This window comes from Simochromis diagramma, unplaced genomic scaffold (assembly GCF_900408965.1).
Source record: "Simochromis diagramma unplaced genomic scaffold, fSimDia1.1 OVJJ01000596.1, whole genome shotgun sequence".
NCBI classification, from domain to species: domain Eukaryota; kingdom Metazoa; phylum Chordata; class Actinopteri; order Cichliformes; family Cichlidae; genus Simochromis; species Simochromis diagramma.
In genome coordinates, this window is record NW_024387245.1 from 3228221 (window position 1) to 3372399 (window position 144179).

The following is a 144179-nucleotide window of genomic DNA, read 5'->3' on the forward strand; positions in this document are numbered from 1 at the left end:
GTTTAAAGTTTTTCAAAATAAAGTTTTAAAAGAAAAACAATGTTAAAGCCAGCATGATAACTGGAAGTTCTTTGAGCAACAATTTCACTTTTACAAACTGTCCTATCAAAAATAAACAACAACATGCACTATTGTAATTTATGTATAAATTAAAATAATTAATTAATCTTTTTCCATTTCTGCCCAAAATAACATATTGAAATATTTAATGTCTATCATTATCACTACAAAATTCACAGGGGGTCGTATAGCTATATTCTGAGTACACCACATCTCCAACCCCCTCAGCTAAATTGTCAAAAGTAAAGTGCTTAATTTGGAGGCAAATACTTTAAATATCATTAGCCACATATCTTATTTCGAAGTATAACTAACTATATCTAGTTCTCTATCCATATTTACAATAATAATGGGCAGCTTATTTCAAGACAACCTTACTTTTATGCAACCCTAATTTTCATAACTACTGCGAGTATTATTAGCCAAGCTGACATTAGCTGCTAACCTACTGTTAGCTTCTCTTTTAGTGGTTTAAGTTAATAAGTAGAAGAGACACAGTCCTAAATGTACCAAAAGGATTTAAAAAAAAAAAAAGGTTTTTACGTATCTTGCAGTCCTACAGTAGTAAGTAGAATGTGTTTGATTCAAGATATAGTGTGCAAGCATGGATCTGCAAGCCAAAAAGGAGGCAAATGAAGGCTAAAATTAGCAGCTGGCGCTCCACTTCTTCTTTCTTGAGGGATAAAATTGAAAGTGCAGACTCCCAGCTTTTGATTCTGAATCATCAGAATCAACAGCATAGTCATATTTTTGGTGGAATCATTGAGACTTCTACCACTCACGCACAATTTTCCTGCATGCTTGCATACCTCTCAAAAGTGACTACACTATCATCAAGAATGTGACTAAATCTCAGCAACCAAAGCTTAGATTTCTCTAAAATAAAATAAAAATAATGTCATAGAATACGAAAATAACCTAAACTTTCATAAAATCTAAAAATCAAAACTTTTATATGATTTTTTAGACCTACATGACTTTGGAGATCCACCCAGGGGTGCTGCAGAGCGTTATTCAGCCAACATGTGCAGTTTTTCACCATAATTAAACAAGCGAATCATTCCCAGTATATTTATATAGTCTTTCTTCTTCGTAAGAACACAATCCTGGGATCTGATGTCTGAAAATGTTGCTGGCGGTCCATGACCCTTCACTGTCCCTGACCCTCAGTAGGGGAAACAAGCGCTTCCAGCCAGGCTAACAGACAGATGGACAGAGACAGCGTAACAGGATTATTTTATGGTGGATGTGGTTCACTGATCTTAATTGTAGTGTACATGGTGTGGCTCACAGCTACATTGCTCCATGTCAATGAGAATTAAAGTTACAGGAGTTCAAAGTAACTTTAATGTTCATCTGCAGTGCCCTCAGCTCCACATGGTTCCACTTTTATCTGCCTGCTAACTCTTCTCAGTCTGCATGGATTCCACTGCAGGCCACAGCTTACTCATTACACTGTTTACTGAGCAGGGCAAACATATTTAGAAAACATTTTCTTATGTTTAGGGGCACTTGTGCCCATAAGCATAGCACTGACCTTCCACCTGTTTCATTGGAAAAGCTCAATTAAAGGCTTGATGCAGAAAGGACTCAAATTAAAGAAAATCAGGAGAAAACAGAAACTCTGATAATGCATATGTACGTACATAGATATGCATGTGTGTATGTATGCGCCTCTGCTGGGCCTTTCCCTTTCCCATGCCTTTCCCTGCATGTGTCCCTATATTTTTGTAGGTTCGGTTACTCCAGCTTCCTCTCATAATTCAAAGATATGCATGTCAGGTTAACTGGTAATTGTTTTCTGCAGTTGTGTGCGTGAATGGTTGTTTGTCTCTCTTTGTGTTAGCACTGAGATAGAGTGGCAACTTATGCAAGTTGTGCCCTGCCTCTCACCCTGTAGCATCTGGCACAAGCTCCAGCAACCCCACGACCCTGAATAGGACAAGCGTGGTGAATGGATGGATATGTGTGGCTAATATAAACCTAATTCAATTCGATTCAATTCAATTTATAAAGCGCCAAATCACAACAACTGTTGTCCCAAGGTGCTTTAATTAAAAATAGATATAATACAATGAGTTGTGAGTGTTGTGGAATTGCTTGAGGGTTAAAATTGGTCAAGCTGCAGAGGAGAGAAAATTGGCGTGAGGAAGGGAGTTCATGAAACGTGACATCACAAGTGGAGCATTCCCATAAAGTTTGCCCAGTGGCAACACTTAAGGGGTGTTTCTGTCAGTTTCATGCTGACATTACAAGCTATTGAGGATCATTCTGCTCTTGCAGAGAGGACAGAATTTTTCATGTGAGGCATTAGTTCATTCTTATCTAATAAGTGAAGATGCTGACAGTTTGGTTAAACCTGTTACAAAAAGATACAATATGCCGCACAGCTCCCACTGCTCCGATATTACCTGAAATCACAGAACAATTGGCAACAACAATGGGAATAATTTGTGCATAATCATGCCATGTGTGAGATTTTTAAATAGGCTCTACTTAGGAACTCCTTTGTTCTGCCAATTTGCATGAAGTTACCATGCAAGAATCACCCAGTAATTTGTTGACAACCATTTTGAATTCTCAGATTTGGTATTCTAGCCCTCTGGGTTTGGAGCCAGTACCATACGGTGAGTTTTGTGTTCATCAGAGTAATTCATGGGGAGTTTCTTTATCCACAAAGCCCTGCATTTTGACACTGGTGATTCTAGCTAACTCTCAAGTGGCCACATAAGGAATGTTTTTCACACTCCCACATTACCTTTATATTTTAGCCCTGAGGGTTGCACCTTTGTTTTGAAATAAAGAAAACTGCAGTATTAGATAAATGCTTGTGTTGAAGATAGTGCAGATGTGACCAAACAAAGAGCCACATCCAATCACGGATACATTTAGGGTACAAAAATTAATTTAGGTTTACATTTTACACTAGATCTGACTATGGATTAGAAACAACTATCCATATCTGACACTTAATCAGGAAAAAAAGGAATTGTTGTCCAGGTTTTTCCCAAGACCCAAGTTTATCATATATCTATTAATCTGTCTGCTATGGTTGAGATAGATCCTGATTTGCTGATTTGGCTATAATGTATAATGTAAAACTTAACAGAAACACAGCATCTTAGATTGACCGAGGCAGTAAAGCAATAGATTATAAAAGAAACAATTATAAAGTTTTCACTTCATACAAATACAAATTTAAATGGAAGCATCCTAAAATGGAAAAAGGTGGTAAGAATTGCTTAGCTCTCCAGCAAAACACTTGTGCATTAAAATTGGGCTTGGGATTGCACCCATGCATTTAGATGTGCTTGTGAGGGGCTGGAGAGTCAATCAAACATGGCCAATTTATATTTGCCAATCAACCTCCATTTATAACTGTTTATTTCAATGTTATTATTGAAATACAAGCTTGATAAGTCCATTATTCGAGCTGCAGGTAGAAGTGTTTGGTTTTGAATACACAGAATTACAAACTGTAATGCTATGAAGATAGAAAGCTTCTCCAAAAATTCTTAATTTACATCCTCATCTTTGAAAGCCTATTGCCACTTTCAGAGAGTTCAAAATAGATGCTGTTACTGGAGAAAAAGATCATATTTTATCTGAAAGGATTGTGCTAAGAAGAAGTATGTCTGCAGAGGACAAAGCACTCGGACTGGATGTAGAAAGCGTTTCTACTTAAGGGAAATTATGACTGCTGTAAAACATCCTCTCCTGTAGTGCAGCGGCTATTAAGTGTTGGATTCGGTCCATGTTCTATGAACAGGATGCTTGAAAAGACCGTTGGTGTATGCGGCATGACTCATTCTGGATGGATAGAGAAACATGATGTGAATTCTGTGTTTAGTATTGATCCGGTTTCACCGTGACCAGATTAAAAATATCTCTGGTTGCTGTGTGTTGATAGGGTTTGTATGCTTTTTTCCCTCACCATTGCTGCTTTTTTGCTGTCGGATTTTAAAACGGTATTATGCATGTAATCTGACGTTGGAACCATTTTTTGTGACCACGTTTGTTGTTTGTTCCTACTGACTGAAACGATATATACAGTAGAGTGTCCACATTTAAAATCTGTTCTGGCCACTCCAACAAAACCGCTGAAAAAGCCTGAGACTGAGTTGCCCAAATAAATGTTGCTTCATACAATAACTGCCATTTTTAAGCACAATGTTTCTCTACAGCCATTCTTCCCACATGAACACATTTAAACAGCACAGTGACAGTTTTATAATTACACAATTAGCTTTACTGAAAAACACCAGCAAACATTTTCATGGACTTATTGCTACTAAAGCCTCTTAATATGAAATTTGACTATACCTTGTAAAAACAGGTTTCACAAATTACCTACGGAGGCGATTCTTGTGAGGAGAAAATTTGCACAAGAGCACCCATAATCAAAGATGGTCTGGTGTATGGTAGCATTAATTAGCTAATGAAATGTGTTGCATTTAGAATATGAGATCACAAGCTTTAATGGTGGGGCTAATTAAAGATTTTACACACACTGCCGCGCTTATTTTATCCTAAACAGCCACCGACTTCACAAAATAATTATGCTTGCAACAGCAAGACATGAAAGGATATTAGCCCAAGTGACAGTATGTTTAAACATCCTTAGAATTTGAAGGGGTTAAGCTCATTCTAAAGTTAATTTCTTTCTCTTGTTGCAGTCCTCTCTGACTGTCAGCTAATTGTGAGCCAGCAATTATAACACGAGCCATTTTTATCTCATAGTAAATAATTCATCAGCTTACATTATTCAACAAGTGTAATAAGTGCAAAATACTGGTTAAATTAATAATTGAATGGCAATCATTAAAAAGAACACATCTCTCTCTCTTTCTCGTTTTTTTCCTGTCTAACTGGTCTAACTTTGCATGACTGCAGGGCATTTAGGCTGCCCGCTCGAGCCGTGCTGTTTGTGTTCTACTTGATGCTGCATTACTCACTATAATGATATCGATGTATTCTCTGCTAAAGCTCACAATTAACTCCTTTGCACAAGTGTGGAATACAGAATATGTACATTTTGGATCTTCTTTCTGTGTCATTTGAAAATAATGACAGACACATTCCCCGAGTTAAAAAATTCACAAAAATGACACCACAGGTATTTTATTTGCCTGCTAAATATGAAACTATCAACTACCAGATGCCAGAAAATTGGTACATAATGTTTTAAGATAAAAAAAAGAAAGAAAAGAAAAACAGAGAGAAAGTTTATGTTTTAATATTCTGGGCATTTTTAGATACACTTTAAAATAGCATCAGTTAGAGTGATACATAGTTCTCTATGATGCTTTCAACGTTTCACCTGATTTTTTTCCCTTGTAAGGTAACTACTGTTGTTCCATTGGCTTATCTCCAGAATCTGCTTATTTTATATGTTTATGACAACAAAGGGTGCAGAATAGCCCACAAACAATAACTTTACACAAAAATAAAAAGCCTTTGTGCCTTTTCTGATCTGCAAGTAAGCTAAACTTAGCTGACTGTGATGTAACTGTAATAAGTAAGATCTTTTCAGATGAGCCCAAACAGTGTCTGGCTGTGTCATCCCAGTGTCAGACAGAATGAGTAATTATGAATAATCCTGGCCATGGCCAGCTCATCATCACTGCAGGTGAAAATGTGACACTGTCTCCAGTTTTGGCTGCTTGGCCCTGCTCCTTTTACCACTCTGTGCGATGACACAGTGTGTCTGACATTAAGATAAGTCGGCAGAAAGAGACAAATAGTAGATGATGAACATATGCCCACAGGGAGGGTACTGTGGCAGAGTGAGGTTCAGATTAGGTTAAATGTTGAATATATTTGGATGTCAAGCATTAAGATGTCGTGCGGTAAATGAAAAGCGCTTATCTGAAGAACAGGACAACTGCAGCTAACATAAGCAAAGCCAAAGTACAATGTTAAGCTGTTCAAACTCTTCAAAATGTTTATCGGGATCTAGATGACATAAAGACTGAACCAATGCTTAAGTATACGGTGTGTAAGTAGTACAATTCTCAGCTGATGAGATGATCTTACTAAAGTTATACAGCAGTTAAATCATGCATTAGCTGCAGTATCCACAACACCAGACCAAAATAAGTAAAGCAGCAGAGGTTTTCTGCTCCACAAAGAACTGCGAGAGATCGACTGTCAGCAGTGTGATGTAGAATCTAATAAGCTCCAGCACAGATGTTGCCAAAGCACTTGTTTCTCTTCAAAAAGAAAAAAAAAAAAAAAAAGAAGAGGATGGACCCTGAAAAGTGAAGAAAACAAATTCAACAAGAGAAGGCTTGTACAGTACTAACTTTAAGTTCCCCTCTTTAGCATATTTTTTGACAGAGGTGACACTCACTTTTGTCTCCTGTCTTCACCACCTTTTTTCTAATTTTTTGACTTAGCCTATGATTCATTTGTTCAGACGGGGATGAATGTTATATAACTGTAAGAGACACTATGAGTCCTTGGGCTTTAAACAGGGGGGACTCTTAACCATAAAACAACTGAAAACTAATACATCTCATCACACAAAAGTGGAGAGCCGCTGATGTGTGTGTTTACTGCTCTGTAGTTTCTCTTTCCTAAACGTTGTCTTTTGTTTCATGCATTTTAAAAACTGAATAATTCCCATTTATCTCTCATTCTTTACTCAGTGCCTATATGATTTTCAGCTTATATATTCAACCCCTTTGTCTTCAGCACTTTATGTCTCATTAACTTTGTGTTGCTTTTCTGCTTCTCTGGCTTTTCCTCTTCTTTTTTATGTGGTCTTAAATTACTTTCATTTTTTTAATCTCTCTGTTTTTTTTTTTTCAGGTGTGCAGACCATATCTGCCTGAAAATATATGCTGGCTACCTTTCCAGCTAGCATGTGCTTGCTTTTCTCCTATGCCCTTTCCTTCTTTTCCTCCTCCTTCCTTCATTTCTGTTGCACTTAAATTGTTCAACCTCTTTATTTCTTTTCTTTTTTGACATCGTCACCCTCATTTTATGAATCACTACCTTCACCTCTGCCCCTCGCTTCCTTCGTTCTTACAAATTTCTTTTCATTTACTGTATTATCTGAAACTGCCCCCTCCTCTTTACTTCCTTTGCTTCATCCTGTCTTTTATACTGCCCTTGCCATTTTGGTCATGACCATGGACTGACATTTATAGAGCTTTTCTGCCTTTACTGCCCCATCAAAGAGTTTTTGTTTCCTTCACTCATGACTGCCACCTGCCTCCTTCTTTTTTCTTTTTTCAACATTTCCTCCCTATTTATGTCTTTATAATCCCTATGTTCTTTTATAAGTCTATTAATTTCTCCTGCATTATCTCTTCCCCGTGTTTGTGACTCCTTCCTTACAAATAAATAAACTCCTTTCCAGTTTATTTTGCTCACATTCATTTTCCTCCCACATTTTCTCTGCCTTTCAGTTCGCTTACTCTAACTTCTCACTTGGTAACTTTCTGCATTTTTCCCCATTTCCCACTCACTCTGTTTACTCCTTTCCATCTTTGCTCACTCGAACTCTCCCAAATTGAGTCTCCATTATAGTTTTTACAGTACATGTATCTTTTCCTTCTCCACTCCTTGAAGACAAATGTTGAAGTGCAGTGAATTTCATCAGATTCCTCCTCTCCTCCACCACCTCTTACTAAGCCTCTCTTTTCCTCATTTCCTCTTTCTGGGAACAGTAATGCTTTTTCCTACTCACTGACTCTTCCAGTTCCAATCACCTCCTAAATAACAGCTTTATCAGAAAACCTGTCAAGCTTGTCAGCAGCAAATAAGAATATTCACACCATTTACTTAAAGATATCCTCTCTCCAGTTGTTTTTGAGTGCTAGATATCACTTGCTTTCACTGAGGGCTTTTCAGATGAAATGTTACATCTTGCAGGAGATGTCCTCTGTGAGCTTCTGATTGCCTTCATTTCACAAAATAGCTTCTGATATTAGAACAATTTAGCTCTGGGCTTATTAGGTTGAATCAGATAGTCATAATAGATTTGAGTCTGCAATACATTTTAGGAAACTTTTGGAAATAGAAGTTAGTCACTAAACAAAAACACCATGTTATGGATTTAGGAAAAACAAAGCTACAATTGTTGCTTCTGGAGATATCCGTAAAAGGTCAAGTTGCTTACATCAGGCCCTTTTAACTGCATTTAAAAAAACACCATGGACCAAGCCAGTTGCCAGGCAGGATAAAGTAAAAACTATGAAAAACTGCAGATGTTAAAAAAAAACATTCAGTTTTCACAGTAGGAATTATGGTAAATAATTATCAATTCAAACAAAATCAAATATGCAAAGCGACCCTGAAAGTAGCTTACTGTTAAATCTGGCATTCCAAAAATCACTTAGAGCAGAGAGTACAATGCATTTATTTGCTCTTTAATTAACATAGCGTTAGGATTTGGGGCAGGTCTGGGAAATCTTCGTCTGTTTACTTTTCCCCTCCCTTGTTCTCTCTCACACACACACATACACACTCTCTCTCTTTTCTTAGAGAGAGGTGGGCAGATTACCTGAGCCTTCATCCACAGGCAGAGCTGCCTAATCCTTGGTCTGCTCTCTCACACCTGTGACTCATTGCGTTCATCAGTAAAGTGTATTTAAGTACACACAAAGACTTACCTGAAACCGAATCTCTTTCTTTCACCTCTGAGCCCCAGCCTGCTCACTAGCTATCACTCTCATGCTTCAACACACTTCACTGACAATTAAGGACTCAAAGTTTAAATTGACTCAGCAATTGCAGCCTTCCTCTTCACTGTCATTTGTTAACTACCTCTCTCCGTCTTCGCAGGCTCTCCTTGAACACTTCTTAGCAATCGTTAGGGTAACCACCTGTCCTCTATTCATCTTAATCCTGGTGTAAATAAGACTCTGTGAGCCTGCTCCTTGGGTCTAGTCTCTTTAAAACCATGACACAGCATATGACTTTCTTAGAGGCAAACAAGCTCTAGGGGGAGTATATTCATTCAGTTTCTTACAACACATTGTTGGTGATTTAAAAAAAACTACTGTTAGTATTTACAAAGAGAGCACAGTGACAAGATTGCATGTAGATTGCAAAGGTGGGACCTCAGAGATTTTTGCAACTGACCCTCTTGCATATGCATTTTTCAGAGTTCCTCTCAAAAGGTGCAAAATATATCAATTTATAAGAAATAAAAATAAAATAAAGTACAATAGTATTGCATTTGAATAAAAGTATAGAAATATAGAATACAGAAAAGAATAAGAATCAATAGATGCAATGGTACACTTGTCAGTTTATTTGGGATATTACACTAAGATGTGACGAAAACATACAAATTACCAAGGCACCTCATCTTAGATTTGCTTTACCTGGAACCTCCAACCAAATGGAGTCACATAATATGAGCAGTAACAAGGTTTCTGTAACGCTTCAATTTTTGGTGTCAGGTTCTTTTCAACAACTGTGGCTGGAATTTCACAGCCTTCGCAGTGGGGTCCACAGTGAAATGAAGTGAAATGGCTTAGGGCAGAGGGATGACAACACTGACTTTAGACCCTATCTGGAAAATAATCTGGCCTTTAATGGACATCAGGCACAGGTCTCAATATTAGCTCTTCATTCATCCTGATGTTTTAATTGGCTTGATAGCTGATAGCAAATGCAGATCTCATGAGATGTGCTTTTCTGATTACAAGCTGCTCCTGTCGTGTTAATAAATTACCCGTAGTTGAATATATCCCTTAGTTTGCAACTTTATCCTACATAGATTTCCAAAGTCTAACCCAATAAGACGAATGTGGCGGCAGAAATTATTCTCCTATTGTCTGATTTTGATGTGCCCATGTGAACTGTAGCCTTAGTTTACTGTTCTTAGCTGACCATAGCTAAGAGTGTGTGTGGTCTTCCGCTGTAGTAGTCAATCTTTAGCCTAAAGTTCAACATGTTATCCATTCAGAGATGCTATTCTGCACTTAGTTGTAATGAGTGGTTATGTAAGTTTTTGCCTCCTTCATATGAGTTTGAAGCAGTCTGGCTATTTTTCTCTCACCCCTGGCATCAATAAGACATTTTTGCTCTGAGAACTGCCACTCACTGGATATGTTCTGACCATTCTCAATAAATCCTATATGGTTGTGCAGGAAAATTCCAGTAGATCATCCGTTTCCTACAAAGCAGTGCCTAATAAAGAGGCTAGTGGATAATTATTTCCAGTTGCGGTTTAATTTTATACAAGTATAGCTTATTATGTCATGTACTGTAAGTGTGACATTTTCTGTACTAAGAATAAGAACTGAGGAGCAGTCTAACTATTCATTTACTTCTTTTCTAGCAAGGAAGGGAATGTTTCTATTACAAATGTTGTAATATTGTAACACTATTGCAGCAATAGTATAAAAAACGAACATATAGAGCAGAATACTGACAAATACACTGAATAGTCATTTAATATGTAGTTAATTAATGAAAACATCTTAATTTAATTTACAACCAAATATAAAGTTGTTGTTTTTTTCTATTCATATCAAGATAAAAGAAGAATTATTGGATATACTGAGGAGGTAAGCATGGACGACACGGAGCTCTTACTTCTCACTCCTTCTTTATTCCTCCCCACACATCAACTGAACACATTGCGCCGCAAAACACAGCAACACACTTCCTCAACACTGAGTGTGAGTGGAGCCCTCTAGTGGTCCACCACAGTTTTAAGAACCCACGGTTTAAGAACCCTGTATGGCCCATCATATGGTGGATGCAGCGGAGTCCTATGGGCATCGTGCCTGACGAAAACAAAACGAGCAGAGTCCAACGACCTCAGAACAAAAGTGTCAGGCAGGCAGTGGTGCCAGGAACAGCAAAGTCCTGAGTCCTTTGGGGGGCAAAAAGGCAGCACAGATGATATCGAAACACGGGGTGGGGGCTCTCAGGTAAGAATTCCCCGGGGAACTGGAGGGGCTGGCCGAGGACCAGTTCAGCCGGGGAATCCCCGAGGTCTTCTTTAACCGCGCTACACAATACCAGCAAAACCCACGAAAGACGGTCGACCCAGTCGTCATCCTGTTAGCTTGCTGTGGTGCGGTGGACCTTGACCCCCAGGCCGTCAGCCATGGCAGAACAAAGCTCAGAAACAAACTGGGGGCCCCTGTCCGAGGTAATGTCAGCAGGGGGACCGAAACGCGAAACCCACGTTGACAAAAATGCTCTGGCCACCGTCACCGCTGTCGTGGACGCCAGGGGTACCGCCTCCGGCCACCTGGTCGTGCGGTCCACCACAGTCAAAAGATGCGTGAAACCCTGCGACTGTCGCAAGGGACCAACCAGATCCACATGAACGTGATCGAAACGCCTACTGGGGACGCAGAAATGTTCGAGGGGTCCCTGCGTGTGCCGGTGGATTTTCGAGCATTGGCATGAGATACAAGCCGCAGCCCAGTCTTTCACTGTTTTGCGAAGGCCCGGCCAAACCAACCTGGCGCTAACCAGCTTGACCGAGGCCCGGACGCCTGGATGAGAGAGGGCATGTACCGAGTCAAAAACACGACGACGCCACTAAAGGGGAACCACCAGGCGGTGGCAGCCGGTGGAAACGTTGCAAAGCAGGCGCGGACCGCCGTCCCACACGGGGGTGTCCTCCAGCACGAGGCCCCTTTTTCGTTGACTGAAGGGCAAGGACGTCCGGGACAGCACATTGCTCAGCGGCCATGGCAGCATAGTTGACGCCGACATACACTGGAGAAACCAACACGCGTGAGAGACAGTCAGCGATGTGATTGGACTTACCAGCCACATGCTGAATGTCTGTGGTAAACTCCGAAATGGCCGGCAACTGGCGCTGCTGGCGTGCACTCCATGGGTCAGAGACCTTGGACATGGCAAACGTCAAAGGCTTGTGGTCAGCATACGCAGTAAAGTTGCCACCCTCGAGGAAAAAACAAAAATGTTGTGTCGCGAGGTGCAGGGCCAGCAACTCCCTGTCGAAAACACTGTACTTGTGTTCGGCATCCCGGAGCGTACGACTGAAAAAGGCAAGCGGTTGCTAGAGACCTGAAACCCGCTGTTCCAACATGGCACCCACTGCCACGTCGGATGCGTCGGTGGTCAACACGATCTCCGCCGACGGAAACGGGTGGGCCAGCAGGGCGGCGTCAGCCAGCGCAGATTTGGCTGCGGAAAACGCCTGGATGCGTTCCGGCAGCCAGTCAACAGGATCTTTGGCTGTTTTACCTTTTAAGGCAGCATAGAGCGGCTGTAGCAGGTGGGCAGCTCTGGGGAGAAAGCGGTTGTAGAAATTGATCATCACCAAGAACTCCTGCAACGCTTTAACTGACGTGGGACGCGGAAAAACCAAAACGGCCTGGACTCTGGCGGGCAACGGAACCACACCCTCAGCGGAAATGCGGTGCCCGAGGAAATCCAGAACGGGCAACCCAAACTGGCACATCAACTGGAAGGGTTGATGATCAGGCCGTGCGCTGCCAAACGCTGGAAAACCTGGCGCAGATGGGACTGGCGAAAAGGAGCTCTTAGTTCTCGCTCCTTCTTTATTCCTCTCCACACATCAACTGAACACATCGCGCCACAAAACACAGCAACACACTTCCTCAACACTGGGTGTGAGTGGAGCCCTCTAGTGGTCCACCACAATACCTTTGCTTTGTCCTGAATAGAAATGATTTTCAATTTGACCTCAATTTAAAATGACAACACATTTAAAAAGAACAGCAATAAGAGCTAGGAGCAAAAGCTTTCTATGAAAGGCTACCAGGGAACTGGTAGAGGCAAGGGAAACAAAATATTTTAAGAATTAAGCAAATTGCTTCTTAGTTCACATATTTAAATTGAATAATTAAAATAATTAAATGTAATTAAAATATTAAATATTCAGTCAAAGACTTTTTCTTACAACACTACTCCATGCTATTTATCTCTATTAGAGGCCTCTGGATTGCAGCCCACCTTGCATCCAAAGTTCACTTAAACCAAATGAGTGAACAAAAACATCTATAGCCAGATCTGAATATAAGGCGCTTTTCATATGTTTTGTGAGAGATTCCCTGCACTAAGAAGAAGATTAGAAGAAAGCCAGGAAGGATTTGCTGACAGTTGTTAATTGGTTTGTACTGTTAAAGCCAGGTGCGATGTCGCCTCCTGTCTGTGAGAGGAAAGGAGCAGGAGGAGCAAAAGGCAAGGAAGAGGAGGTGTCAGAGAGGGGACAGCAGGGAGCCGGAGTATCGATCCACGTCACGTTAAGATGACCTACAGACAACTCCGCTGGGAGAAGCTGTCAGCTCACTGTCTAAGTATATGCCTTCTCTTCCTGTTTGCTGCTAGTTTGGGCTTTTGCTCTCTCTGCCGGTCTCTGACTCCTTTCTTGGGGTAAATTCAAGGCTCTTTTGAATTTCCTAAAGTGTGAGTCCAAACTATAAATAAATGTATTTGTTCAGCTATTCAAGACCTTCGCCGTTTGCAATGGTTTATTAGTTCTGTACTATTGTAGAAACATGATGTTGCAACATGGCAAACTGTAGAATTTTTGCTAGTCGTAGTTAAAAACTTTTGATCTTAACACTGACATGACTAACATATGAAGGGATTGCTAACACTAGCTGCTTGTTTCAAACAGGGCGTAGCATTGTCTTGCTAAAATATGCAAGGCCTTCCCTGAAGAAGGTACTGCCTAGATGGGAGCAGATGTTACCATATATACCTTTCAGCACTGATTGTCCATTTCCACATGTGCAAGTGGCCAGTTCCACTGCACACCCTTGCAATCACAGAACCAGTGCTGAGTACTGATAACAAGTCTAATGGCCCGTCTCCTCTTTAATCCAGAGAACCATGTTTTCCAAAAATTCTGAATCATGTTCACTTTTCACGATGGAGCTTTAATTAACCTAAATTGGTTTGCATAATGTTCCTCCAGCTGTTTCTTGTCAGTACCACTGAATTTTACAGCCTTTTGTGTTGCTCTCACATGAGCTAATATTTTTGTTGAAATGGTGGATTTTCTCATTTTAAACATTTGATGTGGTTTTTATGTTCTATTGTGAATAAAATGTGGTTTGCTGAGGTTTACAAGTCTTTGCATTCTGTTTTATTTGCGTTCTAAGTGTACACAGTCTCCCAATTTGAGATTGAGGATCACTGAATATGAAAAACTCCATGCAATCACCAAGTAACCACCATTTTTCCCCATTTTTTGTGGGATTGAGACTTGACAAGACAGCACTATGTAACATCCTGAGAGCACGCGGAACATTCAGCAGACATGAACCAGCCATCATTCTCATTGACTGCCCATCCTCACCTCATCATCCTTTTGCAGACTTTTCTTTGCTATCACTCTTTTAATCCAGATGAATGGGATTCTGGAACAATAGCCTTCATGTCAAAACTTGAAGTCAAAACAAAAAGTGCTTTAAAATGTAACAGACCCTCACAAATCATTTAAAGACTTTGGAATGAAACTGTGTTTGTTTTAGCTGCAGGATTACGGAGAAACATCAACCACAGGACTCCCAGAGTAATGCTTAACTTTCAAACATTAACTTTGATATTGTTATATTTTTGCTTGCATTGTTTTATTTTTTTTGCAGTTAAGGATTTAATACTTGGCTGCACTACTGTTTCTTACACTACAGTGTAAAAGGGGTTATAAATAAAGTTTTGTTGGGAATTTACTTTTTCTGACACACACAAGCAGACTAAAATCATTATTCTCACACACAGGCATCCAAACTTCTGACTCCCTGCCTAGAGGGAGACGGGAGTCTTTGACAGGCAATGTTATATATGTCTAATCTCCAAAGCCAACCTGGGAAAGATGGATGATACTTTTTTCTTTCCTCTCTCGCTGTGTCTTTGTGCTTCTGTCTTTGACCGCCATGCTCCTCCTTCCTCAGGCTGTTTGTACTCAGTGTTTCAAGTCAATGTGTGTGAGCATGTTGTGTGTCTCACCAGTACACCTTAGAGGTCTTTAGATGAAAGTCTGTTCATTGACATTTTAAAGGCCAATTGCCTACCAGTGAAAGAGCTTTCTAAAAAAACAATTCTACTGTGCTTTGTATATATTAAAAGCATGGCAAACACGCTTTGTAGGCTAAATAGGTGTAATGTACTGGCTAAGTTACAGTAACAGATTTCTAGATATAGCCAGTGCCAGTCAGTACTCTGTGTTTAAAGATAATATTTGTTGCCACACAGCTCAACACAGATTTTAATCGTCTCAAGAGGAAAAAATGACAGGAGCATTGAAGACTCCCAGTTAAAAAAAACTAAGCCTAACTTAACAGTGCACGTTTTAAAATGTTTTAAAGAAATTTGGTAGCCAGTACAAACATGCATGCACTCTGAGATATTTTATACACACCCGCATGTGTTTTCACTTGATTGGTTTGATTAGGCTCCTTTTAGAGGCTGTGTGGGCATGTACAAATTGGTCTTTCTCCTGTTGCGCCTGTTTGCAATCTTAAGCTATAGACTGTGCTGAGTTCAAAATGACATATGCAAGGGTGGTTCATGACTATCTTGTACATTTTAAAGTCATCTTAAGAAATAGTTCTTAATGCTTTCTGGAGGCACCTAACTGAAAGCACAAGCCAGTGTTGTGTTTACGCATATAAAATATATATATTACGCATATATTACGCATATATTACGCATATATTACGCATATATTATTAAATAACCAATTTTAAATTGTATGTTTGGGCACTTTCTTTCTAACAGCCTGTTGCAAAAATATATCATTTGCTGCTATTTTTTTCCAGTTGAATATGAAAAATGTCAAAGATACATTAGCACAGGGATAAAAAGGTAGTTTTGATCCAACAAGGTAATTTGCAAAGAGCTATCAGCCAAAAACTTAGTATGTCATGTGATGGCGTGCAGTTTGTCCTGTGTATCTGCAGCAGAGAATAGCATCTGAAATTAATGTCCTTAAATAATAGAAAAATAATCCACCAAAGACCTGGCACAAGTCCTGAGAGATACATCTTGCCCTTCAGTTGATCCATCAGCTGTTCAATGAAGCCTCATTAGGAATGGTCTCAGTGGAAGTATGGCTGTCAAGAAGCTATTCTTAAGGAAGGGAAAGAACAGAAACAATTTTGGGGGCTTGTTAAAATTGTACTGCTTTTGCTTTTCATACTGTATTTCAATTCAGTTTGATTCGTCTCAGTAAATAAAGGTAAACATGATGTAATATATAACCTTCTGTTGCTGCTATGAAGAAGAAATGAATGAGAGGCTACATTCAGAGCTCTACTATATGAGCACCTTTTTCACCTAATTCCATTAAAAATGCTTCAAAACCTTGTAGAGGTCCAGATGAGCCTTATTAGTTACCAGAAGTAAAACCTAGCAGACAAAGATAGACTCTTTATGTGCCTGCATAACTGTCAGTCAAATGCAGGCGCACACTGCTTTAAGCTTTAACAGAATATAAATAGGTATAATAGGTATAAAAAACTACAAGGCTATAAACATAATAATTTTATCTTTAATTTTGAACACGTTAACATAGCAGCCTGTGAGGTTTGACTTGTTTTTGCAGCCAGTTTGAAGTGACTGTTCAGTTCAGTCTAATAGCCTGCTCCATATAGAAGACGATGCTGAACCTTCTGCTCTGACAGGAACCAAATTACATTACCAACATTTAGCAGAGCTTGTGCACGACAAACTTCTCTTACTTTGACTGAAGTTGCGCTGAACTCCAGCAGCACTGTGTTTACCTCAAATATATATATATTTTCCCACTCTTCACTCCTCCGCTCTCTTGTACAAAGCCAAGAAAAGTGACTCACTCTTTTACATAAAACCCTGGATGAAGCTGTCATTATGGGGCAATTATTATAGAAAAACTTACTGTATGAAAGGCATTGATCCTTTCAACAGCAGGGAGCTCCCATCTCCTGCTGACACACAGCTGGACGGCTGTCCTTTCTTCAGCAGCTTTTTGATTGCAGATCTACGGGGGAAAGGGCTGTAATACTGAGGAAATTATGTTGAATAAGGTGAAATTGAGATGCATACAGGATAATTATCAGTCACTCTGCTGCATGGCAATCATGGCCAAAGGCACGAGGCACTGATTGGTGGCCTGCTGCACATGCTTAACGACAGCTGTGTGTGTGTGCGCTGTAGGTGCTCGCCACATGCTTGCATCATTATACAAATGGCATGCTTGCATATTCAAATGGATCAAGCATCACTGCTCAGTTTCTGTTTTTAGATGCTCACATACTTGTTGAATGATTTGCACAAATACACTTCAAAGAAGTGGGAAAGGTTTGGGTTAACGACAACAAAATTACAGTGCATACTGACATAATATGGGTATTAAGGTAAGATTTACAACCACTCATAAGACGCCATTATATATACAGTAATAAACAGAGTCATGAAGTTTTGATATTCTTTTTCCAGTGACCAATATTTTTTTTAAACCATGTCTAGATATTTTCTGACTGTCAGAATGTTAAACTATGCATTTCTTCCCAGGAGAGTCCTTCAGATTGCCATTGCAATTCATGCTGTGTGCATCATCGACATCCACCTCCTTTTTCCTGTTCTGTAGACAGCATTTCATTCCTCCCTCTCATCACAGTTTGTTCTCATGCCTTCCTCCTGTCTTTCTACCCACAGCTACTTCAGCTCTCTCCTGCATCTTTTTCTCAGCTTCTCAACATTGTAATTACCGTGTTTTCTCTCCTCTCAATGTGATAATTAATATGAAAAGAGGAAAAACTAAGACTTTGTTGAGTTTTATGTGCAGCCAGCAGACATCCTCATTGGAAAAAATATCTTGTTTGTTTTCTCCTTCTTCTTTCAGACATAAGAGCTTACCAGAAAGCCACAAACATATCATTCATGTTCAAACTCTTCACTGAGTGTCTTTTTGAAACTGAGTGAGATTGCTTGTTAGACTTACACACACAGTTATAAAGAGAGCATAGTCTTTTTGGTAAATAAAGGAATCAAAGATATGATTACGTTATTTACAAATAGAGAGCTGTGCAAAACACGTGAGCCAACACGGTTTATATTTTGCTAAGAAAAATTGGTGCACCAATTCAATGAAAAATGCAATTATGGCAATTTGCTATACAAGGGAAAAACAGAATGTAGGGTTTGAACAAACCTCAAAGTCAATATCTGGTGTCATCATGTTTATTCTTTAACACCTTACTTCTCTTAGGGAAACTGTCTTTAAATTTCTTCAAGCAGTCTTAAGGAATACTTCTTGAAGGACATTCCAGAATTCTTCTTTAGATTTTGGATGCCATTTCTTTGGTTCTCTACTAATACAATCCCGCACTGCTTCAATGGTGAACTCCAGGCTCTGGAGAGGACAATTCATGAGTGTTAGTATTTTTATATTTGAAAAATGTTGAAAAATGAAGCTGTTGCCAATCAGATGCTTTCAAGATGGCACCCTATATTGCCAAAAGCATTTGCTCGCCTACCTTTGCTAACATATGAACTTAAGTGCGACCCCATTCTTTATCCATAGGATTTAATATGATTCCAGCCCACCACTTGCAGCTATAACAGCTTCAACTCTTCTGGGAAGGCTTTCCACAAGGTTTAGGAGTGTTTTTATGGGAATTTTTTTTTTATCATTCTTCCACAAGCACATTTGTGAGGTCAGAAAGTAATACTGGACAAGAAGCCCTGGCTTACAGTCTCTAATTTATCCCAAAGGTGTTCTATTGGGTTGAGGTCAGTATGAATGACTGGCCTGTATGCAGGCCAGTCAAGTTCTTCCACACCAAACTTGCTCGTCTATGTTTTTAAGGACCTTGCTTTGTGCACTGGTCATGCTGAAACAGGAAGAGGTTGGGGACATGAAATTGCCCAAAATGTCTTGGTATGCTGAAACATTATGAGTACCTTTTCCTGGAACTAAGGGACTGAGCTCAACTCCTGAAAAAAACAAACACACCATAATTCTCTTTTCCACCAAACTTTACACATGGCACAATAAAGACAGACAAGAACCATTTTCCAGACTTGTGTGGGAATTCAGATTGCCAGACTGTGAAGCACGATTCATCACTCCAGAAAACACGTCTCTACTGCTTTAGAGTCCAGAATACTTTACACTACTTGATCCGGCATGTTTTATTATGCTTGGTGATGTAAGGCTTGGATGCTCAGCCATGGAAACCCATACTATGAATCTCTGTATGTACTGTTCTTGAGCGAATCTGAAGGTCACATAATTTGAAGGTCTCTAGTGATTGACTCTGCAAAAAGTTGGCAACCTCTGTGCACTATGTGCCTCATGTAACTAAAAGTTGACAGTGGAATATTTGTAGCAAGAACATTTCATAACTATTCTGAGCTTCATGCAGAGGTGATATCCCACTTTAAAAAAATTATAAAAAAAGAGTCTGACTCCTTGTAAGCAAAATATAAAGAAACAAGATCAAAGATCATTACAGGAAGAAAATTATACTCAATCACTATGAAATGGAAATTCGCTGTATTTTACGATTTTTCAACAGGCATCGTAAGACACCCCCAGTTGTCCTGTAAGAGGTCCTTCAGAATTCCAAGATGGCGGCATCCATCGGGGTGTGCTGTGCCCTCCGCATCACACTTGGAGGTGAATTATTTCGCCCTTTTTTCTGTTTCACGGCTTTTTAAACATAGCCCATTTTATAAAGTGCAGTGTATTTATTGTCTTGATGTTTTTGAATTGTTACTGTTTTGCTCCGGTTTGCTTAGTTGACCCGGAAGAGCCTGTCATCATCACTCACATCGTGAAAATTGCTCACTTCAGCCAAAAACCTGAACTGCATTCACTAACAGCAGCATCCAGGGAGTTAAATTGAAGACATATTCAGCAAATTGTGTTCATTTTTGGGTGGTACTGTGTCTGTGTTGCAAGTTTCGGGTTACGCGTACTCCACCATTGCTCCCTAATCGATTTCGCTATGCCCTAAATATTGATCAAGTAACAGAATGTAATGGTTTAAATGTGAAACTGGTTGTTCTGAGAATTATTTCTGCGAAATAGACTTGAAAGAATAGCTGTGTGCTTCATAAAGTGTCGCCTTTGTTAGGTACACCTTTCAGGTGCATAATCTAGTGTTTGTAGCCTTAAAGCACTTATTTCTAAGCCTGTTTGATTCTGCACTACTTATCCTATAATTCTTCACCGTACGTTTAATTGTATGGTGTTTTCCAGCTGTTATTTTTATGCATACTTCAACTTTGGTATTTTACTGTTCTTGGGGGTCTTGAAAGGCGCCTACAAATAAAATGTTTTATTGTTATTATTTATTATAATAATTTCTGACCATTAAAAAAGAACAAAATGTGATAAATAACGTTTTATCAGTGATTGCCATTGCTGTTTTAACAAGTGTCATTGATGACAAAAAAGAAAGAAAGTGTCAATCTCTTGCCACAAAGTGGCAGCAACATTATATCCAGTGACACAGCATAGGACAAATATGAGCAGAAACGTAGCCCAGGTAGTGTTTTCTCTGGAAATCCGACGTGAAAGTAGAGTGTAACTGCTTAACAATAACCAAAGTAACTTCACCTTGTAGCTCTTCAGGAGTCTGCACAGTATTGTCACATATAAAAACTTGAAAAAAAAAAAAGTTTTCTGCATGAGATGATGTGTCCTGGTCAAGCTTTTTAACCATCTGCTTACAGTTCACCTTTTCCACCGTGCAACTGCATCGGTTACACCTTTTGCTCTTACTGTTATATGGCATTTAACTAGCAAGTGCTCCAAAGATGCTTGAGTTGAGTGTTGAGTATTTGTTGTGTGCCTTCATAACCTGATTGTGCTCAATGGTCCGCTTTTGCCACGAGTGGCAGAACATGTCTGCTGTTTTCACTTTCAGCAGGAACAGTTGTCTCGTATGTTTGTAAAGTATTGTGTTTTGCTGAAGTAGCTCCCTTTTTACTAAAAAATTGTGGAGGCTGATGATCTAAGATATGCCTGGACTTGTGACTTTGCTGTGTATGCTAGGGAAGTAAACCCTTAGCATCATCTTTTTTATATCATCTGAAAATGTACCTAGTGAAATTCTACAACAACTTGGTGGTTTATATATCCTCATTTAATGTATTCTCTTTGGTTATTAGCCCAGCTGTTGACTTGAGTGGACATACTTTCATGACTTTATCTTTGCATGTTGTAATCATGCAAGTAATGCAGTTTTAATAAGATCTGCCTTTTCTTTGGTGTCTTTGGTCTACAGGTGCAGCATCTCTCCGTGCTGTAGGAGGAGTTGTACAGGCATCTCTGTTGGCAAGTCGAGCCTCAGCTGCGTCTCTGCAAAGACACTCTGCACTTTCACCGCTCCCTCCAACAACATGGCAGCAAGCAAGACACGGCAGCTTCTTCAACAAGCGTAAGTTTATGAAATTATGATTTTGAAAACTCTTCTCTCCAGCCATCATCCTCCCACTATAATATTAAAAGTACACCATAGCATGACTTGCAAAAGCATAGCTGTTTAGAATGTTTTAAGTTGTCTCCTTATATAACACGGGTTATAACAGGGATGGCCCTGAGTTTCAAAACTTATCAACTACTCCATTTCAAAAATGAAAACAGTAGCAAAGCACAAGTATAACAAATCCCAAAACAACAAAAATGAAAAACACAACAGTTCATAAAACGTATTTTCCTTAAGTGTTGTGAATTAATTGGATCAGTGGAACATATTAACATTATTAACACTTACTAATGGTCAGTCTGAATGGGAGAAAATCTCAGCAGTGACGTTCTTCAGGCTTTGCTTAAAGCCTGTACAACAATCGAGACAGTTACAGGTGATTTCTTGAAACCAAATGTTAATGGGTGTAGGGCTGGGCCATATCATACCGTTCACGGTAATACCGGTATAATGTTGGGCAACGACAAGAAAATGAAATATCGTGATAGAATATGGGTAAAACGCGCATGCACAGTGCCTTTGTTTTCATACGCACATGGCGAAAAAGGCATGGCGGTGACGGAGAATGACAAGGGCGAAAGCGGATCGTTGAATGAAACGGATGAACCAGAATTGGTTTGTAAAAATGCTGCAGCTTCAGTGGTGTGGAACTGGTTTAGCTTTCGTCCGTCAGATACACAACAAAGCACTATTTTTGGTAGAGCATGCTAGCGGACCGTCGTTATTACTGTGTTGTTTGATTTTAAGTGTGCCGTATTTTCCAATCCTTTGATTTTTCTGAAAATCGACAGTGCCCCTTATAATCCGGTGTGCCTTATATATTAATTCTGGTTTTGTTTACTGACCTCGAAACGATTTCATGTGGTACACGGCGCTCGAAAATCTGTCAAATGTTTTAGTACGACTTTGCTAAGCTACGAACCCGCACCACTTGATGGCTTGTCGGAGCATTACGGCTATATTAGGCAGGAGCCTCGCGGAGTGATACGTACTGTGCTTCAACATAATATTACCGTATTGCGCGTGTATAACCTCTTTTTCAGTTTTGTGGATATTATACATGGTTATGCTGAGGATATGTCGGCCAATTTCCACTGGAAATGCCTTTTGGTTAAACTGTCAGCAAGGAATTTGCATTTGCACTGTTAAATTTTTATATAACTTTAATGCACATAAAAAAAACAGCTGCTTGTTTAAGTGAAAATACATTGATGTGTTTTTTTGCCCTAATAAAATTGTGGAGTTGTAAAGTATTTTGTCTAGAGATGGACCGATCCGATATTACGTATCGGTGTCGGTCCGATACTGACCTAAATTACTGGATCGGATATCGGAGAAAAATAAAAAATGTAATCCGATCCATTAAATATCACGAAAGCACCTCACAAAACTTGCAACACGCCGTAACTCGCCTCAGAACGTTAGCACGTCGGAGCAGTAGGCATCACGTGATAGAGCGGCTGTGGCATGCGGGACCTGTCGGTGGTCTGGATAGCATTTGGAGCTTCGCTAGCAACCCGGCATTTCATCTCCGACAAAGTTATCCCCGAGAGAAGTAAAGCAAGTGTGTAAGTTCATCTCTGAATGTTTGTAAAGCATTCCTGCGTTAAGCTTAACAAACGATATATGGAGCGACTGCCTCTTCTTGCTGCTACTTCAATCATGAAACTGCGTAACGATCAGCTGATCGGCTTTTCTGTCGCGAGTCCGTCTCTCTTGTTTGTTTTTGGCCCACTTTGCACCAGAAAGAGGAAACCAGTGGATAAACAACAGCAGCACGTTTAAGCTTGATAAGCTGTTGTTAGAATTTATTTAATATTACTTTCTACTCGAGGATCTTTTTCTACGTAGCTGACGGCTGGTAACTGTGCAGGGGCGGATCTAGCAAAGTTTAGCCAGGGGGGCCGATAGGGCATTAACAGGGAAAAGGGAGCACAAAGACATACTTTTCTTTCTTATTCTCATTTAAAATGTCTAGCTTTTAATAAATAATTATCTGACACCCAAAGTTTTAATTTGATGCAAAATGAATAGAAGTCCATTACTGTATATAGTGACTATTAAGTCTAATATACCCTAGTAAGCTATAGTACTTTTTCCTTTGGGAAGGTACCATCTGTGCAGTCTGCAATTTTGTTGAAGAAAGATGTTGATTCTATTTAATATTTTAATATATTGAAAAATAATTGATTTCTGTGCATTTTTTTTCACACTGCATCAAATTAAGGTTGATTACGTCGATTAAGCATCACGAGGTGGAGCGTGAGGGGTGGTTCCCTATTTTTTATTTATTTATTTTTGTTGTTGCTGGGAGTTGGAACCCTATTAGTTAGGTTGCTTAATATTTACGCTAAGTACTCTTTAAAATACCAGAATAGGGAGGATGGTGTAGGTTTAAGTTTATTAGATTGATCAGTATTGCTGAACTATGAAATATTTTTTTTTGCATACAGGTATAACAGAATAGCTTTAGTGTAGTTGTTGTTTTAAACTTGAGTATGAACTTATACAAAATGCAGCAAGATATTTAAAAAAAACAGTTTTGTTGATTAAAAAACACTATATCGGATTCATATCGGTATCGGCAGATATCCAAATTTATGATATCGGTATCGGACATAAAAAAGTGGTATCGTGCCATCTCTAATTTTGTCTAGTGTCAATTACATCGTCAGTTATATCGTTATTGCAAATTTTCAAATGTATATCGTGATAAATGTTTTTGGTCATATTGCCCTGCTCTAAATATTATAGTGTCCGGATTCATCTGGCCATGTTCAAAGGGATGTTCTCACTGGTAAATGCACGTTAGCAGAGCTTGTTTGGAATTCATGTCAGGACTGATGACAGTGTTTGAAGTGGGCATATATGAAGCTGTCAAAACATCTCTTTTTATCTCCTGCTTTCTCTGCCATGCTTCATCACCCGCTTCATAACTACTCCTTTTTTCAGTCTTAATCATTTACAGTCAATGCCTCAGCATTTCTCGTGTAATTAAGAAAATGTTGTGCCTGTCAACACGTCACACTTTCAGTTTGAATTGTGATTACATGAAAAACACACTGTCAAACAGCCTGTCGCGTTACATTGACTCTGTCCCTGGCTTGTATTTCTCCAGGAAGACTCTTTAAGTATTCGCTTATAAATATTTAATTGGGCTATTTAACTTTTTATTGTGCATGTTGCTTACTGATTTTCAGATATGTCTGAATCAGTGGATGTACTGCAGATCCTAACTTGGGCCTTGGGTGATGCATTACCACTTTACAGTGATTGCTGTATAGCCACTGCAAATTTATTGGCTTTTAGTTACGGTCCCTGGTGCTCCCTTATGTCACTTACTGGACATCCTTATTTGTGGCTTTTGAAGGGGCAAGGCTCCAAGCATTCTCACATTACATTAGTTAGATCTTACATTGTGAGATTACTGTTTAAAATTTTTAATGTGTGATGTCAGCTCTGAGAGGACGGACCCAAATTCTGATATGTTTATGATCTTTTGACTCTTAAGTGTTTTGACTTGGTGAGTTGAGCTAAAGTCAAGGTGAAGGTGTGGCAGATGAGTAGTTGGACACTTAAAATTTCTAAATCTACTCTGCTGGCAGCATTTTTCCTGCTAGCAGAAGAGACACTTGTTTTAATAAGACTGTTTCAGGTGTGTCTTATATTTTAATCTGTTTCAAATTGTTGTCACTGCAAACAGTCCTCTGGTATTAGCTCACTCAGTGAGGTGCTGAAAATAACTATCGTCTTGTTTTGTCTGTCCAACAATTACAGGAAGCCCCAAATACAAATTTACCCCAATGTGGGACCAAGAAAAGCAGTGAATTCTCACATTTGAAAACGTATTTAATATTTTCATTTTTTAATCAAAAGTCATTTAAGTGATTTATCAGCTGTCAAATACTAATCATTTAGTTTTATCTTTCGTGTATGAATTGTTTTAGGTCTCAAGTAATCAGAAAAACAAATCTGTCATTTACTGACAGTGAAATTCTAAAACCTTTAATGCATTTGGAGAAAAAGGCTAGTTTCATACAGCTAATCTGTAGAAAACAAACATTTAAAGCCTTTTTTTACATTTTCATGTAAGAAAAATAAAACTTTTAAATATGTGAACCATAAAAGATGTTGAGAAAAGACCTTGATAAGAGTGATAAGAACTAAACAAAGGTAAAATCACAGACAGTCTGAAAGATGGTTGTAACTACCGGGACTTTAACCATTGGTTTCTGAAGTCTCTAGATTTTCACCACCATGTTAGTCATAAAAAGACGGATGTGACAAGAGGTGTGGCTTGGACTGTGAAACCGCTTCTTCACTGGCTAACGGCTTGTCAGTCATAACTCAATAACCATCCACAACCATAGATAACCTTTATTCTCAAACATGGTATGACCATTTTTGTTTAATGTGTGTGTGTGTTTAACTGTGTGTGTGTGTGTGTGTGTGTGTGTGTGTGTGTGTGTGTGTGTGTGTGTGTGTGTGTGTGTGTTTACAGTAACGGCTGAAGAGCTATGGAGAGGTGTGTTGGCTGAGTCCGGTGCTGGAGCACGAAAGGGTCGAGGGAAGCGTACCAAACGCAAACTAAGGAGAGATCTGAACCGAGGACAGACCATTGGAGAGGGTGAGACTTCCACTGCGTGCCTTTCTTTAATTCACTTCTTGACAGAAGAGTAAAGCTGGTAAAACACAGAAAATCTAATTCCTATAATTTTCTCTTTAAATAATACAATTGAATTGTCTAAATGATTTCCTTTGTTCTGAAGTGCATAAATTTCTCCTGCTCAGCTGTTAACACGAGCGCTGCCAATCACACACTGACACTCACGCTGAAGCTAAGAAGCAGCTGATGAGGATGACAAACTAGAATATTCATTACTTAGTGTTAAATTATTAATGCTCTGCAAGAGAGCATCCATCATTTTGGAATCCCACAGAGCTCTCTCAGGTATGGAAGATAATGGGAACAACTATTTTCACTCGGTGTCCACAGCTGTCAACAGCTGTTTGCATCCACACACTGCAAGTATCATGGCCTTAGATTCTTATATACAAAGAAAATACAAATGTTTGCAAAATAATTAGTACTAATTTCTCTTCCTCTCATTCTTTATTCCTGTAATTGATTTCCTTTTTTCTCTTTTTAACCTCCAGGTCGTGGCGGTTTTCTGTGGCCTGGACTCAACAGTCCAGTGTTGAAGGATGGCGCTTTGCAGAGCATGAGTCGAAGAGGCGAAGCTGAGCAGCAGGAGGTTCAAGCTGAACTAGGTGAAGACACACAAATATCCCATCACATGTCACCGTTATCTGCGCAGAAGCACAAAATGATCACAAACCTGTGCAACTTTATGAATGCACTGACATTTTGCCAGCTATGTTATCCAATATCACAGCTGTCCATCAGTTGTCAGCTTATATTCCACTTCTGAGCGTTAGAAAAGCCAAAGAAAAATCATTTTTCTGGAAAAATAAATTAACTTTTCACGAGCCACCAAGAAGGAGCTGTGGGGGTAAATGAGGTCTTAATCTTGAAAAACAGAAGCGCCACTGTTGGGACATAGAAGCCGCTAATTTGTCTCCACTGTGATCTCATTTGTTAATAGTAATTACACAGTTAATTTGACATTGACAGATAGCACCTTTGATGTTTATCGTGTTGTGCTCCTTGTAGTCAGCTGTGACCTCTGCAAAAATTCGTCTGTTGTGTTTTTCTGCAGTGCGTCAGAGGGACGAGTGGGAGAGAAGGAGGAAGATGAAGGTGAAGAGGGAGAGAGGCTGGACAGGAAACTCCTGGGGGGGAATCAGCCTGGGGCCGCCTGACCCTGGACCCAATGGAGGTAAATCATACCTAAATGCTCACAAAGTCTTGCTGTTATACCGTTACACTGTTAAAATTAATCAACTATACTCAAAAAGTATTTCAACCGGAAAACCTTTTGTCATCTTAATAATGCTATATAGAGCTATTTATCACTTTGACTCTCAGGTCAATCTGTTGACAGCAAAGGAGAGGTCAGAGGTCAATGATATTTGAAATCGTCCCACGGTATTGTAGTTAATTATGTAGGTATAGTTTTAAGGCTTTTTGTCAATTTTCAACTCTAAATCATTAAGTTGTAGACCGTGGTGGATGCAAGCCAAATTTTAATGGATTTTTAACATGACCCCACTCATTGCTCTACACCCATACAAAGTTTTATCAGAACCTTTCGAACTACTGCGTTTACAAGTAAAATGAGCCGTAAATGCTTTCAAAAACATGACCTACTTGGTTTAGGTAACAGTGTCCTTCAATTTGCTCCTTGTTGTATTTACAACAGTCTTTAGTGAATCCAGAAAAGTAGCAGAACAAAATACAACCAGCTTGAGCTGACCGTCACAGTGCAGACATCTCCACCTCACTCTCATGGAGTAACAAGAGTCTAGATCATGACACAGCAGGTCTCAGAGGGGCACCTCACTTAGATATACACTGAAAGACACAGCGAGACGTAATGATGACTATAGTGATGGAGAGAGATGAGGTGGATGAAGCAATACAAGTGTAATAAGAGGCATGCTGGGTGTGTATGTGTGCGATAGAGAGAGAGCAGAAGGAGGTCAGCATGGGGGCTCACTGCTAGAGATGAAAATGAGAATTTGACAAAAGTGTCAAATGGGACACTTTCCTAATTTAGAAAGACATCCCTCTCTTTTTTGCTCTCTCTGTGGCTTTCCTGTTCACTCTTTGTCTTTTTACCCCAGATTTCTTTTCCTATTCCCATTCCTCATCTCTTCCAGTCATTTCTCAATTCATTATTTTCTCTCTTCCATTTCCTTTTCCATCACCCTCTCGGCTTCTCTTGTTCCTCCCACGCTGTTTGCCTTTTTCCCCCCGTTCTTGTACAAGAAACCCAAATGACCACACTGTTACTTTGCAATGAACCATGCAGGGCTGTTGGTCCATCACACCTTGAATGGAATGTCTTATAACCACAGCCTTAAAACTCAATTTACAGCACACCACAGCTGTAACCTGTAACCTGATGTGCCACTTCCCAGAAATGTGACTACAAATCACAGTCATGTGGACCATGACAGCAATGATAGGTCCTTATAATTGGTTAGGACAAGGATAAAGTCTCTGTGAAGCAAAATGTAACAGACTGTAACTGTATGTAGCTTGTTCAGAATGCTAACACAAGCACCAGTATTTTCATCACATTTTCTTGGTATAAAGTTTGTATATGAAACTTGTTATTTTTAATTCTTTTTACAGATCCAGATGTCAGTCTCCTGACACATTTTTTTGCCTAGGATTCTGTTGTTTTTGTTGTTGCACATTATCTCCCGAATCAGTTGCCTCTCTGGTGCTTTTTGAACTAAAGGAAAAGTGATTATTGTCACGTTTACATTATTTTTATGTAGACTTGGTACCGACTTCGAAGTTATCCTACTAGAAAGAAATCGCATAATGAGTGTCATGAATTGCCGATAGCTTTAAAACATCCTATTGTGATTGTTCTTGAAACAAATTTTCTTTTGCTGATCATTTAGTGGGTTTAAAATCCATCTCCAACCCCTTTTACAGTGGAGCCCATAAGACTTTAATTATTGACAACTAATGATCAATTAAAACTTATGAAAGGTAATTTAAAATCTTTCACACGAAGTTTGGTCAACATATTCCACAGTGACTGTTGATGTATTCTTGCTAGAAACATAAATGCACTCTTATTTAATAGAAATAAACTAATTTTGTGGAGATTTTTAAACCAAAGAACTCAGTGACAGGATAATTCAAAAAGTAAACCGCTGATGAAAGGTGGGAAAACAAATACATTTATATCTTTTGTATGAATGTCTTAAGTTTGTATCTTATCCTATGTCTGTGATCATCTGATTTTATTTGCTTCACGAGTGATTAACAAAAAATCCAAAATCATTGGAAAATGAATCTCTTTCACTGGCCATACGATGTACATGTGTCATGCATCATAGTCCAATGATCAAAAACTATTTTTAGAGTAAAAACTTAATATGATAATGTAACCAGCTGTTTGGCCAAATGCCGGTGCATATAGAGAGCTTTGCTCTGAAGCCCGTAGTGTTGGGCTCCTGCCCAGTCAACTCTTCATCTGAAACTCTGAGGAACACTGTTGGCTAATTCCGGCTGATTCACTGATGAAGCAGCTAGCCTCCTGTTCCCAGCCTCATTATATCTTTAAACATTAGTCTTTGCTGGAGTTGAGCTTGTTTACCTCGAACCACAAAGGATGAGGGAACAAGACTCTGCTTGGTTCACATCCTCCTTAGTTTTATATCTCTCTTCCCTTTGCACTTGCCTCTATGCTAACAAGCCCTCTCACACCTTGACATACACACCTTCCCCCCTGCATGCCCGAACACCTTCTTTCATGCGCTGTCCTGACGTTGTTGTTCTCGCGCTTCCAAGGATACACTCGGGGTTTGGTGAATGTGATGTGAAGGGAGCTGGAAATTGATTACTTGTCTCTGATCAGCTTTGGTCTCCTACAGATGTTGGGTCAATATACCAGCTGTGGTGGGGGTGTGTGTGCGTGTGTGTGTCCTCCCCTTGGAGCCTTTGAGTCAGCTCTCCTTTGTTTGTTGTTAATTGGTTAGAAGTGAACGGGGTGCATTTGGGAGAGTAACATCCTTCAAAGGTCACTGACAATGAAAAGTGCAGACCCGTTACGCTGCTGCAAGGGCTTCTGGGTATTTGTTACGCTCGCCTGGTTAATCGGTTTATAGTGTATGTGTGTACGGATGTGTGCGCTTAAATGCATTTGCGTGTTAAAGCTTTGTTATCTGAACTTCTTTCTTTCTTTGTCTTTCTTTCCTCTGTCCACAGAAACCTACGAGGATTTCGATTCACGTGTCATCGAGGTTAGTGTCACTTGTCCCTTTCTGTTTACTGAACGACACACTCTACAACGTTTTCGACGATGTTGATTAACAGTTGCGTTTAAATTGTTTCAAAAATGTAAAAAAGGCTGTATTGTTAATAAATGAGGATGATCCCTTGTGCAGCATTGTCATCAAATTAACACTTTTCATCAAGAGAATACGTTTTTGACGGTTTAATTGTTTCACTTCATTTTAATTGCTGGTTTATTACCCCAACCAAGTTAATAAAAACCGTTTCATCTCTCTGCATTAGCTGACTGGACAAAATACAGCTGTACTGATAGCCCCCAGACTCCTAGGAACTTCTAGCTTATTTTGTTTTATGTGTCATTTTCTAAATAAATCTGACTGTACATTAAAATATTGCAGAAAGCCTCAAAGGGAGCAAACAGTTTTCAAGTATTTCAAAGCAGTGGAAAATCCAGTGTGGTGTGTACACATGGATGGTGATAGGGGCAAATTTGCTGAGCAAGGGTTGCTCCATTTGAGAACTAAGCAGCAGCATTTGAGCAGTTGGACTGGTTTAGCACTCCCTGAAGTCTAATAGTGTAATATCTAGGTCACGTTTGCTTCATGTATGAAACCAAGCATACAATTAGCCCTAAAGCAAAGCTGTTCATTCAAGAGTTTGGTGGATATAATTGCAGTTTTTTTTTCTTTTAGAATTTCACACAGTATGCAGTTTATTAAGATCACAATTGACCCTTAAAATCCTGAAGACCATTGGAGGTTTTTAGTATTCCTGAAACTGTCTTGCAGTGTAACTTTTATGCTGTCAATATAAGGCAGGGGTGGGGCAACTCCAGGCCTCGAGGGCCGGTGTCCTGCAGGTTTTAGATGTGTCCTTGATCCAACACAGCTGATTTAAATGGCTAAGTAACCTCCTCAACATGTCTTGAAGTTCTCCAGAGGCCTGGTAATGAACTAATCATTTGATTCAGGTGTGTTGACCCTGGGTGAGATCTAAAACCTGCAGGACACTGGCACTCGAGGCCTGGAGTTCCCCACTCCTGATTTAAGGGATATTTTAATTGTAAAAGAGCTCAGTCTCTCCTAGTTAAGTTATGTAATGACTACTTTTTGAAAATAACAGTAAGCTGGATAAAGAAGAAAATTGGGTCATTTTAGTTTGACCTGACGATGTCACATGCCTCAGTGGAGACATAATAACAAAGAAGAGAGTTACCATAACACTAACGATGGCACTGCGGCTGGATGTCAGGTTCAGATTAGAGCAGCGTTGTGTTTGATATCAGAGGGTTTTGATTGCAGTGTCTTGCCAAAAGAATATGATTAGGAATTGCCCTTTAGGCAGTCATTAACTAGACTGTAGAAGCTGAACTGGACAAGAAAAAGGTAAGACTAGTACCATTTTGTGTCATTTGTCCCATGATAAGAGAACTGTGGAAGGAATGAAGTTGTAATATAATCAGTTGCCTTTTCATTACTGGTATAACATTTTCAGGCCAAATTTTCCAACCGTTGAAGTCAACGATCCAATAAACAAACATTCTCCTTTAGTCTTGAGTGTTTTACCCAAGACTGGAGAAAATGAAAGTGGCACCAAGACTTCCTGAAGCTGATGCAAGCCAGAAAAGTGTTATATTGTTTCCATCCAGGTGATAAATAGTATAGAGTTGTGCAATTAATGAGCAGCATGCTAGAGATCCAGTGAACTGCCTTTATTTCAGTCCAATAATTATAGCTTGAAATTAATAAGCTGCATTTACGTCAAGGCACCTCGAGACTTGACTTCAGGATTGCTTTGCTAGAATGTTGCATTCAAATAGAGTTTGTAAATTTACTGAATTGGTATTTATTATTAAGATGATAAATTACTGTGGGACCAGAATGGACAAAAGGAAAGACAAAAAGTGCATTTATGTTATTCCCCCAGTTTATTTACATGTGTTTAATTGCAGCGCGATGTGGCAGTCATTACTGCATAGCATGCTACTGTCATGGGCTAGTGTCTTGCTCCATGTTTTTCTGTGGGTGCACAACCTCGTACATTAAAAATGGAGCTAATGAGACACTGGTAATGTGAAGATAACAGCAACTGAGTTGAAAGAAACAGTTATGTTAACAGGGGTACAATAAAAGCTTCCCAACAAGCAGTAAAAGTGATGTAATATAGCAAGAGGCAAAGGAGTCTTTGTTTCTTTCTGTTGCAGCTTTTATTCGTTTTATTTCACAAACTAAAGAATGAAAGAAAGAGGAAAACACATAAAACATGGTGGCACACATGCTAAAACCCTACTAAATGCTGATGTAGCTGAAAGTACCTGCTTCACTGCTGACGAGTGGTGTAGTAAACATAGAGCAACATAGAGTTAAATGGATTAAATTGTCCTATAGCCTTATAGCATGTAGTATATCCGTCTCCACTGAGAAGATTAATAGATTTTTAAAACTTGATTACCGCTGATGCTTAAATCTGAATATTTCAGCATGAAAAATATGGCCTAATGCTACATGTAACTTGTAAAAGACATGAGGATTCATGTTGAAATCTGGTGAACCTGGTAGCTAAGTGACACTTTGCACTGCAGTCGTGTGTGCTTCAGGATAAAGAAAAATTGTATTTTGAAGGCAGTGTGTGTGTGTGAGAGAGAGAGAGAGAGAGAAAGAAAGAGAAACAGAATAAAGCTACACTGCATAGACAGTTCATTTAGATTCTGTCTTAGTGATCCTGGAACTTACCTTAATTCAATTAGTGCTAATGGACCCTACTGAACTAATGGGGGTAACGCTACAAGGTCACATATGCAGGAAGACCCAGATGTGCAGCAGAGACGGGGGTGCACACACGTGGAATATCTGATTTTCATTGAATACCTGTTTGTCTATACCTTAAATATAAGTTATATATTTTATATACACACATGTATGATTTTTAATTTTTTAAATGTGACTGTGTGTGTGTGTGTGTGTGTGTGTGTGTGTCTCATTGATAGTCTTCCCTACAGCTCCTGTCTGCATAAATAAAAGTGGTGTCACAGACATTAGGCTTCCCCCTGGAAACCGATGGACGCTTTTATGGTGCCATCGCCTTCTATAAATATACCCTCTGTGCGTGTGTGCGAGAGTGTGAGCGTAAGTGTGCACCACTATAAATCCAGGCCTAATGAAATGAAAAAGGCTTACTGGAATAAAAGGCTCGTCTCCCAAGGACGATCATGCTGGCATGCCATTAGTGAATACATCCAGCAGGAGGGAGGGAAGAGGAGGGAAAGAGAAAAAGTGTAAGAGAAGGAAAAGTTATGAAAGTTATCTTGAAAGTCGAAAGGTGAGAAGAAGGGAAACAAAAGGCTGGAGCTGTGTAACATTAATAAGACTCATTAAATGTAGATAAGAATAAGTACATACTTTTAAATGTAATGGTGAAAAATTTTTAAAGTTTAAAAAAAAGTATGTTTGTTATTTCACATTTTATTTTAATAATAGAATGTAGATGCATACATTCCACACACATCCTTTTATTGTTATTTTAAGGTTGTTGAAATGAACTTACTCCTTGCTGTCTGACAGTATCAGCTCATTTCAGTTGATGTTGATGTTTATGCCAAGAGAAATACTTAGAGATCTACTCATCTCTCCTTCAGTATCTGCTAAGTTATATCTTTGTAGGCGAGTCTTTACCTGTCACACTGTTCATACTGTCTCTTTTGGATTGGATTGGATTGTATTTCCAGTACGCGGTGCTTCTGGCAAATTACAGACTGTAAAAATACATAAAGATCTCCTGGCAAGCCAAAAAATAGGTGCAACAAAATTCATCCATAACTTTGATATTTCAGTTTAAGATGTCCACATTAAGGATGATAAGAACTGCTTTGTTTAGTTCAGTTATTTAGATGTATTAATCCCAAAAGTCACATAATAGGCACGGTGACAGCAAATTTACACTGTTGTACAAGCTGTACACTGACTTGTACACTGACTACTTTACATTATATCAATGTGTCATGTCTTTACTGTTCTCCCATGAAAAGATATATAACAAAATATTTAAATAAATGTGAGGGGTGTACTCACTTTAGTGAGATACTGTATGTGCTTTATTTATTATCAAAGCAGGCTATTTTTGTAGGCCTACATATTCATTGTTTTTGTCCTGTAACATAATAAATCCAACAAAAATGTGGTATTAATATAGGGAAACTAGAAAGTTAAATATTAGATAAATACCAGTTAAATATCAAATAATACTACTGTAGAATGTTTACATGTTGTAAAGGATTTTATTTGTGCTTGTTAGTAATGTGGAAAGGAGACTAGGCTTTACTGCCTTCACTTTAAGGTCCAAATATCTTTTGTGGCTCCATACAGACCTTTTAGGCAAAAACTGGTCAAAATACGTCTTTTGAAAGCAAAGGTTGCTTTGTCCTATGTTAACTAAAAGTAGTGACAAACCAGTGCTGAATTATCCCCTGACTGTACAGCTGCCCTCAGCTCATAGGCTCTTTTTAGTACACTATTTTGGTCTTCCTGCTGAAAACTGTACTACTATTGTTCAGTCTATCCACCCTGCCTTATTTTAGCCTGCAGCTCTTATGAAAAGCTCTGAAAAAGCCACTTTCATGTTAAGACTGGGCAGTTAATTTAATTTAATTTTTATTAATAAGGCTGGCTTATAAAAATTCCAAAAAATGAAGATAAAATGATCACTGCTGCCCCCCGCTTCATACTCATCCGCCTCCCCAAGCAGTCAAAAAATAATTTGTGCTCGTATGTGAGGACATGCTATACAGAGAATCATCAAATGAAAAATGTGCACCAAAATGCATCTAAATCATCTAATCCAGTACAATTACACTAAAAACTACAGCTTCAAAAATTCCCATTAAGTTAAAGCACACGGCTCTGGCACACTCAGTGTGATGAAGAATAGAGCTAGAGATGACGGAGAGCTGAGGTAACTGAAAAAAATGGAGAAGAGTCAGAGCGACGCAGACAAAAGTGATGTTCATGGCCTCTCTCCAAGTACAGCACACACTTGGACAAGACTCAGTGATTTCATTAACGGAGATGGAGTGTTGTCAGTGTCAGAAGAGGGTTTCTTTTTTGCTTTATACTCCCTGAAGTCAACAACCTTGAAAGTTTTGTTGAAAGTAAACTGAGAGCAGGCTGGATGAACTTTGTAGGAACTTTGAATTGGATTAGACTGGATTAGATTAGAATTGGACTGAACTGTCAAGACATGTATTCATACTAATATCAAAAGTGAAATTCACAATAAAGAAGTCAAAAGCTACTAATGCAGGTTTATTTGTTTCTTAACACTACAACTACCAACATTCTAAACCCCCAGAATCACTGCAACAGCACCAGTCTTCTAGCTGTAACTATGACTTTACGAAATAAGTACTTCAAACAAGAACTTTTGGGGGTTTTATTAGATTTACAAAGAGTTTGTGTGATTTCATATTATTTCATTACAGATCATAAAGTTGAAATATGTTTAAGAATCCACAAAGGAACAACAAACAACAATAACTAGAGAGTCCATAGAAAGTGAATGATATTTAGCAACTCTAAGAAATTACTGATATAATAACTACTGGTGATGCAAACAGAGAAGGATCCATGATAAAACCTTTAGGCAAATTACCAGTGAGAGTATACTGTTGAAAGTGAAGCAGGTCATTGCCTGTAACTTACTATACACCACACAGTTGGCCACAATAAAATAAGAAATGCATTTAAATAAATTAATTGCTGTAAAAGTCGATCAGTGAGTGTTTATTATGTTATCCGAGAGCCTTGTTCAATCTACAACACTACCCATCCTAGTGTGCAGCCTTCCTCAGCATTGACGTTCAACTCCAAAACCAATCCAATGTGGCTGCTCTGCATCACATTTCACTCTTTATTTGCTCAGATTAGTTCTCCACTCTCTGCGCTGTGCTCTGTTTGGCTTCTCTACATAGCCAGCAACCTGCTTGCTTCTTTATGTTTCCAGTCACACACTCCCTCACCTACCCGACCCATTCATCTTTCTACCCATTTTCTTCCACTTATCCAATTAAGAATTGTGGTTGACTGTCCCTGCTACCATAGGGTGGGTGGAGGTGGGGTACACCCTGGACAGAGTGCCAGCCTGTCACAGGGTCAACACAGATAGACAGACAACTATTCATGCTCAATTTCACACCTACAGCCAGTTTAGAATCACCAGTAACCAAGCCCCACTAGGTGTAAGTCTTTGGACTGTGGGAAGAAGCCAGAATACCCAGAGAGATTCAGTCAGTCGTGCAATAATTCTTCATTTTTTATTTTAACTACACTCCACTATATATTTTCTATTAGTCACATCCAGAGTCATAATTAGTAATAAATATAACTCTGTTGGCAGTTCCTTTTTATCCCATGTGCTCCAAAATTAACTACATTATAAATAAACTCATTTTTAGAAAAAGTGGTGAAATGTTAGATGATGGAGTTTCATATAAATTGAGTGATTTTTAAAATGTAAATTAGTCAAAATGAACCTTTTGGCAGTTCTAGTATTTATTAGATTTGTGCTGGTGAAAGTTCAGCACTGTTATTTTCATTTACAGTTTAATATTTTCACAGAAATGACAATAAAGAAGATGAGATAATTTTGCATTTCTTCGGGTATTATTACATTTGAAAGTAAAAGCTTGCAGTCATACATCACCGAGTTATTTTAAAAGTTAATTTAGAGGAGTTAGATTCTTTTAATTGGGAACACGGTGTTCACTTAAATTGACCCAGCAACACATAGTTTATTAAACCTTTTCCAAAAGTTGGATGTTGAAGAATCCTTGGGGAACACATTTTTTATCAAATCTAATTTAAAATATTGCCTTCAGTTACTGGATCAATTAATATATCTCCAAGTGCATTTTAATCTCATGATGGTGGCTTGTATCTGAATCAACCGTGATGCCAAGTTGTAGAGTAATACATAGTACAAATGAAAATGTTCTACATTAAGGAAATGAATAGGAAAGCAAATTTTTCACTCGCCCTATATGATCAATTTAATTTCCAAAAAATACTTTTACAGTTGAATGTAATTTAGTCCTATTTTCGTCCCTTCATGCACAAACATGCATGTCTGAGTCATTTGCATGACTAACACACAGTTCCCTACACTGTTATAAATGTTGTTTTCTTGCTAAGTCTTTAGACAGCAGTTTGTCATCTCATTTGAACACACATTAGTCCAGAAAGGGATTTTAACTCTTTCCTTTTCTCCTTCTCAGTCACAAATATCTGAAAGATTTTTTTTTTTAAATTAAACTTAGTGGAGAGGGGCCAAAGAAGAACTTGACACTTGTGCTATAATATTCAAATAGCCATCTACCATAGTGTATGACTGCACTCTCTTTTCACGATTAGTTATTTCATTATGTAAAAGAGCTGATTACCTTTCGCACCACTGTTAGAAAAAAACAGGCCTGTGAATCTAGCGTTTTGCTTCAGATATGGCCATCTGGCTCTCAACACATCACATGTCACAATTACACAAAGAAATCTAGCAGAGTTTAAATTATGCACCAGTATGACTAATTATGGCAATTGTAGCTATGCCTGAGCAAATAAAAGCTGTTAACTATTCACTTGTTGATATCTTTACTCAAGATACTCGAGAAAAAAAATGGTGTTTCTATGCAAGAGCAAGTCAGAGCAGGCATTTGTAGTCATGCAGTACCTTCTGGTTTCATGTGGTTAAAACTCCTCCCTTGCACTGCAGCATATAGACTGATGGAGACAGGAAAACGTGCAGCAACAGATTGAGAAAATAAGAGATTAAACAGAAGTGAGAGCGAGTTAGAAGCATCCTCCCACTGCCATGCTGTTGCTCATCCGGCAGAGAAAAACTCAGCCCATCTGCTCTGCTGTGAACACTCCTCAAAACTACTGCATCTTCACCTCAAATGACAAATGTAAAGCCCAGAACTCAACATCACTGGAGGCTTTTAGACACACTTCTAATTGAAACTGGCTGCGAACAGCCATAAGTCACGCTGAAACTTGAGAGTTAATAACTTGTTGGATTTTGATTTACAGAAACGCTTCATGTGCCGTCTGGTCCGCACCTGGCATAAAGAGCAAGTTTCGTTACACACTTAAATTTGACAGTAAGGGAGGATATGTTGCTGCCTCCCTTTAAGACCTGCTGCCACATTGTGCAGAAAAAATGTCCATGCATTTATTACGGCATGTACTTTTTGGAGCATTATGTGTGTGCACCTTTGGTTTGTAAAGGCTAGTGCAGGGCAAAAAATATGTGAGGCATGTGGAGGTGTCGTTAAGTCACTGTTTTTGTGCATCCATGTGTTTGCATGTGTCCTTGGGGCTGTCTTTTCATTGTTTTGGTGTTTGCTTCTGCTCTGACCCCAATCCTTGTTCTGTGGCCCTGCAGTCATATTATAAACCCTTTACTGAAGTGTATGTTACGTAACGAGCGACGCTCAAGGCACATCTTGACTTTGAAGTTCCCTCTGCTGGAATTCAGCACTATTTTATCACTTGCGCTCTCTGACAGGGATAAAAGCCTCAAGGTGAACTGTTTTTTGGAGGTGGTGTGGGGTTAGTCCAATGAAAGGGCGCTAGTGCAAGATCTATTCGCAGCTCATAGGAAAAACATAAGGAAATGCATACAAGCAGGCAGGAAGTACTATTCATATTTCCAGGGATCAATGTCCTTCATTTCTGTGATGTTTTACCTCCCTTTCACAGTCATAGCTGAAGGTGTTTTGAATGCATTCTGTCAGAAACAAGTTGGTGCTATGTGGTGGCTCCTATAGACTTCCATTTCAAAGCGTTAGCTTGACTCATAAATACATTTTTCCCACCAGTCATGATATGCCCTTTAGCTAAATTCACTCTTTCAGTTTTCTGGTGTAGAGAGAGATGGAGAGACTCAGAGAAAGAGAGGTGGAGCATGAGGGGAGGGAGAGAGAAGCCCCTTGATGAGGCAGGCCAGACAGGTCCTTCACTTGGGATTGAGTTGCATTCACTCGTATTGTAACAACTGTTTTTTTTGTTGCCACTTATCACTGGAGTATGGAATACATTTACATACTCAGACAATTTCACACTCGATTGGCTTGTTTTTTATTCAGTTTTTAGCTCATAATTATTATGGCTTGTTTTCATTTTGCGTTTTTTTTTTTCACTTTGTGTTTCTTTATGTTGTCTGTGGTTATCTTTATGTGAAATTCTAATACATAATATGTATTATCATGTATATATGTATATATGTAGTATCATACCTTGATCTTTACCTAGCACAATGATAATCATGTACAATCAAGTCTATAAGTATTTGTACAGGGTACATAGTCCACCTTTTTGAGAGGCATGAAAGTCAGTGAAGAGTTGACCAGTATTTTGACCACATGAGGTTGGTTCCTTCATAATCTGGCAGATGAAAGAGCTGGAGTTGATTCCATGTGTTGAACTTTAGTAGTTATTCAGTTATTCAGATCAGCAACACCAAAACACCTTACAAGTGCTATAAAACTAAAAGTGCATGATGACATGAATCATTTCCCAGAGTTGTTTAAAGTCAATAACAAGAAGATTCAATTTGCCAGAAAACAGCTGAAAGAACTTGTAGTTCTTGGTGAACAAAGTCTTATGACGTATGAAGACATATGAAAACAAGATTAATTTGCACTAGAATGATGAGCTGAGCTTATGAGCTTATGAGCTGAAGAATACCACATCATTGTCAAATGTGGTGTAGGCAGTGTTGTTGCATAGGCATGCATGGCTGCAAGTGGAACCTGGGCATTCATGTGTATTGATGATAGCATAAGCATAATAATGACCCAAAGTACACTGCAAAAGCAACCCAAAAGCTCAAGGCAAAGAAATGAGATATTCCTCAATGACTTTCAAGCATGCATTAATTGAAGGCTGTGTATGTAGTAGGAGACTTTGCAGGGAGGAAACACAGCATTTAGTGATGTCCATGGATTCTAGACTTCAGGCAATCATTGGCTCCAAAGGATTTTTTTCCAATTATATTTGCAAGTTTAATTTTGTGCCTCTGAAACTGCAGTAATAACAGTTAAACCACCTGAATTAAGCTTAAAATCTGCACTTCAGTCACGTCCAAATTCTTATGCATGTGACTGCCCTAACTCTGAGCCACAAGGTTTGAAGTTCTGGTTCTGGCTCCAACCTGAAAAGAAAACTTTACTATACTACACTCAGGCTGTGGTGGGAAATACTGTAAATGCATCTGTGCTTAATTGTTGGCTCTTTTATTGAACATTTTTCTTGTCTGTTTAAAATCAGCTGAATGAATTTTGTCCATTAACGTTCTTAGTTTTACATTTTTTGTACTATTATCGTTCCCCTCTCATTCACACTCGCACAAAATGAGCAAAGGAAGCTTTAATATTTGATTTCCTGCCTTTACTAGAGCATAAATAAATATTTGATGGGTGTTTTATTGCTGAATGTACAATCGCTTCTTCACTTATCTTTCCACCTCAGTAATATTTCTGTATTTGTGTGTATCGTTGAGGGAATACTTTTGAAGCAATATCCAACTGTGGAGTTGAAGAAATAACCACAGTGTTTCCACATCAATAAGACAGATACTAACACAAGTGCAACACGAACACCACAAACCACTGCCATACATAAGCAGCAAAGTAACACAAAGTGCCGCCAATTAAACCAGTATTGAACTGTCAAAATACATAGATACACAGATTTTTCATGTAGACCTTCTGTGTAAGCAGTTGTGTGACCTGTGTGTGTCTGTATGAGAATTGTCTTATAGTCAATATTTAAACCCCTCCAACTCAATACCTGTTATTGGAAATCACATCATAGCTATTATATGCTTAAAGCCACAGGAGTCATTGTTTTTTCATATGAACAGTGAATTATTGAGTGATTTCAATATGAAAGTGGATTTGGCAGTAGTGCCAAATTGCAGCTCTTCGGTATGTTAGCATCTTTTTTTTGCTGCAACAGACCCTTTTTCAGTCATAAAGCTTTCCATAAGCGTTTGATGGACATATTCAGAGACAAGCTGGTGAACACAGTACAGCATTTAGCTAGTAATAAGTCAGATATTTTCCTCCTTTTGAATCCAAAAACGGCTTAAATGAGAGTTCCAGGAACCAGGTCTTAAACTAGACTCTAAAGTACCTGTTGTTCTATTTTTGCAGCTTGTTGTGGAGTTCAGTGGTAAAATGAATCCAGCTTTTAATTTAGAGTAATCCTAAATGAACATTTTATTAATGAAACATACTGTGAAAGGTGCTATGACAAAAAATATTTTCTAATTAGACCAAAAATATTTTCTAATTAGCACTATAATTATCTTAATTAAATTTGCTTAATGAACTAGTCGGGATCGCTGGTTATTCTGTATCACTTTTCACTGTGCCTCTTGGTTTTGAGCTGAATTTATTCCGTGTGCATTTATTGTAGTTCTTCTTGAGGCTTCTTTGAGTGTTGGTACTTTGCACATCTCTTATTAAGACAAAGATGCAGACACATCCGTTTTCAGATGTCACACACACAAATGGATGTTTCGTTTTCACACATTCAGGCATTTCATCAGGATTTTTTGAGTCAGATTTTAGAACATTCACAACAAATAGATCTTTCACCATCTAATCATCATTTTTTCTTGTTCTTTGATTTTTAAATGGTCACTTAGTCTTGAGGAAGAATCGGTTAAACTTTGGTGGTCAAAGGTCAAGTTCAGTGTGATCTTACAGAGCATCCACAAGAGCTCTCGTCAGGCCATAATTCAGCATCATAACTGACACAGAATAGGAGGCTGTGACGTGATCGCACATTTGATGAGATATTGAATTGGTGACACTAATCCTTTGTCCCCACATATTAGATTCTTTGAATTTGAGAGTTGTCACTACATTTATATCTAGTCTAAACTGCAGCCTTACACGCTGGATCTGATTCTAGTTTCATTTGTTGTTGTTCACTTTCTGTCCCTTGCCTTCTACCCCTCATCCGTCACCTCTTTTCCTCCCGCTCTTCTTTCAAACCTCTGTAGTGGATCTATGCTGCCCCCTGGTGTTTCAAAATCATATTGCCTAGAGTTGATCAGCCTGTGTGGATAGGATATGTGTGTGCCTCTGAGATAGATAGATGACTGCCGCTTTTTTTACATAACAGATCAATGAAAGTCACTTAAATCTGGGAAGGCATGCGGGTCTGGATTGACCACAAATGCACAACTAATAGCTTTGTTGTGGTGCTATAGCTGCAGATGTTTTACTCCACGCATTTGTTTTTGTCGGTTCATTAACTTGTCTGTTATTGACTTGAGCATAAAAGCCAAAATGCATAAAATTAAATGATACTACGCCAAAGTTATACAACAAATGCTTGTTTTCATTCATCTTTTGAGCTTTGGAAGTTAATCTGTGCCATAAAAACAGATGACAGTAGTTGGCTGATTTGTTGTCCTGATATTTGATCTCAGTATATAAATTAATCTCAGTATGTAATTGCAAGAGTTTATAATGAGCAATAACAGTTGTAACATATCATTATGTCATTATTATCTGCCGCTGCTTATCCAGAATGTGGCTGCAGCTGCAGCACACTAAGCAAAATAGCCAGCTGGACTGATCCTTGGCCACTTGCACCAGGCTAGAACGGATATACAGTCCCTCCAGCATAAAAAGCCTCTCTAGGGAGGTTAGATGCGCAAATGTATTCAGCTGACTTCTTTTAATGCAAAGGAGCAGCATTACTGCTCTCACTCATCACTCCATAGCCCATGTGAGGAAAACTAATTATGACTTTCTGTGATCTCATTCCTTTTTCACTGCCCAGACCTCACAGGTAACGATGGGATGGTAGACGGGCTCATAAATTATGAGATTTGCTTTGCCTCTCAGCTCCCTCTGTCCCACCTAAGGTACTAGAACTGCTTCACTTGAGGTAGAAATTCTCTTCCAGACTGCAGGGTTGTTTGCCAGCAGAGGACTTCAGTTATAGAGTTGCTTATCCTCATTCCAGCTGTTTCATAATGGGCTACAGAAGGCTATACAGCATGCTGGAGCTCACAGCCAGCAGAACCACACTGACTGCAGCACGTGTGCAGAAAAATCTCACATTTTTATTTATGTTTATATTTGCAGTGTGTATGATATAATAGCTACACTAGAGCTCGAGATAGTGTTTGTTTATGATTGCTGTTTTGTAGGTGAAGAGTGTGTTCAACATGACAGCCAAAGAAGGCAGAAAGAGGTCCATCAGCTGCTTGGTCGCAGTGGGAAATGGCAACGGAGCCGCAGGTTTGAATCTCTAAAAAATAAATACATGAATGAATAAACTCTGGAAGCAACTTATGATGATAAATCCAGTCTATTAAACGTTTTGTCCCTGATAATCACGTTTATTGAAAATGCAAGGTATTATAGTGTGAGGAAGAGAGATAAGAAACATAATTTAATGTGTTTTGAATTCTGTAGACATGACACAGAGCCAAAATTGATTTTGACAGTTATTTTAATTGAGCTTTTCTAAAATGCCTCAGCCTCTGCCAATATGGGGAAGTGCAGGAAATGGGTTTGACACTTTTCATCATCAAGCAGCAGCAAAAAAAAGGGGAAAACTGCTGACGAAACTCTGCATTCTTTCCTGAAGCTCGCCTGCACTTAACCTCTTATTATAGAGTGTGTCACTGCTGCTTTTCAAAAACTTCATCATGTTATTGCTCATTAGCATAAAGACTCACAGTCATTAGTTTAATGACACTGGAAAAGCATCACAAGCTGTGATTTCTTCAAGAGAATCTTGTTTAATTTTTAATGAATCATACTATGATGAATTTTACATTTTCTGTTACACTGAGCTTCACAAGCATCAGTGACTACTCAACACTCTGCACTCAGAGGTGTTTTAAGACCAATGTTCTTTCCTCCTTCCAGGCTTTGCTTTGGGGAAAGCAGCAGACAGGAACACGGCTCTGAGGAAGGTAAGACCACAAACCGTATATCAGTGTAGCTTCAGATGCCGTTTATAGGTTTGGGACAGCTTAAGGTCACATATCCTGCAAGTGTTTTGTTAAATAACTGTCGACTGAGGTTTTCGACTGGTCTTGGCTAAAAAATATCTCCTAAACGAAAGATTTTGGAGATGTTATCGCGTCATCTGCTGGACGTCTATCATAGACTTTGTACCAGAAGGTTTTGAAAAGGGTAAGCGACACATGAAAAGATTCAAATTTATGATTGACTTTGCACTCTGAAGCCCATTTCGCTGAATAAGCATATACAAGTGACATCAGGGGGTGATGATTGTGTCAGTCCAGACAAGTGGCAAACACTCAGTGTGACAGAATCCACATCAGCATATGCAGAAATCTGATGTTATCATTTTAAAGTGAGCATCCAGTCTGTGTGTGTGAAGTGGACCTGTGCACGTAGCTATGTGATATCCCCGTGCTGGTGTCATTCCTGCATCATCATAATGATGTTGGTCCAGCATCAACACTGGAGCTGACCAATCACGGTGTTGTAATATTGTAGTTTTATAAAGTGGAGGAAAATGGGGAAAAAATGTCTTTATTCAATTATTCAGTTATTTTCTTCATGAATGTCTGCAAGATAACAAATATATTATCAAGTTAGGCTTGCTGGTGATAGCTTTTTGTTGTAGCATTAGCTAACTTGGCCAAACTTAACTGAAGGCTCAGGCAACATGATAGGTACACTGCAAGGTTGATACTGGAACCAACATTGTTATGATGATGTAGAAACAAGACCAACACAGGGATATCAGATCTGATTACAACCATATAGTAAACTAGTCTCAATAAAATGTTGTTATATTTAAAAAAAACAAAAATAAACAACAAAACAAAAATGTGCATTTCCTTTCTTCATTGATATGATCATAGTTCTCACGTTGTAACAGACTGCCTGACCAGACCACTATGCTTCCCAGGAATAATATCTATAATAATAATGGATTGCATTTATATAGCGCTTTTCTAGGCACCCAAGGCGCTTTACAATTCCACTATTCATTCACTCTCACACACTAGTGGAGGCAGCTACAGTTGTAGCCACAGCTGCCCTGGGCAGACTGGCAGAGGCGAGACTGTCCGAGCCGGGGCTCGAACCGGCAACCTTCCGATTACAAAACGAACTGCCAACTCTTGAGCCACGATCGCCCTATCTATCTATCTAATCATCTACCATGCAAGTTTTTAACTTTTGACTAGGGAAATAACATTATATTTCAATATTGTTATATTTCAACAGTGTTTTCTGGGTAAGTGCTGTTGAAACCTGCAACATAAACAGGTTTTCAAATCAAATCAAGCTTGTTTATATAGCACATTTAAACTCACTTTATTATGGTTATACATTAGATGATTAGGTGAGCTAAATGGCATCTAAAGAGACAAGACTCAAGACTTCCTTTCATGCGTTTCATTATGGTTATAATAAGGACTTTACTACACGGCCTTTTTCTACTAATAGTATTAATATATTTTCCTATATTAATGTAACTGCTGGATTTCGATCTCTGTGTCTTTTATCATGTAACTCTTATTTGCAGGCCAAGAACAGAGCCATCCACTACTTGTACTATATAGAACGATACAATGACCACACCAGTAAGTGACTTTGAATCTTCGTTTGTCCTTTTGTTCTTCCTCTCTTCCTCCATAAAACTGCAGTCTGTTTATTCACATTTTAAATTTCCATCTGTTATTATATGCTTATGTTAACTTAGTATTACATGCCTGCCAGCCTTTGTCTCTGTAAACAGAATCTGATGAACACGATACAGAACAATCAAAATTTCATGCTTCATTCTACTTTGAAAAGGCTATCTGATTATAGCCTTAGTTGGGGGAGATTGCTGCATAAATTAATTTGCATATTAACGAGGAAACTCATTTCCTGAAAATTGCTTTTACTTCTTAATGCCACGTATGCAGTATGCAAAGACAAGCATGATGGTGTGAAAAGGTTTAATTTAGTGTAAGTTCTTATGTAAGTATTAGAGGAGCATTGGTGAAGGGTTTAACTGAAGAAGACATGAGTACCAGGAAATTTAGAATTACATCTCCCTCTTCTCCCCCTCTTCTCCCACTCTTCTCTGCATCACTTTCATTCAACACCTTTATCTCCATGTACTCCTCTGATTCAACACTGTACCCTCCCATTACCTGCTGGTACTCATACAAAGGATATGATCTATAATATTCATTTGTAAAGAAAGGTTTGGGAGTTAAAATGCACTGTTTCTCCGTTCTAATTGTAAGACTTAATTTGGCTTCTTTGGCCGTCTTTGGAGAGCAGAGCCTGAGAGATTAATGAGCATGAGTCATCGGCCTCCACTGGCCCACCGGAGGAGAAAGTTAGCTTCCAGCTCTGGTCTAAAACCAGAAGAACTGCATGTGTGTGTCAGTGTCTTTGTGTGTGTGTGTATATCGTTGGTTCTGTATTTCAACCAGCTTGAATTGGAAACTGAGAAAATGTTTTTAGGCTCATGGAAAGATGATGCTGCCACATGCCAGCTCTCCCTATGTGTCCATCTGCAACCTGACAGTGTGACTCATTTGTTTACTTTCTTGTTTTGAATGTTATAATTGTATCAAAGCTCCAATTATGCCTGGATAAATTTAACTTTCTGTCGCCTTTGTTGCTCCATCGCTCAAGTTTTATTTGCTGCAAGGTTTTAGCCAATCTGTTTGTCTGATACTGAGTGAGCTGCACTGATTTTACAGTGGCTACTGTTTGAATTTGAATTACTTTAAAGGCAGTAGCGAGTTTGGTTGTGTTTGATTTAGGTACATTTTCACCTTTGTTGTAAGAGAACAAAACATCTTGGGATGATATTACAGTCAATTCCCACACTCATTTTAGCTGGTTTGAACTAGGGTAGACTTTTATTTCAGTGTTTCAGTTACTTAAGTTTAGAAAAGTGTTTCCGATGTGGGAGTTAGCAAGATTTCTTTCTGCTCTGACTTTGTCACTTTGACAGAAAACAGCGGGACCTCTTTCAGCTGCTACAAATTAGCTCTCTCTACATGTGATCTGATTATTCTCCTCATCTACAATGTCCTGTGAAGTGTGTAAAAGCGCTTTAGCGCAAGAACAAGATTTTAACCTGAAGCTATAATATCGGCTTCATTCAGCAGCACACAGTTCCCTCTCAAGGACTGTGTGTCGCTGAATAACTAATTAGCCACAGCTGCTGCAGTGAGCAGGCGATACTGGCATGTGGAAGGACATCTGGTGGGCAGGTAGAGAAACAGGAGACCTGAGGGAGAGCAGGGGAAAAGATGCATAACAAAACACAGGTGCTTTCATTCAGAAATGGCACAAAGCTTGTAAAAAAAAAAAAATTCAATTTTCTGGCATCATTTTTGTCTGATTATTATGTCTCAGTACAGCAGCTTGTTTTCTCTCTGCTCTGCAGGCAGTTAGTATAATTAAGCTGTTGTTCTTCTCTTCCAATAGTTTACCATGACATTGATTCCAAGTTTAAGAGGACGACGCTCTGCATGAAAAAACAAAACAAAGGTATATTTCCGTTTCCAAAATGTCCTCTTTTATTGCACGATTTTCTAAAGTCTAAAAGAAAAAACTTTACATTTTCCACCAGCCTTAGTTGCAAGTACAGTTGACCTTTCAGCAGAAAGATACCTGTTTGCACATTCAGCAGCAGTTAAGATATCCGTGGTGTCCTGAAAATGTCTGTGTCTGCAGGTTACGGTCTGCACTGCCACAGGGCGGTCATCACTCTTTGCAAGCTGATCGGTATAAAAGACATGTATTGCAAAGTAGAGGGATCAGTCAATCTCCTGAACATCACCCGGGCTCTCTTCACCGGATTAGCCAGTCAGGTAAGAAATGTTTGGGGGCGTTTTCACAAATTGGTTTTATGGTTTTGGAAAAGCATACAGGTTTTAGCAGGAACATAAACTTTCATGAAAGCATAAGAGCTCAGATTCTTATTAGCTTTCTTAATTTTATAAAGATCATTTTTGCCATTTGTTACTCCACTGTAACAATAGAGAGAAAGAGAGAGCAAACATGGGGAAAGAGAGCAGTGGATGCAGCAGGCTTGCAGTAAAGGTCTCTGATGGAACTGGACACTCACTGCTGATGTCATTTGTACCATATCAGGTGGCCTTCTGAATGCTGAAAACACAATAGTGACATATTATCACCTTGTAAGTACAGCTAACCTCCCAGCAAATGGATGCCTGTTTAGACAGGGGTTGTATTTGTGTCCACCTGAGTAATGTTACTGCAACATTACCTCCACCTGTAGCTTTTTCTCAGTTTATCCCTGAGGGGAAATATCTGGCTTCTTAATAATTCTGGCCAACTAATCTTATTTTACTTTCAGTTATAATTTGGGGCTTCAGTAGTGATGAAAACAAGACATTTGAGATGAAGCAGTTATTGCATTTATTTTTCCAATAGTTTTCTTGTTATGTTTTCTGTTATAAATCCAGCACATTTTCTAAATGGCTGTTTCACCCGAGCTCTCTCAGTGCAGCTGTAGGTATCATTATTTTGCTCTTCACAGTCTGAACCTAACTTCTCTTTCCTTTGCTATCTCCACTTCACTGGTTTCATGTGTTCTTCGGTCAAAATATATTTAGATTTCAAGCAACTTTTTAACTATAAAAATGTGATGTTTTGAAACTTTATGAAAATAATGTTTAAAAAATTGTCTAAATATTGCTGAAAATACACATTTGGATTTTATTTCCCAAGTCACTAACTTTGTAGTTCCAAAAACTAAAAGTTTATGGAAAAAGTTTATATTATAGAAGCTGCTAAGTTCATAGCCCCAGTAACAGTTTCCATATAAAAATGTCTACCTCTTCTGTTTCTCCGTAGGAAACCCACCAGACTCTGGCTGACAAGAAGCAGCTCCATGTTGTAGAGTTTCAGTCGCAGCGTGGCCTTATGCCCATGGTGGTGGCGAGTCCCAAAGACGGCGCACGACCCAACCCAGAGTCAGAGGATGAGATTCCCAACACCCGGCTGCACTGGGATGACGTACGAGCTGCACAGGGGTTGAAACGCTCGATCTGGGCAGGTGTCAAACGCACCATCTGGTAATGCGTGGGAAGGCTGATGCTTGGATAAGACCAAAGGAGACTTGAGTGGACTGAAGGAAACCAATAGTGTCAAATGGATTATCTGACTTTTTTTTTTTCTAGTAACAGTATGTGTGGAACTTGTTTGCTAGAATTTTGGTTTTTGTTAACGTCTCAACATGTGATGGACTCTGTTTGTAAGAGTTTCATTATTTTCTCAACTGAGGACTAAAGTTCAGTGCTTTTCAGTATAACACCAACTTCATTGTCCATATCAAACCTATGATACTGATGCAGTCAATGTTACAGCAGAAGAAATATTTTACATTCTGACTCTTCTTGAGAATTAATTTTGAACTGTTGCAAAACATGTTCTAATAATAAAGTGTAAATCTATTAAAGTCATTGGGGGTTTTGTCCTTTTTGCTTTGGATATATTTAGTAATGCATGAAATTCCTGATTAGCTGAGGCTGATGGATACCTCTTATGTTTTACTGCAACTATGGAGCAAAGAAATTGAAAAGTGTTGAACAAAGGTTGTATTTTTGTGTCACTTTTGATGTCCGTTGGGCATCAGTGCACAGTAATATATATTAATGATAAAAAATAATGATAACCGCATGTTCACCACGAAACCTACAATCTAAGTGCCACCTTGTAGTCATAGTAGCAACTTGTCATGTATAACAAAGCCACTCCCTAAGGCATACCTGTCTTTCTTTTTCTTTAAATGGAGTCAATGATTTGCAAAGTTAAAATGGTCATATTCTTAGAACTACAGATATAGGTAGTGATAACCAGGTGATATAAACTGAGCTGCAAAGTTTAAACTAGGGTTAGATTGAACAAAGTAATTCCAGAAATCCTGACTCATTTTGCAAACAGAGGAGTCGCCTACTGCTGGCTGCCATTGTCTCGGTAGTCTGATTTTTACACAGTTGATGCCTAAATGCAAGTTTAATTGCAAGTTTGCAAGCTTTTATGCTCCTTATATCTGGAACAAACTCCCAGAAAGCCTCAGATCAGCTGAAACACTCAGTTTATTTAAATCCAGGTTGAAGACCCACCTGTTCTCAGCTGCATTTGAATAAAGCACCAAATCCACACTTTTAAGCTTAAATTTCAAAACTTACATTTAACTACTGATTTTATCTACTGTTCTGATTTTATCTGTTTTGATTTTATATACTGTTTTGTTTGTTTGTTTGTTAATTAGTTAGTTTATTTGCTTGTTTTAATCAATTTTAAATCATGCTTTTTATTTGTTCTAATGTCTCTGTAAAGCACTTTGAATCACCTTGTTGTTGAATTGTGCTATACAAATAAACTTGCCTTGCCTTGCCTTGCCTTAATCTTTTATAAAGCTGAACATTTCACTAGCTGGGACCACAACCTCGGTAACAATGGGGAATGAGGAAGTGTGAACTGGTGCTGCGGTTTGGGGAAGGCCTCGAAGGAGACTGGCGACGGCTCCCGGGCCGGACAGATCCCCATGTACTAACGAGAAATGAATGAAGGAAAGTAAGAGAGGGAAAAATGGGGGGGGGGGGGGAGAAACAGCAGGTATTGGAAAAGGGGGCATGAAGGCAGAGTGGTCCCACTCCTGAAATTTAGATATCTCCACTAAAAAGGTCTGTGCCTCAGCAATTCAAAGACCATCAAGTCAAGATGCTCCAGGTGAGGCTTGAACTCACAACCTCGGCATTGCTCTACAAAGTACTGTCTTATAAGTACCGCGCGCTGACCGATTGCGCCACTGGAGCGTTTGTGCTTGAGGTATTAGTCAAGTCTAGATTCTGACGTCTTCTTACAACTCAGTGCTGAGTCACCCAGTGCTGGCTATTAGAAACAATTCACCGCTGGCTTCACTTTTTTGACCTCAGACGTTACTGAATGTAGGTTGATAAAGCCAATACATAAGCAGTGACCTTTTTTACATCAGTTTTAGGGGTTATTTTGTTTTGTTGGGGGGGGGGGGTATGCAACCAAGATGACGACAGTTCAAAGCGAAGCTCTCACCGAGTCTTTCTTTAACACTAGTGATGCCTGTTGTTCTTATCGATACTTGGACCTAAAAAGAGCTCAGACTTCCATCAGAGGAGCTAAAGAAGAACACATTTGCTCCAGGTGAGGCTTGAACTCACAACCTCGGCATCGCTCTACACTGCACTGTCTTATAAGTACCGCGCGCTGACCGATTGCGCCACTGGAGCTTGTGTGTTTGGTGTGCTAGTTATGTCAAGACATTCTTACCAGAGGATCCAACACTGGCTATTAGAGACAGTTGCCAACAACAACAACAATGCCCATGCATGAGCGCCCATCCTTGTAAGATCAGGTTTTTTTGTTTAGTTTTTTTTTTTTTCTTGCAACCAAGATGACAACAGCAAAAACCACAGGGTCCATCTTTTACACTGATAATGTCACTGGCTTCACTTTTTAAACCCTAAACCAAAAAATAAAAAATAAATAAACATTGGAAAAGTCAATGCAATTTGCCCTCCCTTGTCATATACGTTTTTTTACAACCAAGATTGCAAAAAATGAAAGCAGTGCCATCTCAGTATTCCTTCTTTAACAGTGGTGATGCCTAAGTGCAAGTTGAATCTTTTATATAACTCAGCCTTGACAGGTCTCTGCCCTGGTGTTTCAAGATGAACTGAGGACATCTGCTCCAGATGAGGCTTAAACTCACAACCTCAACATTGATCTGCAGTGTACTGTCTTAGAAATACAACACGTTGCCTGATTCCACCACCGGGGGTGGGGGTGCACACATCCAGAGGGTTTATACTGGTAATGTAGAAAAGGTCATTCTTATCAATACCTGGACCGAAAACAGTCTCAGAGAAAGCAACCCTCAAGAGAGCAGGTGGGGTGCTGCAGTTGAGGTTTGAATTCTCACCCTCAGCCTTGCTCTACAATCTACTGTCTTATAAGTACTGCGTGCTGACTAATTGCACCATTGGAGCTTGTGTGCAGCTCATGCTCATCAAGTCAAGACATCCTTACCTCCGGAGTCAATGACGATGCATTCATGATGCCTAAATGCAAATTTAAACTTTTATATAACTCTGTTGTTGTTTTATGTGAAGACGAGTAGTCATTTGATATTTCATTTCTTTTGACCCCCCATGACTAGAGTATTTTAAACACCGTGAAATCTCTTATTCTTCTTTTAATTTTAATGTGCATGGTTTTGCAATAAAAGGAAAACTGGTATTCAAAACATCAAATTATGTTTGATGTTGGTACCGAACATCAGCTCTGAAGAAGAATAAGGATAACAGCAGTTAAACCAAACTCCAATGAGTGCAAATGCCTCTCACAAGTAACTCAAAGATTCTTTTGATGTTTTATAGAGAAAATGGAGCACATAACGAAAGAATACAGACGAGTGTACCGTAGTTCATTTTCTTATTTTAATAATCTTCAGAATACAAAACTATAAAAATTTAATCCAGCAACATTAACTCTGTTCCTCTTATTTTGTCTTTTACTCTTTGCTTTTTAATTTTTTTAATGACATGCATGTGTTTGATTTCTTTAATAAATCCAGTTATATTATTAATATTTAAACACAGATAATACAAAGGGAGAAACATAAAATATAAGTATGCATTTAATGTATTTAATGCTACTAGCTTTGTATGTTTGTGATGAATTTTATTCTACAATAACAGCATTGACACCATATTCTCTAAACTGTTGAAAAAAATGACCCATTCTTTTTGTGAAGATGTAATCACTGGCTCGACAACATTATTCTGAGGTTTGAGGTTAAAAGAATATGACTTTTGTCTAGTTGATCATTTACTCTTTGAATTTTATAGTTTATAGAATATAAGTTTTGATTTGTTTACGTCTTTTCTCTGCTTTAAAATCTATAGTTCTCCTTTACAAAGTCGTAACCAATTTCACAATATACTCTGTTATGCCAAAAAAAGGATGGGATGCAGTTTTTCACTGTGACCTCAGGTATGTGCTGTGTGAGTTTTTGTATGTTAGAGTATTTGGTATTTTGATAATGTTGCAAAGCAAGAAAGTCATGCTCTCACATACAGTGAAGACCAATTCTGACCAATCTAATGTGACTTAAATACATTATCCAACAGACAAAGACACACATAGACAGTCAGGGACATAGATGTGCACAGCAGATGGAGTGTATTACTTTCTTGCAGCTCTGCTATTCACTCTTCAGAAATATTTCCATCGGATGGCTGAGAGAATGGCATGGATGAAGTACAGGAGTGTGGCCACGAAGGCGAACACCTGAAACACAAACAAACACAACCAAAGAACATACTTAAAGCCAAGTCCATCCTTTGCATTATTATTCCGGTTTCAGTTTTCTTTTTAATCCAATTCTGGGAAATCCATATTTGGTTTCTTGTCAAGAATTACATGGAATACTAGATATAAACGCCAGTTAGCTTAGCTTAGCATAATAAGTGAAAGGCAAAAAAAACCATAGGTGGCTCTCTCTGAAGTGAAAGGAAATTCACATGAAGTTTCCACCTCTTTAAGCTAATAATCAATGTGTGTTCAAGTACCCTTGGCTCCACCCATACCAACTAGGTCACTGATTAATGTTGTTCTGCATGTCCTGTTTGAATTGAGCAGACTCATTGGTTTTGGGTCAGGTTGAATTAAAAAAAACATGTTGAAAATCTACTTCTACCTGCTGTGGTTTGGTTCTTTAGATGATATACTGTTTATAGCAAGACCTCGAGGGCCGGTGTCCTGCAAGTTTTAGATGTGTCCTTGATCCAACACAGCTGATTCAAATGGCTAAATGACCTCCTCAACACGTCTTGAAGTTCTTCAGAGGCCTGGTAATGAACTAATGTGTGTTGACCCAGGGTGATATCTAAAACCTGCAGCACACCCGCCCTCGAGGCCTGGAGTTGCCCACCCCTGGTTTATAGTTTATTGTGCAATCTCTGATCACTTTATCTCAACATTAACATACTGTCCAAAAAAATTAAAGGAACACTTTTAAAACAAATCAGATTTCAATGGAAAAAAAAACATTCTGGATATCTGTATTGATATGACCTAGGTTATGTGTTAGAAATGAAAGGATGCCACATCATTTTCAACCTAAAGATGGCTGAATTCAAAAATAATGCAGCAGCCTGGTCCATTTTTCTGAAATTTCTTTGCAGCAACTCAAAATGGAACTCAGTATTTTGTGTGGGCCCCACGTGCAGACGCATGTGCTAAAGATCAGCCTTTTTTCATCTGTGACAAGCACAGTGCACCAGTGGACCAGACCAGTGGCGGACCTGCCAATTCTGATATTCTATGGCAATTGCCACTCGGGCTGCACAGTGCTAGGCAGTGATTGCAGAGCCAGCTAGAGGACACTCGGCCCTGAGGCAGCTGTTGTAAAGTCTGTTTCTGATTATTTGATACAAGATATGCACACCAGTGACATGCTGGAGGTTGTTTTTTAGGGCTCTGGTAGTGCTCATTCCTCCTTGCACAAAGGAGCACAAATGCCAGTCCTGCTTTGGGGGCCTTCTACAGCCCTGTCCAGCTCTTCCAGGATAATCCTGGAATTTCCTCCATGCTCTTTGACTGTCTCCCAGACTTTGCTGGAAGACAGTAAACCTCTGACTATGGCATGTATTGATGTGCCATGCTGGAGGAATTGGATAGGTATATTTCCTGAGTATTCAAAAGAAGTCAAAATAATTTTAAATAAGTTGATTAATTAAATATATTAAATAAAAATAAATTTGAACAAATATTTTGGACAGCTCTATTGGAGTTATTGTACTTACCACAGCAGAAATGTAAGTCCTGTAGATTTTAAGGTCACCGTCTTTCACCCCGATGGTGACGATAGCCAAATCCACCCCTGCACTTAGAAAAAAGAGCGCTGCCAGGCCATGGTAAGCAAAATCCTTCACAAAAAGAGATTAAAACATTTTTACAACAAGGTCATAACCCATTAATTTTTCTAAATTTTATTCCCTGTCTGACTCTTGCGTCTCTCTTACAGCAGCAGCCCAGTGAGAACTGTTTTTATGACCTCCGGCAGCGAAGATGATCATCCAGAGGAAGGTCATGACGAAGCAGAAAACAGAGACGAACATCACCCACCCCAGAGGGTTCGGTGGGTTCACGTGTGTCGATGCAACTAGAATCCAAACCAAACCACCAAATACCTGCAGAGATGAAGAAGAGAGAGCGTGAATGGAGATGGCACATTGAATTATAACATTTATGAGAACTAATTGGAATCCATCATATTCTTTTTCTGGTGAAGAGTTGGACATATTCAGTGAATAAGAATCTACAGCCAGCACATTTAACCTTAGTTTACCTAAGCTTAGCTCAGCTGGGCTTAGGTAAGCAAGAAGACTAGAAACGGTAGCAATGGTAACAAAATGTGAGCTTTCTAAAAAAAGATAAAATATGTAACAAAAAAAACAAACAAAAAAACAACACATCTAACATTAACTTGAATTGAATTAAAAACAACTAAATTCATTAGTTTGCTAATTTATTAAACATTACGTGGTAAATTATAAGGAGGCTCTGTAAAAGCCATTTCAATTTTATTTTAAACTAAAAATAACCATAAATATGACCTAAGTGCATAATGCAAAACACATGACATGCTTAAAATAAGTTAATCTTGCATAAAAAGCAACCAGTAATTAAAGACTTTAAAACAGGTGGTCGTGTGGGATTTAAAATATAACATTGTTACTCTAAAAGAGCTTTATCCTGTGCTTACTGTGCAATATGGATTGTTCCTTTAAGCCAAACTTGCCATAGAAAGAGAAATTACATCCATCATTTAAGGATTTCTGTAAATTATCTGAGTATGAAGAAGGGCCACAGTGCTCAATAGCTTCAGTGATGTCATTTATTAACTCACAATGTTGGCATTGCTCTGCAGTGTACTGACTTATAAGTACCACACGCTGACCAATTGTGACACTGGAGCTTGACTGATGTGGAATTTATAATCACGCTAACTCATAACTTGCAGTTATTTCAGATTGCAATCTGAAATCTTAAATGAACATTCCACGTGTTCATTAAAACCCACAAAAGCCACAACTGGGACATCGCAGAACAATGATGTCCGCAACTGAAATCCAGGGGAAATCTAAAATTGAAATCTAAAACAGACTTAGCCAGCAGATGGTGGAAGCTTTCTGATATTACAACATCATAAATAAAGCAATCACCAAATTAGCTTCAACTTTAGTGTACTTCAGAGCATTGCTAAGGTTAGGAGTTCACGCCTTACTGGGAAAATGTTTGTTCCTCTATTCAGACAAAACACCTCAAAAGAAATACAAGGATCAATGTTTCAATTTTGGGCTCATCTAAGACTAGTGGAAAAAAAATATCTGAAATACACACTTAAGGGTTTATTTTACCACACTTAATAAACATTGATGGTAATGTTGATTTTCAACAGCCCATTCAAACACTAATCTCCGTCTCTACTGTTTCTATACATTGCGTTCACCTTATCAGTCAAGCTTGCCATCATTAGCTAAGCATAACGTTCAAATATGATTGTTTTTATTTACCTTTAGTCTAAACTTAATTAAAGTTCCTTCATAAGTCAAGAGCTGTCTTTTAAATTCTAATATCATAACCAGGAAATAAGAACAGGCAGCAGTGCATGAATATAAATATCAAAAATATTCATCTGACTCATCGAATATAAAACACAAGGACATTTCACTGACAGCTTAAAAAGGGAGGCAAATGTTATGAGTGTAGTCTCTCTGTTCATTGTGCCAGTAGGTCACAGTAAACAGAGGTATCCATAAATGTATGGACATGGTTAGCAACAAAATTCAGGTAGGATGTGGTATTTTAACAATTCTGAATTGGTACTACATGTGCTAAGAAACTATCATCCAGACTTTTACACCAACAGGAACCTAAACTGCTAAAACAATGCAGAATGTAACCATGTTTCGGCCAGATTCAAAGCTTACAGTAAATTCAAGGCTCCTCAGGACACACAGCACTTTTGCCGTCTTCTATTGTCCAAATTTGGTGATCCTAGCCTGGGTTCCCACCAAGTATGGTACTCTGCTGCTTGTCACCCGTACTTTACTTCGAGGTTAGGCATTTAGAGATGGCTGAAAAAAAAACGGCTATTTGACTTACTGTTGCTTCAGCATGAAAGAGTTCTCTGGCATTTATGTTTTTCTGGCCATTCTCTATAAACCCTAGACATTGTTTTGTGGGAAAATAGCAGCAGATTAGCAATTTATGAAATACCCATAGGAGCCCATCTGGTACCAACAACCATACCGCACTCAAAGTCACTTAAATCACCTGTCCCCATACTGACACTCAATTTAAATTTCAGTGGGTCATCTTGACCATATCTATGTGCTTAAATCCATTACATTCCGGCCACACAATTGGCTAATTAGTTCATTAATTGTTAAATGAACTGTACACTTTGGAACAGGTAAAATAACTTGTTAATACAGCAAGTTTTTCCAGTGCAGTTTAGTCATTGGTGAACTGAAACAGTTCATAAAGGGCTTCTTACTGCATTCACATTTTGTGTTCGAAACTCATCAGTCTTCAAGATATGAAAATGTTCATGTTTTTAACTGTTCTCATACAATATAACAGCATGACTGGCTGAGCAGAGCCAAAATAAACAAACTAAAACTTTAGCGAGGGTATTGGTTGTGAGAATAAAAGATCTTTATCTGTGCAGTTTTGTTTTTTTAGTTGTTATACAAGTGTCCTTTGTAATCAGTCAGGGTGAAGAAGAGCCGGCCGCATTCTTTCTTATTATCAGAGACACAATATAAGTGAAATGTGAGATGTGAAGAGAGATGATGCTCCTCCCACATGAAGAATTATCTCCACTGACTCTCTATCTCCAAATTGTGCATTTTTATCCTAAAACAATGTGGCTACTATATGAAGCTATAGGCCCACTGAGATATAGGACCACTAAATTATTAGAAATACCAGCAGCACAAAAAAAAAAAAAAAAGAAAAGAAAAGAAATACCAGCAGCTAATTTAAGTCATAAAATCAGAATTTGTATTTTGGTGAAAAGAAGTTTGAGTTTTGGTCATCCTTAAACTCACACCCAATACATAGCACTGTTACCAATTGCCGTTTATCCTGTAAAAAATAGTTTAGGCATCAATTTTAGGCATCATATGAAGTATTTATATGAGCCGAAGGCTTATTTGTCGTATTTAAAATACTTTAAAATGAGAACTATAAAATTGTAACTGCATCCTGAAGAGAATACTTAATGACCTGAAGATCATAGTCATTGTTGTCTGTCATTGCCCACTTACCAGTTCAGGTATGTAAAATATATCCGGTGCGGTGGTGCATATTCCCAGTCCACTGGGCAGGCTCCCCATGGGCTGAGCAGTTGTTGCAGCCATCTCTGCCTCTTCCTTCTCCCAGTGCTGATTTAACAGTGAGCACCTTGCTTTTTCCTCTGGACTAACGGTGCGGCAGCAGGTGTAAATGACCCTTTTAAGAAAGTCAGGTGAGCAGTCAAACCCGTTCTGCTATTGTGGGGAGAGATCCCTTCCCACAACAGCAAACCAGACACACCCTTCACCTTACAGCACTGAACGCTGCCTGGAATTTAATGTGAACTGGTGACTTGTGACGGGGCTTTCAAAAAACTTGACGAGAGATCTTGTGGCCGCAGGCTAAGTTGAGTCTACTGATTTAATATCTTTGCTGTTGCTATTGAGTAAAGACACACTTCACTGACTTTTCAGTTCCCACTAACCTATAAACCCTTTCTTTGTGTTAGAAAAATGCCTCAAGCCTCTATTTGTATTGCACACAGAGACTTTAACAGGTTTCTTTTCAAAATATAGATTCTAATGATTGTGGGTTAAGACAGTCTACTTTGATCTCACAGACACAAGGCTTCGTTTTGAGCTGCACTAATCAATAATTAATTTCAACAATGGATCAAATGAGCATGTCCAGTGTGAGGGCTGACAGGCCTCGCATCTCCCTTTAGCATTTATAGCACCATGTTTCTAGTTGCTGTTTTGGCTTATGAGCTCAAAGTGTTAGTGTTCTACATCATTACCTCCCCTGGTATCAGTTTCCAGCAACAGTAGGCAAACAAAAACTTTGTTTGCAACTAGCTGGTGGTGGAGCATTTAACTGCTAACATTGGATATTTTTCTAGGAAATGAGTTTCTGTTACATCAGCTCAAAGCAGTCTGGTTGTTCTTCTCTGACCTCTGGAAAATCCCAACAGATCAGCAGTTTCTGAGATACTCAGACCAAGCCATCTGGCACCAACAGCTCTCAAATTCAGTTAAATAAACTTTTGTCCCCATTTCTGATGCTCAGTGTGAACTTCAGCAGGTCGTTGCCTATAGATACGATCCTCAATGCACTGAGATGCTGCCATGTGACAGATTGATTGGTTATTTATGTTCACCCACAGTTGAACATGTTTACCTAACAAAGTGGTGAATAATGTTATAACAGTCCCACGCAAGGGACCATTTTTAAGTAGAGTAAAATGTAATATTGGATTACAGTGTTAGTTAAATTACAACATCCAGTGTCTCTTTATCAGGCATCAGTTTACTGCTAACTTCAAAAGCATATTTCCTGATGCTGTGTAATACAAAAAACACTCACCTTACTCTATTTTATTATGTAGGTGAGTCATAAAGGGAGAACAATAAACCAATGGGATGGTTCACTGACTCCTTGTTCTATTTTATAAAGGGTACGACTGGTATAAATGTTCTTAGAATCTGTATTAAATCTGTATTTTACACCATTTGATTGGACAATCTTCACCAGCCTGTAGTTTTAATCAGTCAAGTCAAATTGGGATTGTATAAGTTTTTGTTGTCTTTTTTATCTCTGTGCAATTAGAAGATTTACCTGACAGCTCAGGTCTGTTGTTACATAGTATTTCATTGTTCAAAACAATGAAAACAATGAAATTGACGCTGTTTGTTTTCTCCCACAACATGTGATTTGTGACTCATTGCATGGCATGCTGTCAGTCTTTGCTAACGTTGACACCCTCAACAAACAAAACACATAATATTCCAATGTCCAATTCTTTTATTTCACAATGGAGATTCCAAGACAAAAGTGTGAAGTGAATCATCTAGACAGTTACATCATCAAATGTCAAACACCAAGCTTTTGAAAAAGGCACTAAATCTAGTGTATTTAAGTTGGTTTAAAACCATGGAGTGAAACATGGAGGAAATTGAAGGATATTCCAATCACAAATCAAGTATTTGGCATAGTCTGAGTTTCAGGTTTCAGGTACAAAGCTTGAAAAAATACATTTAAAGTAAATTTGTTAAAAGTAAAATTCCTCTTGAGACTATTTCAAATATGGAATAATGATTAATTTAAGTTAAAGATGAATTTATACTTTAATTAACTCATTGGTCATGCCATTTAGGCTGCAATTAGGAACAGTTAGCTACGTAGCTAATAAGGTAAGGATCAGAAGTGAAACATGAATGGACAACTATATTGTTCGTATTTTGCTGTAAATGTTTTAATGCCTTAATGTTTTAATGTGGAAGCGTTACCTCCTTTACAGAAATGAAGCTCTAATAGAGGTTACATTGCAAATCTACACTGCAGCTAACTGATACATCACTCACTAATAAGACCACAGCAAAGAAACAATGAAAAAAATGAATATATCTATCTAAATAAAAACTAAATAAAACTCAAGTGTTGCTGACCCCTGTATCACAAAAGACAATCTAACAACACATGCATCTGTCAACTGTTGAAATGTGGCCCTGACGATGCCTCTAATGTCAGTCGCATCATACCCTTGTAGCGGCTCTCACTTTAGCTGAATAAATGGGTGGATCACCATCAAAGTGATCATTATTTTAGCTTGGGCCATCAAGTTGCAACAGATGAAATATAGAGCCCGTTCCATTTATCGTTGGCCTTGTCTTCTGTAGGAACTAAAGTCACAATCCTCCTGCTTTTCCTGTTTCCATTTTTAGTGAGAACAAACTAAAAGTCTAACTGTGGCAAGCTGTAGAAGTAAGTCGTTGCCATAAAGGTTTGAAATATTTAAATGCTGTGGTGCTGGTTTAGCTCACACAATGAACATGTGACTGTATGCCACAAGGTTAGATGCAGTTCTGTTAAACTCTAGCCTAAGGCCCCTTTGCTGTATGTCTTTCCCTTGTTGTCCCTTCCTCTCTTCACTATCTAATTTAGGCAAAACAGATATATAGCAAATATTGCAATGTCAGCTATTACATTAGGTCATGTTACCATTACCATTAGGTCATGTCTTTAAGCCAGGATCACTGACGTGGTTTACTTACAGAAACTGCGAAAACATCGTTTGTTTTTTTTTCTTGAAATGTCACAGAAATATATTTAAATAAGATTACGACACATCTTGAGTTTTAAAAATGCATTTGTGTTTTTGTGTGTGAGTGTGAAATAAAATTTGTGAACTGAGCTTTTAAAGAATCGTAAACGATTGAAAGTTACAGTGAAAATAAATCAAACATTATGATAATATCATTCTTGCTTCTGTTTAGATTAGTAATTTCATTACTTATTTACACTCATCTATCTTCTTTAAACGATATTTAGTTCTGAAAACTAAAAAGTAATTCTCACTTCTTATGCATGTATTCTCAAAAACAACATTGAAAATTGTGAGGTAGGCTAATGTGATAATGTAATTTTTGTTTGGGTGTGCTTCTCACTTTTTTATGAATTTGATGTTTGGGCATATTCACTCATTAGAAATGCATGAAAAGTAACATGAAAGTAAAAATAATTTTCCAAAAAAAGCTCAGTGTACTTGTGAAAGCTATGTGATTAGCTGTTTTTGTTTTGTTTTGTTGTTTTCCTCTTGAGTTGGTGACTTTTTTAGGACCTCTTCCATCGAATGGCAGAGAATATGGCATGGAGGAAGTAGAGAAGAGTGGCCACATAGGACATCACCTAAAAAACACACAGAAACACAGATGGATTATGCAGATGGCCACTTTGAGGTACAAGACTTTGGACCACTTTAGAGATTTTAACTTAGCAGTATAATTTTGATTTTCCTTGTTTGAGCAATTACAATTTGAGACACATATACTTTACTTGCGTATTTTCAGTATTTTCTATAATTACATTTTCAATTCCTTGACATAAGAGAAATTTTTACACATCTACATTTGTACTGCTTAACAATTTACATTGTTAAAACATTTTAAAGCTTTGTTCTTTTACAACTACTTTTAAAACTACTAAAAGTTGGATAATTTCAACATGTTGTGCTAAAATTGTCAGGAATTACGTGATATTGTCAGAAATACAAGTACAAGATTCATATAAGCTATTTCCACTTGTTTTAGTAAATAATGATATAACGTTACCATCAAGCAATTCATTTATTATAGAAGAACTTCGCTTATTTTATATGCTGCTCAAAAAAACATACATTAATAAACAAATTAGGGAACAATTTTACAAGTTATAACTGACTACTGACGATTATACAATGTATGTCAATACAGATTTTTAATTTGGATATGTCATTCTTCAATATCCCTTAACGTTTTGAACAATAAATGTATGTGTTTTACGTACCACTGCAGAAATGTACAGTCGGTATATTTTGAGATATTCATCAGGTTGTACTCCTGGAAGTTCTAGAATTGGTAGAGCAGGTTGACCTGATATATATTTATAAGTTTCTCCAGTCCCATAGGTGATAAAGGCCAGATCCACTGATGCACTGAGGAAGAAAACCACTGCCACAAAATGATAGCCTGCATCCTGCAAAATGAAACATTGAGAAAAAAGAAGGAGGAGGAGGTCATTTTAAAATGATAATAAGAGAAAAGAGGGAGGGGGAGCAAAAGGGAAAATTTTCAAACAAAGTGGGGACAGGTTGATGGACTATGTAAAACTTGTGGGAAAGTATCCCCCAAAACCCCCAACTGCCCCTATGCTACATGCATTTGTAAGAACATTGGCAGGTAATGACCCTTCTTTAAGACAGGCCCTAAAAATGTCTTTAATTGTCAAGTTTTCTGCTTATCGTTTGATGTCTAATATATTGGTGCACATTTCTCAAGGTCTACACTACAGTCACATGAGAAATGGAATTACACCTTTTATTATTTATTTATTATTTATTATGTCTAAGTTTTTATGTAACAAGACATAAAATAAATCTGGTCCTGAGCAGGTACTAAAATGATTTAAATATAATCTTAGATGAACAACAACATATTTATTTATCAAAAACTAAGCCTGCTTTTAGCCCCAGTAACTTGAAGTCATCGTTTTCTGTATCGTCGTTTTAGGGGTTGGACAGATGGCCTCGCATTTGACTCTAGAATACTTTGGTATACAGAGAAATTCATTAGTTGACTCAATGACTGCAGGATACCCAGCTTCTGTGGCTGTGAAATAATCCCAAATCATCATCCTTTCACCACACAAAACGTTTTTGTGGTTTAATTTTCTGTTTGTTCTTTGCACAGATGCAATTGTAGGGTAAGGTGTGCTTCTGTGTTCTCTTTATAGAGAACAGATTATCCCCTGAGATTGATGTGGCTTTCTTTGGCTTTTTGCAGTCTCACATTGCATACCACTGTCTGATCTTGGAGTGAATTTGCTGGGTTTTCCTTTCCTGGGTAGATTGGTAACTGTCTTGAAGATTTTAAACTTAAAGTAAATACTCTTTCTTGCTGTAGAGTCACTGATTTCAAATTATTTGCAAGCTCTCTATTAACCCTTCGCAGATTGATGGGAAAAAATAATTGCTTCTTTAAGATCGTTGCTGATTTCTTTTATCTTTCACATTGTGCTAACACATTTGAATGCTCCAAACTGCCAAAATGTCTACTTTTCTAGATGTGGCCACACTTGCTGATGATCAATTAGTCAACCATATTTCATTAATACTTACTGTCTTAATTTCTATAAAAGCACTGTGGTGTATTTAGTTTTCATACATTGTTACTGTATTTTGTCTTAATTTTTGTTAAATACAAAATTACAGTTTAATATGTCAGGAGTTGCTCGTCATTTACCTAATTGGTTGACCTGCTGAAGACAAAATGATTTGGAATTTAAAGATGCTTTACTTCCTTTTTCACATGAGTAAACACGTTCAACAAGTACTTTCATTGATCCCCTATTAATTATCTAATTAGGGTATTAAGCAGTCAGTGGGAGTGTCTAACCAGTGCTGGCCAGATGCTGCTCTGGTTGCCTCCGCAGAGGAAAATGAAGAACCAGAGTGTTGTCATTACGAAGCAGAAGATAGACACAAACATCACCCAGCCCAGAGGGTTAGCCGGAATAACTTTAGCCGATGCCACCAGGATCCACACCAAACCACCAAACACCTGCAGGGTCACACAAAGGAGGGGAAAAGAGACAATGATTGATGATATTGCAATTCAGTGGCTTGATTTCCACAGAGAGAGAATTCTACACACCCACTTTGTAAAGTTTTTTATTAGAAATTTATAGTGTTGAGTGTAAGCTTTAAGCTATTTTCCAGCCCTCTGAAAGGTTGTTCAGAGCTTCATGTAAATTGGTACAGTGCCCTTTAAACTAAGGCTTGGTCACACAAACACACACATAATGGCCATGTTGTCACTCTTGGGTGTATTGCCTCAGCCTTTATATCTCCTCCTTTGGCAAACATTATGCTTGAAAGAGTCTTTGGTATTTAGATGGAGCATGAACCTTCCACCATTTGTTCCTTGATAAGAGGCACATTAAAATGCTTTACCATAGGTCACAGATAGTGTGCGCAGGAAAAACATTTTTATTCATTGTCATTCCTTATTTTCTTTTTTTAAAAATGCAATGTCCTGGATTAAACACTGTCACTGTAACAGGCAAACATTGCATCAGAATCAGAATACTTTATTATTCCCGAAGGAAATTATGCTCACTCTGCTCATTCATCTCAAATGGTCCTTTTAAGTATATTTAATGTGAGAAATGTCTCCTCCAAGTAAAATAAATAAAAACAACTGCATTTACTTCCATTTATGTGGTGCTTTTCTGGTCTTGGTGGCCACTTGAGGTATGTTAGAATGCTTCTTAGCTGTCATTGTCAATTGTTGTTTAAACAATCCACATCACAAAAAAGAGTAAAAAGATGAATAAAGAATACACAACATTCATGATATCATTTTTTAAATGCAAAGAAGTTTTGGTTTATTCACTACTTGTGAATCTTATTTGTACAATGTCAGAATATTTTTTTAATTGTCAAAATGTGAAGTAACAACTGCCTGTTTTTTTCTTTAACCCTTTAATAGGCGAAACTCTCTGGCGAAATTTCTGACAGTGAATCATGAAGGAAATGGAGAACAGAGTAGCAAACAATAGATGCTTCTACATACAAAAATTGTTTTAATATATGGACAAATATTACACAAGCCTTATCGCAACTTATCTCATCTAAAACCACACAGGTGAAACATATCCATTTTACATCCATTCCAGGTAAAAGGAAACGCACCATGAATATACAAATTTATACAAAAATATATGCAAAAAAACAGGTGGGGGGGCTTCTGTACTCGCAGTCAAAGCTTGACTGTTTACTCTGAGTGAAAACAACAGGAAAAATGTTTATAATGGAGCATTTAAGTCAGTGTGAAGACTTAATCTGTGACTCAATATTTTTATCAACCTTTTTCCATCTTTAATGTGATAAAATTGTTTGTTCGCACAAAGGTAGGTTTGGATAGATTTAATTCCTTAATAAATGAAATCATTATTTTAAAACTTTGACCAATATTAAAATTTGTTTGATGATCTGAAGCCTTTAAGTGTGAAAAATGCTTTTTTCACACAACAGTATGCACACCTGAATGGGTGGCTGGCTAAACCTAAATTAGGTATACTAGTATTTTTTAGCATCTATATCTGTTGTGGCAAATTTGTTGCCGTGACTGAATCACAGCTGAAATCCACTGTTGTCAGTCTAGACTGAATATAACTGCTGTTTCCATGCCAACAGGGGGTGGTGAAAGCGTTTGAGTGGAGTATACCTTTAAATCAGCTGGACGTGGATCCTACAGCCATGCGGTCTGAGTTTATGGTCTCGGTGATTATTTGAAATAACCAAGCTTCAAGCTGAAAACTAGTGTTGAATATGTTTGTGTGTGATGGTAAGTTAGCTTTGAGGCACAATTCATTTGAATTTCAGTAGTGGGACCACACCTCACACACTCCCCTTCCACTTTATATATCGTGAAATGTCCTCCTGCCCTACTTGCAGTTTGTTCTTATTTCTGTGCCCCACCCTCCCAGCTCTTATCTTATTTCTCACGTAGATACCAAGAGTGCTTTCTGCCCAGAGGGCCCTGAGGCCCTCACCAAATCGACAACTTTGCTGACTCTGTCCGCCATTTTCTGTCAATAAACACTGTCCAGTGAAGCCTGATCCCTGCTAGTGAATTGTAGGTTTAAGGACAGTTTCAATTAAAAAATGTTAAAAACATCAAGCATCTTAACTGTTGAGGAGATTTTCAATTCATTCCTTCACTTTATTGCCATTGCTTGCCTTGTGCAGGTGTTTTTGTTCTCTAGCGTTTCCTTTTTTTTCCTCACAGTCCTTCACAGTACACAGTAATTCCAGGAAAATGACTTGGTTGCCAAAAACTAAGCCAAACTCACCCGCATTTGCCTTTTTTTCAGTTAAATTTACACTGACAACAAGAGTAGGTAAACTTTATCAGTAGATTTCCATTCTTGTGCAGCAGCAAATAATTCTGGCACAACAATGCAGGAGCTCCAGCAACACTTAAAAGTAAATAGGAACAACTTTATTAACTGACCAACGCGTTTTGGCTTGTGGCCTTCATCAGGCTGGTGCAGCATAATGTTTCATGAAAAGTGAAAGCCATCCAGTGATCCATGAGGGTTTATGACTACTTTGATATATACTTTACTGCACTTAAATCTAAGGGTTACTGGGGCCTTTCCACGTGTTATGCAGATTTAATCTGTGTGTTGCATGCATCAAAAGAAAACGTAAAGATAAAGCTTGGGTTTGGTATTTACAGCTTTAGTGCCATTTTAATGAGGGGCATGCATGCCAAAAAAGGTGACAACTTGTTTGCTTTAATTCTAAAATGTCACAGAATACAAGGTTTTTTCTTTGTGGTTTGAGCAATACAGAGAATGTTTTAGATAACAAAATGTCTCTATATGACATTATAAACAAATAAGAAGTACTAATACCTATCCCCGCACTCTCACATTTAAAGTAATAGCTGTTATGCAGGTTTAAAGATATTGCACAAACTTTTTTCAGGATAAGTTTATGAGATATATATTTTTAAAAGTCAGTCCTTCTTCATTAACAGCTCAAAGTTAATACTTTTTTCATCCTATTATTTTCTGGATTGAAAAACTAAACAAAGCCTAATAATCTTCACTTTTCACTTTTCAATATAATACAGTTCAGTCCATCACCACCTGTTACATCCATGATTGTGAGCATAGAGGAAAATCATGGTGAAAGTGAAAGTGAGGATGCCAGTGACAACATAAGTATTGTGCAAATTGCACAAATATTTTTTTTATTCATTTTGAGGGTATAAAAGTAGAACTAATGGCTGATTAGTGCAGATACTGCATCACAGATGTTTTCTGACAAATAAAATGTGTGTTTTTTTTTATATTTAGGGTTTTTCTGTTGCTATGGAAACAAATTATTTTCACCAAAAAGGCTGCATTTTATTAACTCCAATTATCAAACAGTGGTTCCAGCTGACCAGCAAAACAAGACGAGATCAATCTTATCAGAATGGAGACCTGCTCCAACAGAGAAATGAGAAGAAGAAGATGCTACTTTAAATAATGTTGGCCTGGTTGAACAAGGAATGAAATAAGGAAAATGTGTTAAACAAACATATGAAAGAGAATAAAAGGCTGTGCAAAAATAAGACATGTCTGAACCACAAAAGAGGGTAAAACTCAACATGGAAAAGTAACACATCCCTTCTAACAACACAAATTACAAAACAAGAAACTCACAAACTCGGGGATGAAGAATATGTCAGGAAAGCTGGTGAAGATCCTTCCGCCTGATGGCAGAGCATCACCTGAGGTGGTGGAAGCCATAGTCCAAAACAGTGTGCAAACACGTATGGGGTGTGTTAGAGAATGAGATGTGTAACCTGTTTCAAGGTGCCTTTAAAAACTGTCTTTCTGTCTCGTTTTGCCTCCTGCACCTCCCTCTATTCGTCCTCTACTCCACCTCCCCATCCATTCCTACTGTTCAAACTACCAGTTTGACAGGTGGGTTTCTTTTTGTTTGTGCAACAGGATGATGTATCATGACCCTCTTTGCATGTGTGTGGTTCTCCGTGCAGTTTTTATGTGTGAGCCTCCATTTCTGTGGTATTTGTTGATGGTTCTCTATTAATAATATCAACCTGTTTACATGCACACAAAAAGGAATAGTGAAGCAACTCTAAGCACTGTTAATTCTGGATATAAAAGGAGTTTCAGCTGAATGTTAGAGTAATGCCGGCTTTACTCCAGCTCTCACTGAAATATGATCACTTCATTTAAAAAAAAAACACACACAGTGGAAGCCAAATGCAAATGCTGAGGCTTCCCAAGCCAGTTGGTGACATGGTTGCTGCTTCCATCTATAATCACTTTATACTTCTACTAAAATTTTTAACTGTTGTAGGTAATATTAAAATAAACTCTTATCCAGCTAGTCGTCATCTGATCAGCCTCAAACCATCAAATGGGTTCCAAAATTTATTCTGCAGTGTCACAACAACACCAAACATACAAACAAGAGAATTCACTGCTTAAGAAGAAAAAGCTGTTCTGACCGCCACACAGTATAGGTGGAGGTCAAAATCTTGCAGCCAGACTGGGATTACAGAATATACATAAGCATGGTGGCAGTAGCATAGTATATGGGCATGATGCTTGGAAGCTCATTGTCAAGTACATTAAACATGAAAGTCAATTTACATGTGATTTGAGGATTTTTTAAGGCTCTGATGCCATTTTATATGAATGACCTGTTAATCATATAGTCACTGACATCTGAGTTAATGTTTGCTTTTGACTTTATGTCTTCATGTGTTTGTGTAGGATCTGACTGAAGTGCGTTCCTCTTAAACTAGTGTCTTTTATTAGCTGTCTGCTGAAACTGCAGAAGTTTAGGTCTAAAAGACTGGGCGAGGGATGCATAGACTGAAGTTTTGTTTGGTTTGTTAACATAAAGTGCACATGAGTCTGAACAGGAAAGAGTAGAGACTTAAAGGATCAAACGCGCAGATAGATAAAGAGGTCTGAAATGAAACGAGAGAACAAGAGAACAAACGTGAGAACAACCAGCGAGAAACAGGGAAGTTGGGAGTGGCAGGAGTTAAATTGATCAATTGTTACGTCATATGTTTCCACTTGGCAACATTTCAGCACTTTGGAGTACAGCACTTTTGTTCCTCTTCCTCTATTTCTTTTTTCCTTCTAAAACAAAGTAATAGTTGCTGTAGGTTAAGCCTTAGAGGTTCTAGCAGGTGAATTTCATCACCTTTAACTCTTTAAAGTCACTAAACTTATATGAATCCTTTCAACTAAATCAAGTGACAACCCCAAACTGTGAAGTTACAATATATTGAGAACAAATAGGTCTCTTTGTGCTTTCATTTCCAAGTCAAACTGTCAAGCACAGTGTGACGGTTTCCAGGATGAGGGATTAAAACCCTTTACCATATGCAAAACATCTTGTGTGAGACAAGCTCAAGACCCTTCCACCTTTTTTAATCATTGTCTGTAGTCACCAAACCTGTTTTGTTACCACAAAATAAATAACATAAACAGCATATGAATTTAAATTATTACTGCTACACATGCATCACATGGGTGATCCATGAATTTTACTTCCTATCATAGATACATTGATTAACGGTGAATAATCGTTTTGAGTTGTAAAATCTGAAGCCTAAATATATCTGAAGAATTTTAAAAGAATTCTGATACACTGTGTTAGTGATAATTCAGATCAGGGTTGCAGGTGGGCTGGAGCCTAAGCCAGCTACCATAGAGCAAGAGGCAGGGTATACCCTGAACAGATCAGTCTGCCGCAGGGGTAAGCAACAGACAACCATTCACATATACATTCTCACCTATGGACGATTTAGAATGACAAATTAAGATAACCTGACTAACAGCATGTCATTCGACTGTTGCAGGAAGTTGGCAAGAACCCACACAAGCACAGGGAGAACATGCAAATGCAAAAAGCCCCCGGCCAGATGTTGGATTCAAACCTAGGACCTTCTTGCTATGAGGTAACAGTGCTGCCTCTTCAGTGCATTCCATTACTGGTAATATGAGTTGTGAAACAAGTCTCTGCCTAAGATTATGTGTAAAAAAAAAAAATGTGTGGAGCATTAAAAAAAATTGGCATTTTTAAAAAATATAATCAATATGCGATTTAAAGGTGAATTCAAATCAATCCACACATGAAGTACATGCCAAATTTCAAATTTCTGATCTTCCCAGCTGTCATTACATATTAGAGGCAAATGATAACTTAAGATTGACATTCTACTTCGCATTTTAATATTTGGATATATTAAGCAAAGTTTGCAAAGGATGTATATTTTTGTATCTAAATCCATCCGACTTATTTATAAACTTGTAAAAAAGAAGCCTTTGATGATAGCATCATATTGGTGTAGGCAATCACATGAAAAGAGCAGTAAATGATTATTAAAAAGAAGCGGTCCTTAGATGCAAAACTGAGGTACCCCTCTGTGCTGACTAATCATACTTCACACCCTATTGCACAAATAGCAATGAAAACATATCAATTTATTCTATGAAAGGTTTGTACAAAAAAAGATCATGATTGACCAAATCAAAAGCGTTTTTCATATGAATAAACACTGGTCCTCATACCTATACATTTGAAGTTAGCAACATGCAAAAAAAGGACAGGTTTAAAATAGTGCCATCAGCATTAATCTCGTTAAAATGACGTTAATGCCATAAAATCTCCGTTAGTGAGTTAGCATGGATCGCCCCGTCCGTGGGGCTGCACGGTGATAACGCGTTAATGAGCTAACCGTGCTAACACGTTGACGTCACGTTAATGCAGTTATGGTGTTAACGCCATTTTAACTACAGGGTGGGCCATTTATATGGATACACCGTAATAACATGGGAATGGTTGGTGATATTAAAGTCCTGTTTGTGGCACATTAGTATATGTGAGGGGGCAAACTCCACAAGATGGGTGGTGACCATGGTGGCCATTTAGAAGTCGGCCATCTTGGATACAACTTTAGTTTTTCCAATAGGAAGAGGGCCATGTGACACATCAAACTTATTGGTAATGTCACAAGAAAAACAATGGTGTGCTTGGTTTCAACGTAACTTTATTCTTTCATAAGTTATTTACAAGTTTCTGACCACTTATAAAATGTGTTCAATGTGCTGCCCATTGTGTTGGATTGTCAATGCAACCCTCTTCTCCCACTCTTCACACACTGATAGCAACACCGCAGGAGAAATGCCAGCACAGGCATCCAGTATCCGTAGTTTCAGGTGCTGCACATCTCGTATCTTCACACCATAGACAATTGCCTTCAGATGAACCCAAAGATAAAAGTCTAAGGGGGTCAGATCGGGAGACCTTGGGGGCCATTCAACTGGCCCACGACGACCAATCCACTTTCCAGGAAACTGTTCATCTAGGAATGCTCGGACCTGGCACCCATAATGTGGTGGTGCACCATCTTGCTGGAAAAACTCAGGGAATGTGCCAGCTTCAGTGCATAAAGAGGGAAACACATCATCATGTAGCAATTTCAAATGTGGTGCTCCTGTGCTGCTGACCACAGTGTCCGACGTGATGTCCTTCAGCCTGACGTACTGTGGTCTGTCGGTTATCTGTTAGCAATACACATTGACCGTGGTCAAATGGTGGTCAGACGCAGGTCGACAGGTTCCAGAGGTGCCATAAAAAGACCATAAAGTTAGCCATCCATAGCTGTGGAAAGAGTGTTATTCACATCATCAAAGTAACCTTCACATTTTCCCAACAACACAGTGTAACAGCATCACCAACTCATAACCTGTAAACACAGTTTTCTTCACACATAAACCCAGAAATCCTGTAATAGAAAAACATTAACTAGTCCTCTTATAAATCACTTGATCAAACACTTGAAGAACTGTAGTGCTGTAGAAAAGAAAATACAAATGTTAGCGCTGCGCAGGCATATGCATACTTTGTCACAGTTACCTCTGTAAGCAACACAAGATAGTGAATAACACCCCCTGGTAGATGCACAGACACAGAAAATGGCATTTAAAAGGTAAAACCATCACGCAACCTCGAATGTTGCTGTGATCTTTCTGCTCCTGTAACAGGAAACACATAAATTCATCCACCCTTTTGTCCTGTCTAGGTGGAGGTTAACCTTGAGTCATGGTCAAGTCTTGTCAGCTTTTACCAGTCAGTCAGTTTGTTTTTATTTCCATTCATTCATTCATCCATTCTTTTTTTCTTTGCTGATAGTGGAACCCATCGTCGCATTTAGTTTCCACTTTCAGCAAAATGACGTCATTTCAAAAGAAAAAGAAAAACTTTAGATCGGATTACCTCGCTGAATCCTTTTTAGGGAGGGACTCTCATTTCCTTAACCTCTTCGACATGTCAATGGCTGTGAACAAAGAGAAACTTGTAAATAACTCATGAAAGAATAAAGTTACGTTGAAACCAAGCACACCATTGTTTTTCTTGTGACATTACCAATAAGTTTGATGTGTCACATGGCCCCCTTCCTATTGAAAAAACAAAAATTGTATCCAAGATGGCCGACTTCTAAATGGCCACCATGGTCACCACCCATCTTGGGGAGTTTGCCCCCTCACATATACTAATGTGCCACAAACAGGACTTTAATATCACCAACCATTCCCATGTTATTACGGTGTATCCATATAAATGGCCCACCCTGTAGATTAATGCTGACAGCACTAGTTTCAAATAGAAATAAATGTTTTCATAACTTGGCTCTAAAATGAACCAATACTGCTTCTCAAAACAAGGAGACCTTTCTGAGTACAGCTAGTGGTTCTGTCATGATCCTGGGCCATGTTGGCCCAGCATTCTTAGTTTTCGTATGTTTTGTATTTTGTTCTTTATTTATGCCTTGGTTCCTAGGTGGTTCTGTTAAGATGTTCCCTATTTGTTTTCCCCATGTGACTTTACCCCCTGTGTGCCCATCTGTGTATCGGTGAGTCCTCGTCTCCTCTCCTTGTGTTTTATTCCATGTTTCCCAAGCCCATTATGTCTGTGCCCTCCCCGTGCTCTCTCTCTCTCCTCCTGTCTGCACCTCTGTGTACTTCCTGTTTTACTTTGACAGTCTCCCGTCAGTGTTGTGTTTACTCCTGCCGTGTCTCGTTATGATTATCAGTGTCACCTGTGTCCCCCGTGTGCTCCTACTTCCCTCGTTAACCCTCTGTGTATTTATGTCCACGTCTCCCTCAGCTCAGTGTCGCGTTCTCCGTCATTCAGGGCCCTGTGTTTCTCTGTGTAATACGTTGTAGTTTCCAGTTTAGTTTGTATGCTTTTTCTTTCCAGCAATAAAGCTGTGTTTTGAGTTCATGCCTGCCTCCTTGAGCTTGCGTTTGGGTCCAATTCCTGCCTGCCACACAGCCCAATCATGACAGGTTCAGGGTCTTGCTGAGCACAGATGATCTTGTATTATTTAATAGATCTTTGTTTTAATTGGAAACTGACAGCCTACAAATTTTCACAAAAACAATAATGTGCCTAATATGCTTTGGAACTTTGTAAGATGAATTTCTGAGTTAAAGATTAGAAATTACTGGGGAAAAAACTTGGGTACAATTTCTAATTTCATGTAATCTTAACAGCATACATTTCTCTCACCTCAATAACACATTTTACTTGACTATACTTTGATTTACTACTTTCAAAACTAGTTGTATAACAATGAATTAGAAAAAAAGCTTTGAAATTAATGTCTGTTTTCCTGTTTAGTATATTCTGTGATTCCTGTTTAACATGCAATTTCAATATTGGACTGTGAGTCACTCTGAAAGAGTAGCTTTCAAACCTTCCACATGCACGTTCCCTCTTTCAGTGACAAATACTTGTTTTGTTCTGCTGATGCTGACACACCCTCTGTCAACCCATTTGTCTGTTAAAGCTAATACGTATAAGGACATGCTCCTGTTTAACGACAAAACATGCGTCAGGTACACTATCAAGTGAAACTGAAGCAAGGATTTTGTTTGCCATGGTAATGTGATCACCATGGCAAACATTTCTTCATTTATAGAAAATATATTTTATTTAGTTTTATTTGCACAAATAATCCTGCTGAGGGTTAAATAATAACAATAATATTAAATAATATATTAAGTATATGACTAGTATTAAAGTATACGTATTAGTATTATTCACAGAAATGCACCATTATTTAAAGTTTTCTAAATAAATCACTCAAGCCTGAAAGACACTTCACTCAAGGATAAACTAGTGTTGTGTTTACACATAACAATAAACCAAATGTTTAAATTGTCACTTTGCTACTAGCTACCCATCATAAAAACATATCATTGGTTCCCATTTCTTTCTTGAATTAGAAAAAACTAGAATATAAATATGCTGTTTGACAAGCATAAAATTGTATTTTGACACCAAGGTGATTCCCAAAACACTATTAGCTCAAAAACCTAGCCTCTCATGGCACAGTGTGTCACATGTCCTCAAAAAAACTGAGGAAACTGAGCAAGTGGAGGACAAAAGAAGAAGTGGCAACATGAGAAGCTTGAGAAAAACCAAGGACAACACTACCATATTCAGAACAATAGGTAGGATTTTAAATCCCAACCAAGGGCATGCATCCAGTAAGGGCTCCAGTCTAGGTCCCCCCATGTTACCCAGGCCTACCTCAAAATATGATTAACAGACACATAACTGAAGCCATGCTGCCCTTTGCCCATAAGCTGAGGAACCAGGGCACACTGATGAGAAGTGGGCTACTGGAATAAGCTATAAGTGGACAAGGCATGAGAATAGGGAATTGTTGAAGTGCTACTACGCATCTAACCCCAGCAAAAGGTGATACGTGAAAGAGATATGGAACCTATGGATTTTTTGACACCCAACATCTACACTAACATTGAAACGACTAGTACCTCAGTGTTCGAACATTCGGAATAAGCAAGTGCTGTCACAACTAGAGATTCTCCAGGTACAACACAAATGTTACGGCAGGGCAGAGGTATAATCATCCTCACACTCTGAGATTGGGTACCAAGCCCTAAAGAACAACTGACGGTCCCTTTTAACAGCAAGAAACCTCCAGCAGAATCAGGCTCAGGGAGGGGCGGCTATCTGCTGCGACTGGTTTAAGGTGAGGGGAGAGAGACAGTAACACAGAGAATGAAAGATGTGAGTGAACGAGAAACAGTCAGTGCATCATGGCTGTAACAGCCCAAACTTATTGTAGTGTAACCAATGCAGGATTCAGGTTATCCTATATGCTTGCTCAAAAAGGACTGGTATATGAAGAGAAGGATTTTAAATTTGATCCTGGATTTAACAGGGAGCTAATGAATAGAAGCCAACATGAAATATGCTCTCTCTTTCTAGTCCCTGTCAGTACTTTTGCTGCAGCATTTTGTATCCACTGAAGGCTTTTCAGGGAGTTTTAGGACAGTCTGATAATAATGAATTACAGTAGCCCAGCCTAAAAGTAATTAATGCATGAACTAGCTTTCAACATCACTCTGAGACAGGATATTTCTAAATTTAGAGATATTGCACAAATGCAAGAAAGCAGTCCTACATATCTGTTCAATACATGAGCAGGTCTTGGCCGAAACACCAGAGGGGCAAAACACCAGCTGCTGGTATATATCCAACCGTCATCGGGGTAAAAGCACATTAAAGAACTTAAAACCGCAATCCTTTTCATCTTTGTGCAAATTCATTTAGTCTTCATCTGATTAGTTTGATTTTAACTTGCACAAATAATGCATTTTAGATGTGACTTTGTGGCAAACACAATCTTAGAATAACTGTTGATGTTGTAGCTATCATATTGCAATATAAAACCCCCTCAGTCATTACCACCAGACAAACACACAAGACAGAATAAGCAGACATGAGACAGACACACCTTGCACTAGATCCTCTATTCTGGATCTAGTTACAGGATACACGCGCACACACACTCACATACACAAATACACACAAAGACAATGACAGGAAATGCATTATATTTTGTGTCCTAAGCCTGGACAACAAACCCATTGCACGTCCAGGGACTCAGGACTCCCCCAATGCTGTGAACTGTAACCTCGAGGTAACCTCGAGCTGCACCTATACATAGTAAACTTAGCCTGTTTTTTTTAATTTACACGTTTGCTCTACTAAGCTTCATAGGATTTATTCTATAGCTGTCAAATGACCTATACCCTCAAACATCATTGAATGCATTACAAACATGTTTTAATCAAAACTGGATGTTAAGATCTAATAACTAGATATGTAGTAAACACTGTGTTCCTGAAACTGTCTGAAGCATTTTAATATCTTTCAGCTCTTTTAGTTGGCTTACTTTCCGTTTGGTTAATGGTCCAAACATCTAAAACTTTTCAGCTGTGTCAAGTTCTTACAAAATGTCCACTGAATGCTACTTGAAACAAAATTAGCAAGAAAGAAAGAAAGAAAGAAAGAAAGAAAGAAAGAAAGAAAGAAAGAAAACAAATTAAAACTACAGTAAAGATGCAAAACACAAAGGCACACACATATATAGATTGTAACCCATTCACCTAGCAATTTTGTGCACAAGCTCTAATTTCAAACAAAAAGCTGTTTAAGCCATTAAAAGATAGTTAGTCTCCATTTAAATTAAGGGAAAACTCTTTGAAAACATGAGATAGACACCAAATAATTATTCCAGCACATCATAAGGTAACACAAAGTTTCCGTTTCCCAAACTGAATCTGTGATCATGATAATTCTAGATCCTCCACTATGAATCTATTTTTTTCTTTTAATAACACTGATAGGACATTAAATCTGTGTGTGCATATTCTAGCATTTAACTACTTACTGTGTGAAATCCCCACCACTATCACCTCTTCTACTTCTTCCTCCTTAGACAATAGTCCACCTGGGGCACAAAGAGAACTGGGTGAGAACGTCTCAGTTTTTCCATGTGATAACAATCAGGTCTACATTTTTACAGTTTTTTCAGTCTGCAGTCCAGTATCATTTATATCTACACAATGATGGTCCGTGTTGAGTGATCTGCAGTGGAGTTAATACATTATCTTCACCTCTATAGTTAGCAAAATGAGCTCGATATGGCACAGATAAGATTTTTCTTTCCTGTTGACCACAATTTGAAAAAAGGAGCATCTGACAATACACCACTGCTTTCAAATAAAGTCACATTTTACTCTCTTTTTAAACAAACTCTTAATACCATGAGATTTGATAATGATGATTTGCAGCCATTCAGAACCAGCCTCTACTAATCGGTGTATTCAGTCTATTGGTGTCTCTGACACTGCTCCCCCAGCCGAGTATTCTACACTTAACACAATTGAGTGATGGATAATCTTAATCACTGCGCTGCAGACTTGAAAAGATCCAAAAGAATCCTTTTCGTATAAAGCCTCTGTGTTGGTTTTCTAGTTTAGCCAGTTGTCCGTGTGGACATCCCAATACTTTTACTCCTCCGCCACATCAAAATCCTGTCCCAGCACAGCTACAGGTCGTGTAGCCATCTTCTTCCATCTGAAGTTAATCATCATCTATTTGGTTTTACTCCCATTCAGAAGCATATGATTTATCCCAGACCATTAGTCCCCTGTATTCCTCCTCCTGCTCATCACTTATATATCCAATCACTGAAGAATTATCAAAGTATTTCTGTAGGTAGCATGAATCAGAGCTGTATTTAGAAGTATGAGGTTACAAGGTGATAAGGAATGGAGATGGCACAGACCCCCCTCTACTGCCCACATACTGCCTTATATACCTGTCCACCACCACGTTAACTGACATTGCCTGTAGTTTCTCTCTCAGTAGCAGCATTTACCAATGTCTAGAATTTCTGTTATTATGAAACCATCATATAACAAGAAGAAACATTTGAGCAAACCCAGAAGCTAGATCATTTTTGGCTCACACCCCTGTCAAGCAATTTTCATATATGGAAAAAAGTAGTATATAGCAGCTAGTGACAATTAATTAACACATACAAAGTGTCCACAATAGTTCAATATTGTTTCTCCCCTTGGTACTGTCCTCTTTTCTCTTTGAAGCTAGTGGAATTCTACACAGGTGACCTCATCACACAGCGAGCACTGGAACGATACTGTACAAACTGGGAATAGAAGCTGGCAAGGCACAGTGGGCGAGTTTAGCAGTGGTTAGTACTTTGCTGTTGTGTTGTGTGTACATATTTAAGAAAATCACTTTCCCAAGTGCAATATAATATTTTAATAGATAATTTCTTGACTAATCTCAAATAACATTGTCTCACCAACCCTGGAAATTTACTCAAACGCATGTTAGATGATCAGACCCATGCTGACTAACTGTATGATATGAGGTTTCGGAGACACCATTAAATGCCACTCTGGATTCTGTTTTCTTTACAGTGTAGCCTCACTACCTCTCTATAGGTACATAGTAAAAGTATTTTCTGTTTAATCTGTAAGACTTAAATTTCATTAATTATTATTTTATTTTATTATTTTACCGTCTAGATACCATGGGAAAAGCACATCTTGCTCATTGCTACTGTCAATCAAGGGATAATCTAAAACCTGTAAATATAATTCAGGACCAAACGCTTCTCTGTCCCTTCTGGGCTTCACAAAGAGTTTCTTTTCCCTTTGTTTGACACAGCCCTGGGATATCTTACTACTATTACCCTGATGGTAATCCAGTTTTGTTTTGTTTTTTCCAAAGCTTATCAACGCTCCGGTCATCAGGGACAGCATACAGCAACCGCAGCAACTGCACTGGAATGTGGAAATACAGGATGTGGAATATGAGTCGCCTGCAAACAGTGCACCAGCAAAAGGCTTGGTATGTTTATACACATTCAGAAAGACCACTTTAGGTATTGGGCTGGGGACTTGGAGTATCACTTTGGGGGGGATAGAGGCTTTATAGTCAGTGTTCAGTTAAACAAGACAGTTTGAAGTTCAAACAGAAGGTTAAATGTGTGTTAGTTTCAAGGTTAAGATCATGTTAGACGATGAGGGGATGTAATAGGAATTACTAACATGCTGATAAGTGTTTGCACTCTTTGTCATTTTGGAAATATTCTTACTGGCTTTGTTGCTTTTCTTGAGTAGCATGACCTGGCTGATATATTCATGTCTTTAGGGTACAATTAAATTACTGTAGTCAGTTGTCAAATACACATGGGGAAATAAAATATGCCCTTAAGCATCTCTACTCACCAATTAACAGGCTACATCTTATTCCTTTCTTTTTTATTCAGAATGTGTTGGGGGATATATGTGAAGAGTTTAAAGCAACATTTACTAACATCTTCATATTACAAAACCAACAGTGTAAATAATATGGATTTTTTTTTAAAGGTCTTATCTCATAAATTAAATTACAGAAGCCTTAAATGCCTTTCAAACAACTTTTTCAGATTTTATTCCCAAAGAAATATGTTTAGTGTGACAATATACAATTTTATCATAAAAAAGTATGTTGAATTGCTGTAATAAATGTTGCTTTGGACGTGAAGCCGTAACCGACAGCACCCAAACTGACCCAACCTCCCAGTGCTCCTTAGCTTTTATACCAGGCTATAAAAAGAACACAGCGGGCCAATTATTAACTCTTGTAACCCTACACTACAGACCCTCCCAAACAAGCACATACACACAATGATGTTGAAATAATGGGTGGGGCTCAGTACCCAGTGAGATGACAGGGCTGAAAAAGCACCTTTGTGGATGTAAATAAGTGATATGAACACAATTTTTATCATAAAATTTAAATTAAAACGTGCCAATAATGTTACCATTACTGGCATTAGTGGCACTCATTGTCCCTTTTTTAATCCTGTAACACATTTTTTTATCTTTAAGAGGAAGGACGTTGATTCTGTGATTAAATACAAAATAAATAAAATATTTTATTTCACAGCTACACAGACTACGATCAGTGCCTTTGGTAAACATAAGGTTCGCAAAGACGTGTATGCTCAGTAGTTTAGCAGAAGCAGAAAGGAAGTAAAGCGTGTTGGACATGTGAGTTTTGTCTTGTTTTCAACAAATTCAGTGAAAAACCAATGAAGAATTGCCCTATCTTGTCACATGTTTTATCTTAAGTGTATCTAAAATATGATATATTATATATCATCTGTGCCATGGACCAAAACTAAAACTATAATAACTACATGAAAGACTAACTAGGTTATAGTATGTGATATATTGTAATGAAAAACAGCTACTAAAGAGGAAGCCCGGTCTTTCATTCAAATTTCAACCACTGCTGGTTTTGGTCTTCTTCATTAAAATTTACTAAAAATAATAAACATATAGAATATTGTGATTTTTAACCTTTAATTATTTTCAAAATATATGTGAAAATTAGGATAATTAACTTCAACCAAATAGCACCTTCAGCCAGAGGGAGATGACGTTATTGTCACCACGCCACACGGAGAAGGTCAAAAGTCAACTCGGTAACATCAAAAGCGAGATGCGTGTGAGCGCCATCAACAAAGACCTCAGGAACTCCTGACTGGCCGGTGTTGTTGCGTTGGTTTTTCAGCGTTTCCAGCATTGCGTAGATGACTCTTGCGCGTTGTTCCTCAGAGAGCGGGTCCGCCCAACGATAACAGGGCAGCGATGGAGAGTGGAGCAGGAAATACACAGATGACATGTAGACTTTAACAAACTCCAGTTTTAGATAGGAGAGGTCCCTCTGTAAACACACAGGGAGAAAGCTTTAGTTCATATTCACATCTCAGTGTAAGCCACCCAATCTATTATACTGACAGCATCCTCTACAGGTCTGAGCTGATATTACGCATCCAAAGATGCAGACTGTTACTGTAATAATGTGTAATGTATTAATGTGTATGCGTTAGTCCCCGTAGGGAAATTGCTCCTCTGCATTTAACCCATTCACCCAGTGAAGCAGTGGGCAGCCACCAATGCAGCGCCCAGGGAGCAGTGTGTAGGGACGGTACCTCAGGGTAACCGTTCAGTGGAGTCGAACCCCCCGACCTTCCGATCATGGGGCCACCACTCTACCTACTGAGCTATCCCTACCCCACTGAGCTATCCCTAAACTCAGCAGCTATCCCTACTGAGTTTAATTAATTAAACCAGGCAATGAATACTTCTTCAAAGCTACCTTTTACCTAACCAAAACATCCTATTTCCTCTTTGTTCCCAAAAAGAAAGCAGATCCCCAACATATCACTTTGTAATGGGATCTGTGTCCCAAAACCCTGTTTCCAAAAGAGTTGTAATAATGCATAAAATGTAAATAAATCCAGAATGTCTGGCCTGCAAATCATACAATCCCTTATATTTGATTAAACATGACAAAAAGACATATTAAAAACCTGGAAGGAAAAAATAATTAAAATTTTTACGTTTCAAAATAGTTGGTACAGGCCCGATTAATATATTTACAGGTTTGCATATGCTTCCATCCAGACACAGGGGACGCTAGACCACCGAGACAACTACACTTAAACTCAAACTCAGCAGTTTTTCAGTCGTTTTATAATGACTGCCATTATACTATTTAAGCAAATATGTAGTTCAAATAATTTGCATTCCATTTTTTATATTTGCACCGGGCCAAAATGTGTTTGGACACAGAGTTGTATAACTACACACCTACACGCACGCACCTTTTGTGCTCTGCTCATGTTAGTCTCAGCATCCAGCCAGGCACTCTGGAAGAAACACAGTTATTTGAATATTCAGTTGTCCTTACCATCAAACAAATGTGATGGGTCATACCACTTAACAAGCTTTAAACTCTCTCTATATATAATCACACATTATTTTTACTATGAGAATATTAAAAATAATCTCACAGAAATCATCTTCAACAAGCAGAATTTCAGCTGTGTTGATAAAGCAACAAAACAAAGGAGCAGTTGTTGAATCTTATTTGAATGACAAATGTGACTTTTCTCACCCTGAGAGCATCTAACAGGTCTGGCTGGTCCAACAACACAGGGAAGGTTGAAAGTATAGGACTGCATATTAGATCTGAAAGAGAGATAATGGTATTAAACCCAGAGCTGTGAATGTGATCGGTTTGGATAAGAACCACTGACAGTGCGAGCTACCTGCATTCTGCATTGTGGGCCTGTCCATCAGCAGTGCGTCTGCAAGCAGATGCCTGTGCAGAACCAGCAGATGGATGCAGTTTAGGCAGTGGAGGAGAGTATCTGGAAGGACACTGAAGAGAAAAAATGTACTTATCACAAACATATACATGCACGCACATACATGCACACATGGATATATCTGAGATGAGTCAGGAATGAGTCCAAATAAACAGAGGAAGGCTTTATGGATAAGATATTCTACTGCAGGTGTTCAAGCACAGTGGCAGTCTTTTTTTCACTGATCTTCTAACCTGAGCTGTGTTTGCGTCCGGCTGTTGGCTGATTTCAGCTTAACAACAAGTTTGGGCTGCCGCCTGGCTTGGAGCATCTGCTGGAAAACACCACTTGGAGCTGAGAGGAGAGGAGATACACTGATTAATATAACATAAAAACTATTATTTTGTTTCTATTGTTTTTTCCTTATATTATTTTAAGATCAAAATGTACTGAGTCTGCCATTTCTCCTTACATCCTCTAGTGGGTGACGCCTCCACTGCTACATCCTTCTCATATGGAGTGCCACCATTCACAGGCAGTTCATAGGTCCTGTACACAGTAGATAATTCGATTTTTTTCAAGTGCGCGCTTAATAATGTCAGTGGTTTTGTGCTAGGTGTCATTTTACTTCGTTAATCTTTTCACTACTGTAGGTGTCTAAAGAAAAGATATTCTGATATATTTTTCGCAGCTTTTTGTCCGGACGACTGTAAAAAAAACATATGTACCTGTTCGGCACAGGATTTCCTGCATCATCGGTCAATTTGAGGAAAGCCCAACCACAGCTTAGGTCTCCTCTCTCCCCAGTAGACTAAAACAGAGACACTTTTTCTTTTCTTTCCTTATATACATTTTTGTAATTCGCAAAATTGCATGCACCCTTACATTTCGTATAAAAGTGACTCCTAATTCAAAGAGGATCCCGAGGTTAGGAGATGCAGAGTTGCAGCGCAGAAAACAGTCTCCATCCAAGAGGGTGGGCAAGATACCGGTCACCTTGAACAGACACACACATGAACACATGCTAAATTTCACATTTCTCACAATTTCTTTTTTTGTCTTCTTTTGCAGAGCCTCAGTACAAAGAGTCTGCAAATCAGTTTGTGTTGTAAGGTTACAAACATTGCAACCTCCTCATACCCTTGGAGAGAAGCTCCAGGTCTTTGGGCTCTTGGCGTTGTAGGCTGCCCTTATTATGTGGATGTTACTCAAAACCTGAAACACAGTGAAACTCATGTTGAAAAAAGCAAGAGAGCGAGGGAATTAGATACAAAGAGTTAAATCTGAAAAAAACCCTGCATAAAAATCTTCCTGTTTTATGGCAGAAACGTGTTCTTTGTTGTCTGAGTTGAGCTGAAATGTGACTGTTTCATAAGCTTACACACTTAAAGAGACCAATACATGATTCCTGCCACTAAAGTAATCAAGGATATGAATTACTACATCCACACTAGCCCGGTTAAATTTGAAAACGGCATTTTCGTCTGAAAACGCTCCGCGTCACACTATCGTTTCCAGTTGTTTTCACAGAGTTGTTGATCTACGGCCGAAAACAATTACGTTCCAGTCCTGCGCATGCATGAAACGCAAGACGATTCGACCTGCCTCATTTCTGTCTGCTGCTTATTTACTTTCCGGCTCTCTGAAATGTTGCGACAAAATGTTGAGGAAAAGCACCAAGTTTTTTAAATGGACTAACAATGAGGTGGAGTTGTTGCTGCGAGTAACACAAAAGTACAAAGTTGCAAAGCAAGTGAGAATTAAAGAATTTGAAGAAAAGCTATCTGGAGCATGTGCAAACTGATCTTTAATAGGGCTGTCAAAATTGAGAACAAACAAAACAACTGCTGTATAATGCCCTCCACTATCATAGTTTAATTGGTCACATGACTGCATCACATGACAAAAAGTATCATCAACTTTGAAAAGGTTCCGGGTTTGCGGTTTACACTGCTACGCAAAAACGGCGTTTTCGAATGTATCCACTTTGAAAAGCGTTTTCAGAACGCTGCGCTTTCCTTGACCGAAAACGCTGTCTCAGTGTGGACGGAAGGCCAAAACGGAGAGAAAACGATGCGTTTTCAAATGAAAACGTATTAGTGTGGACGTGGCCTTTGTGTAACACAACAACAGAGGTTGTTTTCACACCTCAGTTTCCCTAGAAAATGTGGACCCACTGAAAAAATTGAAATCTAGAATCTTTGTAGGGCTTATCCCGGCCCCTAGCTGTAATGTTTGACACATCTGTTTTACCTAATACACCAAAAGTATTAATAAAATTCATTATACTCTGAAGACATTTGGAGAAATTAAAGAAGTGCAGTAAAACATTACAGTACAAAAGAACGTAATAATGATCGCTCCAACCAAGGAAGAATGGAAGCAAATGTTCCCCTGATTCTGTTTGTAATAACGACAGTGGTACAAGCTTTCTGCACAAGCAAATATGCTAAGCCATAAATTCTAGATGTGCAGATAAGGTTGAAATAGCTCTTTTTGCAGACGACTGTACACCACTTTATACAGCACATTTTAGTCTATTTAGAGTGACGCAAAAATGAAAAAACTTCATATAATGAAGCGTTCAGGATCTTTCTCAGTTCTCTAAATGTTTGTGACTTAGTACCTTTCTTGGTGTGTTGCATAAATTTATGTTGTAAATATCTCATAATGGTTTTAAATGATTTCTTTTTCATTTTTTGTCATGGACTAGTGTCTAAAATAAAAGTATACAGAGACAACCATGATACCTGAGTTCCGTCAAAGGCGCAGAGGCGGACGTGCCGGCTGAGGACTTGAACACCAACCCCAGGAGTAGGAATCATCCTGCAGCTCCACAAACTGAAACAAACACTCGTGCTGACCTGCCGAGGACGAACCTACACCACAGGAGAATCACACAGTAGGCAGGTTTATGACTATAGTTGCTGGTAAGTGTCAGAAACACAGGGACAAGCTCACCTTGCCAGTGTCTGGGTCCAGGAAGAGGTCTTTAAAGGAGAGCTGTGATTGGCTGAGCTGAGGCTGAATGTAATGACTTCCTCTGTATGTTACACCTAATAAAGGACACAACGGGTTACAGCTTTGCCCTGAAAGTCATGTAGCATTGGCTTGTTAGATAAATATTACTATTTAGAGTGACAGCTGTTTCTATCAATACGGTAACAATGGAGTAAAAATTGTGCCTCTAACTCACCATTCAATCTACTGTACCAAAATGACTACAGTGATAAAAATAACATCCAGTATAACTCACCCAGTATAAACTCTTAATTGTTGAAGCCTGTGCAGTTATGAACTTGAATAATTTAAAATGTCTTTTAAACCAGCTCCTTTATCTCACAGTGTAAGCTGTTCAAGCTTTTTTTTAGTTTTGGGTGTCATCTTAGTTTAAAGCCAAATTTCCATTAAAATGCAACAATTTGTAGAATTGTTGATTTTTCCAAATATAAATGTGACACATCCTGTGATTTCTGCTTCACTGATGCAAGGATTTGTTACTACCTTGGAATACATTACTTAGAATTGGGGAAATGTAATCCACATATTTTGCTGCTTTATAGAAAAATTATACATTGACAAAGTAATTGGCAGAAGTTGAGTAACTGGCAATGAAAACAGTTTTCCCCTAGCCTTATAACAGCCACTTAACCTGTAGGATGATGTCAGGCAGCACTAAGGGAGGCAGGTCTGTTCACCACCAGTGGACCAGCAAGCTCTAGGATTTACTGAATTCTGCCAGTGCTTCCAAAACTGCACAGATCCCCCATTGTGGGCAGAGTTTACTTCATATTAATTTGTGAGTTTATCCAGTCTCTCTCTCGCTCTCTCTCTCTCTCTCTCTCACACACACTCACACTCACACACACACACACATGCTGCATAATGACCTTCCTCCACCAGTAATTTATTGAGAGTTGATGGTCTGAATCCTGAAGGTATAGCACCCATGGCGGAGAGCACGTCTGTTGCATCAATCTGTCACAGACACACGATAAAACCATAAAACATATTTAACACAGCGCTAAAGATTGTGAATGCAGTATTTGCTGTTGGGAAAATTAATAGCAGTTTCAGTTCTTGTAGTTATAACTGTAGAGTATAGAAAGTCGCACCTCACTCAGAGCCTTTTTGACTGTAGACCAGTTAGAATGTGAAGCACTGTCAACAAAAACAAAAGAAACCAAGAATAATTATGTTATTCATTCACACCAGTAAGTAATATTGTTATGTTGCCATTAATCTGGATAAATGTAGTTTTCAAAATTATCTTCCTTTTAAACAAAGTCTCTCAAGTGTAGGGAAACACAGATCCTGGAAGCTTAATGCCATTAAATAAAAATAAAATAAAAAACTTTCAACCTCCATTTGTCTGGATCATCAGTTAATTCTTCACTATCTTGATTTTCCTCCTCTTCCGACTCCTCCTTGTCATCATCGTCTTCTTTTGAATCATCGTCATCATCATCATCATCTTCCTCATCAACACTAGAGCCAATCTAACACATTATGGTTACATTTAAAATACAATCAGAAATCATATCCTGTTATGGTCTTGAACTTTTTTGTCAGTCTATACTAATATTAAAAACACAACGAATAAAGAATGAATAAAGACAACTGCTACAGGCTGCATTTTAATGTTCTCAGTAATGTTTTATAATTCCTTCAGCTAAACACTTGTCTAAATGAAAATTCATAATGTTGGACTTGCTATCGTTGCAGATTTTGTACCTTCAGGAAGGTTTTTGGAACCACTCCTCTGCTGCCTTTAGTGTTCTGAGCCAGCCACCATCCATCTGCTGCCTTCCTGATAATCCTCAACACCTCCCCCTTCTGAAACAACAGGCCACAGAACACCATGTAAGTTCACATAACTCACACATTTATAACAAACAGATGAGATCAAATGCAGTTCATCACAGACATGTCTAAAATTCAGATGTGAGGATAAACCTATCTTCCTAATCGGTTAAGTACTTGATTAAAAATTAACCGGCAATGGAATAAGATTCATTAACACAAAGGGATATCAAATTGGATAAGTGGAGATGGATGGATGGATGGATGGATGGATGGACATAACGATTAATAAAGCTTATAAATTACACTACAGTGCACTAGACTACATGCCAATATCTACCAGACACATCATAGAAATGTTTAAAATTAAAAAGGTAAATAGTTTTCAGAAATATGTAAATTACATTTGTTACTTAATTCAGGCCTGCAAGACTTGAAGAAGAAGATTTGGATGGCTAGAGCGCCCTCTTCTGTTGAAACTAAATATTATACAATATCGCTTTTAACATGCAAGGGGAAAGAATCCAAGCTCTAAACGTCCTAAATATATTGCTGACATCAAGGCTGTTTGTGTTTTACCCGAACAGACAGATCTCCTTCCTGCTCTCCTTTGAAATCACTGAGGACCATGTAGATGCGAGCATCTGACTGAGATGGCGGTTTCAAATCTCGCCTCTCATCACCGGCAATGTTGTTATCATTTTCTACATGCTCTTCTTCATTGTCGTTACTGTCTTCGTCATCGTCTTCTTCAGCACTATTTTCACTATCTTCCTTTGAAACATTACTGTGGACCAGGGAATAATTCAGTGAAAAAAGGTATTCTTGGGTCAGATTTGTCAATCAATTGTCATTGAATCTGTCAGATAAACTGATGCTTTGCAATGAAGCATGCAGGTTAAATTGTTGTGGGGAAGTCAAGCCCCCTGCAGCAAGGACTATAAAGTACATACACAGATCAACAACAAAAAAAACTCTACCGTCCCAGTTTTCCTTCTTTGCAATTAGCACACATTTCACTAACCCTGCTTCAGTGCTAGGTCCTGGTGGCGACAGCTCCAGAGAGAGAGTTTTTAGACGCTCCACGATGTTTTGCACTCGTCGCTCCTCTTCCTGTTTCCTCTGATCATAATTGCCCACTGGAGCCAGCTCATCACCCTGAAAGATCAAGCATTAGCTTATGATGGCTAATTAGCTACACTGCTGTCAACCATGCAACATTTTCCACAAAGATAAATTAATATATCGATTTGCTGCTGTAAATAATGACAACTGCCTTAATAAAAACAACTAATATTAGTCAAGTGATATCACTGATTGCTTCCAATTGTTGGCATCGAAAGATTATATTAAATCTGTGTACAATAATAGTATTTGAAAAGGTTGAAAAGTTTCTTAAAGATTAGAAAACTAACCTTGCTCAGTTTCTTCAGTGTCCTTAGTGTCTCCTCTGCTGACATTTGCAGTTTTTGGCATCTGTTTGCAAGTAGATATCAAATTTTCAAGCATTCCATAAAGTAGGTGATCAGGGCATGTGGTAGAGAGGGTCATCATGCTGAAATATCCTTGGGCAGACTGATAGCGAACTCACTGATGGACCCATTGCAGTCTGAGTACGTGTGTAATTGTTAGAAAATGCTTATAGATACAATCTTGTATGGATTTGTGCGTGACTGGGTGAGTGACACTTTTAGCAGAAAACCCTTTGAGTGCTCAACTGAGTAGAAAGGCGCTATATAACTACACACAAGGATTTCAATGTTGAAACAGGTGAGGGTGCTCATCTTAAGAGTAAGGAAGGGCACTGCTGGTGCTCTACCACAGTTGGTTACCTTCGAAAGGCCTCTTCAGTGGATCCAGCCTGGCTCTGGGCATCCTTCTCCAGACTGTCAACCTGTGAAAGTGTTTAAATCAATGTACAGTTCAGCGTTTATATTGATGATTATGTCGGTTTTTATTCTGGTTTACATTGCTAACTCACAGCAGTGCATCATAATGAATTGTTACGAACAGATGCTAATCAATATTTATGCTAGCGCATGCCACGTCGGTATAGGGCTTATAAGACAAAAGTGTTTAGAGAAACAGTCGAGTTCAAGCCTCGGGATCACATCATTTCGAAAAAAGCTCTGGTGGTACATGTGCAACAACTGTATAACGTTCAGTCCGAACAGTTTGGTGCAGTCGCACCTAAGTTTAAAGCGTCGTTCTTGAACTGACCTGTTTTTCTATTTCATCCACTTCTCTCTGGGCTAGCTGCAAAGGTCCTCTTCTTTTTAGTGGCATTTATACACTTTTTAGGGTCACACGGTACGTGTGTTAGCTGATCTTCTAGCTTGCTAACTGACGCTGGGCTTCCAACAGTTGCTAGGCAACTGACTTCTTCTTCTTCTGTATAAGGTTTATTGGCGGTTGGCAAACAGCAAAATGGTGCATTACCGCCACCAACTGGTGTGGAGTGTGGACCGAAAAAGCAACTGACTTCTTCTTCGATTTTTTTTTAATTGTCAATGTAATTTCCGTGCTCATTGTGGGTTTGTTTTAGTCAGCATATTTCGCTTATGTAATTTATTTTTATATATTCGTAAATGAATGAACGCGATATTAATACAAAGACTATGTTTTCTGTTTTTTTCCGCAATTATTGGCAGTTTACAAGCTTACATCAAGCTAACGCCGCCTGCTGGTCTGGATATTTTCTCACGATTCCTTGAAAAATTACTGACGTTACTGCGACTTCATAATGTTAGAGTTGTTTGTGTTTAATGCGCATTTAATTCAGATTCAGTGCCATAAGCGTAAAAATTGATCGGTCTAAAGCCAAATATTGGATCAAAAGGCAAAACTACCATTATTGATTGTAATCATATATGAATCCAAATACCCTCCAAATTATGATGTAATGCATTTCCATTTCCTCTAATACTAGTTTTTAAATTCTGGATGTTTGATGCTTTTACAGGTTTTATGTCCAAAAAAGATAACATAAAATATTACTGATATTTTTACTTCTGTTCCAAATCGAGCGTGAATTCCCCCCCAGTAATCCTCAGCTTTTGACTGATCGAACCCATCCAGCACCACATCTACAACTTGGTCAATACGCCCTGTAAAATTATATCACTCTTTCAAAGGACACTTGCAATGCACAGTTGTGTAAGTGCTTTCAGAAAGACCTACAGGGGGCGTACGTTACGTCCTTTGCCTTTCGTGTTACCTTCACTACCACTTGTAATTTTCTTTTCCCCAAATTTCAAATGTATAATTTCAAAACATACCACCACTGTAACAGCGTTGGTTTTTTTATATATATAAAAAAAGTTTAAAGGTCGCTTATGAGCCCATTTAAGATGTCGTTCGGCAAGCGTCCTCGCTAAATTGCCCCCGATTTTCTAAGTTACGACCCTTTGAGTGGCAGTGAAGGCAGCAAACACTGTTCGTTATGTCATTTATCAACCATGGCTGCACCCGTCGCTCTTATTCAAGGTGCGAGCAGAGGACTGGGCTTTGGATTCTGCAAATATATACTTAAAAATAAATCACTCGCTACTGTTGTAGCAGCATGTCGAAACCCGGACGGGGCTGCAGAATTGCGGAGCCTGGCCGGCCAACACCCGGGCCGACTGATGGTCCTCAGACTGGACGTGAACCACGAGGAGGACATCCGCGGAGCTGCAGAGAGGGTTAAGGAGAGTTTCGGTCGGCTGGATCTAGTCGTCAACTCCTCGGCAATGCTTCACCCTTCGGGGAAAGGAGAGACCAGCTTGAGGGATGTTTCTGCACAGGTAGACCTTTGTTTTAGTGTGAGAAGCCACATTTCCGTAAAAACTGGAGTAAAAGTTAGTTTAACTCACTGTCGTGAGTCAAACTGTTGCCTGTGTAGAAAATACATGCACAGAAGTAGTGCAAAAAACTTGGTGAGACACCATCATCATAGAGGCATTTGGATTTCCCCCTGTAATGGTACATACATTGGACTTTTTCTAACAATCTCTGGTGGTCCTTAAACTGTGCTGGTGATGTCTGTGTCCAGCAAGAGAGTCTGAAATCGGCAACACCAAATTCATTAAATCCTTAACCTAATTAAGTAACTTTTTTCTCATTTTCAGGGTATCATTTCCACCTTAACGACCAATACAGTGGGTCCCCTGGTCATGGCCAAGTATTTCTCCCCCCTCCTTCTTAAGGGCAGTGGTGGATTTGGTCAGCAGCCTGCAGAGAAAGCCAAACAGCACAGCGGGATCATTGTTAACATCACAGCGAAAGTGGGATCAATTGGAGACAATGGTATCTGGTGGTTCCAAAACACTTTGTGCATACATGTCATGTAGGCAGTGGCAGTTCCAGACCAAATTTATCAGTGGGACCAGTGTTTTGTTTTGTTTTTTTAATCGGGGCACAGAACAAAACAAAAAAGTTTATTTTTTAATGTATTAAGCACATACTGTACAGGATTGACAGTCTCTGTTTCTGATCCCTCGTTCTTTGCATCCTCTCCAGCTAACTCCTCTTTCTCTCTTTCTTCCCTCATGATCTTCATCCTCTCTCTCTACACTGTTCTTTGTTAACAGGGGAAAAACCCACCCGCTAAACGGCTCCAAATTTAAAAGAGCAAGTGTGCAGCACCCTAAACGGTCCATGTTGAACACCTCAGCAGTTTAATTCCAGTTACCGTGCCACTGCATATCACCATAAGAAATCAATTAATTATTATCTCTTGAGCACAGAGGCCAGAGCTAGTTCTACGGGGGCACTGGCCCCTGTTGGCCCCTGTCTAAAACCACCTGTGCATGTAGGCAGCACCACTTTTGTCACTTAGCTGAAGGACAGAGCATAGTTACAAAGCAGATATTTCTCTTTTGTTATAATGTGCATGCATGCACAGTGGTAAAATGTTCATCTCTAACACTTTTTTCTCAGGTCTTGGAGGTTGGTACAGCTACAGAATGTCTAAAGCAGCTCTTAACATGGCCACTAGGAATTTGTCTATAGAGCTGGGCCGCAGTCGACCCAAGGTAAGTGTTTTCATACATGCTGCATTAATGTCTTGATGCATGCTCAATCATCAAGTTAAGGAAATCCCAAAGAGTTGAGTCTATTCATGTGGTTGTTTGTTTGGTTGGCGTTTTCAGTGGGAGAAACATTTCGTCATTCGTCCAAGTGACTTCCACCCTTATGTGTCGGGAGTATCAGAACAGCTGAGACGCATTTTCTCTTAAGACTGGGTCTCTGTTGGTTTCAAACCCCAAGACACACTGTGCCAAAAATTGGTCCACCCAAAAGATATGGCACAAATAGAGTAATATAGTGTACGCTGTTAAGTGCCAGGAAGATTGCCAGGATTTATACATCGGGGAAACCAAACGACCTCTGGCTAAACGGATGGCACAGCACACAAGAGCTAACTTGTCAGGCCAGGACTCCGCAGTCTGTTCACACCTACAGGCCGTGAGATACTGTTTCAATGATGAGGATGTACACATCCTGGACAGGGAGGAGCTCTGGTTTGAGCAGGGAGTCAAGGATTTACATGAAAAGGGAAAAACATCTCTGAGCTTAAGGTCTAAGATGCTTGTCACTGGTGTTTGTATCTTTCTTTTAGAGCATGGATTAGGGCATGCCCTTGTACCGGTACATAGATCCCATAGCCCATAATGATGTTTTTTTTCCCCAGGTTGTTTGTGTGTCCCTACATCCAGGAACAGTGAACACAGACCTCTCCAGGCCTTATCACCGGAATGTGCCACAAGACAAGCTGTTCAGCGCTGAACACTCTGTGAACTGTCTAATGAGCATCGTTGACACACTAAATATAGAAAAGACTGGAAAAGCGTACAGCTGGGATGGAACCGAACTTCCGTGGTAGAATTTCTAAGAGATGAATTTCACCACTTCTGGTCTTAATGGTGAATTTCTGAGCAGTGTTGAGACAATGTGGAGATGAGCTGGACTTCATGCTATTGCTGTACAAGACATTTGTGCTCAAGTGACAGTTCAGATGGTCAATGAAAAAACTCTTTTACTACCTCATAATTATCCAAAGTGCTTAAATCATCTGTAGCACATACAGCTTTTGTGTGAAGCCATTATTGACAATGTATCTGGTTTCAATATTTCATACAACTCTCATATAGTTTAGTACTGCTCATTTTAATGGTAAAAATCATGTAATATCTCACTAATCTTGACGTCTTTCCCCAATTCAGTAATATCATCAGGTGGTTTGTATTAAAGGTGTATAAATTATCTGACTGTTTAAAATTTGTGGTTGCATTACACACACAAGCAGTCATTTTGGAAACAAGTGCTGTGGACATGCAGTATGTTTTAAGAAAAAAAGATTGCATGGGTGGAGTTAATCTGCTAGTACATTCTACATGCAAATGTTGCACAAAGACTAACTCCTAAAGATAAAATAATAAAATCCTTTACATAGGATCTGTAAGATTTTTTTCATCCACATTAAGTCTGAAACTGATTGTGATAAAAGTTAATCCCAAAGAATCTGACTCTTTATGAGATATAAAGATGAAGCTATTTGGCAACTGGAAAAACACTGGACTGCAGCAGTCATGGCTCAGTCTGTTGCAATCTTCCACCAGAGGTGTAGTCACAAAACAATTAGTGCTTTCACCACCTCATATATTCAGAAAAAGTTCATTTAATATGTAATTATAATAATGGATTGCATTTATATAGCGCTTTTCTAGGCACCCAAAGCGCTTTACAATTCCACTATTCATTCACTCTCACACACTGGTGGAGGCAAGCTACAGTTGTAGCCGCAGCTGCCCTGGGGTAGACTGACAGAACATTCCGGTTACAGATGAGCTTCCCAATCCCCTGAGCCACTGTCGCCCCCGTAATCATAAGAAGTAATCATAAGAAAATAAATACAACTCCAATAATGTAAATAGATTACTGCATTTGTAGGCTTTTGGTTTTGTAAGTTGCTTTTTAAAACAAGATTTACACTTTAAATAAAAGATTTCACTACATATAAGATAATATTCATAGTTACACAGTTACTTCTATGACTAGGTGGGTCGGTTTTGCTGTCAATTATAAAGCATGTGTCTTTTTGTTTAATTGTTGTTGGTCAATAATTGTTAGTCAACCTATGTTTCACAAGTAGTAATGAAGTCAACCACACCTCATCACTGAGGTAGAGGTTTCAGTGTTTTTGCACGGAGGATGGTTTTTATTTAGAGCATGTAAAATTACATTAAGGATCAGCTCTGAGCCCCTTCTTGTTTACAGTGGTGATGGACAGGTTGACAGATGAGGCCAGGCTGGCGTCTCCATGAACTGTAATGTTTGTAGACAATGTCAGAGTAGGGAGCAGGTGAACAGGAAGATGAGAGATGAGATAGCCTTTATTTGTCAGTTGCAGGTCTTTTGCCCACAACCGAGATGACAGACCTTGCCTACCGTACATACAATACACAAACATCACATTGGGGAGACAGGTCAGGCTACGTAGCAAGGGGGGAAAAAAACATCGAAATGTGTAACACAAAAGGATAATACAGGAATGCACAGATATCAACACACCATAGCACAATAAACACAGAAAAGTAACATGGGAGAGTATTCCAGTGTGTACAGCTGATCTGGGACCGCTGCAATCTTCGATTGCGCCTCCAGTTGATCCGGTGTCCACATCTGTCCGCTTCTTGTTCTTCGATAAGCCAGGTCCAAGCCAGCTCCAATCAGCCCGAACTCTGTTATCGTGGTTCCAAATTGGTAGATGTCGTTCAATGTCCTTCATCGAGAGTGTTGCCAGACACACGACGCAACCGACCATCAAGTATCCGGCAGCAAACGTCTCTGCAGGACAATCGGGCTCTCCCAAGCCCAGCAGGGTGTCAATTCCATTACAGGACCAGTTGATCAAATCCATAATTCTTTAGGTTTTAGAGAACAAGACTGAGAAACTCTTTGAGGGTAAGAGTTAGACGAGACGAGACAAACACAGAAGCACCAGCAGGGAAGATAAGGGAGGGAGAGGGGGAAAGATGCGTCCGCCTCCTCCGAGAGCCAAAGAAGAGCCAAAGAACAGGAACCTGGAGAGGTGAAGGTATGCTCTGCAGAGAAGATGAATGAAAGCCAGTAGAACACAAAACAGATGTGTGAATGAGAGAGAGAGACAGGTGCAACAATGATTGTGGATGAGTTTACAAGATGGCAGTGATACTTGCTATGATGCATGGTTTTGTAGACAGCGGCACTGAAAAAAAGACAGGTGGCAGAATTGAAGATGTTGAGGTTTTCACTGGGTTTGACCAGAGTGGACAGAAAGGAACATATCAGAGGGACAGCTCGGGTTGAGTGGTTTGGAGACAAAGTTGGAGAGACAAGGCTGAGATGGTTGGGACATGTGCAGAGGAGGGTTGTGGCACCTTTGCACAAGCCAAAACTACTTTGAGATATAAAATAACTATTTAAAAAATTAATCACATTTTAATCCTGTTAACACAGATTTGTGTTTGCTGTAGAGGAATTTAAGTAGGGGCCCAAAACATTTCTGTTAAGCTGCAACTTTCCAGTTTCTACATAAACCTGGCACATTTCTTCAGATTTAGAACTTTTGCTTAAGTGCCGATTTAAAATATTTGCTTTGCTAAATGAATCCTGTTTTATAATAAGATTATAGGCAGTTAAATTACTATATTTGTTAAGTTAGTGTGATTTCAACAGAAGTTTTGAAACAACACTGAATCTTTTCCAAAGGCTACATTCAGACAGCATATATTTTTGTTTATGTAACTTTGTGGGTTAGAGGTCCACCACAGTCAGAGGAAAAACCCAGATTTATAAACTGTATAACAGGGAGCATGACACCAACGGGAACAGTTTTAATATTTTAAATAGACTGCCTTAGTAGATAAAACTGATTGTTTCCCCTTTCTGTGAACATTTACTGTGAGGGAAAAAAAATCTGATAAACCACATTCAGGTCAGTATGTTATGGACACATGGACATAAGAAGAGTAGAGAAGAGCCTTAAGGCATAGTGAGCTTCAACTAATTGGCTGGGTAATGACTGAACTCAACCCTGTTAAGAGATTTTTATATAAGGTTGACCGGATTCCTACCAAGTCTTGGTTACCCGGATGTCTTTTAAACCTATACTACAACAATATGGTGCAGCCAGTAAAATAATATACCTAACAGTTACTGCATGGTATATGGTGTTTTTTTTGTTTGTTTCCTTTTGTTTTTGGTCCATATCAGTCCATGTTACATTATGTCACTTGTAGTTTCAACAGTGGGTTTGCTCATTTTATTTTTGCTTTTGTTATTTACAAATGTGTAATTTTACGTTAGTTTGTATTTTTGGCGTTAGTTTTCTTCTTTTTGGTTATTATTATTTGTTTCGTTTTAATTAATCATTGTAAGCTCAGTATAACCAAAGCACCATTTAACCAGAAGATGGCAGCAGTACAAGACTCCATCAATTTGGGGGGGGGGGGTAAGATAGTTTGGCTTTATCTTAAACTAGCTGGCCACATAATGGGAATTTTGAGATATGCTTGTTTATTGTGGCATGGTGGTCTCAATTATAGTGTAACTATAGTATTTCAAAGAGTGAAAGAGGGACTGCTATAACTTGTATCAATATATACACGTGACTGAGACTGTTCTAAATGCTCTGTGTATGGCTTCTAAAATTATAGGGAGTCCAATTGTAGCATATTTTATTTATGTATTTTAAACCTTTCATTGTATTTATCACGTAATGATATCAGTTTGTGGTGATGTGTCTGTAATGGGATATTTTATGCATTTCTTTTAAGACCTTTACAAACCGTCTTTCTGGTTTGCCGTCCGTATTAGTTGCTCTAGTCTGTAGTTTCTTTTTTCAAGCTGATATTGCTGTTTGACCTTTGTATCTTATCTGAACCGTGCTCATTATATAATGTCCTGTCTATTGTTTTCTCTTTGCCCCAATGTCTTACGTAAATGATTTTTTCTGGCTATTTATTATAGATTATTTTTTTAATAAAGTTTGTAGGAAATGGATTATAAGAGGGGCATAATAATAAAAAATATCAGATACTGATTTTAAATTATTCTGCGGCAAAAAAATAAACAAACAAACAAACAAAAAACACTGCTCAAAAGACAGATTTTTCAGTTGGATGTGCGTTTTTTTGCATGCAACTTCAGGGTCACTATGGTTCATTTTCATGACTGATACATTGACTGGCAGCTTTGTTCGCGCATCACGCGTGGAGAGGACTGCGGGGAATGAGGATGACGGCCAACGGCGATGCTTATAAATAAAGCGCCCACCGCTGCACGGAGTGGTACTGTAGACTTTAGTGAAGAGTAAGCCAGCAGGGAGCGGCCGCAGTTCATTGTTGCATCGAAGGCGACGGGGAATGAGTCCATTCTTGCATGTCTTTGTGTTAAAGCGAAGAATTGCGGTGCATCTCCTGCAAAAAGCAGAGGAAACCGGTTAGAGGAGGTGAACAGGTTCAGGCCTTGACTGGAGGAGCTGATGTGACGTAGCAGTCCACCGACACACACACACGCGCGCGCCGGCTGCTGCTGCCTGCCAGGATCTCAGTTTAGGGAAATGACCGCGAGTGACCTCAAGGGAAACACTGTATTTTAGCGGCTGTTCGCAGTTTTGTTTTTACGGACATTATAGTAAAATATACGACACAATTTAGCCACATACTTTAGATTAAAATACGTTATATTTAGACACTAGCTGGTCGCTAGACTGCCTCATTACGTTGGAAGACGGGCTAGTATTAGCTGGCTAAGCTAAAGTAGCCGGGATAGACACTGCTAGCGGCTGGGGCTCTTACGTTTTGTTTCCCTCACAGATGCTAAGCTACGTTCGGCTAGGGTAGCTGCTGCCATGGATAAAGCCAAGTCAATGGTGGATAAGAAAGGAGCTTCGGGACCCTTTCATGTTAACAATGGGCAGAGCCAGAAGGTTTTTCACAGTCATGTCATGGTGGCCACTAACGGCAGCTGTTGCAGCAGCAACAGCGGCAGCAATGCATTCGGCTCAAGCACCGTACCCAGCGGCAGCGGCACTTTTGAAAACATGCATCATCTGCACCGCGGGGATGATGCAGAGTGCAACGGGTCCCCGGCCAAGAGGTGCAGACTACGGAGGAGGACCGAGTCGGTGCGAAAACACAGACCCCGTAAGTTGATTTTTTTTCCCGTTCTGACATGATTTTTCTGTATCTGCTGTCATTTGTGCCAAACATGAGCCGGGTAAATGCAATACCAACCGGTCGGTGTTTGCACAATCGTGCAGTGTTGCATTGACAGGAATGGAAACGCTGTCACTCAGCGCGAGTTCTGCCTCATTGTTAACGATTAATAATTTATTATAACTGTGTTATCTGCTTCAGATCATACTGGTGTCCGATCAGAATGCGTTTCGAACTGTTCTGTCCAATCTTCAAGCCCTGCCGTCGCCAGGGAGACCCCCTTTTGTTTTTAATGAACCCTCAGGTTGCATTTGGAACGCTGTGATTGGTCGGTTTCTGGTGGTGAAAAAGCTCCTGATAAGTGGGCCTGGTTTACCGCAGCCAATAAGCACTGGACTCTTGTCTACAAGAGTCAGGGCGAATGAGCAGCAGTCCCGCCCCATTATTTACCGAGTATGTTCTGATGATGGGAGTAGGTTCATCCGGGTAAAGTTGGAAGTTTTAACAGAGAATGTGTGAAAGTCTCGTTTTATTCAACGAGCGAAGTATTTTCTGATCTCCGGGACTGACTAAGACTTTCTGCGGAGATACAGTTTTTAACGTTTTTCAGTTGTTATTATTATTTTGTTCACACCGTGAGACGATATATTGCACCATTATGAAACTCATAAATGAGAAGAAGCCTGGTAAGTTTTAGTTTAATGTTATTTGTTGGTACTGAGGATATCTAGGCATTACAATATATGTAGAATTACTCTTAATTACATGGACATAGCAGTCAGTAATGCTGTCGTGCACAGCTGATTCCCAGCCATACTTAAGCATTCAGTGAAAGCCACTGGGTTTGTTATGGCTGAGTGTGGCTGTCATGGTAAATCTCGTTACTGCTCTGTGGAGATGCTTGCGGAGTGACCACATGGACTTTTGAATGCCTTTGTTTATAAGTAAGCATGACAGCATTGCGTGAGTCTGTTAGAGACTATTTGGGAGAAACAAAGGCTGATGACATAATTCTTGGTTTTCAGTGGATTTTTTGTCACTTTAACCCGTTACAAGCTTGTTATATATTAATCTCCTCCCTTATGAGATCTCAAATACACTATATGTACACATATTTTTAATAAGTGCTTGGTTTTGTTTGCTTACTAAGAAAACTGTTACATGTTGTTCTTAATAATGCATTGCAATCTTTTTAAAAAGTGATGTGAGTATTGAAATATATTTAATTATGCTCTGATATTTAAAGTTCTTTCATTGTTACTTTGTCACAATATTTTTATAGTACTGCTACACTTTACTCACTGATGGACAGAAATCAACCCATAAAAAAGTTTTTATTATTATAGAATGACATTGCAATCTGTTTGAACGACTTATCAGAGAATAAATATTATCAGTTGTTATTCTGTAGGATGAAAAATCAAGTTCAAAAAGATAAGACAGAATAACTTCTTTTGGTTAGATGTACCCCTGCAGATGTATAGTATGTATTGAGGTTTGTATCTGTGAGTGATATGAGAAAAATTAATCAGAAATTCTGAAAATGACCATGATAAAATGTTACTGTAGAATAATATAACATACTTTTTATATTTCACATCTTGATCTGGCTTTCTGTGATAACTGGTGCATAAGTCATAAGAGAAGTGGTGCCACTGGAAAGAAGAACCTACACCAGAATTAGCCCGGATTACAACATTAAGGACTATTTCATCTGTAAACTTTGAAATGTCCGGTCAGAGCTGCTCTGCTTAATGGTTGAGTTATCCTTGGATGCAGGCCAGCCATTCTGTCAAACGGATAACTTTCTAAGCTTTTCTTCAGTGAGGGCTGAACCTGGAATGTGTTTCCCTCGGGGGTGTGATTTTTGAAGTGGTTTAAGGTTGGGGTTACTTTCGGGTAACACTGCCTGTAGTACCCTTTATTTGCACCAAAAGCAACTTGGCAGCAGTTAGCACATGCAGTTAACAACAAAGCAGAAACTTGTCTTCACAGTTTTATATTAGTTAATGTTTCAGTTTGACCTTTTAGTTTTAAACCAGCACATACGATTTTATCCTGTTTGTTCAAACAGGCATAAAGAGGTATTTGTACAAGTTATATAAGTTGAAGACAATGTTTCAATACAGTACAAATATACAGTAATTACATCCATTACTGAAGTGCACTGTCGCTCTCACCCCAACCAGGTGTGGCAGATAGTTGTCCCTCCCTGAGCCCAGTTCTACTGGAGAATTCTTTCTATTAAAAGTGAGGTTTTCCTTCCCACTGTCACCAAGTGCTTACTCAGAAGGCCATCTGATTGTTGGGGGTTTCCTCTGTATTATTGTAGGGTTTACACTGTAAAGCACCTTGAGGTGACTTTTATTGTGACTTGGCAATTCAATAAAATTGAATTTAATATGTTTTAAGCTTAGTTAAATTAGTGTGAGGATCTCATACCAAAGTTTTCCTGAAACTGTTTTGGCATTTGTGTGTATGTCCCTTAATTAAGGGTGTACTAATTGTCATTTTTATTTTATTTTTGCCACTTTAGTAACAGAAAACATATATATCTTATATATAGGAGTGTCTCAAAAGCATTCTCACAAGTGAAACCCTTGATAGTCTTTGGATATATTCAGGTTGTGACTTTTTCATTTAATGACAGAAACAAACAGACAGACAGAAAAAGTAACAGTGTCATACCCAGTTTCAATCTCATCTGAGTCAGCCTGTTCAACCTGAGCATAATTTAGTAACATAGTTGCAGTGATAAAGAGATACAGGTTCATCCAGGTGTGCCACAGGTTCAGTCAGTGTTCTACTATTGCCTTATTTAATGGATTGTGACTAAGACATGATGACGAGTTTCAGTAAATGTTTAGGAAATTTGGGAAGGTGTTTCAGAGATAATGTAAATTCAGATGACGGGAAGTGCTTGAACTATGAAACCCAAAAACCAACCAAAACTTCTTCTCCAGACTGAAACTTCTCCTCCACGCTGAAACTATGTGGAGTCCTACAAGTCTTCTGATTTCCATTTCTAAAGAGTAGAAAAGTGCTATTTGCCTATATATGTCAGAATCAGAATCAGATCAGAATCAGAATGGGGTTTATTGCCAAATGTTGAGCAGGTTTACAAACATTAGGAAATTGCTGCGGTGCTTCAGTGCAAACATGGTGTCATAAATAACACTTAAATAGACATGGAAAAATAAAAGTAGGGATAAGAATTAAAAGTGCTACGTGGAAAGATATGTGCATGAGATATACATGAGATATATACATGAGAGTAAGAATTAAGAGTGCTACGTTGAAAGATATATACATGAGTGCAGGTGGTGATCAGTGCCAAACATGGAACATGGTCCCCATTGTCCCAGCGCACTTGGAGGGGTTTTCACCCAATAAAAACTTGCTCCCATGCAGTCCCCCAAAATCCCAACTGCAAATTGCTGGTTTTTGATGATGTTGTGCAGTGGTTGAAAGCGGATTGGTTGACAAGTGTTCCAGAATAGAGAATGGTGTTTGACAGAAATGGGACAAGTGAGGGAAAAAAAGAGATATAATATAAAAAAACATTAGGTATGAAAATTACACACAGTGGCTGCAGTGGACACACTTGGCTTCACTCCAGCTCTTTTATGCTATTACTTTACTCTTCTCTTTGGCTGGCTGACACCAGCAACAGCTCAAGGAAGAGTAGCTCACAGACCGGTTGTACCACATAATTTGTACACTGCCTCCATCAACAACATACAGGTAGAAAGTGGTCTGCAGCTGGTTTAAAATAGAAATAAGTTGTTTCCAGGGTGTGTGTGTGTATTTTATATTTGTGGCATACAAAATAAATTGCACAAAGAATAGTCTGCAATGAAAAAAGTAATTTCCTGTGATATCACAAATTGATACTTACAGTACAGAATCTGGAACAAGGGAATACTTGAGATTTAAATCCAGGATTTTTCTTGTATTTAAAAAAATTTGGTGGTCAACCATGAGATTTTTAACATACATTTTTGTTGAGAACATAACAAAAAATACTCAGGCTTTTGTTTATTGAGGTAAGACAGACTCAAGGCCAGCCTGCCCATGAGGAAACATGAAACCAGACGGACCAGACTATGTGGTAACAGCAGATGATGCTTCAAATAATGACAAAGATTTCTCAGTAATAAATTGATTGTGTTGTTGTATTGGATATAAAAATACACATCTAAGTAAAGTTCAAGTGTGAGAAATGATGGATGTAATTAAGTGTTAGCAGTAACAGTGAAGGTGATGGCGGTACTTCTCTAATTGTAACTATAATAATATGTTCGTAATAGGTAATAGTAAAAGTAAAGTGGATGCAAAAAGAGATGAAGATAATGGTGAAACACTTAATCTTAAGACTTTAGAATATCCAGAACAAAACATCCTTATTATCGTCATAAGGCTGTTTACATCATCCCAGAATATAAAAAAGGCAAATGCAGTTGAACAGGACAGCTGATTTGTACTTTGTACTGAGTAAATGTATTTATATACATTCAACCTCTGGTTAGCATTGTAACGTGTTAAAATCTTTTAAATGAAAAAAGATGTAATCTGTGACCTGAAGTAATGCCCTGTCATTACTAACAGTAAATATATTGTCTAGGGTATGCAATAGTGTACCTTTTTAGTCTCTCTCACTCATTTTTGTCATGCAGGGAAAAAAGCAATACTTTTGTGTCATTCCCTCTTCTTTTTACATAATTTGCTTCCACACACATACAAACACCAAACCCTTCTTTGAAACCTGAGCTTAAAGGTGAAGCAATGAGAAATGTTATATATATGTTTGTGTGTGTGTGTGTGTGTGTGTGTGTGTGTGTGTGTGTGTGTGTGTGTGTGTGTGTGTGTGTGTGTGTGTGTGAAATCTGTGTATGTCATGGGGACATGCAGTGCAATATCGGTGTTTGTTAGGCCAAGGACCTTTTACCTACATCTACACAAATCAGTCTTCATGCCCCAACCTTGCTCTTTGGTGGGCAAAGTGTGTTTGTGTTATATGGCTCTGTATGCTCTTTGAAGCCTTGAATAAGTCAGGTGTTCCTGACTACTTGTTTTTTTTGATGACCCTGAAATTGCTAAAGAGCAACTCGTAGAGAGATTTAAATGCTTTGGATACCTTAAATAACTTTCTACATAATAGTAAAAGAGTGATGGAAACAGCTAACAGTAGTTTTCCTATTTGCCTTGCAGTGAATCAAGTTTCAGTATGTAATGAAATCCATCCACTCAACCATCCATTTTCTTCAACTTATCAAATTCAGGGTTCTGGTGGTGCTGGAGCCTATCTCATCTATCATAGTGTGAGGGGGCAGGGTACAACCTGGACAGACTGCCAGTCTATCACAGGCATGTCCATGAAATTCAACAATAACAAAAAAAGTACTCAAATGACTAGGCTATATATTCATATTTGCTAATAGAGCAGGGCGATATGACCAAAAATATTTATCACGATATACATTTGAAAATTTGCGATAACTATATAACTGACGATATAATTGACACTAGACAAAATACTTTACAACTCCACAACTTAAACAAGCAGCCGTTTTTTATGTGCATTAAAGTTATATAAAAATTTAACAGTGCAAATGCAAATTCCTTGCTGACAGTTTAACCAAAAGGCATTTCCAGTGGAAATTGGCCTGCCTACGGTAGCCGTAATGCTCCGACAATCCATCAAGTGGTGCGGGTTCGTAGCTTAGCAAAGTCGTACTAAAATATTTGACAGATTTTTGAGTGCCGTGTATCACATAAAATCGTTTCGAGGTCAGTAAACACAACCAGAATTCATACATAAGGCACACCGGATTATAAGGGGCTCTGTCGAGTTTCAGAAAAAATCAAAGGATTGATTTTAAGTGTGCCGTATTTTCCAAAAAACACGGCAATAACGACGGCCCGCTAGCATGCTCTACCAAAAATAGTGCTTTGTTGTGTATCTGACGGACGAAAGCCAAACCAGTGCCACACCACTGAAGTTGCAGCATTTTTACAAACCAATTCTGATTCGTGTGTTTCATTCAACGTTCCGCTTTCGCCCTTCTCATTCTCGGTCACCGCCATGCTTTTTCCGCCATGTGCGTATGAAAACAAAGGCACTGTGCATGCGCGTTTTACCCATATTCTATCACGAGATTTCATTTTCTTATCGTTGCCCAACATTATACCGGTATTACCGTGAAAGGTATGATATGGCCCAGCCCTATTTGCTAATAACATCTCTCCCAGGAAAGCATCCTCGTAAGTTGGAGATACAGACACCCTCAGGACAAAACGGTGACATATCAGTCAGGAAATGCATTTTTCATGAAGTGGAAACTTTGTCCCAACACAGCCAATGTTGACATGTTAGAAAAAGTTGGTGGTAGTCTGTCTTGACCTATTGTGCCAAGCTGGCAGAAGGGAGCATTTGTATAAACAGTATTTTTTGCGTTTAGTTAACTTTATATCTCTTTGATATTCTTTATTTTTTATTTATGCTTTATTTAGTTACAAAGTTCCTGAAGACATACCAGGTCTCTTCTTTTAAGAAGTCCAAGTCAAATAGGCAGTGCAAAAGGTTACTGAAAGAACTAGGGCTGCACAATTTTGCATAAAATGAGAATCACGATTTTTTTGGCTTAGAATTGAGATCACGATTCTCTCACGATTTTCTTTTCCAATATAAATATTTATTGCACTTATTAACTGCACATCAACTTCGTAACAGTTGAAACTGAACATAAAAACAATAAATAAACATAAAAACAACAAATGTCTTACGTTTTGTTGTTGCCGCAAAATGTTGTACTGCTTGAAATTCCGTCTCCACCGTTGCTCGACACTGCGTGTATAGAGCAGGTAGTGCAACAATAGAAAAATAGTTGCGGGACGGCACTTTGTAGCGTTTGTCTAGGGTGTTGATCATTTTCCTAAATCCCTCGTTTTGCACAGTGTTGATGGGAGCCATATCTTTGGTCAGGTGATAAGTAATAGCCTCCGTAATTTCTGTGTGCCTGCCTGAGTTCGATGGGTATAGGGAAGCACTGTATAAGGTTCCCGTTATTGATGTTTGGGTGGTTGACCGGGACGGATTTTCTCCTGTCACTTTCTTGTCATCCCTGACGTGCTCTCCGTTGTTTTTTCCCTGCTAATTTTAGCATCACACGGCACAGCTTCTGTATCACGTGGTATAAGGCTCCGCCCTTGTCATTTGTTGAGCAGGAAGAGTGAGCGCTTGTTTTCATGCAGATTACGTCCCGGATCAAAATGCGGTACAATCGTCGTCGTCTTTTTATTTTTTTTATTTTTTAATTTTTTAAATCGTTGTCATTTGGAAATGAGATCGCACATAAGTATGAATCGAGATCGCGATTTTCTAACGATTAATCGTGCAGCCCTAGAAAGAATAAAATGTAGCATCCCTCATTGAAATCCAAAGAGGTCCCTTTGTTGCTCTTTCCTCTTTTCCCCCCATCCACTAAGCCCTAAAAGCCCACTTTTAGACACAACCTCAGACGAACTGTAAAGCTTAATTTTTAATTTTTATCCTCTCTAAGATTGAGTACATTTATGATAGACTGAGGTGGTATGGAAACTGTCCGGGTGGTCTGTCAAATTAAAAAGGGATTTATTTTTTTTGCTTTTTATAAAAAAAAAAAAATCATGGATGCTGTGTTTTTTGGGCCAGGGGTAGAGGGACCTTTCCTACTTGTGATCAGCTTGAAGTTGAAAAGCTAGTACTTCTGACTGAATGAGGCGTCATATAGTACGGATAATCTGCACATTTGTGAAGGCTTCATTAATGCTGAACAATATGTAAATATTTTATGGAACAGTGTCTTCTTCAAGAAAGGGCTTGTTTAGAAGAATAATGCCACACTAAATTCTCCATGTAATACAACAGCATGGATCTTTCATAAAAGACTGGGGCTGGCAATGTAGACCTGTCACTTATTGAAAGCATTACAAAATGAAAAGTATAACTGAACTGCTGAGCAGCTCATATTCTTTATTAAGAAAAAAAAATTGGTCAAATCAGTTCCCAAATAGTTAGTTTTGTTAAACAATTGCAATGCAGTATCATGTAATCAAATGGAAGCCACAACTTCTCATTTTCAACATTTAATATCTTGTCTTAATGACAAAGTCATTTTCAATTATTGCATTTTGGCATTACATTTTGTACATTATCACCAACAGGCTTCAAAACAGGGTTACAGTTTTCTCTTGCAATGTATTTGTGATTTTTGCCTCTTGTTCAAGGCAAACACCAGTGTTGCAGGCGCTGTGCCTGATACTTGGCTGCCCATGTAATGGGCCAAGCAATTACAGTGCTTCAGGTTCCGGACATATGACATCAGCAGAAGGGGCTGGAGCTTGAAACACCAAGCTTGCAATTAGTGGACACTCTGCTGTACCATCTGAACCATAACTGACATCTTCCTTACTAACATTATTATTGTGGCTTAAATGTAGTTTAAAGAATTTCCACAATGACAACATAAAACCCTAAAAAGGGAAACAGGAAGTTTGTAGTTTTCACACAGATCATTAAAAAGTCACAGCAGTGATGTTAACATAGTTAGAGTCTCCAAGCAGCTCAAAATTGATAAAATTAAAATCCTTAGATTATTTATGTTTATCTCAGGGAGGAAGTCATGATTTTTACAGTGTAATGTTAAATAAATATGTTTGTTTGTATAAATTTAAATTCTGAATTATAATAATGGATTGGATTTATATAGCGCTTTTCAAGGCACCCAAAGCGCTTTACAATGCCACTATTCATTCACTCTCGCATTCACACACTGGTGGAGGCAAGCTACAGTTGTAGCCACAGCTGCCCTGGGGCAGACTGACAGAAGCGAGGCTGCCATATCGCGCCATCGGCCCCTCTGGCCAACACCAGTAGGGTAAAGTGTCTTGCCCAAGGACACAACGACCAGGACAGAGAGCCCGGGGATCGAACCGGCGACCTTCCGGTTACAGATACGCTTCCCAACCCCCTGAGCCACGGTCGCCCTTTATAATAAAGAAAAAGAATAATGTCATGTACTGCTTGTGAGTTTGTTTTTTGGCTGGGATTATGGAGAAAAACATGACTGTCACTTGAGACAGACCCTGTCATCTACCCTGGCTGGCTGGCTTTCGTTCCTTTTGCTTGCAGTATTGCCTTTCATTTTGTCAGAGTGGGTTCATTTCTTCGAAGGTGGAAGGCAGAAATGCTAGTAACAATCCATAATACTTGTGCAATTTTACTTTCTCTTTTAAACCATTAATCTTGATCTCAGTGGTGAGAGCTGCTGTCTCTATTATAAGCATGTATTTCCTTTATTAAAAAAACAGAAAAAGGAAAAAAAAATTCTCTTTGTTTGGCAGGATAAAATGATAGTAATGAATCTAAGAATCATTAGTGTCACACTCAACAAGAGGAATGTTTGAGTTAAAAATCTAGCAGGTGAGATTTCCACAGCAGGCATTGGAAAATCAGTGTCTGTCAGTTCTTATTTACAGACATGAGAGAAGGTCACTGGGTAAGAGGGCACAGTGGCAAAAAAGTGCACTAGACAATGTGGTCGGTGACTGAAAGGCATTAGCCACTGTAGTGGAGTTGGAGCAGGTGTAGCGTTGGGTTATCAACAGATAACCTTAACAGGGCTAAAAGTCATAGAGTTGGTTTTGGTTCCTATTAGTTAGCTCAGTTTTCAATAGACAAAGGTGTAAAAGTATTGCACGAGTTTACTTTGTTCTGTGCAAATCATTTTATAGATATTAAAAATAATGTGAAACCTGAGTAACCTTTGGTTATGACAGTTTGCTGACATTAAAAGCAATATTAGTGGTATATCATTTACAAAGCCTATCCTTTATGTGTTCAAAAGAAAGTAGATTTTAGTAGGTGTAAAAGTGGAGACTGTGACATAGTTTCACCAAAGGTGAGATGTTATACTAAAGAGATTAATACTGAAGTTACGGTTGCGCATTCACTTTTCTGACAAACCGTAAACAGTATCGTATAAGGACACATCCCCCTACAGGATCTGCTTGGCCAAAACCATTCCACAAAGTCTTGGTGCACAGTTTTTGTGCTGATGTTTACTCTGAGAGGGTGGTTTGGAACCCTGTAGTTATTGAGTCAGCAGAGCACTCGTGACTTTTACACACTAAGATCCTCAGCTCACAGCAACCCTGTTCTGTAAGTCTTTATGGTCTGCCATTTTGTGGCTGAGTTGCTGTGGTTCCTAAACCCTAGCACTTTGCAATAATACCACTTACAGTTGATTGTGGAATTTTTACAAGGGAAGACATGCAGCAAACTTAGTTTTTGCAATCTTGGCATCCTGTTACAGTACCACACTCGAATTCAGTGAGCTCTTTAGAACGACACATTCTTTCTCAAACATTTTTAAAGGCAGACTACGTTGTTAGGTGCCTAATTTTATACACCTGTGTATAAAACCTGTGGATTTAAAACACCTGAATTCAAAGATTAAGACATTTGGCCCAATACTTTTGTCTGTATAGTATGTCAGTTTGACATAATTTACCATAAACATTAGATCAAGGGTCACATGTGCATATGCTTGTGTTACTAACACTAATTGCTAACAAATCATAAAGTATGTGTGATCATCCTCTAAAGTGGAATCCTCAGCTTAGCTGAAAGTGGACTTTGCCTCAGTAAGCCAGACATTCAGTCTGTTCCCTTCACTGGTCAGTTGTGAAATAGTCACTCTGATCATCATCAAAGGGCCACAGTAAAGGCGCAGAGAGGGCAGTGAACAGTCACGTGCTGACCTTTTTAAGTCCAAATGGTGGTAAATTAGTTCAGTGTTTAACTACTACTGTCATGAAGGTAAAGAGTCAAATATATCAATGTTCTAAGTCTGATTTACTTGGATTTGAAACAGTTAATTGATGAATTATTTATGAATGTTGTATTTACTATTTATTCTTTGTGTTATTATTGAGAGTTTTTGAAATTGATAGGAAACTGATGACTGCAGGCACACACACTCCTTTTACAGTTAAGTGATTAATCATATGCTGAACTTCTATTCAGAGGTAGCTGCTTCAGTAGAGAAGCTTACTGATCAACATTTACTCTCATTGAAGGTTTAAAATAAAATGTGTTCTTAGCATCTAACAGTATTCAGTGAACCAAATCCAAGTTTATACGTCTGGAGTCTTGAATTGCTTATGCTATATTTACAGGGAAACATATATTACTCAGAATGGAAATCAAGCTGATGTATAAAGTAAGGACACATCACAAGTGTCAGTGTTTGGGTCATACATCTCATAATAAACTGATCAGCCGAGGGGTTATAGAAGCATGCTTCATTTGTTTATCATCTGTGTTTCTGTAGGATTTTGTTTACATGTGAAAGACATTATATATTGTCTCAGTGTGCTGTTTACCAGTTATGTACTAAATGGTTGGCTTCAACACATTCTTTTGTTCAATGCTTCCACAGCAACACAGTTTAAGTGAGCATGGTTGTCTTCAACACTAGCACATGGTTTCCATTGTTCCTAACTACACACTAAATGATACAGCCAGTATTAAATGTCATGTGCGAAACCTTCCTTTTCATATTTGTCTTGCCTCTCTACAGCGCAGCAAAACCTTAAAACTAAACTTGAGGTATGCCGAGTGTTTTTCCTCTGATTTAGCTCTGTGTAACCTCATTTTGTTATCAAACCATTCTTACCAAAATTTCAACCAGAACTTTTCTCTTTGCTGAAGTGCCAATGCAGTTAGCTTCTAAAAATAGAAATACCTTTTGTATGTCTTGAAAAAAATCAATAAGAATACAATTTGATGTATTGTTTTTGGAGGCAAATATCCGTTGCTTTGTGGTGAATTAAAAACATCCCGCAGTATCACTTATGTCATCCTGGCCATGTAAATGTTAATTTAATTAAAGTGACTGACAGATGAGAAACAAGGGAGAGCTATAAGGAGGAGTGGAACAGAATGAAGCTGGAAGAAGATGGTGTTCACTAAAATAAAAAGCTGAAAGGACAAAAAGGAAAAATGTGTGGTGAAAGGCAAGAAACTCCAAATGAGAGAATGCTGATGGAGATGGAGGAGGGGAGGAAGTGGGAAAGGTCGAGAAAGGAAGATGGATGGTGTGTATGAGACTGTGATAAAGGCTGAGAGGTGGAGAGGAGAGGAGAAGCTAAGGGAAAGAGAAAATAGGAGGCTGAACAGTGTATGAGATACCGAGCGAACAGGAGATGATGGGGAGTGGTAACTGTTTCTATGGCAATCTTGTTGTGCTGTGGTAGCTTTTTTTCCTAGCCAGTGGTGCTGGTAGATTTTCATTTTTTTGTGCTGAACTCAGTGTTCTACCCAAAAATATCAAGTCCAGATTGTTTCCCCTCGCTCGAGTGTTGTTGTTTTTTTGCAGCATTCGATGTACAGTGTTCCTACTAAAACCATCCTGGAAGCAAGATTACTGTCTTGGCAATTTGTACATCGTAACTGCCTTTGGGCAGTTATTTTGCAACTCCTATCTAAATGAACGGGGAGACATTAGTAATAAACTCCACTGATAGAATTACTGGAATTTGCTTCATTTCCTTTACTCATTCCTTTATTATGATATCCATAGACTTGGATAATAATGAGCAGATGTGCCTGTCACATCACAGTTGAAAGTGTTATGATTCACAACTGCATGTATCTGTGCAGCAACACAGTTGGCTCATATGTTTCCTGCTTTAGCTTTTAATTGGCTTTTGGCAAAGGGATTGGGGGATAAATGCCTTGCCGTTATTGAGTTCTTCCATAGATTTCTATTAAGGATTATTACTCTGAGTCTCTGGTGCTTATTTCATGCAACTTTGGTCTAGAGCACATCATGGTTCAGGGGTATGTCCTTATCATTTGCAAAGGAAATAGGCCTGTATTTATTTTTATTAGCATAACAACCAGAATTCAATATGTTATGCAAAAATGTCTGCATAATGTCTTGTTTTCCTTTTTAAAGTAACAGTTTACTTGTTTTTCCATTACCTTCTCCAGCCTTCCCCTGGTTTGGTATGGACATTGGTGGGACTTTGGTCAAGTTGGTGTACTTTGAGCCAGTCGATATAACTGCAGAGGAAGAACAGGAGGAAGTGGAAAACCTCAAGTCAATCCGCCGCTACCTCACCTCAAACGTTGCCTATGGTATGACTATTTACACATGCAGATGGATATAGGTATCTCTCACTGATATATTTTACAGTTTTACAATTTATGAGATGAATTTTGTTATCAGCTTCAAATTCAGCTTTTGGGTCTCTTGAGTGTTCAAAAGAAATTAAAAGCATAACACAAATCAGGAGGCAATACCATATGGTAAAATTATTCTTTCCTTATTCAGGTAAAACAGGTGTCCGTGACGTTCACCTGGAGCTGAGGAATCTGACCATGTGCGGCAGGACAGGAAACCTGCACTTCATTCGCTTCCCAACACAGGCCATGCCCCGCTTTATTCAGATGGGACGGGATAAGAACTTCTCTAGCTTGCACACAACACTCTGTGCCACTGGAGGCGGGGCTTACAAGTTTGAGAATGAGTTCAGAATGGTGAGTGTGCAGTATATACAGAGATAACATCTCAGTATCAGTGGTACTGATTAAACATTATGACATAATTACAGTGAATAGTTGATTAATCAAATACTTGATTGAAAATAGATATGTGGTGTAGTGGTTAACACATTTGCCTAACATGTTAAAGTTCCCCAGTGCAAGATTGGGAGGAGACACAAATCCTTCATGTCTGAAAATCTGTGTCAATTCAAATATGCAGATTAATTCACGGTGGTTAACCTTTGCAAATAACGGCAGATTTAGAGTTTTGTGCAGTGACTCTTTATACAGCCACCAATGCAAGCAACCAGCACTATTGCCAGGATTCGTACTTTGCGTGGTGCAATAAGTGTTAATTACATTTTGGTCATGTCCTTCTCTCATGTCCTAGTATTTTACAGTATTTGGGTTTGTTTTTTTTTAACCTCCTAGGACCTGGCGTCCACATATGCACATAAATTTTGCTCTACAAGGGCCTGATATCCACTTACGAGGACATTATACTGCCACTGTTCTATCAAAATTTAAAACGAATGTCCTCTTATGTGGATCTCATTTTTCTTAGAAACAAAAATCAGGTTAAAAAGAAAAAATCAGGTAATTCTTTGTTTTTACATTCATCAGGTCCCAATCAGCCCAAATAGCAAAGAGAAATTGAAAATGCATGCCATGAAAGAGTTCGGGTCTTAGGAGGTTAAGGCAGTCGTCTTTGCCCCTCAAGTTTTTCTACATCTTTGTCCATTCTGATAGTTTCAGCAGTCTCTCTCCAGGAGTTTGCTGGTAGTCGTGACTACTTTTATTGAGGTTTTGATTATTTCTTATATTGAGGTGACTTTTAGTCTCTCACTGATCCATTCAAAAGTTGCAGTGAAAAAGTAGCTGGAAATACACAGGAGTAACCACCTGTACAGAACAAGCAAAGGGAATTTACATTTCTAGGGAGGTCAATATCAGTTTGTGGCATATAGGGTTTCAGAAGGGGACTTTTTTTTATTTTTGTCTTTGGTGCCCATTTTTGATATGTTAATTCAAACTCTAGATAAACAATCAAGAAAATGGTTAATAGATTAATAAATGGGACAAAAAGTGCAAAAAAATCTAGGTCATTTGTTTACAGAATTGTGTTTCAATGTAATTTCATCAGAAATTCTTGCCTTCCCTCACAGTACCTTTTTACCTAGGTTCATTGACCATGTCTGCACTTCAGCAGGATCAGCGAAATCTCTGACACTGCACAAACTGTGCTAAATGTCATCAATTCAACCCCAATGTGTTTTAAAATATTTTAATGTCTCACGTCTACACTCATGTTTTTTTTCTTTATCTCTAAAAGTCATAGCCCATAGTTCTTGGGCTCTACTATTTTCTACAAGCAACCAGTTTTCTTCTTAATTTTTAAGCCGTTACCATCATGCCAATTTACAGTAATCCACATTGTATACTTTTATAGGAATGTTGATAGTCTAGTCTGCATTTGGATAAGGAACTTTTTAATTTTTAAAGACCATTTTCAGTGAGGTTTTGAAAGTCATTTTAATACTATACAACTGACAAATCAAGGGTTTCAAGGAATGTTTTACTTTAAATAATCAGGAACAATTTAGCAGATAAAGTAGTGCCTTATCAATGTTTTAAACCTCCTACATTTGTGAGCAGATGGCTGACCTGGAGCTGCTTAAGCTGGACGAGCTAGACTGCTTGATTCGTGGTCTGCTGTTTGTCGATCGGGTAGGCTTCAACGGACACCCTGAGTGCTACTACTTCCAGAACCCATCAGACACCCAGAGCTGTGTGAAGAAGCCCTGCACTTTGGACAACCCCTTTCCTATGTTGCTGGTCAACATTGGCTCAGGAGTCTCCATACTGGCTGTGTACTCAGAGAACAACTACAAACGGGTGACTGGTACCAGGTGAGGAGAATGGGAACCTCTTTAATGGTGCACACAGAATATTTATAAGCAGAGTGGAAGAATATAATAATAAGAATATAATTTTTAAAAATTCAAATTAGATAAGTTTTAAGATAATTAAAAAAAACTGATCAAGAGATAAATGATGCAGTGTGGCTACTGTCACAGGCAAGTGATGGTGTGTAGAACAGTCCATGTCAGTAGAAGACAATACCAATAAGTTATTAACAGAAGTATTAATTAAGTACAGAGAAACTATATTAGAGTTCAGCTCCAATAATAATTTAAGAAAAGTAAAAAATTATATATATAGATAAACTATAACTAAACTATAAACTATAGACAAGTGTTTATTTTTATTTTTCACTCAATAATAGAATATACACATTATTCTTCACATTAACAAACTTGTTGAAAAAAATGTTTCTATAACCCGGCTGTGAAATAAACTCATTGTTTGAAGCAAAATTTATGGAAGAAAAAGTGCCAGTGATAGAAAATAGGTGCTGTTTCAACCAAGTGATTTCCAACCTAATAAACAACAGAAGGATTACAGCTGTTTGTTGTTGTGGTGAACTCCTCTTAAGTCCTACATCCGTGTCCTTTGAACATGAAGTTCTGCATGAGAAGTATTTTTCAAGAGTATGTGCAAAAGGTGAAGGTGGCACTTTTATGGCTTTAGTAGATCTGGCAGATATGCCAGACTCAGTTGCTTGAGTTGCGACAGTCATATTCATTATCACCTTGTGTACCTTAGTACTTACAAAGTAGTAGAACTAGATATGATCATAGAATGAACTGTAAACATTTGTAAGAAACTGAAGTTACTTCTACCCATTGTGTGTTGTACAAAGAGTTTTTTCCTTTGATGATATTAGGATTTACTCAGCCTCCTGAGTATTCTGTAATACAGTGAAATCATATTTGACCTTATAAACAAATTTTTTTCAACTATGGCCAGTCACTGTTGTCGCAGTGTACCTCTGGTCATTCTTTACTTCCTTGTTCTGTAAATGGCAAGTGTGTCTTATTGCAGCTACTCACCGTGACATCAGTGTTTATGTGTGTTTGTGTGTACAGCCTCCATCTGAATCTATTGCACTGTTCCAGGAAGAGAAACATGATCAAACAGAACTCACTTGTTGTGGGTGTGAGTAGTGTGGGCTAGTTGAGGCACAAAGGCTTTATACATTAATGTTGTATAAAGTATTTTATTTCAAAACAGCTGTCTCGTGTTGGCTCTGTTTCTCCTCACTTATTCTGGCACCAACTAGGTGTTTATTTTGTAGCATATTTTAATCAAATGTATTTATATAGCCAGTTTAAAAATATTCTCTAGCATATGCAAAGATGCAAAGAAAAATAAAATGAATAATATGGAGTTTAAATAAAGACATAAAAGTATAAAAACATAGTAAACTAAATCTTGAATACTAAAATGACAAGTCACCCAAAAGCCATAAAAACCATAGATGTGTTAAGATTTGTATTATGAGCTTTATTTTACAGTTGAAGCATAATGTGTGAGACATTTTGTTGGCCTAGGACTTAACATTTGTTCCAAGGTTGGAGTTGATATGGGCATTTTTTGTGTACTGTCAGTGTTAAAGTGTTCACACCGTTTCAATTGCTTCATTAAACTTCAGTAGCATTTTTCTCCCTTCTTTTTCTTTGATCTATAATTAATGTTGTTTACACCCTTCAGTCTGGGAGGTGGTACATTCCTGGGGCTTTGCTGTCTGCTCACTGGCTGCGAGACGTTTGAGGAGGCTTTGGAAATGGCTAGCAAAGGTGACTCTACAAATGTGGACAAACTGGTGAAAGATATCTATGGGGGAGACTACGAGCGATTTGGTCTACAGGGCTCTGCTGTAGCATCCAGGTAACATCACTTTTTTTTCTTTCTATATTTAAAGCTTCTTGTTTTTGTTTTTTTAGCAGTACAATGAAATACAGACTGATCCCAGGAGTGTTTGTATACATACTATAAAATAGACAATAAATAGAACAGTGTGATGCAATGAACAGAGCTGTGTTTGGTTTGTATTACTGAACTTTGACCAGGATGCACATCTTGTATTTGTCTGGTTGTCTGATGTCTTCGTTTCTGACATGATAATGAAAACCAGTGAATTCATGTGAAACTGAACATTTTAGTTAAGTGATTTAGTAGCTTGGAGAACCAGCTTTAGAAGCACTAACTTGAAGTAAGCATTATCTCTGACTATCTGCTTGACATTAAGAGACCTGTCCCACCAAGTCTGGACTTTGACTGGGTCGTTGCAACAGCTTGATTGTTTTATTTCTCAGTTGTCCTGTTTGCTTGGGATCGTTGTCCAGTTGCATGTCCAAATTGGGGCCACGTTTTAAATGTTAGACGGATGGCCTCACATTTGACCTACTTGTTCAGTCTTTTTCTTATTGTTGTGAATTTTAACATGCTAACTGAGGCCTGTAAAATCTGAGATGTAGCTCTTAGGTTTCTAGCATGTCCACTCCTAGGAATATTGTGGCATTGTGTTAAAACTAACTTGAACACTCCAGAACAGCAAACTGGCAAACCATCTGCTTTTATATAGGTGATCACAGCTGCAGATAATTTATAAACAATTAATCTGTTGCATTTGATTAGGAGAGTCTGTCTGCTCTTTATTTCTGTGGAAGCAATAAGAGTGTACTTTAGTTTTCACAATGTTGCTGTTTCACATGACTGTATGTGACACTTGTAATTTTTGTAGATGTCACAGGAGATGTTATAGGAATTTATTTCAGCTGGCTGCACTGCATCTGTGGTGGACTGCATTGTTTACTGTTAAAATACTATTTGGTTATTGTAACTAGGGCTGTGCGATATGACCAAAATCTCATATCCCGATATAAGACATCTATCGTCCGATAACAATATAAATCACAAAAATTTAAAATTTTCTGAAAATTCTGTGAATCTCGGGTAGCTCGACTTGCGTGAAGTGTTTCAAGCTGGGCGTCGTGTACCTGGAGTCGAATGTTTTAACCGATGCATGAAACTATACATTTTTAGACATAAGTTGTAACGGCCGCCGTTTTCTTTGTGAGTATTTATTACACGGCGTGCTGCGGGGAAAAGCCTGCTCTAACATTTGAGTCAAAGGTTTATTTTTTAGCACCTGACGGCTCTTTTTTGCTTCTCATCCGTAAATACTCTGCATACTCTTTCACGTGATTCAGTTTATTTTGAAAAGTCTCAACAGGATCTTGAGCTTTATTGTGAAAGGTTTATGTGGAAAATAAATAAGCGGACACGGGAGGGTTTTACCATCGTCGTTGTTAACGACAACGCATAAAAAACAGGCGCTTGTCCATCGGTAGCGTGGTTATATTAAATATAGGAGAAAGAGAGAACTTTAAGAAATTAATATAACCACTACAGTGACCATCAAAACGATGAAAAAATATTGCCGTAAACAGTTTATTTTGCGACACCACGAAACAAACGATAGCGATGTTTTTATATTGTCATCTGATAGATATCATTATATTGAGCAGCCCTAATTTTAACTATAAAAGATTAATAAAATGGGGAAAAAACACGTTGTAGATACAACACTAGAGTAAATCTTAATCTGTGTCTCTGATTAAAAGCTGGAAAACCTAAACTGATATTTACTCACTAAAATGCACACTTGATTAATCAATAATCTAATTGTGTAAAGTGGATGAAATTGCCTTGAAACTTGATGAGTGAGCTAAAAGCTCTGATTTATGTGCTCACATAAATTGCTCATTTAGCACGATGAGATAAGAGGATAAATTATCCAAAATTGTGTGGACATTGTTTAATTGCAAAAAAAAGCAAAAACATACCAATAAATGAACAGTTAGTAATAAATATTTTACACAGAGACGCACTGTGCTCATGTGCTCCGGTTAAACTGAATTTACCATGTATACAGTAAACCTGCAGCTCTGGGTCCAAAGTTGATCCATAAAGCATTGTAAAAACACATGTAATCACAGTTATCAAGTTCTAATCAGTGTTTTGTTATGGTGTTCTTTTTAGTGATTTAATGAAATGAAACACACACAAATACACACACACCGAGTGACAGTTGCTTCAAAAGGTTTTTAAATAATTTATGGGTTCACTTTTTTTTTGTTTCCGTTTTTTGTTTGTTTGGTTTTTTAATGTGAAGAGTTAATCAGACTTTGAGGAAAATGTCTTTTACATGTTAGGTTTTTTTATGGTCTCTTTTATAGTTTTGGTCATATGATGAGCAAAGAGAAGCGAGACAGCATCAGTAAGGAAGACCTGGCCAGAGCCACTCTGGTCACCATCACTAATAACATAGGATCCATAGCACGCATGTGTGCAGTCAACGAGGTACACACACACACACACACATGCTGAATCAGTCAACTATACCCAGCTAATCATAACAGCCATATAAAGGTTATGTAATACAGATACTTGCATGAGTTTATCTACTGTTTCATAAACCTCTAAGATAGTTTCTTTGAGTTCTTAGAAACAGACACCCAGACCAGAATTTAGTCATTGCATCACCCATCGACACTCCTACACCTAAACTACTCTTTACTGGCTACTCAGGATTACCAAAAACATAAAATCAACTAATTGTTCTTTACAAACACATTCAAAAGTTACATCTTATGGCTTGCTATAGCTATTTAACAATAGAAAAGAAAAGTTCTTTGTTGTTGTGTGTGTCCGTGGTGGTGGTGGGGGGTGGAGCTTTCTTTTTTGTTTAATTTTTTTGTTTTTGCATTTTTAGAAGTCCAAATATATTCCTTAATTTTAAGTTTTGGTTTTTTTTTGGTAAGGTTGCTGGATTTGTTTATATTTTAAATCATGCTTATGTTTTGGGGGGTTTTTTGCTGGCAAAAACAAAATCACCAGATTTCACACTTATGTTGTAATATTTTGTAAATAGCCAGCTGTAAGCTATAAAACAATTCTGGGATTGGGGTTACTCGTACTATGTGACAACAATTTATTAGTTTTAATAGGCAACTGTAAAATTAATTTAAAAACTAAAACCATAGCAGTTAAAGCTGAAATAAAGGATCAGTCTGGAGTATTTCTACATGCTGTGAGCTTCTTTACAGTGTTGCCTTGTGGCATGGCGATCAAGCAGCATTGTACAGGGCTATCACTGCATGCAGAGCTGCAGCGAAGAAAAATGTGCATATATAGGGTTATGGAGGGTTTCTTTTAAATGACTTCTGAAAGCCTTAGTAATAAAATTAAGACCCGCATTTTATCATAAACAAAAATCTTGATAACTGGATTTTAGTCCTGTATTTGACCATTATATTGGCAAAGAATTGTGCTGTTTAAGCTGCATCGACAAACACAAAGTTACCCTGCTAAGTTTTCAGGAAGAATTACACACTTGCACACACCACAGCAGGATGTTTTTCAAGATTTTTGTGTCTTTGGTATTCTACCAGATTTCATCAGTGTTTGTTTATTGGTTCTCTAGCACCACCATGTGGTGGTGCTAGAGAACCTTTATTTTAGTTATATTTTCTTTATTACTGTATTTGCAGATTATATGCCTTTATTATAGTCAGTTTTTAATCATATTTGCATGGCATGGATTAAATGTCAATGTCATAAGAAACATTTACCTTTAAAATATTTTTATTTCACCAAATGAAAGACCTGGGATTTAGTATCACTTTGGTGACCGTGTCCAGGGACAGAGCGGAGAAAAATAAGAACTCTGCAGTTCATTATTCCTTGTTAGGCCATATGTGAGGATTTTAGAGTCACACTAATAAAGGATTTTCAAAGCCTATAAAAATATTAGATCTAAAAATTAAGTATATTGGCTGAACTCTTGATAAAGACAACATAACCTAACATTTTTTATGTGTAGTTATTTATGAGTCATTACTAAGATGACAGGAGCATTTAGGAATGACCTTTCTTCATTATCAGAACAATTTGTGAATTACTTGTTTAAACTCTTGTTTGTTGGGTCTCAGTTTCTCTAAAATTAATTTTTTCTTCTTTTTCTCATAAGAAAATTGAGCGTGTGGTGTTTGTTGGGAACTTCCTCCGTATCAACACAGTGTCCACCAAGCTGCTAGCTTATGCCATGGACTACTGGTCCAAAGGCCAACTAAGAGCTCTCTTCCTTGAACACGAAGTGAGCAAACGGCTGTCCTTTTATTAAATTAAAGCAATTACTTAATGTGTTTATAATAATTATAATCATTATATTTACCCTCAGAAACAAAGCACTGGTTGGTTACATGATAAAAGCCTATAAGATATATTTATGTGCTTGTCTTTTTGCTCCAGGGTTACTTTGGAGCTGTGGGAGCACTGATGGAGCTGCTCAAGACAACAGAGGACCCCTGAAGGAAATTCTGTCAGGACAACATCAACTCTTGACAAGACGATGTCACCTGCCCTTGAAGGCCGTGATGTCTTAATGCTGTGACATCATCAACTTTTGAAGCTGCTGAAAGGTCCCATTCGTCGAGGCCACAAAAGGAACACTAAGAGAGAACACAGAAACTGATAAAAGCCATTTTTAATAATTTAACACCTGTAAATAACAATGACCTCTAATATTCATCTCTTAAATTTCCCATCATCCCCCTATCATAGACGTTTAATATTGTAATCTTTTATTTATGGTTTCCGTTAATGGGGTCTGCTGATTCGTGTAATCAGCCCTATGTCAGGAAGCAGAGACAAAAAGTATTTTAGTGTATTTTGTTATTGTGTTTGTGTGAATAGCTACTGTAGCATTACATCCTGGGGACAGTAGTGCGCCGGGAAACAATTTGTGCAACAGTTCTTTAAAATGGGATACCTTTGCAGAAGAGCTAACTGCTGAATGAGGGATTTGTACCACCAGCAACTCAAGGAAACATCACCTTTGGGCAGCTGTGGTTGCCGGTTTGTTGCACAAAAAGTAGCCCATTGCTCTACTGTTTCTGCAGAGTGCACTGAAGCCAAAACCTGTTGAGATTCATACTTTACCTGCCTCCTTCAGCTCCAATGGGAAGCAAAAAAACAAACAAACAAAAAACGGTCTTTATTTTGCTCTACTGCATATGGCCTTTGCTTTTTGTTTGTCTCTCCTTTGTCTGCCTATATGTAAGCAAAACTAGCACCACCAGATTGCCATGCATGCATACTCAACCTGCTGAGTTTAGTGTTAGGTGACGGGACCAAGACGTTGTCTTCCAACAGATTGCAGTGCATCATTGATTTCTGTTCTGTTCTGTTCTGATTGGCATCGCCAGAACTACTGTTGAGGACCCAGTCTGACTCGGCTGCTTGTGTTTGTGATGTATGAAATACTTGATCTGATCTTTATATTTATTTCTGTTTTTCTTTAACTTCCCTGTTTTCTGTCAGTGTCAGGAAGATGGAAGCTTCATTCATCCTTTTCTGGCTTTTCTGCCACGCTGATGCCTTGTTTGGGGATTTGTAGTGTGAGTTTAATAAATGTTCAGACTCAGAATCCCAACATAAAAAATAGTTAGCTGATGATGCAAAGGTAAAGTGTCAGTTTGGGGGAGACAGCTAGGAGTCATCCCAACATGTTAGACTGTTTACCATTCTGGTGCCGACACTGTTGGTAGCTGTTTTAGGTTTGGACCATTAATTGTATTTTCCCCCAAACCCCAATTACTCGTCTCTAAAAACAAGCACTTACAGAATTTTAAGAGTTGTCCAACATTCCCAAGAATTTTAAACAGGTACTTTATGCTTGCTGTGAAACAACCATAAAAACCTGGAAAATATCCAAATCCAAATTGTCTAAATTGAAATAATTGGTGAGTATTAGCCACAATTATGTGGTAGACTTTGAACAGAGAATGGGCTTCATATGCTATTGCTGCCTGTTTGCACTGATCTAAGTCTATATTGACACTAGCACTATAAACAAGTCTATTTTTAACACTTAGGGTAATACCCATAGGGTCAGAGACTCAGACCCTTTGAACCGAGAGCCAGTCCAGATTTCTGCACTGAGGTAACCGGGGCTGAAATAACACACTTGTATATTTATCATATACTTGAAAATGGCACGTAGAGCTTTAATATGTAATAATTTAGCATTGCCATTTTTTAAAGGAAACATAGCGTGATCTGCGATTATTTGAGAATGCTGAAATTTAGTTAACATGAGCGCATGTTTGCATGGACACAGGAAAGGTTTGTGTTATTTACTAAGCTTAGAAACAACAGTTGTAGAGAGTCCCACTACTAGTAAGTTTTCCATTTGCTATAAGAATTGTCTAGTGTTTTTCGAGAAACAGACCACAAGTGTATTACGCTGTTATGTCCCACCCACCTTCACTTCCTAGCCTGAACCTTTACAGCCTTTCTTTTTATCATAAAAGCAGCTGAGCTATAAAGCTGGGCAAAGCAGGAAATACTGTCCACTGTTTTATATTAGGCGTAACTGTCTACCTGCCTTTACTCTCCCGAATAGGAACTATTCTCTTTACGCAATCTCGAGTTAGTCGTCGCTTAATTCGCCTTCAATCATTAGACTTTTTATCAACACTCACACCTCCAGCTGTGTTCAGTATTGCGGATTTTTGTGAAAATCTTACCTACAGTACCTGAATAACACAGATATAAACTTAAAATTATAAGGGTAAAATCCTAAGGATCTAGCTTAATGTAGCCTACTAAAGTATTCTGAACATTTTATTGACAAATATTGTCCCCACTTCACCATCTAACACAGCGGTCCCCAACCTTTTTTGCGCCACGGACCGGTTTATGCCCGACAATATTTTCATGGACCGACCTTTAAGGTGTCGCGGATAAATACAACAAAATAAAACTAGTACCGGTACAGAAAAAAAAGAAAATTTATTCATAACACACGTGAAAAGACCAAGGAAAACCGAGTAAATGATAAAAACGATAACAAAATAACGCTGAAAACCGATAAAACCCCTGAAAACTATACATTTCACACCTGAGCCTCAACTCTCGCAGCCCGGTACCAAACGACTCACAGACCGGTACCGGTCCGAGGCCCGGGGGTTGGGGACCGCTGATCTAACATACACACTGACTACACTTTGACCCTGACCCTTAAGCTGCTTTGCTGATCTGTTTGTGTTTAACACATAGGAGGGTAGGATCATAGACCACTTTTTGTGAAACGTTTATTTTAAACTGACACCCATAGTGCAATAACATCTAAAAAGATTTTCTTGTGAATTGAAAATGCATCATTGTTTCCCATTTGGTGATTGAACAGAATCAAAATAGATAATTATACTTTTTTTGTGACAAATGGTTTGGGTTATCTGTCTCATTGTAGTCCAGCCAGTGTGATTCATACTAAAAGTTTGTATTCAATTTCTGCTGAAAGGTTAACAGGCTTTATAAGCTTTGTAATGGCTTGAACAATGTAAATGCCGTCACTTATGCAAGTGTTTTGAGTAACAATGTAGTGAAATAATGGAGGCATAATATTGTGAAGAGAGGTTTTGCAATTGCTTCCTCAAAAATGATCAATGTTTCCTGATGTTTTCTTTTAGTTGTGATGACACTGCAAACTGTGACACAAGCTATGCTTTCTTCTCTGTGTGTTTTTCTTTTTCTGTTTTCCCCCCTTTGCCTTGTACCAACTGATGTTTGGATGTTAATTAGTGACCTCAATCTGTCAGGTGCCACTCTGCTTTAAAATCAGGCTGGAGTTTGATAACTTGTGCCACCACTTCATTTAATCTAAAAAACCAAATCATTTGCCTTTTAACATGTGTTAGCCTGGTTGCACCGTGTTTGTGCCCTTCAGTTCCCTGCTACTTCACCTCATTTTTACAAGTTTTAAGTTTTACTCTTGCTTTTTTTTCTCCTTTTCATTTGTACTGTAACAGAAGATTCATTGCAGTTAATACCCATTCAGAGTCTGAATATCAAAGAGTCCACCTGCAGTCCCAAGTGGATCTTGGTACATAAACAACATTAACCTTCAGTGCTAGCTTTGGTTTCCTTTGTTTTTTATTTTATTTTGGTAGAGGTTGTGACTGTCTTTTTTTTTTTTTTTAATCCTTATTTTTTGTGGCCAGTAAGAAGTGATAATGTGAGTTGGCATCTTTTTGTGTGTGTGTGATTTCAAAATGTCTAAAATGCCTGTTTTTTTTTTTTTTTTTTTGTTTGTTTTTTTTTTGTTCTCTATTGATGTTTCCATTGATTTCAGTTGGCCCAACAGACCAGTGTAATTGCTTCCAGCCGTCATAATCTGTCAATGTGCAGAAATCTGTGGGAAAGCGTTGAAAGTTTTACTTTTTGAACACATATCACCACTGTCTGCCGAACATTGTTTCGCAGCACAGGGGAACATCTTTTTATGGAAACCAGTGGTTGTATCTTTTTACTTGGTGTTAGGGGAAGCATTTTGAGATGATACATAATCACTGTAGAACATAAATGATATGTTGTTAATTTTACTGTTCACCCCTATATCCCCACTAACAATTGCAAGCTATTACATAATTTTCATACTCCAGAAATTTGAAGCTGGTGTTATAGACTGTTGTGGGATTATGGGATTATATTGAGTTTAGATACGTTTAGTATTGTTGAAACTAACTGGTGTACTTGCATACTGTTGTAGCTTCACTGTTTCTAATGAGAACACTTGCTGGGTTTTAAATTCTTCAGATAAAATGTTTATGGAACTGCATCATGCTGTAGATAAAATGTGAAACAAGAATTAAGTCCTTTTAAGGAAATGAACTACTAAGTGGTGGGTTTTTCTGTTATCATAAGTGATCAGTGTGGGTGTCTGTCTGCTTTCACAGCAGTCTGAATTTAGAGTTTGCTGTTTGAACATCACTAACACTTTTTTGGTGTTTTATTTCCCATAGGAAGGGACCATCTGTATTCAGACCAGTATGTATTTCTATGTACTGTACAGAGTCTTGGCCTACAGCAGGGGTCCCCAATCTCAGTCTATGAGGGCCGGTGTCCCTGCAGGTTTTAGATCTCACCCTGGGTCAACACACCTGAATCACATGATTAGTTCATTACCAGGCCTCTGGAGAACTGAAGACATGTTGAGAAGGTAATTTATCCATGTAAATCAGCTGTGATGGATCAAGGACACATCTAAAACCTGCAGGGACACTGGCCCTCGTGGACTGGGATTGGGGACCCCTGGCTTACAGTGTCCACTGAACTGCAAATCTTATGTCATCATAGTGAAATCTAACCAACAAGCTATGCAGTATCTCGTCTGTTGATATCTTTGTCCCCACGTCTCTTCTTCAATACCTACCAGAGTTGATTTGACTTGATGTTACTCTAAAAGATATGCAACCCTGTTAGCTTTTCCTTCTGAGAAATCCTGTTTGAATCTTGACAGAGAGTGAGTTTCTCCTCCTGAAGTTTCTGTCCTGCTGATTTAGTTAACACTAATCAAGGTGGATGCTCGTAATCAGGATGTTTCAGACCCAATTATGCAGCAGAAGAAGCTCTTTTCCTTTTCTTTTTTTTCCAGATGTGTGTGACAGTTATTTTTGAATGGTGCCAGATGTTCTTCTAATCCAGTCTATCATGTTGGATGGATGTTTGAGGGGAAAAAGTATTTTAAATGTCCTGGAGCTCTGTAGTGTTAGTGAAACCTAATATTAAATACAAGCCACTGTGATGACATGTTCCTCTGACCTTTTGCTTGTCTAATATCTTTCACACCATTTTCCTAACATTTCCTCAGAGGTTGTTAATCTGGTCGAACATCCTGGTACGAGAAGACATCCAGCCTTTTAACTGTTTTCTGGAATGCTTGACTGGCGGGGCAGATATTGTGTATTTGATTGTACAGAGATTTTGTAAATATTAATATGATATATTCTACACCAGCAATCTGTCCGTTGATAAAGTTGTTTTAACTGTTCAGAGCCAGGTTTCCCAAGCACGACTCACAATCCCAATGCAGACAGAAAATGCATCATGACAAGACAAGAGTTATTACCTTTGCTAATAATTCTATTGGGGCTGTAATTTAAAACTGTTGGCTAATTGTGCTGTGACTGATTAGATTAACTAGATACTAAGTTTTGTGACATTAACATGTAATTGTGTTAAATTTGCCAATTGGATATATAATTAATATATATATATATATACATTTTACATTTATTACCACTTGTTTGTATACATTTCCCCATTGAATTCAAATCCATTTTACTTCGTTACCAAGGTTATTTCTTAATCTAAGTTCAACTTAACATTAGGTGGTGATGAAAGATGTAGTTGTTGAATCAAAGCTTGTTTGGATGCTCTTTGGTGGCCTCAGTGGGGGGGTTGCCTGTTTTCTGTCTGCTGGATTTCAGTGCTGGTTGTTCACCTTGGCTCGCCTGCATTTGGGAAGTTTTGGGAATCCCAGTGCTGGTTGTCAGCGTCAGTTCTGCTGCTGCTTTTAACTCTGATTTGGGGGGAAAATGGTTTTAAAAAAGTCAGTTTAAAAAAATGGCTCCCTGCCTTGTGCAATGTGTATGTACTGAAGTGAAGAGATTTTTTTTTTTTTTTCTAAAGAGAAATAAAACTAAAACTGGATGAGATTTTTTCTGGATATTTCTTTATTGACCTCGAATGAAAGGTACACTGCAATCTATACAGAATAAAGATGAAAAGCATGAAGTAGTTAGAAAAAAACGCTAATAAACTATAGCTAGTTTAAATGTGAAAGCTACAATTAGAGTCCATAACTATTTATTTATTATTTTTTATTTTAAAAAAAAAACTTTTTTTCAAGCTGAATAGATGACACAGTAAAAGTATTATGGATATTATGATCTGATGGTTGCACTTTTCTGGTAGCGGGGTGAACAATTACCACTTTATTTTATATTCTGAAAAATAACAAGTAAATACATAAAATGAGATGCTGAGCTTCTTTAGAATAAAATCTGCAAAAATACTGCACTTTGCCAGAGGGGGTGCTGCAGATTCATACAGGTTAATGAGTTTCTGAACATAAATTTCTGAACATATTTCTGAACATAAAACATATATAAATAGATACAGATCTGTATGCACTGGGACTGAATATTAAAGTGGGCGTCCAGTGTATCTCCACTAAAATATTTTGGCAGGCATTCATTGGTAAGTCAGGGCGAAAATTGGCAAAACAATCCACCTCTGGGAGAAAACATTTTAAAATCAACTGCAAGACAGATTTGAAAAAACAAATTTTGAACATTTTTAAATATGGCACTGCAAAAAAGTGAAAATTAAAAAATTAAAAAATACATATATTTTTTCATTATTATAAAAACCCAGCGGTATATTAGCTGGTAGATATTATTACAATTGTTTGCCGACCACTATCGGCAAACAATTGTAATTTACGTGCCAATTAATACAAATTTTACAAGTAAAAAGTCGGTGGAAGAAACGCCTTTCGGCCATGTTAAAAGAGTTGACTTTGCATACACAAAACATAGATCTGAGCAGAGTTGGGTAGCGAGAAAAAGACTCATTTACGTGTTGTTGTGACATTAAAAAACGTTTAGGGTCGTTGTAAGTACTCATAACTAAATACACACAACAAATGCTTGGGAATCTGCTGGTTTCGTGTACCTGAAAAAACAATATTATTTTTACTGTTATCATTATTATTGCGTGCATAGCGTTTTGTGTAAGTCTGAAAAAACTCATCTTCAGTCCTCCAATGGCGGAAGCGTAGCTCCACTGCAGCGTGCTGATGCGTCGAAGGATCAGCCAATTAGCTTCCACTTCTTATCAATGGAAGTTCTCTGTGTTACTGATGAACACTTGAGTCATGGAACGGTGACGGAGGGGAGCGGAGATTATCTGGAGGCTGTAAGCAAACACCCGTACTTCTCACTTGTTTTGTGTTTTAGTCTTGTTCAGTACTGCTCTGCTGTTTCTGTTCCTGCTCGTTTTTCTTTCCAGTTCCATTCCTTGACCCTCTAACCCACATAGGCTATGTGTTGATGTTTACTCTGTTTTGACTTGTACTGCAAAAGGCTGCTGCGAAAAACAGCAGAAAAAATGCATTTACCTGAAAAAACAAAGCATGCTTTTAGATGACAGTCATAATAAATGAATTGTACTAATTTACATTTCTTATGGATGCTTTCCCCTTTTTGTTTTCAAATGAATATAAAGTGAAATCAAATATTCTGTGGCCACATTTTACAACAAATTACAGTCTTCAATGACTTAATGTAAACTTTTTAGTGTTTCAGAGCCAAAAGGGTTGCATTTTACTGCAGGGTGGAATTTCTGTGTTTCATACGTTTGCTGGTAGCACAGGCATGCAGACTAACAACCTGTTATTTTGTCAAGATAACATTTTGAGCAACATATGACATAACAAAAGAAGCTGCACACAAACCTTTGGACAAACACATGAGTGGAGTTGCAAAAGCACAGATAGGCCAAGTGCAATACTTTACATTTTAGTCTCTTGTTAAGGTTTTAATTGTCTGTTTTTTTTTCTGGTGTTTTATTTTGAAGGTTTGCTGTTCTACTGGCTATTCTGTTGTATTTGTCACCACACATAAAGCTAAGACCCAGGAGCTGATTTGTAAACACAAATTTAGCTAATGTGAAACCTGGAGCTTAAGAAATGGAAAATACACATTTTGCATATCAACACAATCTGACATCGCACAGACTTTGTACTCAGGAGCTGGCAGGTTAAAGACTGGCTAATGTTCTCAGTTGATCCTCGCCTGTGAATCGAGTTGGCTAATCATATATAGGGTTCACTATTTAAGCTGTTTGAACCTGCCCATATCTCCTGCACTGCTGCAAGTTGTTTTGCAACCCACTTCGACCCCATCCCTTGCTTTCATGCAATATTTAAATAAATAAATATCATATTGGTATCTTTCTACCTGCCTACAACAGAGCCATAACAACACATATAAATTACTTCAGGTAGAAATGACAGTCCCATACTAAAAATATACAAAAGTTTTAACTTAAAGGATCTAAGTGAACTACATATGCACCGTTTGTGGCATTTGCATGGTCAGTGTTTCCAATAAATGTACTTTGTTTGAGTTTCTTGACCTACTTTTCAACCATGAAATCTGTGAAGTTGGTAACTAAAACAACTGACTCTAAACTCTAAAGGCCATTATGGTGTCCAAAAAGACTACATCATCTTTCTTTGTTTTTTGTTATTAAAATGTTCAGTAATTCCTTCTTTTGACTGCTCCCATATTAGGAAGGCGTTGGCACAGACTTTTACGCTGCAGCCATCCTTCCTGACACAACCCTCCCAGCGATTTGTGTCTCCTACTGGTATGTGAATGTGTAATAAAAAAGTTTTACACTGTGTATTTATGTGACATAACAATAACAAATACATAGGAAAATAGGTTTAATGTTATACTTATTGATAATGTAATTTCTATAATTTCTCAGGAGGTGGCAGAGGGCACACCGACAAATGAGGGTGATTTAAGAGACATGTAACAGACAGGTTTGCTGACATCAGCTGGTTCTGTAAATGGCTGGAGGGATGGCAGTTACCAAGCAGGAGACACTTGAAGGAGGCAAAAGTGCATCTGGAGTCCGGACCGAGCCTGAAGGAGGCTGGGGTTGGATGATTGTCGCTGGTTGTTTTCTCGCTACCATCTGCACCCGAGCAGTAACCAGGTACCAGTCCTCACTTTGAAGCTAATTATGCTTAAAAACTACAAAATCGCTTATCCATAGATTTTGCTGTGATTTTCCCATTGTCACTACTGGGCACACTCTTTATATGCTTGTGATACAGCTTCCATTTAGTATTTCACTGTATGATTTAATCTGTTATTAATTTAAGAGCACCAGGCCAACAGCAAATTATTTCCACTCGTTGGTGTACTTAAATCTTTATTCTCCACAAACTACTCAACATGACTTCACCTCCAGGTGTACAAAGCTCCAGCTTAGCCTTTTGTAGCAGGTGTAGGATTATTACTATGCAATATGCAGTTTTGACATGTAGCTGTACTTAGCAAGACTTTATGTTCTTAGATTATTAACACCTCAAAGTTATTACTTGGCAATAATCCATTCTGACTCACTTCCAAGGTTTAAGCATCTCAGCAGCCATATTTTTTTTTCTACTAAGACTTTGAAATCCTGCTGAGATGTTTCCACATTTACGTCACTGTACATTACTTTCACAGGTCTGCCACAATCTGGTGTTTGGCTTTAATTGAAGGTTATCTCTAGATTTACACTATAGAAACTGACTGGGTGAACAAACTGGGTGAAATGTGTAATTTAAAAAAAAAGTGACCTGGATAGTTTACAGCATGTGCTGGGAAGAAGACGTTTGGTGAAGTGTTGTGTTTTTCCATGTAATTTACGAACATGTTCTTTATAATACTCAGTATTTCCCAACCACCCCAGCTCACGCAGGACATAATGTCACTTGCCATATATCTCAATAGATAATATAATCTTTCAACCCTGTGAGGTCACCCCTATAGTATATATTTGAATTTGAAACCGTAGATTTTCCTGGGGGGAAAAAATATGTTCTTTGTTTTTCTGTTTTTTAACACCTAACAGGATGTTAGAGAAAACGTCTTAGCTTGTAAAATTGAAGAAAAAGCCATTCATCCTCTAGTTTGTTTCTCTGCCTGAAATAAAAGTTAACATTGCTAATGCTTTTGTAGTACTGGCAAACAAAGTACAAGAAATGAAAAAGTGTGTAATGATGAAAATAATAATGCATCGAATTCTGTTTTAATGTGAATTTTATCAAGGCGGTGAGTGATTTACAGCACTGTTCTTGTCTGAGGCTTCAAGAACAAGAAGTCCTGCCTGGTGTTAAGTAACAGACAGCAAGGGTGAATAAAAATACAGGTCATGGAGTACAGAGCCCTCTAACTGTTTGATATAAATGCCTGTCATAAACTGATAAACATTATACTTGGTTGCCAAGTCTGACAGACTAGGATTTGGCAAGTATTAAATAGTCTAATTAATATTGCATTTGGCCCAAATCATCACCCAAAAGTTAATATATACATGATATAGATAGTGGATGTAAGATCCCATCTTAAACTGACCTGAAGATACGGTGTTAGCCCAACTGACAGACTAATTATGTTTTATCTGTTCTTCGATATGAAGACTTTCTCTTTTCTTATTGACTTAATGTAATAAACCTCTTTGAAGTTGTTATTGAGGAAAGCTACTAATCCTATTATCATCAGTTTATTGCTTTATTTCACTCTTCCTTATTCATGTCACAAACAATCTCTCTGTATGCAGATGTGTCTCCATGTTCTTTGTTGAGTTTCAAATGCACTTTGAGAAGGATTACTCCAACACTGCCTGGATCCACAGCCTGATAGACTCCACCACTATGCTTTGTGGTAAGATGATCATTTGCACCAGTTATCAAAAGCACTTCAAAGGCTAACAGTGTATATTGGGCGATCGTGGCTCAAGAGTTGGGAGTTCGCCTTGTAATCGGAAGGTTGCCGGTTCGAGCCCCGGCTTGGACAGTCTTGGTCGTTGTGTCCTTGGGCAAGACACTTCACCCGTTGCCTACTGGTGGTGGTCAGAGGGCCCGGTGGCGCCAGTGTCCGGCAGCCTCGCCTCTGTCAGTGCGCCCCAGGGTGGCTGTGGCTACAATGTAGCTTGCCATCACCAGTGTGTGAATGGGTGGATGACTGGTTGTGTGAAGTACTTTGGGGTCCTTAGGGACTAGAAAAGCGCTATACAAATACAGGCCATTTTTTTTTAAATTTTTATATTCTTATCAAACCATACACAAGTTAGGAGGGTATAGTTTGGCCAGAAGGGGAAGAAACAAGTCTTGTTGCAATTAACAGGCGTCTACACAAACTTGCTTTTCTTTTGAAAATGAGGCATTAATTGGAAAAAAAATCTTATGAATAAAACAAATCTACTGAAACTGTCTCTGCAGCTCCTCTGGGCAGTTTTCTTGGGAACCGTCTGTCCTGCAGAGCTACAGTGATTCTCGGAGGCATGCTGTCATCTGCTGGTCTGATTATCAGCTCCTTTGCTAACAGCCTGGAGTATCTTTATATGTCTCTGGGTGTCCTCACAGGTACATGTTCATGATACTCGGCTGTTATCTGTTATCTGTTGTGTACTGCAGATAACAGTTAACAGCCGCATGGGGGACTGCAGCAGTACTCCATGTGCACACGATCCTGTACACACATATCTAACATACACAGCATGATCTTAAATGTAAGCACAGAAGATTAAATGGTAACAGCCATGCGTCAACAGGGAACCTGCCTGGTTGTTGGAGATCTTGTCAAAATCATCTGGAAGGCTTCTGATTGTCATGGAGGGACAATGATGCCACCCACACTGCCAATGCAATAAAAGCATACCTGGATAGAAAAACACGCAGTGTAACATAAGTCATGGACAGAGCCCAAACCTCAACATTATTGAAGCATTGTGGGATCATCTTTATAGTGAATTAGGGCTGCCACGATTAGTCGACTAGCCACGATTACGTCGACTATCAAAATCGTCGACGACTGATTTAATAGTCGACGCGTCGTTTGAAGCTTTGAAAGATCACAAAAGATGCAGGAATAAGTAGTAGGATTTAAGAGTGTAATAACGGACTGAAACAGAAGATGGCAGCACTGCATGTACAAGGATGCCAGCTGCCGTTAAGCTGTTAGTTTTAATATTAGTCTTATTATTCTTTCTGTGTCACAAAATAAACGTTTAACATATTTTCAGGCGAGAATGTAGCTGTGTAAACCTCAAATATCTGCTCAGTTTATCAAGACACCACATATTTTCAAAAGCGCTCCGACGTTTTCGGAGACGTCTGTTACCCACTAGCTCGATAGCTAGCCGGGAGCAAGGCTAACTAGAGCCCGTGAGAGCACCAGACTCCCAGCGAATCGTTTTCAAACCCACTGCCGTCTTTCGCTACTCAGGTTAAACATGATATATGAGTCACTTAGATAACTTAAAAATGTTATTGTTTGGCCTTTTTTTAGTATTTTATTTGTTCCTGAGTAAATCGGTTTGGCTGAGATTAAAGTTATAGTTTACACAGCTGAATAAACGTCAAGCAGACAACTGATTATCAGAAGTGTGAGATGCTCGAGAATATACTCCGGTGTGCTGTTATATTTTAGATAGCAAGGAGTTTGTTAAACTTCACCGAAACAATCTGCAAATTTCATTAAAATTTAATAAACACTATCATCTTGTCTTTACTTTTAGTTAGCACATACCTTAAACACTTAAAGCTGTAAGCTAATGATAGTTATATAAGAGCAGATGCATGCTGGTGCAATAAGCTGTACGTTTTACGTCCAATGGATGCATGATCTGATTAGTCAACTAATCGCAAAAATAATCGGTGACTAGTCGACTATCAAAATAATCGTTTGTGGCAGCCGTATAGTGAATGAAACAAAAGGTGGCCAAAGAAGAACTTCAAAAGTCCTTCAAGAAGCTTGAAGGACTTTTCTTGAAGATTACTTAAAAGAAATGACAAGAAAGCTTGCCTAAGAGAGTTCACAATGTGTTGTACATATTCTGCTACTTATATACTGCATTTCCACACATGTCTGTACATTTGATGTGTGGCTCAAGACTTTGACACAGTACTGTACAAACATCTATATACAAAGACACAAGCTACTTTTGACTGGTCGCTACAGCGGGTAGCTACACATGTTTGATTTGGCACATTTTTACTACAGATGGCCTTCAAAGGGTTTGTGGGTTGAACCATTTAACAGAAAGATACCACCGACAGAACCTCAGGGAGCCTCGACCTATATTGTGACCACTTGAAGGAAAAGGGAAACAGTTTTTTTCACTTGTTAAAAAGGAGAAAAAAACAGAAGCATTTTTACAGGGGAAAATATAATGATATGAGCCGTGAACGTTAATGATGATCTTACTGTGGCGTTTAAATATTGTTATACCAAGTTGCTTTGGGGAAAATATTTGCTAAGTAAATAGCAGATTGTAGAATGGCACATATGAGAGCTTCTGATGAGATTTGGCAACATACGGCAGGTCTCCCAAACTACAAAAACCCTTTATTCATTCTCTGCAGGTCTTGGCTTTGCTCTCAGCTACACACCAGCCATAGCGATGGTTGGGAAGTACTTCAGTGAGAGGAAAGCTCTGGCTTATGGCATCGCTCTGTCTGGTAGTGACATCTTTACTTGTCTTCATTTTTCTTTCTTTTCACTGATACTTTATTTTTCTCACCTCACCTGTTCATTCTTCCTTTCACCATTTCCACCTGTATGTATTTACTGTGTTCCTCTGTGCTTTTTTCAGTCTGCTTTTAAGTTCCTCATCCCATATTCCCCCTTCACTCTTTTCGTGTTTTATTTCATTCCATCAAATCCGATGTTACCTCATCTTTAGGCAGTGGCATTGGGACCTTCCTCCTGGCTCCTGCAGTGCAGCTCCTTATAGAGTATTATTCCTGGAGAGGAGCGCTGCTCATTCTTGGAGCATTTGTGTCCAACTTGTGTGTCTGTGGTGCCCTGATGAGGCCGCTGGAACCAAGAGGAAGTCAAAGGTAAGTTCTTGGGTATTTTGGTGTATTTTACTTGGATATGAAAGAAATATGTTGCCAAAGTAAAACTACTGACAGGTAAAATGGATAACATTATTCATCTCATTACAATGAAATGTTCTTCTGGTAAATGTTACCCAAATGGCAGCTCCTAGCATGACTTAGTATAGCAGTGTAGCAATCTGCAAAAACAGCTCAAAGAGCCACAGTTGTTTACCCCCAAATTCCAAATATCCCAATTCGATTAACTACCTACAGGATACACTAGGAAAAAAAACCTGATCCATCTTGCCACAGATTTAAAAGATCACCTAATCCTTAAAAAATTGAAATCTAATTATTTTCTTATCTTTCTCACTCCATCTGAAGGAAATGGGAGAGCAAGCTGACAAAATTTGGGAAAAACTGCATGAAGACAGTGCTGGATTTTAAAGTCCCTGAACAAATATCTGCTGATTGTATCCAAGTGGACCACAAGCAGCTGGATGTAAAGAACTTAAAGGGTCCTCAGGGGCTCCTCATACCGAACGGAACATTGAAAAACTTTGGACTTGAAAAGGGCAAACTAGGTAACATAGCATTTCTTCCAACCCTGGAGCCATCTGATCGGAAGTTAATAGATCTGAAGATAGGGAAATGCTTTTTATTTAGCAACTCACTAACAGACACAATGCTAGGCAACATTGAATTCTCAGATCTTAAGCTACCCAACACGACCGAGGACTTGATATTGGTGGAAAGCATTAGCTTGAGCAAAAACTTGGAAGACATGGATGGAAAGATAGAAGACTCAAAATTTAATGAAGCCAGACAAAGTGACAATAATCCTTTAGTAAACCCTTCATCCAGAGCTCAGTGCTTTTGTTTCGAGTCCAGGGAGGAGTTTGGCTTCCTTTTGATACCCAGCTTCCTGATTTTGTCCATGTCATTCCTGTTTATGGCATATGGTTGCAGCCCTCCAATAGTTTACCTGGTTCCTTATGCCCTCAGTTTGGGGGTGCAGCCTCAGCATGCTGCTTTACTCATGTCTGTATTTGGAGTCTGTGGAATTGTTGGCAATATCACATTTGGATGGATCACAGATAGGGGGTAAGTATTAACCTGGAGTGTATTTTTGTTAGTTAATAATTAGTTTGTTGTATTAAATTCAAAGTTCAGTGGTGATGGATTTCCTTCGTTCTAGGTGTGTTAGGAGGTTTCGCATGCTGAGCTACACGGTGGCGATGGCCATGGAAGGCCTCTGCTGTATGTTCATGCCTTTTCTTAGCTCCTTCTCCCTTCTCGTGCCTTTTTCCATACTCTATGGGTACTTTGATGGTGCATATGTAGCACTAATACCAGTGGTGACTTCTGACACTGTGGGCTCCACCTATCTCACCTCAGCTTTGGGTGTGGTTTACTTCCTTCATGCCATCCCCTACCTGCTCAGCCCTCCCATTGGAGGTAAGGATTCATGAATATACTACAGCAGAGTTAAGAGTCAAACTTTGTTTGTTCATCCTATTTATTCCCCCATGCATGTTCTAGCCTCTATACCAACCTTTTTAGGTCTTTTTTGCCTTCTAGAATCTGCTGTTTGCAAAGAACGAGCAGCTCTCTCCACTTGTTTTTGTTTCATAAGGCCATAAGGCACCACCTAATTTTCATTCTACATGCTTTTACATCCATATTTTCAGAAATAACTGTGCAGAAGTTTGAACATAAACTCTGTAAAACAATGCCCTTTTGGAGGAAAATAAGTCCTACTTTAAAATATGGATTTAAAAAAAATGTGTTTATCTTTTTTCTTTCCTATTTCTCCAGGTTGGTTAGTTGATCGGACGGGAAACTATGCAGCAACTTTCTTCCTCAGTGGGGCTTCCTTTATCTTCAGCTCTGCAGTCCTAGCAGCAGCCATGTTAGTCAGACACTGCCAGAGGTCCAAGTTGAACTCAGCTGCACATTTAAACCCCAGTCACACGGCCGCTGCAGCTCTGCAGAGCATCCTATGACATGTCAACCTGGCTTCTTATTCACTGTCTGCACAGGTGCCGCTGGTCTGTGGGTGTACTAAGATAATAATAATGTGTGACTGGGCTAAAGATCAAGAAGCAAGTGGCCAGGAAGGAAAAAACATAGAGTTTTAGTTATTTCACAGTGACATTTTCCTGGTTTTTTTGTTGTTGTTGTTGTTTTTTTTTTTTTAATGACTGGATAAATATTTTCTATAGTAATTAACAGTATAGTCTACTAACTGTCTGAAGTAATTTTGCTTTTTAAAAGATGATACTTGAGAAGTGCCTTCCGACATAATTTAAAAATGAAAGTTCCTCATGTCTCTTTATTTCTGTTTTTATATTGAAGACCCGCTGAATGTGAAAATGTAAGCTAATCCTAAGTGTTGTTGTTGTTTTTTTTTTTTTTGTGATTCTACAACTTCACCTCCAAAAAATGTTGGCACGCTGTGGAAAATGTGAATAAAACAGGATTGCATTGATTTGCAACCCACATTTCATTCACAATAGAAAATAGAAAACATATCAAATGTTTAAAGTGACACATTTTACTGTTTCATGCAAAATAGCTCCTTATATTCAATTTGAAGACACAAAAAAATTGTGAAGACTTTAAATACTTGATGTCATATCTTTTCGTTCTGAGAATCTGGAAAAATGTCTGTGCTCAAAGCACAAGGCCACAAACCAGTATTGGATGTCTGTTGTATTTAGGCTCTGAGACAGCACTGCATTGCAAACAGGCATGATTCTGGCATAGAAATCACTACATGGGGTCAGGAAAACTTACAGAAATCATTGTCTGTGAGCACAGTTCACTTTGGCATCCACAAATACAGGTTAAATATCATGAAAAGTGGAGTCCAGAAAAACTGCTGTCATCTCTGGGTCAAAACTCATTTAAAATTCACTTAAGCAAAGGGAAGCCTGTTCTGTGGTCAGATTCATCAAAATTTGAAATGTATGTTTTTTTGGAAACCATGAATGCTGCCTCCTCTGAACAGAAGAAGACTGGGACCATCCGGCTAGCTGCCAGCACTCAATTCAAAAACCAGTCCAGTGTCTATATTGGCCATTTGCAATATAGAAAGACACCATCAAGCTTGAAAGGTATGTGCAGATTTTAGAGCATATTGTCCTATCCAGGTGCTGTTATTTCACCTCATCTTTAGGCAGTATTTTCTGCATATTTCAGCAAGACAATGTTAAACTGCATACTCCAGTTATTAGAACAGCATAGCTTCTCAGTAGAAAAGTCAGGGTGCTGAATTTCCCTACTTCAGTTCAGCCCTTTTACCGACTAAAAAGATTTGGAGCATAAAGAAATGAAAAAGACTTTATTTATACAGCATCAAATCACAACAACTGTCACCAAGGCGCTTTATATTGTAAGGGAAAGACCTTAGAATACTACATTCAGAGAAAAATGCATCAATCATATGACCCCCTATGAGCAAGCACTTTGGCGACAGTGGGAATGAAAAACTCGCTTTTAACAGGAAGAAACCTCTGGCAGAACTAGGCTCAGGGAGGGGCGGCCGTCTGCTGCGACGGTTGGGGTGACAACACTGCTCTCCTAGAAGTCGAGCAACAGCTCAATTCACAGACATTTTTCGATTAATGTTAAAACACGAGGGGAAGCTACACAGTGGTAAGCACAGCCCAGTCTCAACTTACTTGACACACATTGCTGCCATCAAAATTAACATTTTTTTTTAAAATGATGCATCATATTTATATGTAAAAAAATTTGAAATGTTCTGTTGTGAATAAAAAACGGGTTCACTGCATTCTGTTTCTATTTGCAATTTACGCAGCATCCAAACTTTTCTTGGAAAATTACATCAAGGTTAAGGAGGGTTGTTTTTAGCCACCAGGGGGCAGTAGGCCCATGTGTGCACTGTTCACCCTCTGTCGCTAAATCATTTAATGCATTTCAAAAAGTTCATTCAAAACAGATGTTCTTGCAGAGACTGCTTATTGATGTGGGGAAGTGTAAATTCAGCTTGAGGAAACCAAAACAACAAAGCAAAATAAATGAAAGTTTACAACCGAAATTCCCTTGTCACCAACAATTATGAAGTCTATGCTGTTTTAGAATGAATCTAAACTAGGACCGTATTTGTGCTGAATGTGCATTGTTTGATCCCTTTATTGGAAAAATAAAGAATATAGAATAGCTATCTTTACAAAAGTGGAAGTCAAATTTAATGTTAGTACAAACTGTAAAAATGGTGACAATTTAAACAGGTTTAAATTTGGACCTTTATGTGTAATAAATAATTCTGTGTGAAAGCAAAATGTCCAGTTAGGGCTTTTGTGAATCATCTGAACGCTGGACATACGCTGAATTTGTTTATGATTTGTGGTGTGTTATCTATGGATTTAGAAATGTGCATCGTGTGAGTTGGTGCCTGTGCATTCAGGTGTGTGTGTGTGTTTGTTGGTAGGGGTGGTGTGGGGTGGGGGATGTTCACTAAAGAGAACATCCCGTTCTGGGTGTATCCGCCCACACACGGGGAGCCCTGCATTGTTCCGCTGCTGAAACCACCATTTGTGTGTGTGTGTGTCTGTGTGTGTGTGTCTGCTGGGTATTTTTTCTTCTTCTTTCTTTTCTGCATTCTGAACAGTGACGTTTGTGTGTCTGTCTGTGTGTGTTTACCGATCACACAGTAAATGCATGTGTCTGGCTTTTTAAAAAATTATCAGCACCCTAATATCTTCAGTTATTCTTTGTCATTTTTGTGTTTGTTAAGTCAGAACCAAGTCGTCACACAGAAATGACAATAAATTAAGCATTTTTACGACAAAATACTACACAACTATACTTTTAGATCAAAGGAAAACATCAGTTTATCAATCAATTATATCAGTATCCGTCAAAAAAAGAATGCCGTCCATAAAAGTATTTTACCTCTACATTTTCACAGTGAGCCCAACCGAAACCTTGGCTGATTGTGACCTACATTGTGACCTGTTTTTACACCTTGGCAGTGTGATTAGGTAGAGGATCATTAGGGGGTCTATTATCCCTCTGGAGGGGACACTCCCACAGGGCTTAAATCTGGGACTCTCCACCCAGCTCCGAAAAAGCTTCTCGGATGAGAGGTGAAACATCTTCAAACAACTTAAAGAAGTCCAGCGCTTTTCTTTCCAAGCTCCTTAGACCTCTACTTGCAACATAGTTTGTGTTAATCTGTCACAAACATCTTTTAACCTTCAGTGTGTGAATGTGTGTGGGTGGATGACTGGATGTGTAAAGCGCTTAGGGATCCTTAGGGACTAGTAAAGCACTATACAAATACAGGCCATTTACCATTCATTGGAGATGACTTCATACGATGCAGTGTGCTGTGAAAAACGATTGATAGCACCCAGTCTAGAAAAGGGTGAGCTATTCAACAAAGGTTGTTGTGGTCTGTCTGTAGCTGTATACAGACGTGTGATGTTTTCTGTGAAGCTAGAAATCTGATAAGGTAGTTCTGTTTCCAGTAAGCAGCTTTGTGTTAAACTGTGCTGTAATCCAAAATATACAGTTACATACATTAGGTGCTCATGAAGGTGATCCACTGCATTTGGCTATATGGTTATAGTTTCTCTCTTTTAGTCTGAAGTGTGTGAAACAGAATCCACCTCATTGATTCACTTGTTTTTTAAAGCAGCTGGTGAATGTTGTTAGTAACACACAATTGCTGTCAGATAAATGGTGGCATAAAAAATACACAAGTTCTTACTTGTGTAATTGTTTTGTTAAGTAGGAATGCTAAAGTAAAATACAGATACCTCAAATCTGTAACTGGGTACATGACTTCTGTTAGATCATCTGAAAGCCTTTACAGGTGGCCTTGGTGAATAAACCGTGTGTGTGTGTGTTTGTGTGTGTGTGTGTGTGTGTGTGTGTGTGTGTGTGTGTGTGTGTGTGTGTACTTTTTAGTTAGAAGTTTCCAATGTGTAGGTGGATGCGTGGGAGGCAAGCAGAGGAGGGGTTTCCTCTGAGGTTGGCATCCCCGAAGACACCAAAAAAAAAAGAAAAAATACAGAAAAAAGGACTTCCCCTGTAATAACTCAAACACACACACACACATTTCTCCTTCCTGTTTCATGTTCATGCTTGCATAAATTTAACTGATTAGGCCCACATTAGAACTCTTCATACATTTGCCTGGTTGCTTGTACAAGAGTTTTTTTTTAGTCTCATTGCATTAGCAGATTTTCACGTATTAAATATAACACATTTGTTATGTCATCATGATATTCTTTCTTCTTAATGTACTTCTTACGTTTGCTCCAGGATTCAATTAGATTACTAATCCACATGAGTGGGCAAAAACCATAATGATGTTTCAAAGTGTCCTTTGATACTTTCTTTGATATTCTGGGAGAATTTCAGAATATTAAAGAACAAGTCCTCTGCAATACATTCAAGCACTTTGCAACTTGTCCTTTAATGTGTTTTTCTCTTGTTTTGCATATATTCCTCTTGTTTGTTATTGATTCCTGGTGTCTTACTATTTATATTTTTTTGCACTGTTGATGTGAAGCAACCACAACTTTATTGTACATGTTTAATGACAATAAAGGGCTATTCTATTCTAATTTGCAACCATCCCCATTAATGTTATGCTGCTTTGACCCCTGCAAGTAATACAACTGTGGCTGGCTGTGGAGAAGCTTATCTTTCTTGCAGATATTTAAACCAGTGTCTGCTTAATATTTCACTCCAAGAACTCAGTGTGGGTTGTGGCTAACAGAAACCAATATCACACGTTCACAGGAGGCCAGCACATGCAGATTTACTGGGTGCTTACTTACTGCTTTACTGCCTTAAAACAAGATTTTACCTTAGGATTGATCTGCCTTTAAATTCAATAAAGTGAATTATTGTAATTTAGATTTAAATAATATCTTTTTGCTGTTTTAAAGACCGATACTGTCTAACTACAGAACAGCACTGCTGCTGTGCATGGGGAGAAGTGATGTCACACATACGCACACATAGACAGCACCTGCGTTGTTGGTTTACACTAGATTCACTCTCTGATAAACTTTTGTCATGCAGCAGCCAGGTGCATAATGCCACTGTATGTCTCTGTGTGTGTGTGCTTTACCACATCACTCACACACACTTCTCTGTGGGAAGACAAACACTGTGAAAAAACAGAAGATGCTCCTGAGGAAACACAGGTGAGAAGGACAAATGTAGACACGCATGCATGCAGACAGATACTGTATGTTCCCTCAGTTGTCATGTTTACTCTGGAATAGCAACCCGGCTTGGTTATTTTGTAACATTTTGTCTGCCATGTTTGCTCTGAAATAGTGACCTATCCACTGTGTGCCTTGTCTCTTAACCATAGTTAGCTGAGATAGGGTTTAGCCCACGTGGAAAGGGTTTAAAAATATGCATGTATGAAATGATCATTTTTCATTAGATGTCTTCATCTTTATTTTCATATTGTTTTGTGTTAGGGTTAAGCTTTTAATGCAATCTTTCTGTTTCTAGTCCTGTGGCTGGCTGTTTGTGTTTTTGTTTGTGGCCTCAGGTCTCGGGTGTTTTTGGAGGGTTTGGTTCACAGGGTTGTTTTATGTGCTTTTGCAGATAAAATGCTCTTGGTTGGCTTCCTCAGCTGTGGTACAGCAATTTTTTCCTTTGCTATTTGTTGTCATTTTAACTGTGACTGATCTGTCCTCTTCACTGAAGTCCCTGTATTTAGATTCATGTTTGCTACAGATGTTAAAGGCACCAGTGTGCATAATATGTCCTTATATAAGATAATCCAGCATGTAGGAAACTATCTAGTCCTCATTTAATGCAGTGTCTGCATATCTATTAATTGTATGCATGTATGTTTTAAAATATGATTGCATACCATCTGAACTGATAACAAGCCGGATAAACCTTTTCCTCTTCAGTTCAGAGGACGTGGCAACAGTTCTCCACTTTGCCTCAATCCATTTTATGCTGCTGAGAAGACGGCAGCGTTTTTGGATTGATTTCACATATTTGTGAATGGTACAATGAACTGTGTTCACAGGCAGTGATTTCTGGAGGTTGTCCTGAGCCATTGCAGTGATTTCCATATCAGAATCATGCCTGTTTTTAATGCAGTGGCGCCCGAGGGACCGAAGATTGATTTTCGGCTTTCTCCGTGCACACAGAGATTTCTCCACAGTCAAGGAATCTTTTGATGATATTATGTGCTGTAGATGTTGAGATATTCAATGTCTTTACAGTTCATTTTATTGAGGACCATAATTCTGTATTTGTTCCACAATTTGTGGATGTAGCTTTTTGCAGAGTGGTGAGCCGCTGCCCATCTTTTCTTCAAAGAAACTCTGCCTTTGTAAAATGCTCTGTCATGCTGCTGACTCATTGCCAATTCCAGATCTAATGACTTGCAGAGTTCCTCCAGAAGTTTCATGCCAATATTTCTGACACACATATTTGTTTAGATGTTACACAGCATTCTAACGTTTTTGGAACTGGGATTACAATAATAAGGCTTTCTCTTTAGAGCATTGTAAATAATCAAAGTTTTCTTGGATTCATGTTTCAGAAGTTGCTATTTCTCACTATAAATAACTACATATATCATTTCTGTAATATTTGGAATATAAATGTACTTCTTAACATGCATATTTTGGCTGAGGACTAGCTTAGAAAAGATATGGCTGGACTTTACTCTCTTTGCCTTTTAAAATAGGATTTTAACAAGCCAGAACTCTAAACAGAACTCTTTGTCCTTATGTGCAGCAGGCCACTCTTCACGTTCAGTCACAAGGCTTCAGCTCCACTCAACATTTGAAAGCAACTTTTGTCAACTGCTGAAACCAGAATGCATTAAGTGACCTCTCCCAGTGCAGAAAATCAGATTTTCCTTGCTCTGATGACAAGCAAGAAATTCAGCAGGCTCACTTAGGGTGATGGCTGATCTGTGGAGACATGGCCTTGTAATTATATTAACCCATCACTTTGTACATCTCACTAAAAACCACATAAGACATGCAACTTGCATTTTCAGACCAAATTACCGAACCAGAAAGATGCTTGTTTCTGTAAACAAAAACAGCAGATCTTCATGGGCAGTCCTAAAACAGTTCTCATCAATCCAAGGATAAGGAACAAGCAGATGTGATCCGCTCTTCTGCTGCTTTTTGAGTCGACATCAGGGACTGAGTTGTGGTTCATATAGGGCTACTAACACATTGAATAATGATTAAGGTAAAGCTCCACGGAGTGAATAGCTACTGACTCGCTTTCAACCAAATAACTCAATATATATATACTACATACA

General features: G+C 38.5%; 7 protein-coding genes, 2 non-coding genes and 1 pseudogene across 18 annotated transcripts; 4 read left to right on the plus strand and 6 right to left on the minus strand.

The window, feature by feature from the left end:
* Nucleotides 1-10629: 10629 nt before the first annotated feature.
* Nucleotides 10630-12603, minus strand: LOC120714056 (annotated as a pseudogene).
* A 6955-nt stretch (nt 12604-19558) lies between these two features.
* Nucleotides 19559-49853, plus strand: mrps5 (mitochondrial ribosomal protein S5). Its single transcript, XM_040000396.1, has 12 exons — nt 19559-19642; nt 21258-21410; nt 25960-26085; nt 26616-26729; nt 27179-27298; nt 30313-30347; nt 43558-43648; nt 44285-44331; nt 45924-45981; nt 47837-47899; nt 48086-48222; nt 49232-49853. Exons 1-12 carry the CDS (start codon nt 19594-19596, stop codon nt 49454-49456), a joined length of 1218 nt encoding a protein of 405 aa, XP_039856330.1. The 5' UTR covers nt 19559-19593; the 3' UTR covers nt 49457-49853.
* A 1251-nt stretch (nt 49854-51104) lies between these two features.
* On the minus strand, nt 51105-51198 carry trnai-uau. The gene is made up of 2 exons: nt 51161-51198; nt 51105-51140 (listed from the first exon to the last, which is right to left on the minus strand). It is a non-coding gene; the product is annotated as a tRNA-Ile (tRNA).
* A 356-nt stretch (nt 51199-51554) lies between these two features.
* Nucleotides 51555-51648, minus strand: trnai-uau. The gene is made up of 2 exons: nt 51611-51648; nt 51555-51590 (listed from the first exon to the last, which is right to left on the minus strand). It is a non-coding gene; the product is annotated as a tRNA-Ile (tRNA).
* Nucleotides 51649-52839: 1191 nt separating this feature from the next.
* Nucleotides 52840-59050, minus strand: LOC120714410 (myelin and lymphocyte protein-like). Its single transcript, XM_040000609.1, has 4 exons — nt 58762-59050; nt 55447-55614; nt 55228-55350; nt 52840-53710 (listed from the first exon to the last, which is right to left on the minus strand). The coding sequence occupies exons 1-4, from the start codon at nt 58852-58854 to the stop codon at nt 53636-53638; spliced, it is 459 nt and encodes a 152-aa protein (XP_039856543.1). The 5' UTR covers nt 58855-59050; the 3' UTR covers nt 52840-53635.
* A 3255-nt stretch (nt 59051-62305) lies between these two features.
* Nucleotides 62306-68794, minus strand: LOC120714409 (myelin and lymphocyte protein-like). The gene is made up of 4 exons (XM_040000608.1): nt 68483-68794; nt 64657-64821; nt 63050-63238; nt 62306-62413 (listed from the first exon to the last, which is right to left on the minus strand). The coding sequence occupies exons 1-4, from the start codon at nt 68567-68569 to the stop codon at nt 62339-62341; spliced, it is 516 nt and encodes a 171-aa protein (XP_039856542.1). The 5' UTR covers nt 68570-68794; the 3' UTR covers nt 62306-62338.
* A 4215-nt stretch (nt 68795-73009) lies between these two features.
* nphp1 (nephronophthisis 1) lies at nt 73010-90805 on the minus strand. 5 transcript variants are annotated; one of them, XR_005691410.1, is made up of 22 exons: nt 89893-90805; nt 89505-89566; nt 89088-89148; nt 88697-88830; nt 88252-88459; nt 87604-87705; nt 87232-87368; nt 86985-87030; nt 86739-86847; nt 85831-85925; nt 85620-85748; nt 84010-84084; nt 83755-83865; nt 83598-83680; nt 83342-83418; nt 83124-83223; nt 82831-82943; nt 82677-82750; nt 82384-82428; nt 81134-81440; nt 77584-77643; nt 73010-73149 (listed from the first exon to the last, which is right to left on the minus strand). XR_005691410.1 is itself a non-coding variant. In XM_040000614.1 (21 exons), exons 1-20 carry the CDS (start codon nt 89956-89958, stop codon nt 81162-81164), a joined length of 2106 nt encoding a protein of 701 aa, XP_039856548.1. In that variant the 5' UTR covers nt 89959-90805; the 3' UTR covers nt 76236-77643; nt 81134-81161. The 5 variants fall into 5 exon arrangements, 4 of the variants coding, with proteins under 4 accessions (XP_039856548.1, XP_039856546.1, XP_039856549.1 ...); XM_040000614.1 differs by lacking the exon at nt 73010-73149 and having other exon boundaries at nt 76236-77643; XM_040000612.1 differs by lacking the exons at nt 73010-73149; nt 77584-77643 and having other exon boundaries at nt 81060-81440; nt 89893-90251.
* A 250-nt stretch (nt 90806-91055) lies between these two features.
* Nucleotides 91056-94680, plus strand: zgc:65997 (uncharacterized protein LOC794398 homolog). The gene is made up of 4 exons (XM_040000617.1): nt 91056-91457; nt 91782-91959; nt 92593-92687; nt 93347-94680. The coding sequence occupies exons 1-4, from the start codon at nt 91131-91133 to the stop codon at nt 93536-93538; spliced, it is 792 nt and encodes a 263-aa protein (XP_039856551.1). The 5' UTR covers nt 91056-91130; the 3' UTR covers nt 93539-94680.
* A 3224-nt stretch (nt 94681-97904) lies between these two features.
* pank1a (pantothenate kinase 1a) lies at nt 97905-122266 on the plus strand. 3 transcript variants are annotated; one of them, XM_040000333.1, is made up of 8 exons: nt 97908-98843; nt 111895-112041; nt 112238-112443; nt 114106-114359; nt 116065-116241; nt 118596-118719; nt 120389-120514; nt 120670-122266. In XM_040000333.1, exons 1-8 carry the CDS (start codon nt 98549-98551, stop codon nt 120727-120729), a joined length of 1389 nt encoding a protein of 462 aa, XP_039856267.1. In that variant the 5' UTR covers nt 97908-98548; the 3' UTR covers nt 120730-122266. The 3 variants fall into 3 exon arrangements, 2 of the variants coding, with proteins under 2 accessions (XP_039856267.1, XP_039856268.1); XM_040000334.1 differs by lacking the exon at nt 97908-98843 and adding an exon at nt 98881-99541; XR_005691372.1 differs by lacking the exon at nt 118596-118719 and having other exon boundaries at nt 97905-98843.
* Nucleotides 122267-128035: 5769 nt separating this feature from the next.
* On the plus strand, nt 128036-137366 carry LOC120714550 (monocarboxylate transporter 12-B-like). Of its 4 annotated transcripts, none has more exons than XM_040000813.1 (10): nt 128048-128184; nt 129563-129639; nt 129763-129996; nt 131611-131714; nt 132272-132415; nt 134417-134512; nt 134737-134893; nt 135260-135979; nt 136074-136333; nt 136694-137366. In XM_040000813.1, the coding sequence occupies exons 3-10, from the start codon at nt 129848-129850 to the stop codon at nt 136879-136881; spliced, it is 1818 nt and encodes a 605-aa protein (XP_039856747.1). In that variant the 5' UTR covers nt 128048-128184; nt 129563-129639; nt 129763-129847; the 3' UTR covers nt 136882-137366. The 4 variants fall into 4 exon arrangements, with proteins under 4 accessions (XP_039856748.1, XP_039856747.1, XP_039856749.1 ...); XM_040000815.1 differs by having other exon boundaries at nt 128051-128184; nt 136074-136135; XM_040000814.1 differs by lacking the exon at nt 132272-132415 and having other exon boundaries at nt 128036-128184.
* Nucleotides 137367-144179: the final 6813 nt, after the last annotated feature.

Coding starts and splice junctions, on each gene's coding strand:
- zgc:65997 (XM_040000617.1), top strand. CDS start 91,131: ATGGCTGCACCCGTCGCTCTTATTCAAGGTGCGAGCAGAGGACTGGGC. Junction 91,458..91,781: donor TGAGGGATGTTTCTGCACAG/GTAGACCTTTGT, acceptor TCTCATTTTCAG/GGTATCATTTCCACCTTAAC. Junction 91,960..92,592: donor GGGATCAATTGGAGACAATG/GTATCTGGTGGT, acceptor CTTTTTTCTCAG/GTCTTGGAGGTTGGTACAGC.
- LOC120714409 (XM_040000608.1), bottom strand. CDS start 68,569: ATGGCTTCCACCACCTCAGGTGATGCTCTGCCATCAGGCGGAAGGATC. Junction 64,822..68,482: donor TATTCTTCATCCCCGAGTTT/GTGAGTTTCTTG, acceptor GTGACCCTGCAG/GTGTTTGGTGGTTTGGTGTG. Junction 62,414..63,049: donor GACTGTACATTTCTGCAGTG/GTACGTAAAACA, acceptor TGTGTTTTTTAG/GTGATGTCCTATGTGGCCAC.
- pank1a (XM_040000333.1), top strand. CDS start 98,549: ATGGATAAAGCCAAGTCAATGGTGGATAAGAAAGGAGCTTCGGGACCC. Junction 114,360..116,064: donor AAACGGGTGACTGGTACCAG/GTGAGGAGAATG, acceptor TACACCCTTCAG/TCTGGGAGGTGGTACATTCC. Junction 120,515..120,669: donor CTCTCTTCCTTGAACACGAA/GTGAGCAAACGG, acceptor TTTTTGCTCCAG/GGTTACTTTGGAGCTGTGGG.
- LOC120714410 (XM_040000609.1), bottom strand. CDS start 58,854: ATGGCTGCAACAACTGCTCAGCCCATGGGGAGCCTGCCCAGTGGACTG. Junction 55,351..55,446: donor GTTCTCACTGGGCTGCTGCT/GTAAGAGAGACG, acceptor CTTTTTGTGAAG/GATTTTGCTTACCATGGCCT. Junction 53,711..55,227: donor GGACTTACATTTCTGCTGTG/GTAAGTACAATA, acceptor TTTGTGTTTCAG/GTGTTCGCCTTCGTGGCCAC.
- mrps5 (XM_040000396.1), top strand. CDS start 19,594: ATGGCGGCATCCATCGGGGTGTGCTGTGCCCTCCGCATCACACTTGGA. Junction 45,982..47,836: donor ACGATACAATGACCACACCA/GTAAGTGACTTT, acceptor CTCTTCCAATAG/TTTACCATGACATTGATTCC. Junction 48,223..49,231: donor TCACCGGATTAGCCAGTCAG/GTAAGAAATGTT, acceptor GTTTCTCCGTAG/GAAACCCACCAGACTCTGGC.
- LOC120714550 (XM_040000813.1), top strand. CDS start 129,848: ATGGCTGGAGGGATGGCAGTTACCAAGCAGGAGACACTTGAAGGAGGC. Junction 134,513..134,736: donor TTATGGCATCGCTCTGTCTG/GTAGTGACATCT, acceptor CCTCATCTTTAG/GCAGTGGCATTGGGACCTTC. Junction 136,334..136,693: donor GCTCAGCCCTCCCATTGGAG/GTAAGGATTCAT, acceptor CTATTTCTCCAG/GTTGGTTAGTTGATCGGACG.
- nphp1 (XM_040000614.1), bottom strand. CDS start 89,958: ATGCCACTAAAAAGAAGAGGACCTTTGCAGCTAGCCCAGAGAGAAGTG. Junction 89,567..89,892: donor TGGATGAAATAGAAAAACAG/GTCAGTTCAAGA, acceptor ACACTTTCACAG/GTTGACAGTCTGGAGAAGGA. Junction 87,031..87,231: donor GATGATCCAGACAAATGGAG/GTTGAAAGTTTT, acceptor TTTTGTTGACAG/TGCTTCACATTCTAACTGGT.